Genomic DNA, 112,216 nt, shown 5'->3' on the forward strand with positions numbered 1-112,216 from the left:
TGGATTTACAGCTCCCACCATCTGTGGCTTAAGAAGCAAACTGAGAAGTTTAGTCTTGTTCTCTTACAGTGTGGGGGAAAGAGCTGGTACAGCGACTCTTGCCAGTCGCAAAAGATGCCAGGGCATAGAGTGGCAGAAGCTGTCGTGGAGATGGTTGATTCTCAGCCCTTTCAAGTCAGGATTTCCTCGAGGTAGAGGAGTGGAGGTGGAAAGGGGAGGTGGGCTTATGAATGAAAGCGAGAAGAAGGAAGCCTGTGTGGTTGTTAATCGTCATTGTTGATTTGACTGGATCTAAGATCACCATGGAAACATACAGCTAGGTATGATTTTAGAGAGGTTTTGAAGAGGGAGGACCCACCCTAAATATAGGTGACATTATTCCATTGGTTTGGGTCATAGACTGAATAAAAAAAAAAAGGAAAAAGAAAAGAAATCAAACTGAGTACAGCTGGTGAGCTTTTACTAGGCGGGTCACACTTCTGCCACCATGCCTTCCCCTCCGTGATGAGCTGTAGTCTCAGACTGAGACCCAAAATAAAACCTTTAGGTTTCTTTTATCAAGTATTTAGCAACATCAATGAGAAAATAATACAGCCTGTTAGAGGAGTTCTCTGGGAACCAACAGTCACTTCGGCTCATGATTGGCACTTCCTGTGGACAGAAGGTGTACGTCCTTCTGCTCATGATTGTCACTTCAACAGATACTTCCCATTGACAGAAGGCGTAAGTCCCATAAACTTGCTGAGCTCCTCAAGGGCATGGGTCAAGTCAGAGCTCAGCGGCAGCAGTTATGAGAACCACCTGCCTTGTTCACCAGGAAATTAGGAACACTGGCCTGGGGATATGGCTAACAACACACACTGCTGTGCCTTTTCTTTTGAGTGGGGCTACTGGCATGAGTCCCAGAACTTTAGTAGATGTTTTACCACAGTTTATAGAAAAGGTAGGAGTGACCCTACATTTGTATACTGTATTTATGTCCAGGAAGTTACTCAGTGACTGTGGGAAAGATGGCAGCTCGGCTCTCCTTACTGGTTTCTCCCAGAGTGTCTTGTCTGATGTATATTTTGTCATGGCTAACCAGGGATATGTTTGCTACATGATTCTCGATTCTTGAGCGATTTCATGTGATCATTCAGGTGAGAAGTGAAAGGTGATAGGGCTCTGTGAGGTCATTTGGGTGCAGTTCCATTATCACCAACTCAAGGAGGAGGTGTTTCAGAATCACTGTCTCAGGTTCTTACTTTGCTCAAGGAAGATTCGGCCTCTTTGAGTGGTTCTCAGCTTCCTCAGTTTCCTAGCATGAGCCTGGTGAAGAAAGCATTCGGTGAAGTCCTTCAAAGATGCTTAGCCACACTCAGAGTAGTAAAGCAAGGATAATTAGATGTAGGCATGAACGGAAAGATGAACTCAAGAGATTCCAGGTATTTTGGCAGTCAGTGACCTCCAAGTTCTATTATGGGGACTTGGGGTAGGGGATCATCATAGCAACAGCTGAGAAGTACCTGGGTACTTGATCTTGTAAAGATTTGTCACTTGTATTGGTTTAATAAAATGCTGACTGCCCAGTAGCCAGGCAGGAAGTATAGGCAGTGAGATAAGAGCAGGCGAATTCTGGAAGAGGAAAGAGTCAGACTGCAGTCATCACCCAGATACAGAGCAAGCAAGATGACAATGCCTCACTGATAAAAGGTACCAAGCCATTTGGCTAACACAGACAAGAATTATGGGTTAATGTAAAGTGTAAGAGTTAGTTAATAAGAAGCCCAAGCTAATAGGCCAACCAGTTTATAATTAATGTAGGCCTCTGTGTGTTTCTTTGGGACTGAATGGCTGCCGGACTGGGTGTGACAGAAACCTCTGTCAACACCTGGGCAGCAGCAAGACTTGAGATTTCAAGACTTGAGAAGGGAGCCAAGGGTCACTGGCTCTGATCTGTCCTGTTCAGGTTCACACTATAGATGGTTAGTTCATACTACTAGGAAAAACCTACTTCTATATTCAGGGTTAGTAGAATAGGGTAGGGATGTGGGCTTCTGGGCTCAATTTGTCTGTACTGTCCACCCCCCCAACACACACACACATACACACACACTAAAAGACTGCATGCTGTATATTTTTCCCCTGTGACTGTAAAAACAACTTTTATTTTTGAGATAGGATCTCATTTAGTACCCCAGCCAGCCTTGAATTCACAATGCTGTCTCAACTTCCTGAGTACTAAGACTAGAGGCATGCTCCCTCATGCCTAGCCTCCACTCCCAGTTCCTTTGGGAGAAATAAATATTTCTAATTTATTCTTTGACAATTTCACATATTCATGTATATGCTGTATTTTGATCATCTTTGCCCCCTTGACCCCCCCAGCCACTCTATCTAGATTCCTTCCTCCCAAGTCCCCTCCTGCTTTCTCTGTAGCTATTTTCATTTCATGCTGATTAGGGTGTGGAGTTACATGCTGAAGCACAGACCACTGAAGGAAGATGACTTCCCTCCCCCAGCAGACACCAACTTCTGACAGCATCTCAGTGAGGGGTGGGGTTTCACTCCTTCATCTCTGATCCACGCTGGAATGCTGACAGACTCAATCCTGTGCAGGCCTTGTGCAGGTGGCTGCAGCTGCTGGGAGTTCAGAGTGCAGCCGTCGTGGTGCGTTCAGAAGGCATTGTTTATAGCAACTCCTCCACACCCTCCAGTTTCTCCCTCTTCTGCCATGGTCCCTGAGCCTTCAAGGGGAGGAGTTAATAGAAAGGTCTCATTTCTATTATTCGTACTCAACAGTCCTAGCACTTTGACACAGTGGGAATGGCTCCATTGAGTGCTTCCCATTGCAAAAAGTTTTCTGACCAACGTTGAGTAGCACTAATCTATAGTTACAAACATAAATATTTAGATGGCATTTTGACAGCATGTCCTTTTAGCAACATAGCAGCAATAGTAGGACTTATGACCTCACCAGATACAGGCTGACAGCCATGCTTACAGTACCAGACACAAATTCCCTCCTTTATAGCAGACTTCTAGTCCAATCAGAAAGTGGTGATTACCTTCACTGCCCATGAAACAGTCATGCTACGATTGCATCAGTGGACAGATCTTGCCAGCAGGTCCATGTTGTTGTAGACATGACTCCCTGCTAAGTCATTGAAACTTATTCCCCAGGTGGCCTAAATAACATCTTCCAGGATGAAAGTTGGTCAACAGAAGGGACATCTCCAGGTCAGTTCATGCTTGATTTCCCTGTCCAGCAACCAAATGTGGGATGTCTTCATCAATAGGGCATCTAGTTGTTTGGCACCTAAGAGCAATGTCATTAGCCTGTATTATTTGGATGCCTCTTAGGGAGACATCCTATGTCTGGTGTAGTCAGAGGCTGCTCATTTGTTTCCCCGGACGCCCAGACCCAAAAAATTCACACAGAAACTATATATTAATTATAATACTGTTTGTCCAACAACTTAAGCATATTTCTTGATAGCTCTTACATCTTAAATTAACCCACTTCTTTTATTCTGTGTGTCACTACAAGGCTGTGGCTTACCAGGTAAAATTCTGGCATCTGTCTCCTTCAGGAGCTACATGGCATCTCACTGACTCTTCCTACTTTCTACCAGCATTCAGTTTAGTTTTTCTGCCTAGCTCTATTCTGCCCTGCCAAAGCAGCTTCTTTATTAACCAATGATAATAAAACATATTCACAGCATACAGAGGGGAACTCCACATCAGTCTGGCATTGGGATTTTAACTTAATAATTTATGGCTTCTGGGAAAAATATTATCTACTCTTGTAGGACACCTCCATTCAAACTCCTTTTTTATTCATAATTTTTAATTAGCTTACAAAGTCGTTTGTTTCCATATAACTTTCTCATACATCCTTAATTTTGGTTTACCCTCCCTCTTCCCCCATCACCATTTAAATCTTTCCACTCCCAATATCCTTCTACTTTCATTTTACCTGAGTTCTACTATCCCTTCTCCCCGCTTAAGGCCACCTCTCCCCTCTCATGGGCCCCTTCTCATTTGCTGACCTCCACGGACACTCGAAACTAAACAAACTGAGAGAGAATATGCGGCGTTTGTACTTGGGGGCGGAGTTACTTCATAGTTTTGTTTTCCTATACGGCTGAGTAAAATCCCATCGTGTCTATGCACCACATTTTCACTATCCATCCTTCAGCTGATGAACATCTAGGCTGAACCCATTTACCAGCTACTGTGATTAAAACAAAATGGACACGAATGTGTCCCGCCACCCCCGCAGCCTCTCTGAGACTGCCTCTGACCCAGGCTGACCTCAGAATCTATATAGCTAACCACCTCCCAAATGCTGAAATTACAGGCATGCACCACTATAACCAGTCTGTGTGGTGCTGGGATCCAAGCCAGAGCTTTGTGTATGATAGGTAAACAGTCTATCAGTAGAGATATAACCCCAGCCCTGCCTGCCTGCCACTTTCTGTGTCCTAAGTCAAAGTGCTTAATCTCTCAAAACCTGTACGGTGATTGTATAGCACATCATGAGCACTCGGTCGCTGGGATAGTTTGTTACTCTGGTCACGAGTTTCAGTCTTCCTCAGGATATAATCTATGCCCTTCAGTTGAATCTCGGACCACTCCCCCTGCTGGGCTTCTGGCATCAACTTCAGAAAGTACCTGGGAGCTGGTAGATCTTGTGCCCTCAGAATTCTCCTTGTAATTCCGTGTAATCCACTTACAAGGCCCCTGTGCGAGGTAGTGTAGGCCAGTAGTTTACTTGCTCTTTTCTCTAAAGTTGCTAATAAATGACGAAGGAAGCAAAACAATCAGAAGCATTTGATAATTTATATAACGAAAAGACATTACATTTGCAGTCTCTCATACTGCCCCACCTAAGTTTTGCTTAAATACTTACGCGCTTGAATCAAGATGGCTGTGAGACACTGTCTATTGTAAGTTCTCAGGAGAAGAAAGTCAACATTTACTTTCATTTAACAAATGTGAAGCAGAACTAAATGCCTTTGACTGAAATCAATTCATAGCATGATTCATTGTCATGCTGTCCTTTTAAACTAAAATAGCAATTCAATTTCACAAGTTATGGTTGAAGTGAATTGGTGTATGATCCCCAAGCAATCGGCCAATTATGTCGATTATAAGAAATGTATTGACTTTATTGGATTTCAATTTCTTGAGGATATTTGAGATACTGCTTTTCACTCCTGAGTCTTTTCATTAGAACTTATGCATTCTCTCTCTCTCTCTCTCTCTCTCTCTCTCTCTCTCTCTCTCTCTCTTACACACACACACACACACACACACACACACACACACACACATACACACACACACACACCACTCATATCTTTTAAGATGAGGATGATGTTGTAACTAAATTACACTGCTTTTCTTCAGTTTAAGAATCAGATGAAGGTGGAAGAATAACTTCATCTTGGATGTGACCATATAAGCTGATGTATCTGAATAGTCTAAACATTGCTGCTTTGACTTTTGGGTTTTGTTTTTGAGACAGGGTCTCATGTAGCCTCAAATGACCTCAGACTCATTGTGGAGTCAAGGATGATTTTGAATTCCTGATCCTCCTGTCTCTACCTTCCACATTCTGGGATTATAGGAATCTGCTGATATAATGGTATACTATATTGCTTGAAAGATAATTCACCCTTACCTTATACTTTCAGTGTTATGGGGGAAATGTATAGCTGTGAAGGTTCATGTTCTTTTTTTGCCTGCACTGAAGCCTTAGAAATAGGAAAAGTAAAACAGTTTTACCCTCAGAAAAATTTAAATTTGAGATATGCAAAAAAAATGTGTTTAGTTATTGTATGAATCAGTTAAGTTCAGAGCCAAGCCCACTTCTGGCTTCTTCTTCTTTCAAGTTCAAGGCTCTGTTTGGATAGGCCTAGTTTAGAGGTGAGAGGTAATCAATATGTAGGAAACACGGGAAATAAGGGGATGCCTCTAAGGTACATACCTTCACAATTAATAAGATAATAAGTATCAGGGGCCTTGAGTACCTGCCTCAGTACCCCCTTGGGGCTCAGAATAGGATGTCTATGACAAATGGGGCTCTGAGGGTAAAAGATAAACTCAAGCATGTTTACCTCTGCATGTTCTTTATTTTTCAGGTGAGGGGTGAAAAGTAAAGTGAAGGAATGCAGAGAAAAAGAAAAATAGGGAGAGTAAAGAGGTGATCTCCATGAAGTTTCTTGTTGACAGAGGTTTCTGTCCTGCCCTACCCCACAACTGTTCAGTCCCAAAGGCCTACATTAATTATAAACTGGTTGGCCTATTAGCTCAGGCTTCTTATTAACTCTTAAAGCTTACATTAACCCATAATTCTTGTCTGTGTTAGCCACATGCCTTGGTACCTTTATCAGTGAGGTATTCTCACCTTTCATCTTCTGTGTCTGGGTGATGACCGCAGACTGAGCCTTTTCTCTTCCCAGAATTTTCCTGTTCTTGTTGCCCTGTCTCTACTTCCTGGCTGGTTACTGGCCAATCATCATTTTATTAAAACAATACAAGTGACAGGGTACAAGACCATTGTCCCACAGCACTCCCCCCTCTTTTTTTCAAAACAAGAACTCTTAATCTAATCTCCTTTGTTTAGCTTTTTTTCCCTGTCTACTATCCATAACCACTTGTAGGCAACACTCTAAACAAAGACAAACATCCGTAATCCATTTTTTGGGAATGTAGGCATAGTTTTCTAGTCTTCTTTCTGCTGATTGGGGCACTGATAATCTTATGGGGACCTAAAGAAAATTTAGAATTATGGTCAAGTCGTGACTAGAATATTCTGTGAGGCTTGATCATCTCAGCAGTCTTGAGGCTGTTCTGGATGTAGAACAGATATCTGGGCCATCTGCTCCTATCAGAGATTTCTCAGGGGGTATTCCTTGATCAAACCTGATTTTTCTTAACCCAGAATGAATCCACAGCCTTTCATTTCCTATGGAAACAAAAACAAAACCTCTTCTCCAAAGTAACATATCTTTTTACTTAAATTTTGAAGTCAAAACATTTTCAAAATATATATGTTGTATTAATCCATCAGCATTTGTAATCAAATGTCTTTTAGCAGCTGTTGTTCCTTCCTCACCTGTCAAACAATTCAAAGCCATAATAGCATACAGTATCCAGATTCTCTGTGTATTTTCCATCTTTACATGGCTTTATTTTAAACTCCATTTCCTTAATTTTTATTTTTAATTTTTGGTTTTTTGAAATAGGGTTTCTCTGCGTACCTTTGGCTATTCTGGAGCTCACTCTGTGGACCAGGCTGTCCTTGAACTCACGGAGATCTGCCTGCTTCTGCCTCCCATGTGCTGGGATTAAAAGTGTGTGCCACCACACCCAACTTACTTCTTTCTTTCTTTCTTTCTTCCTTAGAATTTTATCCTTTTTCTTTTCTTTCCCAAGCCTACATATTTTTTTAACACATTATAAACCATTTAGAGGTTTTTTTCATCTGAATCTATCTTTATTCTTTTTCTGAACACATGAGTCTTTAATTTGCTAACTGATAAGGCGAGGATAAAAGCTGTGACTTTGATGGCTGGATCCACCCTTAGCTTTCTGAGAGTCTAACCTCATGGTGGAGGTACTGGCCAGAGCCATGTTTATTCTCACAACTTTATGGAGTTTCAAGATCCCTGCCACCACCAAAAAGCATGCAGACGGCTATTCATCAACACCATTTAAATGTTTCATGGCAGGGTTTCTTAAAAGAGCTGCAAGGTTTTTGCAGCTAAAGCTGAGTCAGGAAATCTCTCTTAAATGAAACACACTTGCCTCTAGCAAACAGAGCCCATCCAAGAAAATTCTGCTAGCCTTGCTTAACTCTGTACTTTTGTGTCTAGAATTACTTCCCAAACTCTCTCAGGTTTTAAGTGGATTTAACCGTCCACATTGGTACCATTTGTTGTCTGAGATTTCTGTAAACAGTTTCTATTTTTTACAGTCATGGTTGAAAATTTCCATAGGCAAGGACAATGATAATATGTATATCAAAGTCACCAAAAGGGCAGGTAGGACCTGACAAAGCAGCACTCCAAAACAGGTGACAGGACCCAAGAAAGAGTCAGCATCCAAGGGGAAGTATCTGACATTTCAAACCATTAGATAAAGTTACTAAACGTCCCTGAATCCTCGAATCACCCATTGTCCTCACCCAATCTTGAGATAACAAGCTTTGGGGTCGCCCAGATTTGTTTATTAGCAAAGGTGGGGCACACTGTCTTCTTGCTCAGAGCCTGTCTTCTATAGAATTTTTTATGTGGTCTGTTAGCAGGTAATTTTGTGGGACTGACTTTATATAAATTTGATTGTTAGAACAAAGAGTGAATGCTGTCGCTCTAAGGCCTCCTGGTGTGGAGAATAGAAAGGTCATTTCATTTTCCTCCAGGAGAAGTTACACTGCTGAGGTGTTTGGGGAATGAATCCCATTTTGAAAGGAGAATCATGGCCTCACAAGGTCTTTACAGATATGACAGCAACTTTTCCAAAAGACAAGTGTTCCCGCAGCTTTGCAAATGGGTTATTCCATGTGAATGTGTACATGCACACTTCCCGTGGCTTAGTCTACTGTTCTGTCGGCTGCACGTTTACTGGTGTGGTCTTGTGGTTACAATAAAAAAGACATACAAGGCACAGCATTTTGGTCATCCACATCAATGACTAATTAAGAAAACACATTCTGGGCCTGTCTACCAGCCAATCTTACTGGTGTGTTTTCTCAACTGAGAGTTCTTCTTTCCAAATCACTGTGTTTGAGTCAAGTTGACAGGAAACTAGCTAGCACACAGTCTGACACTGCACACATAGTAAGAGTAGAAGCAGACATGAAATCAGACCAGTCTAGTTCTGTTATCCACCCTGCCACTTAACAGTCAAAATAGCAATGAAAAACAAGAGCACCAACAAAACACTCTTGAAATTTTGCTAGGAATCAGGGAGGGCTTCAGGCTTTGTAGAGCCTAAAATGATAGAATTGGGGGAAGGGGAACAAACTTGTTTAAGAGAAAAGTTTAAAATATCCTATTTAAAGAAACACATAAAAACCATGGGAATGTGAACAGAGCATTAGGACAATGGTGAGCACTAGAGCCTTGCTTAGCATCCTCAAATATCTATGGTGGCAATAAATAGGGCAGGCGTCCCCACTTAAGCCACAGCCATTTGTCTTGCTCTATGTGACAGCAACCCCGAGGCTCAGCTGCAGCAGTAGTGGCAACTGCATGGATAGTCATTGGACAAGACTGATCTTGGCAGTCTTCAGGCAGCTTGGGTTTCAGAAGGGAGTGTACCAGGAACCGTGGTCAGCTGCATCCGTCGCACATTCCAGATTCCCAGTGTGGAGGCAGCTCTGTGGAATTCTATAGCCTTAAGAGGGCACATTGAGTTGGAGTTTGCCAAGAGCAAAAACATACTAGAGTAAGACAGACACTTGGAAGAGCATCAGAAACCAGGGACTTCTTTTGTTTGCTGGAGGAGGAAAACTCGGGAAAAGCCCTGACTCCCTCCAGGCATGTCTGACACACTGCACTGGATAGTAAAGGGAAGTGTGTCTGCTTAGGGTTACACAAGGACATCTTTCCCAGCTCACTCAATTCTTCTTTGACTCCGCTGGATCCTTTTCATTTCTTTAACTTGCATTCAATAATTTAATTTTGTTCATCTGTTTTCTTGCCCTTGGAGACCCAATCCTGCATTTTCAGTGACTTATTGGATGTTTTACACACATATGACCTCATGCTCAATTTGGCGGAAAGCTACCTCAACAAAGAATATGTACAAAACCAAGAAAGAAAAAATTCCAAAAGAAAAGGAGCAAAGACAAACAGCCAACAAGAGAAAACTACAAGTATCCAATAAACGTATGGAAAGATGTTCAACTTCATTAAGGATTTAAAAGTAATACTTAAAAAGATCATTTTTCTACTTATTCATATTGATAGCTTCCCCACGCCCTCTGTTCCACTGATGATACAGATTTTTAAAGCAAACAACAAAACCCATTTTAAAAGTTAACCATAGGCTGGAGAGATGGCTCAGTGGTTAAGAGCACTGGCTTCTTTTCTAGAGGACCAGAGTTCGATTCCCAGAACTCACACACATCTTACAAACCTCCATGATTCTAGTTCCAGGATATATGACACCCTCTTCTGGCCTTTGTAGGCACAGAGCACACAGTAGCACACAGACATACATGCAGGCAAAGCACACATACACATAAAATAAAATTAAAATTAAAACTTTTATGTAAAGTTAATTGCATCACAAATGATCCCAGCAATTGAGAAGTTAAGCAGGAGAATTTCAAGTTTGAGGGGAGCTGGGCTACATAATAACACCCTGTTATAAAATAAATACATAGATAAAACAAGCAAAAAAAAAAACAGAAAAGAAAACCAACAAATTTAATGTTAACTACAATGTCTTCAAGCTTGTTATGTTAGTTAAATTTTAAGATGTTTTTAAACAAGTACTAAGTAGGCCAAATAATGAAGTTTATGTCTCATATGTCATTAAGTCACCATGGCCTCATTTTTAACAACTTAGTTGAAGTATAAAGGGCATGCAATAAACTACAAACCCTTGAAATGTATGATTTGATTATTTTTGCCATGAATTGGCAAAACTATCATTATAGTCAAGATAATGAGCATTCGTCCCTCAAAATCCTTCCTTGTGCTCCTGGTTTAATCCTTCCTGTGAACTGTCCGTCATTGTCTACAGCCTGGGTCCCAAGAGTCTACTCATTTGTTTTCTGTCAAACGTTAAAGATGAGTTTGCATTGTCTAGAACCTGATTTAAACAGGAGGATGCCATGGGTGCTATTTTTGTCTGTATTCATATCATAATTTTCATCTTCATCCATTTTCGTGTCAGTAATTCGTTCTATTTTTATTGCTTCATGGTATAAGTTAAGTATCCTTTGTCTAAAATGCTTGGGACTTGAAGTATTTCAGATCTGGGAATATCTGTGTGTATATTCATGTGCATGAGTTGGGTATAGGATCCAAGATTGAGTCACAAAGTTAATTTACATTTTGTATACCTTGTATACATAGCTTGAAGGCAATTTTATACTATCTTTTGAATATTTTAATATTTAAGTATTTTAAAACTTTACACATAAAAATACAGGGTTTCAAGGTTTTGGGGAGGCAGGAAAAGGTTTATTTTATTTTAAGGTCCATTATCCCGGGAAGTTAGGGCAGGAATTTAGAGCAGGAACCTAGAGGCAGGAGTTGAGACAGAGGCTATGGAGGAGTGCTGCTTACAGGCTTACTTCCCATGGCTTGCACAGTCTGTTTTCTTTTTCCTTTTTCTTTATTTTCTTTTTTGAATTTTTTTAAAACAATCTTTTTTATTTTACATACCAATCCCAATTCCCTCCCTTCCCTCTTCCCACTCTCCCCACCTTCTCCTCATCCCATTCCTATCCACTCCTCAGAAAGGGTGAGTCTACAAAGTCTGTCACATCACTTGAGGCAGGACCAAGGCCTTCTCCCCTGAATCTAGGCTGAGCAAGGTATCCCTCCTTCGGGAATGAGCTACAATAAGCCAGTTCTTGCACTAGGGATAAATACTGGTTCCACTGTCAGTGGCCCCACAAACTGCCCAAGCCACACAACTGTCACCCACATTCAGAGGGCCTAGTACAGTCTTATGCAGGTTCCCCAGCTGTCAGTCCAGAGTCAGTGAGCTCCCACTAGCTTGGGTCAGCTGTTTCTGTGGGTTTCCCGATTATGGTCTTGACCCCTTTGCTCATATCTTTGCTCCTCCCTCTCTATGACTGGACTCCAGGAGCTTGGCCAGGTGCTTAGCTGTGGATCTCTGCATCTGCTTTCATGAAGGTTCTATGAAGACAACTAAGGGAATTATCAATCTGATTACAGGAGAAGGACAATGGAGACATCCTCTCCACTATTGCTTAAATTCTTAGCTGGTGTCATTGATTTCAAGGTATTTTTATGTGTAGCTCAAGACAATTCTCTTTCTCCAGTGTGGTACAGAGAAGCCAAAATGTTGGACACTCCTAATAACAGACATTATGTTGTCATGTTAGTGCTCAAAGAGTTTTGGATATTGCAGCATCTTGCATTTCAGATCGCCAGATTAAGATGCCCAATCTGCCTTCCATTGTATGAATGTATCATTTTTCTTAATCTCTTCACCTGGTGAACATTGAATTGTTTTCAATTTTAGGTGAGTTTCTTCTTTTTTTTTCTTTCTTTTTTATTTTTAATGTTCTTTGCCATGTGAAGCTTCAGGTCTCCTGAAACTGGAGTTACAGACAGTTGCAAACTGCCATATGGGTGCTGGGAGTTGAACCAGGGTCCTTTAGAAGAGCAGTCAGTGCTATTAAACACTGTGTCATCTCTCCAGGCCCTTTAGGCTATTTTAAATAAAAGTTTGATGATTTTCATACAAGCCTCCTTTAGGACGTATGTCTTCATTTCCTTAGGGTAAACATCTGGAAGGAGAATGGCCAGTTTTTATAGCAAGCTGACAGCCCAACGGTTTTCTAAGCAGGCATTTGTTTCACATCCCCACTGCAGTATACAAGCTGAGCACTTCCACAGCTTCACCAACACCTGATGTGGTCAGTCTCTCAAAGAGAAGAATATCTGAGGGGTATGAAGTGGTATCTTATGGTACGGTGTGGTTTTGTGTGTCAGCTTGGCACAAGCTAGAGTCATCAGAGGAAGGAGCCTCAGCTGAGGAAATGCCTCCATGAGATCCAGCTGTAAGGCATTTTCTCATTTAGTGATCAATGTGGGAGAGTCCAGCCCATGGCGGGTGGTGCCATTCCTGAGCGGGTGGTCCTGAGTTCTATAAGAAAGCACGAGGGGTGCACCCACCCACTGAGACAGTGGAGCTGATCTACTGGGAGCTCACCAAGGCCAGCTGGACTGTGACTGAAAAAGCATGGGATAAAACCGGACTCTCTGAACATGGCGAACAATGAGAGCTGATGAGACGCCAAGGACAATGGCAAGGGGTTTTGATCCTACGTAATGTGCTGGCTTTGTGGAAGCCTACCCAGTTTGGATGTTCACCTTCCTAGATATGGACGGAGGGGGGAGGACCTAGGACTTACCACAGGGCAGGGAACCCTGACTGCTCTTTGGACTGGAGAGGGAGGGGGAAAGGAGTGGGGGGAGGGGGAGAAGGGTGGGAGGAGGGGGAGGGAAATGGGAGGCTGGGAGGAGGGGGAAACTTGTTCTTTTTTTTCTCATTTTCTCAATAAAAAAACAAAGATTTAAAAAAAAAAAACCAAATACTTCTAGCACATAAAAAAAAAAAAAAGAAAGCAGATTGAGCAAGCCATGGCAACCAAGCCAGGAAGCAGCTCCCTTTCATGGCCTCTGCTCCTGTCTCCAGGATCCTTCCTTGTTTGAGTTCCTGCCCTGACTTCCTTCAGTGATGAACAACAATGCTGAAGTGTAAGCCAAATAAACTCTTTCCTCCCCAACTTGCCTTTTGGTCGTGGTATTTCATCTCAGCAATAGAAACCATAACTAAGATATTTATTTATATATACATATATTCCTAAATATAACCTATTGAGTCCCTATTATGTTACTTGTGTATATATTTTCTTTTCTTTCTTTTTTTTTGTTTTGTTTTGTTTTTCGAGACAGGGTTTCTCTGTGGTTTTGGAGCCTGTCTTGGAACTAGCTCTTGTAGACCAGGCTGGTCTTGAACTCACAGAGATCCGCCCGCCTCTGCCTTCCAAGTGCTGGGATTAAAGGCGTGCACCACCACCGCTCGGCTTGTGTATATATTTTCAGGGCTGACCACTTGACACTAGACAAAAGATTGGTGTGCTTTTCCTTGGGAGGAGCACTTCTCCCGCTCCCAGCTTTCTGGGCTGCCTGTAGTTCTTTGTGTGGGGTGAGGCCCACCTGGCACATTCTTTGGTGTCATCCTTGTTTAGCTCACATTTGGGCAGCCATGTTTTGGGGCTTTATGGGAAGAGCTTCTAATGTTACTAGGAGAAACACTCTTACAGAGAAGTCCTTGGTTCTCTAGTTCTTACCATTTTTAACCCCCTCTTCCACAATGTTCCCTGAGCCTTAGGTAGAGGAGCATTTTGTAGACGTATCCACTGGGACTGGGCTCCACAACCCTGCATATTGAATGGTTGTGGTTTTCTGTAGTGGTCTCCATTTTTTGCAAAGAGATGTTTCATTGATGAGGGTTAAGACTACACTTACCTGTGGATAAGGATTTATAGATTTTTAGGAGTTATTCTTGTTTAGTAAAGTAGTAGCTGTAGACTCTCCTCCAGTACCCATGGTTTCAGTAGCACTGAGTAGTAGTTAACCAGGTTTCCATCACCAGGCATGGCATCCCTCTTGTTGAGTAGGTCCTAAGTTAGACAGCAGTTGGTAACTACCAAGTTATGTGTGCCATTACTGCACCCATAGTACTATTGTGTCATGCTGGTCCTTGATGTGGTTCAGAGGCATCATAGCTGGGTAGGACTGTTGCTTTCCTTCCTCCTTTGAAGCTTGCATCATGCCTTCTGGTTCAATGAATGCTAGTCCTCAGGGACGAGGCATTCAGGGCAGTCCCAGCTCCAGGGCCTCTGGGTTGTGTTTCTGAAGTGCATGGTGTCTTCAGCAATAGAAACTTACCTTCCACCTCTGGAGGTGGGGTAACCAAGGACAACAGCAATAAGCTGTATGTTTTGAGACCTGACCAACCGTTCAAAAGAGAATGTCACTTATTTTTATGAAATGTCTTGTTGACAGGATTATTTGCACAAAACAAGCTTAAGTCAGGTCAACTAAAGACAAGCCGTGAAATGGAGATTTATTAGATAAGCTGATAGGCAGGTCCAATCCTGAATGCTCTTCAGGAGCTGGCTTGGTGGTGCTTGGGGAGCAGGGCTCTTAACCTATCTTGCCTCAGGCACTGGCTTCTAGACTAGTGATGGTATTACTACCATATTTGTTGGGTTATCAGTTTCTAAGGTTCCCACCAATCTGGCAAAGTTTAAATACCACATTTAATTGATCTTACAGAGATCAAATCATTTTTCTTGAATAAACACTCCCTGGTGGCTCTAAGCCATTAGTTAATTTCTAGCATTCTAGAAAATTAATTTTGACAATTGTCCAGTGTTCTTGCTGGCATCATGGAGGAAGGCCTTCCAGGGGCCCTGCTCTGCCATTCTGGAAGGTGAGGTCATCCTTATGACTCATGTGCTGTGTTTTAATACAAGCATGGAAACTTTATTTCCTCGACTCTTGACTAGAGTGCCAAATCTTTGCCTTGTAGTTCCTGCGTATTTATGATCTGAGCAATTTGCCACACAACAGCTTCTGGCTTAGCCAAACTTGTTTCAAGCTTCCTCCAGTGAGCACTGCAAGGCACTATGATAAGGTCTCCAGCCCCACATCTTTGGAATACATAATAAGGCTGGCAGTTGGCATATAGTCCCAATGAGACTCCTATATTAAGAGGGCTGAAAAAAGCTTACTATATGGACCTCAGTGTGACCTGCAAATACTCCACTAGACACCAATAAAATGTATTCTCCACTTTATTGGTCCTTAGTTTCCCAAAATACCCATGGCTACTTCAACACACCCTGAAAGTAAGAAGTGTGTTAGAGGGGAACTAGTGGAAAAAGACAATGTTCAACCCATTATAATTTAAATATTTGAATAATTTACAAAACCAATGATCATGTAAACACACTGCTAGGCCTCCAACCTTGAAAATGGATCTTCTTAAGCTATAGACAATGAATTTTAGCTAGTTAACCCCACAGAAATTTCACCCACTGCTCAGTGTCTCCTCTGACTTCTCCTAGGACTTCAGCTTTGCTTTGTTCTCCTGTCTGCAGTCTCTACAGATTGCCTTTCTGTGCTAATTTATATACGTGCCCCAGACTTGAGTGGCGGGGTCCCTTGTTCCCACTCCTAGGCGAACTGCAAAGCAGCAAATTACCAAGATCCCTCTATCCAGAGTCCACAGAAAATTTGGTGCCCTATAACCAAGTTAGCCAGTTGGCTTTATTTGTTGGTGCTCAACCTTGCTCTGACAGCCGAGGCTGGCAGAGATCAAGTCCAACAGATCAAGTACAGCCTTAGCAATCCACACTACAAATGGATATGGGGTGGATAGTTAAAGGAAAAGGGGAGACTATTTCAAGAGGCAGAAGACAACAAAACAAATAGGTGCCAGCCATAGGTACCACCAATCTCCAAACCAGAAATAGAAACACATGTGGGATTTTCTCCAAGAAAGTTATTTTTGAATACTTCCCAAAGTTGTTACAAAGGCTGTCATTTACATAAATCCAGTGAGACAGACTATTCATTCAAGAGGTCAGACAAAGCAGATTTATCACTCAGTCAGCCAAAACAGCACCCTAAGAGCCATGGCTCCTCCAAGCCTCAGGAAAGCAGTTGGCATCTCATCTGTCCCTGCCCCATATGCCACTATGGTGGGGAGACCATGGAAACACTCGGCTCTAGGGCTTATGCCCTACACACGGCTGGGGTCATGGGATCAAGCCCTGTAGGACACCTTGCTTTGGAAGCAATAAGGACATAACTAAGACTGTTGTAAATATTACTTTCCTGTGTCAGGATGTTGTGTTATTCCGTTACTATGAGAACGACAAGAAGGAGGGGCAAAGCCGGGCTGGCCCAGCCCATCTAGACACCGAGTCTGCAGGTGTGTTCACAGGGAGTCAACTCTAGAAAGGCTGGGAAGGGGGGGTTATGAGATTAGAATTCTGGGGGATGCATTTGAGGAAATTATTGCTTAAATAAGTCTAGTTAATAGTGGTTCCACAAAGCAGTACTGAGCACTTTGTGCTGATATCAATCTAAGCATTTTATAAATCCTCTTGACAGCTTGATATCAAAGTTTCACCTTAGCAGATTAGATGACCAATGTCACACCCGATTTTGCGTTACCCCCTTGGTACAGTTCGCGAGCCACTGTACCATATGCGAGTCGGGCAAGGGCCTGGAGATTGAAAGAACACACAAAGAGACCTGGGTCATTCGAAGGAGATCAGCCGATTTCCGTTTATTCAACCTTGGGGAAATCCTTATATACCTAGCTGCTGCACAAGGATTTCCGCCCAGGCAGGTGGGAAATTACCATGCCAAAGATGGAGTCAACAATGCCCTACAGCTAATCACCAGAGGGGGGGGGGGCAGAGGGAGCACAGGAACAAACAGAAGGCTTTAGTTAGCTGACCAGAAACTGTCCTCAAGATGCACCCCAGGAACAAGGGTAGACCCAGGCCCTACAGACCAAGACATGAGGAAAGTTAAATTTTCCAATGTTGTAGAATTAGAAATTTGTGGGTACTTGATTTTGTATCCAGGCAACACTTAATGCCTGTGCTATATAATCTTCATGTTCTATATGAACTCTGAATCCTATGGTACTTGCATGAACCTCAAGTGTTTGAAATCTGTAATATGTGAGTCAGGTGTGGTGAAGCATATAATGAACCCCATGGTTCTGTGCGTGCGCTTTTAATTGGTTACAGTTGGCATTTGTTTTTGTTTTGGGGTGTTTTTGTTTTCTTTGTTTTGGGGGTTTTGTTGTTACAGTATTGGATTTTTGGTTTGGATTTTTGTTTGGTTTTGAGAAAGAACTTAAAGTTGGATGAGTATACTTTAAAAAAATATAAATGATTTTAAAATCATTTTAAATAATAGAATTTTTTTAAAGAATGTTGAAATGGGGCCAGAAAGATGGCTTAATGCTCAAGAGAACTGGCTGCTCTTCCAGGAGACTTGAATTCAAGTCCAAGCACCCAAGCAGAGACTCAAAACCCTCTATAACTTCAGTCCTAGAGGATCAAATACTCTCTTCTGGCCTTCATAGGCACTGCACTCAAATGGCACACAAAGACTCAAACACCCAAACACATAAAATGGAGGCGGGGAGAAAGGGGGGACGTCTAAAACCTATACAAGTGTTTTTTCCAGTGTGCTGTAGTTCACCCACCTGATATTCCCACCAGTGCATTTGGTAAATATCTTGATTTTTTTTCTTTCCTTTGTTCATTTATGTAATCTCTTTTATAGTGGAACATGTTATCTAGGATAAATTTTAGGCCATAGCTGTTCCTCCATGGTTTAAAATTAATTTTCTCTTAAGTAGCTATTGTTTAATATACACACTTTATAGTTCATTTTACCTAAAACTTCTCTGTTTAGTGTAGGGTGAAAAGGGCTTGGGGGGGTGGGGGGCGGGAACCTGTACCCTGTTCAGTTAGCTGTTGCTTCTCACCTTAGAGGCAGCCCGCCCTCCTGGATTTTTTCCTTCCTAATAAATCTCTTGAGTGAGGTTTGTTGTGAGGTGTGACATTTTCAAAAAGGACTGGAGCCCAGGTGTTAACAAATTTCGCAGAAGCCAGAGAGGAAAAGAGCAAACCTGTGAAACTTTAACTGGGCGCCTAGCTGAGTAGAGTTGTTACACTCCGACCCTGAGCAGAGCTTGTAACTCTTCTCTGAAACAAAGGTTTTCACAACCCTGGGTAAACCTTCCGCAGCCAGAGCAGAGTTGTTACACTTAAACTGGGGAAACCTTTTCCTGGGGCAGAGCTGTTAAACTACTACATTTTGTGGTTTTTCTTGACTCCCGACTGCCAGGATACCTTTCCATCTGAGTTACAATGCTTATATCTAGTCCCTTATATATCTAGGCAGAAAATTGAGAGGTTATGTAGAAAGTTTTCATTATTAGAAATAGCGATTTCAGGCAGTCTTTATATTCCTAAACGGCAAAATGAAAAACTCTAGGATGAAACACGTTTGAGTTCTAGGACTGAACTCTGTGTTGCAGTAGAACTCCCTAGGAAGCCTAACTGAAGCCTTCTGGAACCGACACTTGATCTTTGGCTTGTGTTGTTTAGTTTTTCAAGAGAGAGGGTTTTTCACAGAGATTCACCTGCCTCGGCCTCCCAGGTGCTGGGATGAATTGCATGCACCCCCACCTGCCTGATCGGTTTTAATGTGAGTCAACAAGCAGGCAGTCATGCTAAGAGGCATCGATAGGACCGTGCTATTGCTTTCTGAACCGCAAATCTTGTGCTCAGGATAAACAAGCTTTTGCCTTGCAGTATGCAGATTTCTTTAATCATTTAATAGTTACTGGGAGCCTACAATCTGCCACACTCGGCGCTGCAGTGAAGAACTGACCCTGTTCTCTAGGAGGTTACACCATCGGCAGACGTTTTAGTATGTTCTATTATACAATCACCCAAAATAGATCATCACGACATCTAAACCTGGGGGCTCTGCCTTTGGCAGAAGAAAGGTACGTGCGACCATGGATGAGGCCGTTGCAACAGCCACTCAGTGACCCAAGTATAAAGTGGCCGAACCCACGGCTCTGCACGACACAGCCGGTTGCTAGGGCGACGCGCGCGGCCGTGACGCATTGCCCCGCCCCCTACTCCTTAGCGTCCCGCCCCCTCATTCCCGGCCTGGTGCGCAAACTCGCGATTCCCTTCAGCTGCAACCGTGGCGGAGCTGTCTTCACCCGGCCAGCGATTATTTGAGGAGCGCCGTCCTCCCTCGGCGTTCCCGCAGGCCCCAGCGCCCCGCAATCGACACCGTGCTCCAGACCGTCGCCTGTGGCGGGCAAACCCTCGCGGCTTCAAGAAGAGGATGGCTACCTCCGGCGTGGAGAAGAGTAGCAAGAAGAAGACCGAGAAGAAGCTTGCGGCTCGGGAAGAAGCCAAGCTGCTTGCGGGGTTCATGGGCGTCATGAACAACATGAGAAAGCAGGTGCGGACTGTGCGGGGCCGCGGGGCCGCGGGGCGGGGTCGGGCGGCGGGGCCTGTCGCCTTGGCTGCGGGCCTACTCCGCCACGGGGCTTCCAAGGCCCACTCTGCGGGGACAACGGAGGCGGGTGGTGGGCCTCAGAGGCCGTTGTGTAACCGGTCTACTCCGGTTCTCTGAAGCCGGGAGCCTGGGGTTTGTGGGTGGTTGTGGTGCAGTGAGATGGAGGCCCTGCCTCCGGTGTCACCCAGGTCGCACTCCTTGACAAATCCTCCCATACCTTCTAATTTAGAGAAAAAACAGGTACCGGTAAATAACCGGTTTCTGTGGGCTCTGGACACGGCTGTTACCGAGAGTGTCTCTTTGTTCTGTCTCTGATATGAGATGTATTCTTGTAACTGCAGCATGTCGTCGTCGAAAGGTGGCTTAGGAAAAGCACGTTATAAGGGCGAGACGGTAGACAGGTTTTTTATTTATTCACTAGATTTTAACCGTTAATAGACCGGTAAGCATGGGAGTGCATTCCGTGAGCTTTTCCTTGGTAGAGAACACACATGGAAGGAGGTTCTAGGGATGTTTCAGTTTGTTGACGCCGATTCTGTTTTTCAAGAGGACAAAGCACAGCCTAAGCCTGAGTGATTGAAAAAACCCAATTCGCCTTTCTGGCGCTTTTGCTGCCCGTCTAGACATCAGAATTTCTGATCTGCTGAGAAGGTGTCAGCTCCTGACGTCTTTAAGAGAACGCTGGTTGCAGCAATCTTGTCTTTGTTCACCAGCTGGCACAGTGCTCCGGCGCAGTAGATACTGTTCTCCAATGCGTAGCTCTTTCCTGGCTTTTATGCTGAAGTAGCCGTGAATGGTTGACTTCATTATTCAATATGTATCTCCTTTCATATTCGTCGTCTTGTAACCTTTTTGTGGTGTACAGTAATGATGATTTGGGATCGCAGGTGTCTTTGTGTGCTTGTGGTGGTAATGAGTAATTAAATCAAGCTCACTGTGCTTAAACTTGTTTAAACTCATCTCCTATACTCCCGCTCCCCCAAACCTTGTGGTCCGTGGACTGCAGCGTTGGGAAGGAAGCATTACCTCATTCCTTAAATAGATAGGCTGCAACATCAGATGTTAAGCTTGTCTGAGCCTAAACATACGTTTAGCGATTATAAAATTGGTTCATATATAGTTTTAGAATTAGCTTTAGACTACTATTACGTCAATTTGTTTTGTTAATATGGAAATGAAATTAGAGTTACTTAGAAATCACTGTTCTGCTCCTGAGTACAAAGAGGAATGTGGCTTCTTGGTGAGCATCCAGAGATCCGACCGACCCTTTCACTGTGGCTGGTCTGCCTGATTTTTTTTTTTAATCACTGACTTAGGTGTATTTCAGACTCCTCTAGCATTTTTATCAACTTGGTGGATTCCTCCATTTTTAAAAGATGCATAGTATCATTTTGTATTGATTTACATTGTCTGTTTAGTTTTATTAGGATATTACAAATTCATGCAGCATTTTAATCACCTTAATTGATTCCTGCTGTATCTTTGTCTTAGTTAGGATTTTATGCCAAGTTCTGGTACTTGCTGGGGCTGGAACATGAACCCCTTGTTCTAATACATTTTCACCAGGGTTCTGTTTGCTGTTTTTCTCTCACTGCCTAAGCTTGTCCGCTCTGCAACCCGCTCTGTAGACCAGGCTGGCGTTGAACTCGGAGATCTTCCTGCCTCTGCCTCCTGAGTGCTGTAGTTAAAGCTGTGTACCACCAAGCCTTGCCCTTAACTCTTTTCCTTTCTCTTTTGTCTAATTCCTTTTCACAAGTTGGAAGCTTAGTTGGGTGGAGTTTTGCCCTCAGGTCACTGTTTTCTCCCTTTAATTTAGGAGCAGGCTTTTAACTTTTTATTTCCTTGACCACAAGGATCATTACAATTCCTGGTGTTCCTTTTCTCCTTAAACTGTACATTTTGTAGTTTAACTTGCTCAGCTTCCCCTTTTCATTACAGCATAAAACTGGCCACTAGTAATCACACAACACAGTCGGTACTAGGCTCTTTTGAAATCCCTGCCAAAACTGTTAATTAATAATTTTTCAATTAAGCCTCAGGCAGACTTAATTTGTTTTTTTTCCTTTATTCTTTTATCAATAAAAAAAATAATCAAAAAAAAAAAAGAAGAGGTAAAATAACAAAGGGCAGCAACATTCTTCACCAAAATATGATAAGAATGGTCTCTAGGCCACGAGGCAAGCAGATCTATATGAATTTCAGGCCATCCTGGTCTACATAGCAAACCCTAGATCTGCAAAGGCTATGAAGTGAGACCCTGATACAAAAACATAAAAAAGAAAAGGATTTTTTTTCCTAAAACTTTTAGAGAAAGAATATGAAGTTGGGGAAGTAGGGAGGACCTTGAAGGAATTAGGAAGAAAAATATCATCAAAACCACATTGAGTAAAATTCTCAAAGAATAAGTAAAAACACTTTTTAAAACAATACTGCTTTCTGCATTTTTTATATATCTTAAGGTGTGTGTATGTTTGTGTTTGTATTGGGAAATCCCAAGGAGGGGAGTTACTAAGTTATTATAGAGAACCTAACACATTCATTTTAACACATAGCTCTCAAGTTTTTCAACACGATTTTACCATATTTATACTTCTGACAGGGTGGTATTGTTGACATTTGTTATTTTACCTCTTCTTTTTTTTTTTTTTTGATTATTTTTTTTATTGATAAAAGAATAAAGGAAAAAAAACAAATTTCCACCTCCTCCCAGCCTCCCCTTTCCCTCCCCCTCCTCCCACTCTTCTCCCCCTCCTCCCACCCCTCTTCCCTTCTCCCCACTCCTCTCCCCCTCCCTCTCCAGTCCAAAGAGCAGTCAGGGTTCCCTGCCCTGTGGTAAGTCCTAGGTCCTCCCCCCTCCGTCCATATCTAGGAAGGTGAACATCCAAACTGGCTAGGCTCCCACCAAGCCAGCAGATTGCGTAGGATCAAAACTGCGTGCCATTGTCCTTGGCGTCTCATCAGCCCTCATTGTTCGTCATGATCAGAGAGTTCAGTTTTATCCCATGCTTTTTTTGGTTATTTTACCTCTTCTAATTATAGTGGCAGCTTATTTGATTGTCACTTGATTTTTTTCATTTGGGGATGAGTACTATCCATACACAATGACTTAATCTCTTCACTTTGATCATTTTTAATCCTCTATGTTAACTTCTATACTAGTAATAGATTCTTTCTAACTACAGGTTCTTGGCCAAGTTTACTATATAGTTCATGAGTTCCCTCTTGTTGAAGCAGGCTCTAAATCGGACATAAATCTGATGAAAAACAACTTAAAAAAGAAAGGGTTTATTTATGCCTATGGTTTTAGTGGGATGGCATTCGTTATGGTAGGAAAGGCATGGCAACATCAGGGAAAAAAGCATGTGGCAGGAGCAGGAAATGATTAAATATATATTTTAAGTTTTTTATTTATTTATATTTATTTATTTTGGTTTTTTGAGACAGGGTTTCTCTATAGTCCTGACTGTCCTGCAGGTCACTTTGTAGACCAGGCTGGTCTTGAACTCAGAGATCCACCTGCCTCTGTCTCCCAAATGCTGGAAATAAAGGTGTGTGCTGCCACCACCACCACCCAACCAATTATATTTTCAACTACGCACAGGAAAGAGAGAAGTAAGGAGAATAGGAAGTGGGGCTATACTGTACCTCAAGTCCACCTTAGTGACATACTTCCTCCAGTTACCTCCCCTAACTGGGGACCAGGTGTTAAAATATATGAGCCTATTTCTCATTCAAACCACCACACACCCCGAGTCATTGGTGCCACTACACCAGTGGGCAATCTTGTTGGAAAAGACTATTGGTGCCTTTTCTCTCCCAGCAGCTTGCTTGTAGCAGTATGAAAATTGACCATCAAAAAGGAGGCTTCCAGTTTGATACCAGCTTGCTTTCTTCGAGTTCTGTGAACCAAGCATGCAGTATCTTCAGCATTAGCATCTTATCCCCAAGTTCTGGTGGGCAACCAAGTGCAGTGGCTATAGTCTTATTGTTCTGATGGGAGCCTCTTAGACTCCTTGACCAACAACTCTAAGGGAGGTAGGTATCCCACACCCGAGACTGGGCTTTTTATACAGTAGTCATGGTTTCTGGAAGGAGCATTATCTGTAGGATAATGCTAATTAAACTATTTTTTAGTTTAGTATATATATTTTCTTAAATTCTTTTGTTGGGCCCTAAAGCCCCACCAAGGAGGAGGTCGTCCCAAGAGACACTCACAACACGGTTGATGCAATAGCAAGAGGAATTTTTATTCTGCCGCGGCAGAGGTCCCCCAGCCTCGAGAGGAGAAGGATGACCGCTTTGTCTATTACAAGCTCTTTTAAAGGAAAAAACCACAAAATCAGGGAGGGGGGAGTACAAAATCAAAGGGAAAGCCCAAAAATCATTTGTCTCTACTATTTTGACTAGTTCATTTAACGGTCAGCTAACTCTACTTAATCAATGTTGTAACAGTTACAAGGAGGAGCCTTGATCAATGTCATGGTTACAAGGAGGAACCTTGATCAATGTTATGACGGTTACAGGGTCGTCTCACCCCAGTTCCAGGGTCTGGGTCTATACAATGGAGATGGAAAGTACTCAAAGCTCTCATGCACGTGTTGTTAGTTACCAGGGCCCGGGTTCCCAGGAGGGGGGGGTGCAGTAGTGCTAAGGTGCCTTCTAATGCTAAAGGCCTGATTCCCAGGAAGGGGGGGTGCAGTAGTGCTAAGGTGCCTCTAAGTCTTTATCTTTCACTCTAATACAGTCATCCTTGAAAGTGAGGAATGTTTATTGTCGATAAGAAGATGGATCTTATTTCTTCTTTTTCTTTTTTTTTTTTTTTTTTGATTTTCGAGACGGGGTTTCTCAGTAGCTTTTTGGTGCCTGTCCTGGAACTAGCTCTTGTAGACCAGGCTAGCCTCGAACTCACAGAGATCTGCCTGACTCTGCCTCCCAAGTGCTGGGATTAAAGGCGTGCGCCACCACCGCCCGGCTGGATCTTATTTCTTAATCCATTCAGATAGCTTGTCTTTTAGTTGGTGAATTGACACCATTAATGTTTGAAGTTATTATAGAGAAATGTATGTTGATTGATATCTTTTTATTATACTTTTTATTTTATTTCTCAATTTTTAAAATTTGGGGGGAGGGGTTGAGACAGGGTTTCTCTGTAGCTTTGAAGCCTGTCCTGGAACTAGCTCTTGTAGACCAAGCTAGCCTCAAATTCATAGAGATCCACCTGAGTGCTGGGATTAAAGGCATTTGCACCACCACCACCCTGTTTTACTTTATTTTTTTTAAACAATCTTTTTAATTTTACATACCAATTCTGGTTCACTCTCCCTCCACTCCCACTCCCCCTACTTTCCCCCCACCCCACTTCTCATCCATTCCTCAGAGAAGGTGACTCCCATGGGGAGTCAACAGAGTCTGTCACATCACTTGAGACAGGACCAACGCCCTCCTGTTTGTATCTAGACTGAGCAAGGTATCCTTTCTTAGGCAATGGGCTCCAAAAAGCTAGTTCGTGCACTAGCGATGAATACTGGTCTCACAGCAGTGGCCCCACAACTGCCCAAGCCACATTTGTGCTCTTAGTCCTACTTTGTATCTGAATTATCACTGTCAGTTGTTTTCCTCCAGAAGCCCGTGGTTATGCTTATTCTTTTCAGCGCCAAGTATTTCTTCCAGTATTTTCTGTAGTGCTGGTTCGGACATGCCTATTTATATCATGGAAAGTTTTTCTTTCTCCTTGAACTGTGACAGTTTTGCTGAGTAAATTAGTGTAGCTTGGCATTGATGCTCTTTTAGGATATTATTCCAAATTCCTCATGGCTTCTCAAGTCTCCATTGAGAAGTCATCTGTTGTTCTAATGGGCTTGCCCATGTACATGACTTGAGACTTCTCTTGCAGCTTGCAGCAGTCCTTTGTTCTTTATATTTAGTGTTCTAACTATAATATGATGTAGGAAGTTTTTCTGGTCCTCTCTGTGTTCTGCATGCTTCTTGTATCTAAATGCATCTCCTTTAGTTTTAGGGCGTTTAGTTTTTTTGTTGGTCCCCCCCCCCCATATTTCTATTGAAGATCTGTTTTGTACCTGCAATCTGGAATTATTTTAATTTGTCTGTGCTTATGATTCATAGATTTGATCTTTCATGATGTCCCAAAGCTCCTTCACAATTCATTCTTGGGGGGGTTTGTTGTTGTTTTAGTGTTTGGGTGGGTTTTTTTTGTGGGTTTTTTTTTTTGTTTTTTTTTTTTTGACTGGCACACACAAGAACTTGTATTCCAGTGATGCTAGTTCTTACCACTAATTATACCTACAGCTCACAGGGACTTTTAATGGACAAGCATGAACCATCAAAAGTCAGACCAAGGGCTGACAAGATGGCTCAGTAAGAAAGGCTTTTTGTCACCAAGACAAACTGTTTTGATCTTTCAGGAATGGGAGGAAAGAACCAACTCCCCTCTCCCACACTGTCCTTGACCTCCACATGAGCACGGTGGGGGAGAGGCGGGGAGGGAAGGAAGGAGGGAGCAATCTGCAGCACAGTGGCACCTGGTCCCAGTTTAGTTCAGCTGGCGGATGAGCTGATTGATGCGTTTCACCCCGATAGCCAGGAGAGCCCATCTCCTTGAGGAACCCCACTCTGTTCTTGGTAGCGTGACGGGCCACAGAGTTTTTTAACTTAATCATTTCCTTGTTCCCATCCTTAGCCTCTGCATTTCTGTTGGCATCCTGCCCTTTGAGCTTCTATGAGAGTTCTATTTGCCCACCTTGTTCTCACATCTAGATGGTTTGTCATCTAAGTGAGTAAGTGTTGGCAAGACTTTCCACTGAGTTTTCTGTCAGGGCTGTTGAGTTTTTTCCCTCCTTCATTTCAACTTGGATTTTCTTCAGTGTTTCAAATTCTTTGTTGAATTCACCTTTTATATCCCAAATTGTCTTCATTATTTCAATCAGTTGTTTGTGTTTCAGGCTAAAAGAGTTTATTTCTGACCTCTTCATTCGGGTTCATTCAGGTGTTTTGTTCTCCTCACTAAACTCTTGGACCGTGTTTATATTGATCATTGTTTTCAACCCTGTCTTGAGATTCTTTTGGGTTGTTCTCTTTGGGCGACTACTACTGTAGGATGGATGGACTTGGAGGTGGGGCACACATGCTCTTGGTTTTTGTATTGGGACCTGGGCATCTGCAGTAAGGTTGTTGATTGTATGTTTGATAGGCGTTTTTATCCAGTTGTATTGAGAAGGAGTTTGTTTCTGTTCCATTTTTATTGGTTTCAGATTAGGTAGAAGTACAAAGCTGCTCAGAGCACTAAGACACTTGGTGTTGATCTGTAACTGGGGAGGCTGTGGTGATTCTGACTCTGGCTGCTGAGATGACACTGGAGTCAAGGTGGTTGTGTGAATGCTTGGCAGGGAGGAACCAAACTGTCCTGTGAATAGTTGTTTGGGGAACGTACTGTTGCAGGTGGCATGGGTGGGGGTGGGCAGAATCAGGGGGACTTTAATGCCAGCACCGTGGGTAGGGCTGCTACTGAGACTGAGTCCAGGGAAAAGTTACACAGTGGATGAAGGGAGGATCTATGGGGATTTAATAAATAGTAGAAACCCTCAAGTGATGCTCAGGCAGGGACTAAGCAGCATGGGGAACAAGGAGAGAGGGCCTACTAGATTTATCAACTGAACCTGAATCATTGCATCTTTAGCCTCATAGGTTTTATCCTCATGGGTTCCACAGATGTATCACGTCCTGCCTGTAAAACGAGCATCGTAACAGCGCTAGGTTCTGCCACCAGCTGGAGTAGTAACCAGGCACCCATACACTATTGCTGCCATGATTTTGGAATACCTGGATGACTAAGCAGTGAAATGAATCTTGGGGAAAACAACTTTTAGGCAGCCTGTGGGAAGGTGTTTTGGAGATACTCTTTTCTTAAGAGAAAGTCTTTCAAATGAATTGAAGCCTTTGAATCTGAAATGTCTGGAGTCAAGGCATCTTTCCTTTTGTCCTGATGCAAAGTCCTTACTTGCTTCTTAATAGCTCTAACTTTGCAAAAACCATGCCTTCTTGACCCCAACTTTATACAGACTTTTCTGACCAAATTGCAAATTTCTGCTTTATTTTTACTGTAACCTGGATAAAGTAACCTGCCTCCCTGTTCCACATTCTGAATGCTGAGCTACCCTGAAACTTCCTCTGCTAGATTAAATTCAGGTTTCTAGAAGGATTCAGATCATAAACAAAATACAGACAACATCTTTGCCATGTGCTAACACAGAATCCTTGTTCCCATCCTTAGCCTCTGCATTTCTGTTGGCATCCTGCCCTTTGAACTTCTATGAGAGTTAAGCATTATTATATTCTAGGGCTTCTCCAGTCTCTTCCAGATTTTCTATGTAGTAGTTCCAAAGGTCCCTGGACCATACATTCAGGTTAGCTTCAACAGTTACCCACTCCTTGTTTTAGTTTCCTGTATTGCTGCTTTGTTGTTTTCATAGCTGGGATAAAATACCTGAACAAAGCAACTTAAGGAAGGAAAGATTTTACTTGGGATCTGGGCTTGAGAGTGTTGAGTCCATGATTGGCTGGTCCTGCATGTGACACAGGTGGCATAGACAGGACACAGACAGAAAGGGACCAAGGACAAGATTATTCCCCACCCCTACCCCAAAAAGAGGACTTGCCTCCAGTGGCCTACTTCTACCTTGGCCTTATTTCTAAAATTTTCAGCTAATCTCCTAAAATAGTGGCGCCATTTACAACCAGGCTTTCCATACATGGACCTTTTGGAGGTAAATTTCATGTCTAAGCCATAATGTCGTCTATTTTTGAGGCTTTGGCTTCTTTGAAAAGTTAAATTCTTAGTCCATCTTTGTTCAACATCTTTAACTTCTTTTATTCTGTTGGCTTCTTGCTGTCAGTATTTAAACATGTTTTAACTTCTTGATTTTTTAATCAACCAGCAAGCATTACCATTCTCAACTTTAACATTCCTCTTGAAATAACTCTTTTTACTATTGAACCCCAAAGTTGAGTAAGTTCTGCCCATATGAGTACACAATTCATATGTTGTCCTGGTGCGGTTTGACTTCCTAACTCATTTATCCAAATGGGTATTTACTGAGAGCCTATTATGTACCAGAAATACTGCTAGGATTACAATAGTAAACAAAGCCTGGCGGGCCCTTTTCCTGTACAGTTTACAGTCCAGCTAGGAAAGAGATATTCATTAGTTAAGAGCTACACAGATAAACATAAAATTGCAATAGTGGTGGGTATTAAGGAGAAGACAGTAGTTATTGACTCTCAGGAAAGTTTCTCTAAGCAACTGGTAATGAAGAACTAGCATGAGAGTGTTACCCAGGCAGAGGAGAAGGCCTCTCACCAGAGACAACATGCTTACACTGGAGACCTACTTTACTTGAAAATGGTGCATGCCAGGCATTGGTTAAAGTCCAGTTTGACTGGAGGAGTGAACATGGTGTGGGATGAAACTGATGGAGTAGCCAGGGGCTTGCTTATGTGCTGCTTCATCAAGTTAGAATTTGCCCTTATTTAAAACCTGTTTTTCTTTTGAAAAAGTTTTTTGTTGGTTTGATTGTTTATTACAGTTTTATTGGAAGTCTCTCTGTAGACCAGAACTCAGCGATCCACCTGCCTCTTTCTCCGAATGCTGGAATTAAAGGCGTGTGCCACGACACCCAGCCTGCAATCTTTTTCTTTATGTGAGTGAAAATAAATGATGTGAATTAAAATAGATCTCAGAGTGTTTGCTGTCAGACTGAATTGTGAGCCGACCTCAGTGTGATGACTCCCATGTGTGGTTATGATAACCAAAATAAGATAACTTAAAATAGGACCAGACATCTAAGTAAATGTTAGTTGTTTTGTTACCCTTTGTTATAGATTGGAATTTAGGGGGTTTAATACAAAGTCTGACTTTTAACATTCTGGAATGTGTAACTAGATAAAAATCAAAATATTGGAGCAAGGATTATAATTTGCATCTTCAGATATATTTCTTTTGGATTGTCAATCAGATGATCAGCTGATGGGTCTGGGTGGTTGTAGCTTAGAAATGTGAATTTATTTATTATGTATACAGGGTTCTCCCTGCATGTGTGACTGCATAACTTAAGAGAGCACCAGATCTCATTGTAGATACTTGTGAGCCATCCTGTGGGTGCTGGGAATTGAACTTGGGTCCTCTGGAAGAGCAGCCAGTGCCCTTAACCTCTGAGCCATCTCTCTTACCCCTAGAAGTGTGAATTTAATCAGTTCTGTGTCTACAGAAGATAACTTCTTCATTGATGCTATGGCAACTTAAGAATCTAGGATGAAGGTAGAGAATGAGCCATGAAGAATGCAAAAAAGGAGTGTCCAGAAGAGAGAAGAAATGTAAGAATTTTGAAAAATCAAGGATTAAATTGTTTCAAAAGGAGGACCTCATTTTAAAGCCAATGAAAAGTCAGAAGCAGATTAGATATAGCTACATAAGCTTATTGACTCAATATTTTGTTAGAGGGACAGATGGGAATCAGATTAGTGTAAGCTGTAGTATGTAAGATATGAGAAAATTAAAACAGCTGGTCTTGAGAAATTTGGCTCTGAAGAAAGTACAAGAGTCAAGTGACGGTTGCTTGGCTTTGTTTAAATGGGAGGAAAATCAAATGTGTTTAAAAGGAATTGCAAACTGGATAAGGTGACTCATGCCTGTAATCCCAAAATGCAGGATGCTCATAATTAACTGATGGCCTGAACTGCATCACTACAGGGAAACCCTCTGAGATGAAGCAGAAACCAAACCAAAGGCAACAAAACTACAAAAATAATAGAAATAAGAGGTGACTGTATGAGAGACAGATGGGGAGTTGGTAATTCCTGATAACAAAGTAAGCATGGTCAGTCTCAAAGCCTGGCAGCCCTTCTTCCTAGTAAGTGAGAAGGAGTAAAGGACTGGCACATAGGTCTGTTTGGAATCAGAAAAATTGGGGTGTTACCCAGTCTTGTTTTTCTCTGAAAAAGAGGCTAAAATGGAAGAAGAAGAAAGTGAAGCTGAAGGGTGAAGAAAGGTGTTTAGTAGTGTTTCTAAAGGTTCTCTGCACCCTTATAAACTACTAGTGAGTATTTACCTTTAACTGGCCTTCAAAGCCCTGTTCTTGTCTGATCTCAACCTCCTTTTCCAGTTGCCCATCCCTATCTTTTAGCTTTTGTACTTCAGGATGTACTTAACTTTTTGTCAACTTTTACACAGCAAAAGTCATCTGAAGGGGGAGACCTCAATTAAGAAAATGCCTCTATAAGATCAGGTTGTAGCTGGGCCTGGAGGGCATTTTCTTAGTGATCAATGGAGGTGGGTTCAGTCCATTGTGGATTGTTCCATCCTTGGGCCAGATGGGAAGAAAAACAGGCTGAGCAAGCCAGCAAGCAGCACCCCTCCATGGCCTCTGCATCAGCTCCTGCCTCCAAGTTCCTGCCCTGCTTAAGTTCTGCCCCAACTTCCTTCCATGATGAACAGTGATATGGATATATTAAGCCAAATAAACCCTTTCCTCCCCAACTTGCTTTTTGGTCATGGTGTTTCTTCACAGCAATAGAAACCCTAACTTGCTGTAGTACATGGGATACACTTTACCTTCTTTCTCTCTCTTGTTTCTGTTCTTCTCCTAAATGCCTCTTACTCTTTGAGGCCCTAGATTGTATCAAGGCCCTCTTATTATTTACTCTTACACAATTCTGTCTCTCAGCCAACACAATTCTGAGAAATGGTGGCATACATCAAGGAATTAGGAGCACCTTGCTTCCTGGTCAGTCAGAGGATATGTGAGGATCAAAGGTCCATAAAGGACTGTCTTCCCACAACAGCAGACACTCAGGGGTGTCACCACTTGAGTTGTAGTTGTCTCGGCTCACGGGATAGAACAACAGTTTCTTCCTTGATGGCCAGGGTCAGCACCAGCTAAAAGGAACTCTTCTGGGGTTTGATGGTTTTGTTGTCATTGGCTTTGTTTGCGTTTTGTCTTGTTTGGTGGTGGCAGTGGTGTTTCCCCCATCCCCCCCCCCCCCCGTTTCCTTCTTCCCTCCTCCTCCCCCCACCAGTATGAAGAATAAGTAAAATGAGGCCTCCAACTCAGAGATCTGCCTGCCTCTCCTGCTGGGGTTAAAAGTGCACCCCACCACATCTCAGAACAAATAATTTTCAAAGAAAAGATGAGAAAAGAAACTTTCAGCTTTGGTTTTTAACAGGCTGCACACACACACCCCTATACTCTCCCATCTCTGGTCTTCAGAGTGTCAGACTAAACCCATCTGGGAAGAATTATCCCTCAAGAGGCCAACAGGGAAACCATTTACCTCATAAAGAAAAGATTTTTGTCCATGTACACTGCTGCTTCTCTAGCATATAATTTTTTAAATATTCTTTCTAGTGTTTGTGATGGACCATATTTATCGCCACAATGTCAGTTATTTGTAGTGATATTTGTATTTTAGTAAAGCTTGCCTGAAGGTCAGAGAGTAAAACAGATACACTGACCAGCCTTACAGACCGGGCAGTGGTGACACACACCTTTAATCCCATTAGCCACACTAGTTTATCATAGAAAACAGGCAATAGTGGTGCACACCTTTAATCCCAGCTCTAGAGAAGAATATAAGACAGGAGGAGGCTCTTTCGCTGTTGGGCCCTCATTTGTGAGTGTTGTGAGCGGCAAAGATGCCAGCGAGGCCGTTGTTGTGCAGGCCGCCGGTCAGGCCGCCGGTCTTCAGGAGCATGGCGAGGGGTAGCACGTGGGCCACAGCCATGTGAAGCCGACCCCATGTTGAGCAGAGACACCTGAGGACCTCCACTGTCACGGATGGTAACACCGGAACTCATTGCTGTTTGGTGATGGAATACATGTTCAGGTATTGTTAAAGCAAAGTAGTAGTGGCACCTTACAGGGAATCTTCGCATTTAAATCTTGGTAATGGGCATTGTGGATGTTAATATAGCACTGTTTTCAGTGGCTGGCCTTTATTTCATATGAAGTTTTTAATAAGCCAAATAAAGTTTGGTTGATGAGTAATTAAAAAAAAAGACAGGAGGAGACAGCTCTCAGAAAGTCTCATTCTGAGATTTCTGGAGGTAGGATTGCCATTTCAGACTGAGGTAGAGGAAAGAGCCAGTAACTGGCTGTTTTGCTTTTCAGACCAACAGGTTGAACCCTAATTTCTGTCTCTGGGTTTTTATTAATCATGCTACAGTTATTTTTTTCCTTTTTGTTGAGCTATATATTTTTCTTCGTTCCCCTCCCTTCCTTCCTCCTCCCTTTCTACTGTCTCCCATGATCCCCACACTCCCAATTTACTCAGGAGATCTTGTCTTTTTCTACTTCCCATGTAGATTAGATCCATGTATGTCTCTCTTAGGGGGCCTCCTTTGGTGTCTAGAGTCTCTGGGATTGTTAATTGTATGCTGGTTTTTCTTTGCTGTATGTCTAAAAGCCACTTATGAGTACATAGATACATTCTTTTTTTCTTGTGCAGAATGTTAGAAATTTGCCAGATAGTTAGAATCAGCCCCCAGGTTCCCTGGCTTTCCTTTCTTTAACTGTTATTTATCCTGTATATTGGAGGCTTAGTGGACTTTTTGAACTTTGTATCCCTGATTGATGTCCAAGTTCTCTCTAGTGATGGAGCTTCCCTCCTCTTGAGAGCAGTTACCCTCGTTTGCAGCCAGCAGTCGTGCAGAGCAGGTTGTCGCCTTGCATCTCGTACAGCTCTGCTCCTCCTGGCTACTCTGCACCGTGGGTGTCTCTTATGAGCCTAACCTCTTATGAGATGGAATTCCTCCATCTGTAACTCTTGTCTTTTGAGGGAGTCTTCCCTCTTTTTACTTCATCTGTATTAGTTAGAGAATGTAACAGATGCCTTTAAGGCCTATGATTCCATCAAGGTAAGGGTCGCCTTTAGCAGTTATCCCTAAAGCTTTATCTTTCCTGAATGTTTGGATTTTCCAGGCTTTATAACAAAGGAGCAGCAGACACGTTCCTCTTACTCACTATCTGTAGTGTGCACATATGTATTTTGATAAGTGCGTGTGGAGGCCCAAGATTGATGTCAGAAGTCATCCTCCATCAACACCTTTTCTACCTACTCCTTGAGGAAGGGTTTCTCGTTAAAACCTGAGTTTGTGACTATTGCTAGATTCTCGAGCCAGTTTGTTGTGTTGGCTCTGTCTCTACCTTCCATGGCTGGAATTATAGGCAAACCAATGCCCATCCAGCATCCGCATGAGTTCTGAGGATCAGGATATAAGCTCTCAACCCCATGCCTGTCTGCTGTCATGTTCATAAAGAACTAAAAGACTAATCCTCTGAAGCTGTAAGCAAGCTCCCAATAAGTGCTTTCTTCTTTTAGTTGCCTTGGTCATGGTATCTCTTTACAGCAATAGAACAGTAACTAAGGCAGCAATTTATTTTGACAAGCACAACCCATATCATAGCTAAAGATAGCATAGATCAGATGACATGTTAGAATAACTATAAAAGAATAAGCCTTATAGAAATTGTGTTAGTGGGAATTTAAGCTAAGTCACTATTTTAGTCCGCTTTCTGCTGTGGTAAAACACTACTACAAATCTAGTAATTTATAAATAAGAGGAAGTTTATTTGCTTACAAGAGTTACAAGAGGTTGTGAGCTTCCTAAAGTTAATTACTAGGAACCGAACTTGGGTTCTATGGAAGTGCAGCAAGTATTCTTTATCACTGAACCATCTCCAGCCCCCAAGTCATACTTTTTTTTTACACCTTTTAGTTTACAATACAAGGTAGAAAGAAAAAATTAAAAAAAAACCTTAGTATTCTACAGTCTAATAAAACATTTGAAATTTCAAGAGACTTATAAGGGATTATATTTCTCAGATTAAGTAAACAAGTTTTAACTCCTTCATTTTTAGTCTTCCCTATATCTATGGCTATGAAGAGACATCATAACCAAGGCAGCATTTAATTGGGGACTTGCTTGCAGTTTCAGAGGGTTAATCCATGATCATCATGTCAGGGAACATGGTGACAGGCAGACATGGCACTGGAACAGTAGCTGAGAGCTTACAATCCTCTTCCACGGGCAAGGGACAGAGAAAAGGGAGCCTGAGCCTGGTGTGGTCTTTTGAAACCTCAAAGCTCACTCCCAGTGATACACCTTCTCCAACAAGGACAGACCTCGAAATCCTTCCTAAACACTCCACCAACTGGGAAACAAACCTTCAAGTATGTAAGCTAAGGTGAGCGCCCTCATCCAGCCACCACAGCTTATAACACTAACAGGATCTGTTATGTTGCTGTTGTTATTAGCTCTGAAGCACTGCTCAGTATCTAATTGCATCTTAAAAAACAAGGTTTGGTGGATTTTGGTATCCAGCTGCTTTCTTTCTTTCTCCCCATGATTCCATCCTGTTTAGTTTCCAGCTGAGCTTTTCTCCTCTCCCCATAGTCAGAAGTGCTTCCTGCCTTCCTCTGATAGCCTCTCTTTTTCCATCTTGGAAATTTAAAGGCTTAGCATTTTCCTCTTCTTTGAATTTGTTTGAATGTTAATAGCAAGCCCAGCCTCATCCTGTAGTGCTCCTGTAAACTAGCTAGTGAGCAGCACTGCCCTTTTGGGAAAGTTGATTTTATCTCCACTTTATAGCAGATACTGTATATATTGGTAGATCCTTATCCAGGGTCTCTTCAGACTTAATTTCCTGAGTTTGTCTTCATTAGGCTCCACAGCTTTCATTTGCACTGACACTGCTTCTATTTCAGTACCCTTGGAATGCTTACTTTAAAAAGATGGCTATAAACTGTACCCAAATGGTCCTCTTAACCATCTTAGTAACATTTTCAGTGTTTCCTAATAGTTTATGCCATGAATGAAATGAGTCTGAATTGTAATCCTGCAAATAATATCTTTCTTGGACAGCTGTTCACTGCACAACAGCTCCCCATTCCAGACCTGCTGTGGAACCACCACTGCCATTTTCCCTGTTGTCAAAGGTACCCTCTTCATACCAGTCAGAATAGCCATTAAAATGCAACATGAGATTTGAGGGGAGGATTCAAACCATAGCAGCCACTTGGAAATGTGCTGCTTATGAAAGACTAAAAATTTTAAGGCTAAGAATAATACATGCAGAAATATAACTAATGTGGGAGCAATGACCAGAAGAAATTAAAGGTGGTTTTTTTCCCCCTTTATTTAACCAGTCAGTATGTATTGTCAAATGTTAGTGTGTTGCAAGGAACTGCTTGTTCATCCCTGCCTCCCGGCTAGCTTAGCCCGGAAATAATCACACAGAAAACTGTATTAATTAAAACACTACTTGGCCCCATTAGCTCTAACTTCTTTTTTTTTTTTAGATTTATTTATTATGTATACAGTGTTCTGTCTGTATGCTTGTAGACCAGAAGAGGACACCAGACCTCATTACAGATCATTGCTGGGAATTGAACTCAGGACCTTTAAAAGAGCAGGCTGTGCTCTTAACCACTGAGCCATCTCTCCAACCCCATGCTCTAACTTCTTACTGGCTAACTCTTACATATTAATTTAACCCATCTCCATTAATCTGTGTATTGCCACATGGCAGTGGCTTTTCAGCAAAGTTTCAGCACATCTATCCCTGTGGTGGCGGCTCCATGGTGTCTCCCCCTCCGCCCTTCTTTCTCCCATCATTCAGTCCAGTCCTCCCTCCTACCTAAGTTTTGCCCTATCAGGCCAAGGCAGTTTCTTAATCATTAACCAATACAAGCAACACATAGATAGAAGGACCTCTCACACCATTAGTGGTTTTTGGTTTTTTTGTTTGTTGTTGTTTTTGGTTTTTTTTTTCTTTTTTGAGTGTTTTGGTTTGTTTTTATTTTAGATTTCTCTCTTAAGCTCACTTAGAACTGTCATTCTCCAGACTTGGGTCTCTCTCTCTGTCTTGTTTGTGGATATACTGCTTCATTAATTGATGGTATCAGATATGAGCTCATATTACCCATCTCCTTTAGAAACATTAGTTCATTGTGGTACAGTTAAATAAATGTGCCACTGGGAGACAAATGACTCCTCCCTCTTCACCCTATGGGTTATAGTGGTTGTACCGAGCTGCACACTCAGAAACTACCAGCAGACAACATTCGTTCAACTTAAAATTCCTTGTTCATGGAAATGTTTTTCTATATTTTCTGTTATCCCCATTTTTTGGAAATTCCTATTACTTGACAAAGATCCATCCTTTGTGAGAGAGAGCTCTGTTATCTGATATACGGATTTGCTTGATGTTCTGTCTTCCTCTTTAATTCCTGCCTTCCATCCTGCTCCCCACCTTGCTTCCAGTCAGTGTAACTAGCTCGTTTTTTTGGTGGTGTAACTGAATGTGACTCTGGTTTGGTTTTGCTACTTTGTGTGTTTTGGTATGGTATATGGCAAATCACCTAAGGACTGTGCCTGTTCTGTACCTTCTCCACATATGATCAGACATGAACCATCCATAGCTTTAGGGGCTATCAATCTGCATATGATTCTAAGCACTGGTCCACAAAACTTATTACCAAATCTTGAAATAGACTGTAAAATTGAAGTTTTTTACCTTTTAGTCTACTTTGGGGGGCTCATTTCTCTTTTCCTAAGCATTAGCATCTTACTTGGATTTTTATTCACAAAATAAAGTAGTACTAGGGGAATGGCGTAATGGGTAAGAACCCTTGCTGGGAAATTCCACACAGAAAATCAGGCATGGCCAAATGTGAATGTAACCCCAGGAGAGGGTGGAGAGAGTCAGGTCCTGAGAACTCGCTGGTTAGCCAGCCAAGCCTAACAAAACAGCAAGTTTTAGGTTCACTGAGAGACTGTCTCAAAAAACTTAGGTGGAAGGTAAGGAAGAACAACACCTGTTAGCCTTCTCTGGCCTCTGTATAAAGGCATTGACCCACATGCCTCATGTGTGTATGCACACACAAAATAGCTAACTAAATACACAAATAGGAAATTTCAAGCCGTCCAAAACAATATTATATTAGTAAAATATTTGTCATTTAGAAAATATTTAAAATTAACAAACACTGTATCTGCTAAGCTCCTGAACTATTAATAGATTTGTAATAAGATTTAAAAACCACTCAATATTGGGCTGGAAAGATGGCTCAGCAGATGACCCAGATTCACTTCCCAGTACCCACATGGCATCTTAAAACCATCCCAATACCAGGGAATTGACACTGTCATCTGAACCCCTAAGGTGTCATTTGGTGCACAGACATACTTGCAAGTAAACACTATAAACATTTTAAAACATAAGACAGAACAAAAAACTCAGAATGTGTTGCTTGCCTTACTCCCAGTGGTTAGGACACTGGTTGCCAATGGTAGACACCAAATTTTCTGTGAGCTCTGCATATAATACTTTTAGCTTCATTGTGAATTTATTATTTGATGGCCCCTTCCGAAATTTTTTTTCTTTAAAAGTCATCTATGACAACCCTTGATATTTTTTCAGTATTCCTTTTTTTCTTTCCAGCAATTTAAGTTGTTGTAGGCATACCTTCTTTTAGCAGCCTGGAGTTTAGAAATGGCTGCCCTCCATCTCCTGTCAGTAGGGTGCTTGTGAGAGGAGCTGTTTAAGGGAAGATTAGTGCAGGGGCAATCAGTTCATCCACTCTAATCTTTTCTGTTTTCATCAGAACTCTTGACAGCTACTTTTACTCTGGATTTTACCAGCATTGATGATTTAGGAAAATCAAGTGTAGACTACAATGTTTAAAAATTATTATTTGTATATGCCATCATATCATTTAATCCTTCTTCCCTGCAGGAAGCTCACAATAAAGGCCTCAGAATTTATACTAGGAAAAAAAGTTTTGACATCCCTGAATCATTGGTAGACAACTTTCTTTTGAGGTGAGAGAATTTCCTTGTGCTGCGCAGACTGGCCTCAAAGTTGTTATCTTCAGCCTCTTGACAGCTGTGGGCCATCACACATATCTCGGGAGACTTGTTTTTAATGATAGATATGCTAATTTATTTTCCTCTTGACTGTTGGGATTATAGTACCAAATTTTGATATTGTCTGACAGCAACTCTGTTAGTCTTTGCTAAATATGTGTGTGGAAAGAAGAATTTAAGTAGAAAGTAGATAGAGGCATTACAGCTTTTGGTCGGTTCCTACCTTGTCAATATTGCTGAGCAAGAACCAGGGAGCTGCTTTTTATATGCTTTTCTCCTTTTCACCAGAGAACGTTGTGTGACGTGATCCTCATGGTCCAGGAAAGGAAGATTCCTGCTCACCGCGTTGTCCTTGCTGCAGCCAGTCACTTTTTTAACTTAATGTTCACAAGTGAGTATTTTCAGGCAAAACCTGTTACTGGTTTGGTTTTTTTTCTATGAGAATTAGGTAGAGTTTCAATAAAAATATTTATTCCAATTTTTAAAGCTCTTTAGAACTTAAGGCTATGGAACAGTAAAGAGAATGAAAATGGTCAGATGTGATGACCATCAAAAGGTAAGTGTTCTTTCATTAGCCCCAAGGGCCTAATGTCTTTGATGGTATAAAGGTAGTTTCTGACTGAATGTCCAGGGTTTGTTTTCTTCACCTGAGGTAGAAAATCATGGTAACAGATACATCTCTTGGCATTGTATCTAGCAAGTTTATGCCTCAAAAGGTCTGGAGGGGAAGAAGGAAGAGGGGAAGAAAATGTAGCACACTGTAGTGGGAAGAAGCCTTTATTTTTAGCTGAGACCTGGAACCAAGTCCTGATTATACTACTTAGTATTCTTTTATGAGGCTTGTTGTATTGATTTTGAGACAGGAGCTTGCCATGTAGTGTGTGGGGGGGATCTGAAGCTTTGAGTAATCCTCTACCTCCCAAGTGCTGAGATCACAGGTGTACATCATGATACCTATCTCTTGTCCTGTGATCAAGTTAAACAATATATCTGCCTCAAGTTTTGTCTTTGCTGTCCTACCTACCTCTGAGGATTTGGAGGAAATAAGAGAAGAGGGACACTGAATTCTTTTAGGATTGAGAGAAAACAAAATCTAATTTTATGTCTTTCTCTTTGCACTTGAGAATTCTTAGATTAATTCAAGAGGTGCCACTAACACGGAGAGTTGATTTGCATGTATTTCCCTCCAGAGATACTGTCCTAATGTCTTCTGTATTTAATATAACCTGGAATATGTCAGTTCCTAGTTAGACCTGTGGGTGCTGCTGGTGGTCATTTATGTGTCTTCTCTTCCTTCAGCTAACATGCTTGAATCTAAGTCCTTTGAAGTAGAACTCAAAGATGCTGAACCTGATATTATTGAACAACTGGTGGAATTTGCTTATACTGCGAGGTGAGTTAGGAATCATCCTGTTTGGGGGAGTAAGACTGGAGTCTGCCACAGAAAAGCATTGTTGTGACAAAATTAATTTGCTCCTGTTTCCTTAGAACAAAAAGCTGTAATGGACGAGTTGGAGGGATCATATGTCATAGAGCTTATTCTACAGTGTGAAATTAATGTTCCGTTTAATTTACAGAATTTCTGTGAATAGCAACAATGTCCAGTCTTTGTTAGATGCAGCAAATCAGTACCAGATTGAACCTGTGAAGAAAATGTGTGTTGATTTTTTGAAGGAACAAGTTGATGCTTCAAATTGTCTTGGTAAGAAATACCAAATTCCTGGCTTTTTTTTTTTTTCAAAAAAAAAAAGTCCTCATTGTGTATTTAAATAAAGAAAAACCATATTGGTTAGAATCTTCATTTAGGCTTAAAGATACTGTTCATTGAAACATTTTTACTAATAAAATTAAAAGGAACTTAAGAAGAAGCACATACTAGCCTGGGTAGCAATTAGCTCAATAAATACTGTGCCACTATTTTCTAAAATGAAATAGGACTTTTTGTTTGTTGTTTTGTTTTTGTTTTGTTTTTCAAAGCAGGGTTTCATTCTGTGACAGCTCTGACTGTCCTGGAACTGCTCTGCAGGTCAGGCTGGCCTTGAACTTACATATATCCACCTGCCTCTGCCTCCTGGGCGTTGAGATTAAAGACATGCACCACCATGCCCAGCAGTAACATGACTTTTATAATGGCTTTCATTCATCAAAGACCAACAACAAGAATACCATCTATTTATTCATAGTAGTTTTATATGGAAAAAACATGAACATTTCTCTTATAGGGCTCATAATGTGCTGAGAAAATTTGAGGTCAGGTTTATAAACTTCCCTGAAGTGATGTGGTCACTCCCTGAGTAGACTAAAGTGGAGTTTGAGTATTCTGATGCTTGCTTAGTACACCATGCTGTCTCTCCATTGTCAAATATGTTTTGTACTAGGGGACAGAGAAATTATAAATTAAGGTACTAGTTGAGGAGCTTCTGTAGATCTTCATTTGAAGCTATTGCTCAGGTAAGCAATTTGTCCTTGAAAGAAACAGAGAAAGTAACTCAGATATTTCTCAGTATAGTATGCATTTTACTGTGAGATGATCCTTCCTGGTGGCAAACAAGCACTCAGCTCTTTGTAATTACATTTCTCTACGCATACTGTAATCCATAGGCTTTAGGGAAAGGGAAGGCCAAAGGTCCAGGACAACCTAGAGAAAGAGTAGAATCAAGGAAACAGAGGAGCCTGGAACCTGGTCAACACTAGTGGAGGGATGCTGATGCCAGGAAACTGAAGGCTGGGCAAAGGGCTTCTGAAAATGTTTTGGACTTCTTCTGGCCCAATTTTTCCTATTCTTTTTCCCTCAGGGCACTTTGTACTCCTTCTGGCACACATACTGTGAGCCTGGGGAGGAAAAAAACTTGGTAGGCTGTCTAAAAGGAAACAGGATAATTGCAGAAAGGAGTAAAAGTCAGGCAAAAGGGATAAAAATGAGACTGGTCTGGTATCCAGAAAAGAAACTGCAGTTGATGGGCTGGAGAGATGGCTCAGTGGTTAAGAGCATTGCCTGCTCTTCCAAAGGTCCTGAGTTCAATTCCCAGCAACCACATGGTGGCTCACAGCCATCTGTAATGAGGTCTGGTGCCCTCTTCTGGCCTTCAGGCATACATGCAGACAGAATATTGTATACATAATAAGTGAATGAATAAATATTAAAAAAAAGAAACTGCAGTTGATGGAGTAGGAGGACAAGCATAATGGAATTTCTTTGTTAGCCATATGTCAACATGGTAAGACCCTATATTAGGGAATAAACAGTGCCTGTTATTGTCCTATGTATCAGGCATTCTCTGGACTGAGAGTCCATTTCTGTATTGTAGTTTACAGCACTGAATAATTTATGGCTCTATTTATCTAGTTTTTAATTTCTTTTGGGGGGGAGGGGGAGAGTAACAAAGCTGAGAAAGAAAGGATACCCCAGTAACCTAGAAAGGAGCCTGTTTCTGAGCCTAAGCCTGGGAGAGAGACAGTAACTTCAACTAGGCATGATGGCTGAAGTAGGAGGGTTACCCCTGTTTCAAGGCCAGCTGGGCTACAGAATGAGGCTTTCTCTCAAAAAAGGGGGACAGTGGCTCTGAGCCATTTACAGTCCCTCGGTAACTTGTAAAGATAGGGTGAGAGGACCTGCTTCTGATGTTTTCTGTGTGAATCTGAGCATAGCTGCCGCTGACAACCAGTTAAAAAACGTCTGCCTAAGATTTCCTTTTGCTTCTCTGTTGTTCAAACTATCTTGCCAATCTAACTTTCACAAGTGCTAAGAGGGAATCTATCGCAACTGATTGATTAGGTAAAATTCAATCAGACATAATGATGTACACCTATAACCCTATACTGAAAGGTTCAAGACTAGCTTGGTTTATATAGCTCCTTCAGGCTAACCAGGGCTATATAGTGAGAACTGGTCTCAAAATAACAAAACAAAATCATACAAAGTTCAAGGAAACCTATTAGTTTGAGAGACAGAAAAATCACACTCCTGGGGACAAATTTAATGTAAGAAATAGAAAAAAATTAAAAATAGAAAAGATAGGCAGGTGGTGGCAGCTTGCACCTTTAATCCCAGCACTCAGGAGACAGAAGTAGGCAGATCTCTGAAGTTCAAGGCCACCCTGGTCTACAAAGGTAGTTTCAGGAGAGTAAAGGCTATACAGAGAAAAACTGTCTTGAAAAACCAAAATAATAATAATAAAACAGGATGTTTGAATGGGTGCTTTTCCAGCCTTGACATTTAATTAAATTGAACAGTAAAGTTAGATGTCCCTAAAAATTCAAACTAAAGATCAATTGGGAAACTTATCTCATGATACAATACTACAAATAAAAAGAAGCCATTACTGAAAGATGAAAGAGCCATGAGAGGAAGAACAGGGCACTAATATGAAGCAGGAGTTCCAGGAGCAGATAAAAGAAGCAAAACAGTCAACAAACTACAAAGGAAAAGTCATTTGTGCCTTCAAGACAATTTCAAACTGAGTATGAAGTCTCACCCATGAACTAAGATGTTCTTTAGATATATCCTGGTGATAAATCTTTAAACATCAAGGGCTTAGGTTTGAGGTGATAAAAGTGGTGGAGCTAGATGATAATCATGCCAGGATGACATGAGTATATTAAATGTGACTGGTGGTACATTTTGTTACATGTATTTACCACCAAAAAGTTAACATAAAATTCTTAGAGATGAGTATGATAGGTTACCAAAACAAGCAAACTACTATTTCTATCCTACTATGGTTGTGTATGAAGTGTCCCACAAAATGACTTCTGTGTCATTTAGTCTCCAACTATTGATATTATTGCATCATGAGACTTCTAACTTCATCAATAAGAATATCCTGGTTAGTTGTTTTAGTGGTGGCAAAATGAGCTGTTTGTCCTGTGAGACAGGGTCTGTACCTTGCCTGGCCTGGGAACTCGATTTGTACATCAGAACTGGTTCCAGACTTACAGAAATTCATCTGCTTCTGCCTCCTGAGTGCTGGGTTTATAGATGCGGGTGACCATGCCCAGAAAAATAAGATTACTGCTTGTTTTAAACAGAACGGGAATTTGAGAAGCCACAGTACATAACTTATAAAATTGCCTATACCTGAAAAGTTGGGCTTAGAAAAAGTAGGATTTGAGTAACAAACCTGTTTAGATAGATAACACAGAATGTTTTGTACTGTGATAAGAGGCTGAGTACAAGTTTATTCCCCTGGAGTGTTTGCAAATACTGATCACCAGCAACCGAAAGCATAGAACTTCTGGAAGGAAAGAAGCATAGGGCCTGCCCCCAGCAGTGCAGTGAGGCGAGAAATGAGCGTCAGAGGGCACCAGTCTCCTCCAGCACCTTTTTCAGCACCTGGAGACTTAACTGAATAATTGTAAAGAAGCATTAAAAACTAAATTTCGGGCTTTTAAAATGATAATAACACAACAATAGAATCTTTGAAATGTAACCAAAGCATATTTTTAGAAAGAAATTTATTTTTAGTTTTCTTGATTTAAGGACTCTGCTCAAAGAGGTAAGAAAACCTTTCAAAGTCTGATTAAGAAAGAAAGCTCAAAGAACAGCATCAGAATTGGATCTGTAACTAGGAAAGCAAAAGGCAAGACCAAACTGTCTTCAGAAGCAGAGAGCCCGAAACAGTAACCTCAGATGTCTGTAAAGGAATGATAGTAAATATTTTAGACTTTTTTAGCATTTGTCTTTCCCCACTTCTCCTCCTCTTCTTCCCTGCCTCCGTCCACCACAACTACTACGACTACTACTTCTTTTTGCCCTCATCTTCCTCTTTTTAGCATTTAGACATGAAACATAACAGTAACTTTAGCAAGGTGGCACACAGACAGCTTGAGGACTGACTACATTTGGCCTGTGGACAGTACTGTGCCTCCTTATATAGAACATGAGAAATTTCCTCCAAAACAAAATAGAATAATTGGGGGAAAGCTGAATGGAAAACATGCAAAACTTGTTTTTTAAATATTTATTTTATGTAAATGAGTGACCTGTCTTCATGCATACCAGAAAAGGGAATCAGATCCCATTACAGATGGTTATGAGTTGCCATGTGGTTGCTGGGATTGAACTCAGGACCCCTGGAAAATCAGCCAGTGCTTGTAACTACTGAGCTGTTTCTCCAGCCTCTGGAAAATATGAAAAATATATACTTTTTATATATACAGGGAGTAAAATATATATTTATATCAGTAACGTATAAGAAAAGGGTTTAATAAAAGCTGAATATTAATAAATAATTTACAGCAAAATAAATCGAAATGTCAAGTTGTTTTTTTTTTTTTTAATTGGATGTATTGTAGATCAGTGCACCCAGTATCAGGAGACAGCTATGGGAGTTGACTCCCTTCCTCCATGTGGGTCCCAGGGATATCAGGCTTGGTAGCAAGTCCTTTTATGTGATGAACTGTCTCCTAGCCCAGTGCCTAGTGCTTACATGGACCTCTTTCTCAATGTTGCAGCTGTTCCCCCAAAGCAATTCAAAAGTTGAGTGCAATCCTAACAAAAATCATCTCATCTTTAAGATGTGATACTTAGTTTTAAGTTTATTTATAAAAGAAAGTGATTTAAAAATGCCTGAGAGCAGTTTGTAAAAATTGATGCTGTCTTATTACTGTCAAGCATAAGACAACCTCATATTGTCACAAAAGTAGACAAGTTTTTGGAACAAGACCTAGATTAATGAGATCTACTTAAATTTTTTCCCAAGTCTTGCTTTATCTCCTCCCCAGCATCCCCCTAAAACACATAGTACATTTTTTTAAAATCAGGCTATTGCTCTAGTCCAGACTAGCCTTAATTTTGAGATTTTCCTGCATATTCTTCTCATGATATGGGGGAATATGTGGTTTTCTAAAGTCGGTGTCTTCTGTTCCCATTCTCTCTGTGCTTAGGTATAAGTGTGCTTGCAGAGTGTCTGGACTGTCCCGAGCTGAAAGCAACGGCAGATGACTTTATTCATCAGCATTTTACTGAGGTTTATAAAACTGATGAATTTCTACAACTTGATGTCAAACGAGTAACACAACTTCTCAGCCAGGACACTCTGACTGTGAGAGCAGAGGATCAGGTAACTAACTATATTGGCTTCTTAGATATTTCTTGATAGAAATTTCTTTATCAATTTCTTCTACATGATGCTTTAATATATGACAACAAAATTCTCATATTCAGGAAGAATGTTTTCTTTTGTATGATTGGGGTTTTTGTTTTTTGTTTTGTTTTGGGTCTTTTTATTTTGTTTTTTATTTTATTTTTATTTTTTTCAAGACAGAGCTTCTCTGTGTAACAGGTCTTGCTGTCCTGGAACTCGCTCTTGTAGATCAAGCTGGCCTTGAACTCACAGGCCTGCTTCTGCCTCCTGGGTGCTGGGATTAAAGGTATGCACCCAAGAATGTGTTCTTTAATAACTAACATTATCACAAAGCCTTTTCCATTGAAAAAGTCAAAACTATTTGAATTACAGAGTGCATGGTAGAGATAAAACCATTTAACTATTTTTTTTTAGGCACATCAGTGTCTTTCCCTAAAGATTTCCTGAACTTATATTACTTTACATGAGGCAGGGAACTTAGAGCATGTGACCAAGATGAGGATGAAAGGATGTATATATGTGTGATCATAATCATAAGATGAGGATGAGAGGATGTATATATGTGTGATCATAATCATAAGATGAGGATGAGAGGATGTAGATTGTGTGATCATAATCATAAGATGAGGATGAGAGGATGTAGATTGTGTGATCATAATCATAAGATGAGGATGAGAGGATGTAGATTGTGTGATCATAATCATAAGAGTCCTCAATTGTGGATGAGAGGATGTATATATGTGTGATCATAATCATAAGAGTCCTCAATTGTGGATGAGAGGACAGTGGACAAAAGCATTGACCAGGCATTGCTGCTTTGGAGGTGGAGGAGGTCCACAGTACAGATAGGTGATAAGAGACTGGAAATAGTCACAAAATAATTTATCCTATGGGGCCTCCAGGTAGCCCTTCTGGAACCTTGATTTTAACCCAGCATGACTTGATTTACATTCTATTAAGATTGCACTAAATCATGTTCTTTTGCTCTGTGTTGTTCATAATATAGAATTTTCAGGTTAAGAGATTTGACTAGATAAAAAGAAAAACAGTTCTTTATGTCAGGCACAGCAGTATGCCAAAGAAGAATTACTTGAGCCCAAGATACTGAAACCAGTTAGAATGTAAAGTGACCCTTCTAAAGAGAAACAAGAGGAAAGAAGATAAACACACACACACACACACACACACACACACACACATCAGTTCTTGGGACTGGAAAGATGCTCAGTGGTTAAGAGCACTGACTGCTCTTCCAGAGGACCTAGGTTCAATTCTCAGCACCCACATGGCAGCTCACAACTGTCTGTAACTCCTGTTCCAGGGATCCTTACACCTTTCCACAAACACAGGCAAAACAACAATGCACATAAAAAACAAATAAATCAAAATTAACTGGCTTATATGCAGGTGAAGAAAAAGTGACTTTATACTGGGAAAACCTGACAGATACTGCTTGCTGGTGGTCGTCATTGATGTCTTATTGAGTGCATGCTTATTTGATGTAATAAAACATCAAGTCATCATGGTTTGGTTGGGTTTTGTCAACTTGACACAAACCTAGAAACCTCTGGAAAGAGGGAATCTTGTTTGAGAAAATGTCTTTATAAGACTGGCCTGTAGGCAAGTCTGTGGGACATTAATCCTGGTTGATGATTGGTACAGGAGGGTCCAGCTCCCTGGGCGGTGCAGCCCTTAGGTGGGTGGTCCTGATATGTATAAGCATACTAAGCAAGCCAGGAGGAAGAAACCAATAAGCAGAGTCTCTGCTTCAGTCCCTTGCTTCCAGTTTCCTGCCCCAATTTTACGTAGTGATGGAATATGACCTGAGAGATGAAGCTAAATTAAATCCTTTTCTCCCCAACTTGCTTTTGGTTATGATGTTTTATTACAGCAATAGATGCCAATCACTGTGGTCACCCTCCCCAAAAGCATAACACTAAGCTAATGGATAAGACATCAAACAAACTGAAATTAAGGACAGTTTACCTCACCAGAATTCAGAACTGTTCAGGTTATCATAAGAAAGAAAAGTCTGAGAAGTTTCTACAATCTAAAACACAATAGGTGACTTACTGACTTAATATAATGTGGTCTCCTTTATGGGGTAATGGAAGGAAAATAATACTAGATAAACACTAAGGAAATATAAAAATAGTATGGTATTAATTGGTTATGACAGATGCTTTATAGTGACTGGGTGCAGAGAATCTAAATCTGTTCTGCACTTGATATTAGCCAAAACCCAAAAAACAATCTAAATATGTTGTAAAATAAAAGGCATCTCTTTAAAATTTCAGTTCCCATAATTTATTATCTAGCTCAAACATATGTGTAGTAGATGAGTATGTATATGAAATAAGTTGTCAGAGCTGTTTAGTGATTTGTAAATTAAATTATATTAATGAACTTGAACTTGTTCAATGTAGTTAAATAAATGCTACAGTATTATTTATGAAAGCAATTCAATTTTATTAAATATAGAATTCTGGATCTTAAATTTTCTAGAAGCAGGTAAGTCTGTTGGTTCACAGTATAGAAATACAAGGTTAAAATAGATAGCTCTTATCTCCTGGATTGGAAACCCTATTGGGTAACCTGTGTTTCTGGTCCTGAGCATGTGTTGGGGCTACTACTGAGAATAGATTTCTTTCGGTATCATGTGACTGCTTCTGAAAAGGAAGCTATGATTTATTGTTTTAGAAAACACACACAAATTTCGGGACTAGGGAGATGGCTCAGTGGTTAAAAGCACTTGCTGCTCTTCCCAAGGAATTCAGTTCAGCAGCCATATCAGATGAGTCACAACTGCAAAGAATATGATAACATCGTCTGGCTTCTGAAGGTACCCACCAACACATGGGGACACATACATACATAGACATAAATGGAAATAATTCTTTTTACAGAATTTTATTATTTTTAATTACATGTATATGTGTGTAGATATGTGCACTTATGTGCAAGTGCCCTTAGAAGCCAGGCATTGGATCCCCTGGAGCTGGAGTTAGAGACCGTTGTTACTTGCCTGATATGGGTGCTAGGAACCAAACTCAGGCCCTCTAGAAGAGCAGTATGTGTTCTTGACAGCTGGACCATCTCTTCAGTCCCATAAATCTCTTCTTAAAATCACAATGTTAACATCCTTCCCATCACAATGTATATTAGTAGTTAGTTATAGCAGACATACTGCTTATAAGGCTCACTAATGCAGTGTAAAGTATTTGAGGTATAGTCAGGTGTTGAGGAATGCAAACAAGTATTGGACAAAATACTGAGAATAAGTATTTGTCCCCTTCTCAGTGTGAGGGAAAACTGACGTTTGGAATGTTTCTGATATCTCAGAACTCGACTCTTCTGTTTCCCCCTAGGTTTATGATGCTGCAGTGAGGTGGCTGAAATATGATGAGCCTAATCGCCAGCCATTTATGGTTGATATCCTTGCTAAAGTCAGATTTCCTCTTATATCGAAGAATTTCCTAAGTAAAACAGTACAAGCTGAACCACTTATTCAAGACAATCCAGAATGCCTTAAAATGGTGATAAGTAAGTTGCCTTCATACCCATCTATATATGGATCACATGACCTTTTCCCATAAACTAAAAACCTGTTCAGTGGATCACACTCACTTGTCAGGGAAAACCATTGAAGACTTTGTCTTCTTAGTGTGGGTTCTCAGCCCTCTGAAAAGCATTATCCTCAGCCCTTGTTTTATAGTGAAAAAGTGAAGATCCCTCCCCCCCCCATCTTGGGCCTGTTCTAATTTGTACACAATACTATTCATGTACTTTGTTCATAGTGTTTCCTTTTTATTTAACCAAGTAGTTTTCTGTCTTGACATTTCTTTATTTTCCTGGAGCTAAAATATGCTGATTTCTTTCATTTGTTTTTTTTTTTATTTTCTCAATCTAGAAGTCCTAAATACTTTCATAAAATGCCACTTCATAAAATTAATCTATTGCTTTTATTATTTAAAACATTATTCTTTAAAATGTTCCTTTCAGTACTTTTCTTCTGCCTATTCCTACGCGGGCTGCTTGCCCTCTAGGTTGAGCCTGATACACATTTCTTGTCCTGGGACTTTCCTTTACCATTTTAGCGTATCTTTTCAATCTGTTCTCTTCTGAATGCAAGATTTTCTTTCCTCTTTTGTTGTTTTTGTTTGTTTTGAGACAAAATTTCTCTCACTGTGAAGCCCAGGTGGGCCAGAAACTCAAAATCTCCTGCCTTCCCTCTCCTGAGTGCTGAGATTACAGGTGTGGCCTGTCATTCTTGACTCCCCTTGTTTTTCTTCTGTTAGATGGAGCACATCTTATAAAGGGTTCCTGACAATTGATAAATACTTGGAGACCTGATGAATCTCATATTTCACTATAAAAATTGAAGCTAGTTAAACCACATATGCTGAAAACAGCCTTGCAGTTAGCCTATTGAATGTACTGCTCTGTCATCTGCAGCATGCTGGTACTGCTATTGAGAATTCTAGTGCCAAATTGATTGTTCTTTTTTTAAATTTCTCATGTAAGAACAGTGTACTGTTTTATTTAATCCTGGTGGTTTGAAAGTTGGCAGTAGTGTGTGTATATTTCTTAAAGATCATTTTCTTTTTCCAGCCTTTGATTTCTATGTTTTTTGTTATTAATACTGTGTTTCTTCAGCGTTAAATATTGATCTCATGGTTCTTTGTCTTTCTTAGTTCTATTCCCACACTGGCGTCATCATCTGAGAGTTTACCTTAATTTATCTTTATAAACTTTATATTTCCACTATTTTCAATTTTGATGAGTCCCTACTTAACTCTGATTTCTTATTTAATGAGAGTGATATCATTACTGTTCTCAGATGGTCATTTTGATGCTTTGGAACTTACCTATGTTGCCTGTCTTGTCTGTATTATCGTTGAGTGTTCTTACTTATTATTTTTGTCAGCTCTTCTTGAGTATGTAGTTTTGCCCAGGAGTTGGTTAAGAGCTAACAAATGAACTGTGTATAGAGAGGCTGAGCACCTTAGTTTGGGCCTTCATAACTCTGTGCTCAACTGTTTGATCTCGCAAATCTGAAAAAAAGAGTGTGGGAAATGCTCAAGCATGTTTTATATTTTGAAGAATTGTCTTTATTTTTATTTTTTGTGAACTGCATCTTGGTACTTAATCTACTTTTTGTGAAGTTGCTAAACTTAATCTTTCTAATAGGATAGCGTTGTAATTTTATTTTATATAATGAATATTTTTCTAGTTTTCCTTTCCAACATTTGTGAGATTTTTTTCAAATTTCAATTCTTGTTGAGAAGAAAATATGAACTAGGGAATATAGTTTTTTCCCTCTATTGTCTGACATTAATAGACAATTTATTTTTCCCACTCTAATGTAAAATGACATCTTAAAGTTATTGGTGTGTGACTCAACCAAATTAAGGAAGATCCATAATAGTTTTGAATCCTCATTGCATTTGATCTAAGATAGTCCTTCTCAAAGTTTTGTGTACATCTGAGTTAACTTGGGATTGTCAAGTACACAGATGGTGCTTTGGTAGCTTTTAGGTAGTGGGATTCAGCATTTCTAACAAAGTTCCAGGTTCTGAAGCTGCTACTATTTGAACCACATTTAAATGACAAGATGGAACCCTTTAACACACCAAATATCTGGTGCCTGCACTAGAGATTTTAATTGAACTGTGGTAGGAACCAGGTATAGAGATTTCTTATGTGATTCTAATATGCAGTGAAAACAGAGCTGATGGTGGTGGCACACATTTTTTATCTCAGCATTAAGGAATTGAGGCAAGAGGCTTACTATTTGAAGTACAGCTTCCTGTGTTACATAGTAAAATCTTATTTCATAAAAAAAGATAGAGATTACTAGGTTAAAAGATCTAGATTTCAGTACTTATTATTTTGACAACTACTCTTAAGTAACCAGATAATTCACTGGTACATAGTAAGTGACATAGTCTTAGTAATATTGATTGCTGAGGGTGGTAAATTAAGATGAGAATTCTTAGACATTTATCCTGCCTCTGTCTCCTTTCTTCCTAGAACACTAGAAGGAACAAAAAGTAATTTAAGTTACGGGGGAGGGGCTAAAATAAAAAAGAACTACTTTACTTTTTTTTTAAATGTATTATTTATGCATTGTTCTACTTGTTTGCCTGCATGCCAAAAGAGAATGTTCTTCTGCATGTTTCCTTGACCACCAGAAGAGGGTTTCAGATCTAATTATAGATGAATGTGAGCCACTGTGTGGTTGCTAGGAATTGAACTCAGGCCCTCTGGAAGAACAATCAATGCTCTTAACCTCTGAGCTATTTCTCCAGCCCCTACTTTACTTTTCAAATCACTGACTTAGTAGTACCTGAAGCTCTTGGAGAGTAACCATGTATTTTGTGCAGGTGGAATGAGGTACCATCTACTGTCTCCTGAGGATCGAGAAGAACTTGCAGGTGGCACCCGGCCTAGAAGAAAGAAACACGATTACCGCATAGCTCTATTCGGAGGTTCCCAACCACAGTCTTGTAGATATTTTAACCCAAAGGTAACTGATTTTTTTCTGATTTTTATTTTGAAGGGACTGAGTACATAAAGACACATATCTCATGTGGTAAGTAGTAGTTGATTGCCTAGTTATTGTTCTTTTATAAGGTAAGGAAATTGAGAATTAGATTTCAAAGGTCCCCTATAACTCTCTGGAGTGCTTTAAAAGGAAACCACTACAGAAGAACCAAAGTTCAGACTTTGTTAGCAAGTCTATGCACTCATTATCATGTCCTTGCTTTCATTAGGTGATAATCTTCAGTGAAAATTAGCTTCTTAAGCTAGATGTGTTTTTTTTCTTTAATAATTATAGTACATTGCCATTCTAAAAAATTTGGAAAAATGTAGTCACATAGATACCTTTATCCAACTATCTAGGAACAATTAATGCTTTTAGTCTGTTTTCCAGTACATTTAATAACAATTGGAAGAGCAGATTATGAGCCATAGGTCTAGGGACACAATTTTTTAAAATACATCAATGTTTGGTTACAGCCTCAATATGGTTCATTCATATCTCTCCTTGTGTCTTATACTGTGTTTTTAGAGGTGCGGAAATACAGCATTTTTCTGATACTGCATGCATTGCTGGAGCAGAGCAAGTACCAAAATCATAAATGATAACTCCCAGAGTTTGCTATAAGGTATCCATAACCCATGCTGAATCCAAGCATAACAGGATAACTTTCTCTTAAAAAGCCCCCTTTTCTATTAATGGTTAGTACTTGAGACCAGAGCATCCTATTGACATTAGGATACTTGTCTGGTACATTTTTCTATGTAAAGTTGGTCCTTCAAGACATCTATGTAATAAAAGCATGGGGATATCAAGACAGAAATGGACAGTACAAATCTGTATTGTTTCAGTTCCTAGGAAGGCAAGCATTGTCTTCTTACAGATGGATGTCTCCTAGTGTGGTAGCCTGTTATTGGGTAGCTAACTGGTTAAAAAGTGTTTATTTTACATATGAGGGTGCTCTTGTATTTGGGGCATAGATGTTCAGTATTGAGATTTCCTCTTGGTGGATTTTTCCTGTGATTAATATGAAATGACCTTCTTTGTCTCTTTTGATTTTAGCTTGAAGTCTATTTTGTTACATATTAGAATAGCTACACCCACTTGCTTCTTAGGTCCATTTGATAGGTTTTTTTTTTTTTTTTTGGTTTTTCGAGACAGGGTTTCTCTGTGGTTTTGGAGCCTGTCCTGGAACTATCTCTTGTAGACCAGGCTGGTCTCGAACTCACAGAGATCCGCCTGCCTCTGCCTCCCGAGTGCTGGGATTAAAGGCGTGCACCACCACCGCCCAGCTTGATTGGTATATTTTTTCCCAACCCTTACTCTGAACGATGTGTCTTTGAGGTTGAGATGCATTTCTTGTATGCAGAAGAAGGATGGATTCTATTTTCATATCCAATCTGTTATTCTGTGCCTTTTTATAGGTGAGTTGAGTCCATTTACATTAAGGGATATTAATAGCCAGTGATTGCTATCTCCTCTTAATTTAGTTTTCATTGTTGGTGATGTTAATTTGTGTGTTTTTCACTTCTTTGGGATTTGCTGCTATGAGACCATCAATTGTCTGTGTTTTTATTGGTGTAGCTAACTTCCTTGGGTTGGAGTTCTCCTTCTAGTATTTTGTGTAGGGCTGGGTTTGTGGCTCGGTATTGGTGAAATCTAGTTTTATCATGGAATGTCATGTTTTGTCCTTCTATGGTGATCAAAAGTTTGCCTGGGTATAGTAGTCTGGGCTGGCATCTGTGGTCTCTTAATGTCTGCCTAATGCTTGACCATGACCTTCTAGTTTTCATTGTCTCCAATGAGAAGTCATGTGTAATTCTGATAAGTCTACCTTTATATGTTACTTGGCCTTTTTCCCTCGCAGCTCTTAATATTCTTTCTGTACTCTGTATGTTTAGTGTTTTGATTATTATGTGGCGAGAGGACTTTTTATTTGGATCCAGTCTATTTAGTGATCTGTAAGCTTTTTATATCTTCATAGGCATATCTTTCTTTAGGTTGGGAAACTTTCTTTTATGATTTTGTTAAATATATTTTCTGTGCTTTTGAGTTGAAATTCTTCTCCTTCTTCTATATTTATTATTCTTAGATTTGGCCTTTTCACGGTGTCCCATATTTCCTGGATATTTTGGGTTAAGCTTTTGTTAGATTTAATGTTTTTTTTTTTAAACGGATGAGTCTATTTCCTCTATTGTATCTTCAGCACTTGAGATTCTATCTTCCATCTCTTGTATTCTGCTGTTCATGCTTGTGTTTGTGGTTCCTGATTGTTTTCTCATGATTTCTGTTTCTATAATTTCCTTGGCTTGTGTTTTCTTTATTGTCTCTATTTCAGTTTTCAAGTCTTGAATAGTTTCTTTAATATGTTTGATTTCTTTTTCTTGGTTTTCTTTGAGGGATTTCCTGATGTCTTCCAATTTTTTGTTTGTCGTTTCCTTCTTTTCTTTAAGGGAATTTCTCATTTTCTCTTTAAGAGTTTCAAACATTCTCCTCAAGTTATTTTTTTAGGTCATTTTCTTCTACTTCATCTATATTTGGTTGTTCAGGTCTTGCTTTAGTAGGGTCTTTAGGTTTTACTGGTGTTGTGTTGAAATTTAAGTGATAATTTGCTTTTTAAATTTTCAGCATCTTTTTTGAGTGAAGAAAGGAAAAATAATCCCTTCCTAAGCATATCCTGAAATCCTAGCAGCTTAAATTGTTCTCTTTACAAACTCAGCTTTCAGGTGGTGATCATAGTTTCACCCTAAAACCCAACTGTGCTGTTTGTTTAGGCAATAAAAAAATAATAATCAAGCCAGACGGTGGTGGTGCAGGCCTTTAATCCCAGCACTAGGAAGGCAGAAGCAGGAGAATCTCTGTGAGTTCAAGGCCAGCCTGGTTTACAGAGTTACTTCCAGGACAGACTCCAAAGCTACGGAGAAACTGAATAAATAAACAAACAAAGGACTATGCTGGTGTGTGTGATGGGCCAGAGAATCTTGAATTCATTTGGGAGGCAAGGAGCATCATTGCTAGAATAAAACAAATGAGATAACTCTGACACTTGAGCCTGTAAATCTAACACTTTCCTTGCTGTTGTTTTTATTGGACAGCTGGGAAAAGATGGAAATTCTGCACGGCCTTGGTACTGAGACTGTAGCTGCAGATCCTCACTTGATGCCTTGCTTTGTTCTTTAAAATGGCCCACTCTTAATTGCCGCCTTTTGTACTCAACCACAAATTTTCAGAAAATTCAAATAATGGAGGAATTGCCTACTTAATTTAAAAATGTCATTCCATCTGTTATTTTATTCCCTGAAATTCTAAGCACTATTAGAATCCATCTATAGTATTTACAATTTCTCTTAGAAGAGCTAGCTCCTGTCTTTTCTGCTGTAAAAACTCATCTAGGAAAACTTTAGCCAGTTATCTTTAAAACATTTTAGTGTTTAAATTAATTAGTCCTAATTATTTCTAATATTAATAAGGTGACTTAATTATAAACTGGTATTTATTTGGGATACCCCAAGTGAACATTATATCATTAGTCAAGTAATAGACTTCTTAATAAGAAGTAACAAAGAGGTGGTTTACTTTAAAATTCTTTAACTTAATATTTTTAGAAATGGTTCTCACTTATTAATAGGAATCATTTGTGTGGCTCTTGTACAAGGCAAAAGAGATGATCAGTTTCAGAGAACTGATCTCCTTCAAAGAAGACAACTTTTAAGCAGTGCCTGTTAATTGAGATATCTATCATCTTCCTGATAGCCTCTTTGATATTCCTTGGGTATTACTGGTGTCAGAAAGCAAATGCTTGTATCAACTGATGATAAAAAGGTAATAGCAAAAATTGTAAAAACACTTCTCCCTTTCCCCATCTTGTACCTAGTTTTCAACTTTCAAGTTGATTGCTGAAAAAACTGTGTGTTCAGTGTTCTGTTTGTGTGCTTAACTGTAGCATGGCAATGTATGATGGTACTGATGCCTAAATAAAAGTTGACTTAATTGACCAATTTTTATTTGGATTCCTAATAAAAGGATGGGTTAAGGGCCTAGAAATCGGTGAAGATCTTCACTTAACCACTTTGATGTACTGAAGGAAAAGGAGACTATGTCATAGAGAAGAAGGGATCTAGCATATTCTCTGGCAAGAAAACAAACAAGTGGTAAACCCAGCTCAAATATTATAAAAGTAGAAAATGTATATACCGGTTTGTCATATGGGATTCAAAGGTTTGTTCTGAGCCTTCCCTCTCTGCAAACTGTATAGACCAAACTGACCTTGAACTCAGTGATCCTGCTGCCTCAACTTCCCAAGTACTGGAATGACTATCTCTGGGTGCATTTTCTCACTCAAACTAAGTATGAGGTTAGTATGTGGTCTGTTATGAGGAAGGATATGAGTGTATGAGGAAGAATGAACAAATATAACATTTTATGACTTTTCCCGGGGAATTTTATTACTTGGTTTTATGTGGTAGCATCCCCCTCAAAAAAAATTTATCTTCAACCCAGAGCACATTTTCTCATTAGAAATACTGCTTTTATCTCACATATGATAGCCACCTTCTCTCTTAAGGCTGAGACAGTTCTACCCTATGGTGAGAGTGGAATTTGACAGTTATTTCTTGTGTATGATTTTGAAAGAACATGTATAAAAGCTAGAGAGTAGACCTTAAAATAAAGTGGCATTGCCTTTTTAAAACTGAGACTTTTGAGCTAGACGGGGTGGTGCATCTTTCATCCCAGAACTCTGGAGTCAGAGGCAAAGGCAGGTAGATCTGAGTTTCGGGCCAGTCAGGGATGGATACACAGTGTCTCAAAAGAAGAGACAGTGCTATGATCCCAGCAGCTGGCATTGCTGGAATGTGACAGGAATCATCATGAGCACCCGTGAGCTTCCTCAGCTAACAGTATGAAGCTGTTGTTCTCTTTAGCTCATTCACAGTGGAGGTTCTGCCTGAATCTTTTCAGTAGACAGACACATTACTTTCATCTTCATGTGGAGAACACACTGGAACAGATTCTCTGTTGAGCGCTCGGCCTTCCTTAAAGACCTTACAAAATTAAGTATGTTAGTCTCAGTCTCTTTATGTTTGTGAGGTGGGGTAGGATCATGAAAATGCCATGTGCACATGTGGAGATCAGAGAACAACTTACAAGATTCAGGTCTATCCATTATGTGTGTTCCAACATGAACTCACATAGACTCATCGTGTGAGTTTACCCAAGGATTAAATTCAGGTCATTAGACTCAGCAACAAGCACCTTAACCAGCTGAGCCATCTTGCCGGTCCTCCTGTTTTTTTTCTAGTTATTTTCCTAACACAGTGATTGTAGTGTCGTGGACTTTACCTTATATCCCCCACTCACCTTTGTCCAGCACCTAAAATTCTTACCTTCAGAAATATGTTGCTTTGTGTTGTGACAGCTGCACCTTTCAGAAACTTTTCAGTGGAAATATGACTGACCTGATGGTCTAGTTTCCTTTCTGTTGCTGTGGTAAGATAGAACAATTTAGGGAAGGAAAGTATTTATTTCTGCTTACAGATTAGTCTATCAGTGAGGAAAGGAAATGACACCCACAGAAGGCTGGGCCAGCCCTCTTAGATCAAGTCATGATCAGGAGAGTGCCTCATAGACAAGCCTAATCTGATCTGAGTAATTCCTCAAGGCTGTGTCCACTTGACAAAACTAGGATACAAATTCATTGTCTGTCACAGATAGCATGGTAAATTGGCAGATCATGCAAAGATTTGGAGAAAGTCAAAATCGTTTCAGGTGTGTGATAAAGGCTGTAAGTAAGAAGAATGGAATCCGTGTGCTGGAGCCTTTATGAGCTGTAGCCATCTTTTGGCTGGAGGGGAGTGGGAATGGGAGGACTCAGTTCTCCATCTGGACTCTACATGGGCAGGATTCATAGAAGGGACTCAGTGAAGCCTACCGAAGGAAAGGACTTTTGTTCTTGAAAAATTATAGTCTGGACCTGGAGAGATGGTGGTTAAGAGCACTGGCTGCTCTTCCAGAGGACCTGGGTTCAATTCACAGCACCCACATGGCAGCTCACAGTTGTCTGTAACTCCAGGGCCAGGGGATCTAACACCTTCATACCAATGCACATAAATTTAAATAAATTATTAAAAAGAATTATAGGCTGTGGCATGAAAAGCTGAGTAGGACCAAGAAAGAAAGGACATCCTATTTCAGTGTATATAATAATACGTGGTGGCATGGCAGTGTGTGAACACTTACATCCTGCCCTTCATACCTTTCTTTTTCAAAATATTTATTATGTGCATTGGTGATTTGCCATGGGTGTTGGGTTCCCTGAAACTGGAGTTACAGACAGGTGTGAGCTGCCATGTGGGTGTTGGAAACTAAACTGTGGACCTCTGGAAGAGCAGCCAGTGCTCTTAACCACTGAGCCATCTCTCCAGCCCTAGCTTCCTATTTTCTCAACACCTAAGCACATATTTGCAGTGGCATATTTAGTAAAACTTAACTGATTTAAGGTTTTGGTTTTTGTTGTTAGTTTGTTTTTCCAAGACAGGGTTTCTCTGTGTAGCCTTGACTTTACTGGAATTCACTCAATAGTCCAGGCTGGTCTTGAACTCAAAGATATTTGCTTGCCTCTGACTTCCAAGTGCTGGAACCAAAGGTGTGCACCACCACCACCAGGCTTCAAACAGACTTTTTAAATGACTGAATTGTAAGGCACTAAATAACAGCTAACATGAGTAATTTGTATTCTTAGTAGAAATGTTTACAAAGGACATTTTGGTTAACTTCCTAAAAGATGGGAACCATTACAATATTTTATGTAGCTAATGGTTACTAAACATAGTGTCTGACATACAATAACAATTGAGTTTAAGATTAACTATCATTAAATATGTTAAAGAGAACAAGAGTCAGGCATGGTGTTATGTGCCTTTAGTCTCACTTTAGACAAAGAGTTTGAGATGTGACTAGCATAGCAAGGTCTTGATTCAAAACTAAGAAAACTTGGAAGATGTTTAAGAAATAGCATAAATTATAGGTCTTCAGGATTGAACTCAGGTCTTCAACTTTGACAAGCATCTCTACTCTCTGAATTACCTTGCTATACCTAAAGTTATTTTCATTCTTAAATTTGGAATGTAGGAAGCCCCTGAGACACATGTTAGGATTTATTTTTAATTAAGAGTATGAGCCTGAGCCGGGTGATGGTGGCGCACGCCTTTAATCCCAGCACTCGGGAGGCAGAGGCAGGCGGATCTCTGTGAGTTCAAGACCAGCCTGGTCTACAGAGCTAGTTCCAGGACAGGCTCCAAAGCCACAGAGAAACCCTGTCTCGAAAAACCAAAAAAAAAAAAAAAAAAGAGTATGAGCCTGGGGGCTGGAGAGATGGCTCAGTGGTTAAGAGCATTGCCTGCTCTTCCAAAGGTCCAGAGTTCAATTCCCAGCAACCACATGGTGGCTCACAACCATCTGTAAAGAGGTCTGGCACCCTCTTCTGGCCTTCAGGCATACAGACAGACAGAATATTGTATACATAATAAATAAATAAATATTAAAAAAAAAAGAGTATGAGCCTGTGTGTGGCTGTGAGTAAGGCTCACAACATGAGTCTAGCCTTGAAGGTCAAAAGAGGGTGTCAGATACTGTATTAGGGTTACCCCACTCCTGATACCAAAATCTGTGTTAGTCAGGGTCTCTAGAGCAATGGTTCTCAACTTTCCTAATTCTGCAACCCTTTAATATTCAGTTCCTCATGTTGTGGTGACCCCCAGCCATAACATTATTTTTGTTGCTTCTTCATAACTGTAGTTTTGCTACTGTTACAGATTATATTATAAATATATTACATTATATAATTTTCCAGTGGTCTTAGGTGATCCCTATAGAAGGGTTGTTCAACTCCCAAAGGGGTCATAATCCACAGGTTGAGAATACTGCTCTGGAGACACAGAACTGAGAGTGGGGGGTGAAGATTTACTAGAACGGCTTACAAGCTGGAGTCCAGCTAATCCAACAACTACTGTTTACCAATGGAAGGTACAAGAATCCAGTAATTGTTAAGCCCATGATGCCATTGTTGCATGTTTTACTCTTTTGGCTTTGGGGGGACACCACTCAGCTCCCAAATAAATCACACATGGAGGCTTATTCTTAGTTATAAACGTCCGGCCTTAGCTGGGCTTGTTTCTAGTCTACTTTTCTTAATTTTAAATTATCCTGTCCACCTTAGGCTTTTTCTTTTCTTACTTCTGTGTATCTTACTTTCTCTCTTACTCCATGGCTGGCTGGATGGCTGGGCCCTGGTGTCCTCCTGTTCTTGTTCTTTCATTGCGCCTCCTATTTATATTGTCTGCAATCTCTGCCTATCCTTGCTCCTGCCTCACTATTGGCCGTTCAGCTTTTTATTAGCCCATCAGGTGTTTTAGACAAGCAAAGAATCACAGTTTCACAGAGTTAAATAAATGCAGCATAAACAAAAGCAACACACCTTAAAATAATATTTCCCAACACTGAATATCTCAGTTGGTCTTCAGTATACACCAGAATTCTGAAGTGGACTCTATTCCCAGTGAAGGAACAAACTAGCCATCAAAAGCAAGCAAAGAGGGCAAATTTCCTTGGTCCATGTCCGTTATATAGTCTGCCAGTGTTTCAAGGAGTGCGGGCCCCTTGTTTGTCCCAGCCACCCAACTAGCTTACACCCGAAATAACCAGAGAAACTGTATTAATTTAAAAACTGCCTGGCCCATTAGCTCTAAGTTCTTATTGGCTAACTCTTACATCTTGATTTAGCCCATCTCCATTAATCTGTGTATTGCCACGTGGCAGTGGCTTACCAGAGATTCTAACCGGCATCCATCTTAGGCAGAGGATCCATGGCTTCTCTTCCTCTGCCCTTCTTCCTCCCAGCATTCCCAGTTCTGTTTTCTCTGCCTACCTAAGTTCCACCCTATCAACTAAGCCAAGGCAGTTTATTTATTAACCAATGAAAGCAACACAGAAACAGAAGGAACTCCTACACAATGCCAGCAGAAGGTGTAGCCCAGATAAAAGGTAGGTCTTCCAACATCAAAAGATCCGGATTAAAAGTGAGACTTCCCACTTCAAATTATTTAAGAAAAATTCCGGGGCTGGAGAGATGGCTCAGGGGTTAAGAGCATTGCCTGCTCTTCCAAAGCTCCTGAATTCAATTCCCAGCAACCACATGGTGGCTCACAGCCATCTGTAATGGGGTCTGGTGCCCTCTTCTGGCCTTCAGGCATACACACAGACAGAATATTGTATACATAATAAATAAATGAATGAATGAATGAATAAATAAATATTAAAAAAAAAGAATGAAAAATTCCCCAGCTGGACTGTGGTGGCACATGCCTTTAATTCTAACACTTGGGAAGCAGAGGCAGGCAGATTTATTTCAGTGAGTTCAAGGCCAGCCTGGTCTACAACGTGAGTTTCAGGACAACCAGGACTGTTGCACAGAGAACCCTGTCTTTAAAAAGCTAAAAAGAAAAATTCCTCACAGGTATCTCTAGCTACTTGGGTTTTAGTTAATTCCAAATGTGGTCAAGTTGACAAACAAGAATAGTCACAGATTCCCTGGAGCTGAAGTTGAAAGCAGCTGTGAGCCACCCAACATTGGTGCTGGGAAACTCTCCTGGGTTCTTTGCAAGAGCAGTATATGCTCTTAACCACTAAGCCCATCTTCCCAGGCCCTGGGCAGTTATTTTAATTTCAAGAATAAAAGGTGTTGGGGATCATTTAAAAGAATAAATGACTAGTCTTTTCAGCCTAAATTTAAGTGAATACAGAGAATTTCCCATATAGTGTTCAGTGAATTGTGTGAATAGTCATGGTGAGACCTAAAATTGATTGAGTTTATGTAGTTAAGTTGTATTACTCTGATTAGTGGATTTGAACAATAGATGAGAATCATTTAGATTGCCTTTAAAGAACTGCTCCCTATAGAATATATGGTGATTACTTTTGTTCTGTAGTATACAGTTTTATCTAATAAATATGTAAAAGTATTTATCCCTAGGCTTTCTGTGTCCATTGGATAAGACTAAAGCTTCAAAATGTGTAGACAGAGACTGCTTGTTGGTTTCCCGGCTGCCCAGACTCAAAATAGTCACACAGGAATTATATTAATTAAAAACACTGCTTGGCCTATTAGCTTAGGCTTCTTATTAATTAACTCTTACGTTTTAAATTAACCCATTTCTATTATTCTGTGTATCACCACAACCGGGTAAAGTTGCAGCGTCTGTCACTTTCAGTAGCTACATGGTGTCTCTTTGACCCCACATACTTTCTATATCTCTGTTTGGATTTCCTGCCTGGCTTTATTCTGCCCTGCCATAGGCCCAAAGCAGCTTCTTTATTAACGAATGGTAATAAAACATATTCACAGCATACAGGGGAATCCCACATCAGAAATGATGTCACATTTAGCTTGTAGTTGTTTGCCTGCCAGCAGGTGTGCCACCCCGTAACCCAAGGAGACAAAGATCCTGACTTAAGGTTAAAAACCTGAGTAATTAACGCTCTGTTTTCCCTATTGAAAAACAATGTTTATCATTAAGAGTTAAAAAGTTCCTGCAAATGCACTTTCTTTCCTAAGAGATCAGCCCTTCTATTCTTAGGATATGTTCTAATCTAATGAACATTTGACACAACAGATGCTAGCAAGATATAAATATCAGCTTGATATTCTTATAGGGACCTCAGCAGTAACATTTATACACAGTGCTTTGCTCGGTGAGATTGGGAATTGTTTGGATTCTTGCCTGATCCTGATAATTTAAATTATTTTGGAAAGCAGCAGGAACAAATGTCAGTATATTATACCTTTGTCGACGTTACCTATGCACATACGTGGTAGGCGGGTAGAAGCATCCTTGGATAACACAAAACAGAAAGTGATAAGCCTGTTGTAGCACAAATTCTAGTTGGTCTTAATTAATCAAAACCCAGAATCAGATATAGGAATTAAAGCTGAAGATGAGAGAAGCAGAGCAGTAAGCCACTAGAGAGACCTTACACCTCCAGCGATGCTCAGAGCAAAGGGCGATTAAAGGTGTGCGCCGCCACTCCCGGCTCTAGTGGCTTCGCTCTGCACTCTGATCTTCAGGCAAGATTATTAAAACACACACAAAAGACCACATTTCCTCTTTTGTCTAAAATAAAAAAGACTATAACTAATATAAGAAAACCTAAGTACAGTAACTATAATATATACAGGCAATAAGTACATCAACAATGTCTAGTCATTTGCATTTGACAAATTCAGATAAAATACTCCATATCTATCCTATCTTGGTGAGTCCAAAGTCCTGTACCTAATTTACTTTCTGTCATGACTTGTATTACCGTCCAAAGCTGTCTCTGACACCTCTCAACCTTACATACTTACACCTCTCTAGTGAGCTGCTTTTCTGCGTCTGGTAAACAGCTATAACTATCTAGTCTTCAACTCATTCAGTTTAAACTGGTGATAGTCTAATCCCAAACATTTTAATGTGCAATCTAATAAGTAAACACACCCATGATTGTGTTATCTTTCTTTATCTGTGTTTTGTCATTTCTGGCTTCCATTTCTGAAAGCTCCTTGTTCTGTCTTGTTTCAGGATTACAGCTGGACAGACATTCGCTGCCCCTTTGAAAAACGAAGAGATGCAGCTTGTGTGTTTTGGGACAATGTAGTATACATTTTGGGTGGTTCTCAGCTTTTCCCCATAAAGCGAATGGATTGCTACAATGTTGTAAAGGATAGCTGGTATTCCAAACTGGGCCCTCCAACACCTCGAGACAGCCTTGCTGCCTGTGCTGCAGAAGGCAAAATTTATACATCTGGAGGTTCAGAAGTAGGTAAGACCCTGTTGATATCTTTAACAGAAGTATTTTAATCCAAGTATCTTGGCATTCATATTTTCCAAAAATTAGGAAGATTTGTCCAGATACTTTGGTAACTTAATGTCTGCTAACATTGTAGAGCTTATTCCCTTGTAAATTTACCTTAATCCTTCACATTCATCGGCAAGAGTGCCAGCATTCTGGGGCTAGAGAGATGGCTCAGTAATTAAAGGTACATACTGTTATTCCAGAGGACCTGAGTTCAATTCCTTGTAGCCACATCAGATAGGCTTACAACCACTTGTAACTCCAGCTCTGAAGGACATCCAATAATTTTGGTCTCTGTAGGCACCTGCATGCTATTCATAGACACACATATACATAATTAAAAATAACAAAAAATATAATGCCATCTTTCTAGATAAATAGCCGTTGTTTTATTGTGATGAAATGATAGTTGACAATATCTTAATTTTACTTATGGATTACCTGTTTTGGGGTAGGTAATGTTATTTCCTTTGAAGGTTTCAGAGTTTAACTTAGTCACTGATCCAGTAAGAACATGTTACTTGTAATCTGTATTATCTTTGTTTCCTTTGTATCTTAAGAATGTATGTTCTTTTTATCTTCTTTCTGTTTTTTGAGTTAGAGTCTCTTACTTCATAGCCCAAGGTGGTCTTGAACTCATCATCTGCCTGCCTCCATCTTCCGAGTGCTGGGATCACATATATAAACCACTATATCCCCAGCTCAAGAATAATTTTATTCATTTGCTTTAAAAAAGAAAAAGAAAAAGTGTGAGGAGTTGGTTGGTTTGGAGATTGGGTCTCCTGTACCCAGGCCACCTTCCCACTTACTATGTAGCTGATCTTAACTTCTCATCTTCCAACTCCATCTCCCAAGTGCTGGGATGACAAGCTTGTGCCACCGTGACCACTAGTATGCAGTGCAGAGTGTCAAACCTAGGATTTTGTGACTAGTAGGCCAGTAGTCTACCAACAAAGTTACATCCCCAGGACCTGCTTTAAATCTTTGTGTTAATGGATCACAGTAGGGTATAGGTATAAGTATAAATACTTGTCTAATTGATAATGTTTTAGGGTCAGTATTTTTCTAAATGAATATTCTAGGTACAGCCTAGGATTATAGATTTTATAGAATAGCATATAATTTTAGATTTCTTATGCTTTTCTCTTGTCAAGTAATTACTTACATAGTGAACTTGTGAAGAAAACTAGGAAGACCAAGTAAGCCTAAGGTGTAGATTTTAAAAGGCTCTCTATATCTTTGGTGACTTTGTATATATAGCTCAGAAAATGTTTTACTTTGGGTTAGCATATAATTTTTTTATTTTTGGTTTTTATTCTAAGTTTTACCTACTACTACTATACACCTTTAATCCCAGCACTGAGGCAAAGACAGGCTATTTCTGTGAACCTGAGACAGCCTGGCCTATATATCAAGGTCCAGGACATCCAAGGTTACATAGTAGGATCCTAAAAAGAAAAAATAAAATTCCACTTATTCTTTTTATTTATTTATTTATTTATTTATTTATTTATTTATTATGTATACAATATTCTGTCTGCATGTATGTCTGCAGGCCAGAAGAGGGCACCAGACCTCATTACAGATGGTTGTGAGCCACCATGTGGTTGCCGGGAATTGAACTCAGGACCTTTGGAAGAGCAGGCAATGCTCTTAACCACTGAGCCATCTCTCCAGCCCCAATTCCACTTATTCTTTAGCACTTATTCTTTAATGAGATTATTTACAAAATTCTTACTGTCTACAATATGTAAAAGTTGTAAAACATAGTGAATGTATGTTTTGCTCTTAAAATACCCATTTTAATATATTTAATATTTAAAATACCAGACAGAAATACACATTGATACCTTGATGTTGTACTTAAAAGTAGGGACCAGGATGACTTCAGGACTCATTTTCATATAGTTTTATTAATGTGCCAGGCAGTTATAGAATACTAGGTAAGTCTTAGAATATTGTCATATAGTCATTTTGTATTTTAAGGTTTAGATTTATGTAGACCAGGCTAGTCCCATACTCACAGAGATCCACCTGCCTCTGCCTCCCAAGTGCTGGGATCAAAAGTGTGTGCCACCACTGCCTGGCCATATTTATTAATTAAAAAAAAAAAAAGACCTTACATTTGAAACTTAGATAGTTCTTATCATGCACAACTGACTTTGAAGACTGTATAGTGGCTCTTGTATTCTTTTCCTAAAATTTAAGTACTAATAAATCTGTCCAACATATTCTTTTGTTTTAATGTTTTCCAAGGCCCATACAATATCTGAGCTTTTTCTTAAGTTATTGTGGCAAGTAGAAAAATGATCTCTACCCACCTAAATTCTTCCCTCTCTTCATTTAACTCTATAGTCATTTCACTACAAACCCACACTGAGCAAAGTATAACTTTTCCAGGGAGAGTGTTGAAACATGACCCCTCCATACCCCAGGCTTGCCTCACATTCACAATCCTCAGCCTCTTAATTTGAGTGTTTTTCTTTACAGGAAACTCAGCTCTGTATTTATTTGAGTGCTATGATACAAGAACTGAAAGTTGGCACACGAAGCCCAGCATGCTTACTCAGCGCTGCAGCCATGGAATGGTGGAGGCCAATGGCCTCATCTATGTATGTGGTGGAAGCTTAGGGAACAATGTTTCTGGGAGAGTGCTTAGTTCCTGTGAAGTATATGATCCTGCCACAGAAACGTACGTATCTATTTTAAATGAGCTGTCAGTGTTGTGTTATATTACATAAGCTCACTGAGTGAAGATGCCAAAAAGTAAAAGGAACCCAACAGAAATTTAATTCTCCTTTTAAGAATATACTTGAATAGCCTGAGACCTTAGGAAATAACTTGACCTTGTCACACATGGGAGCCCCTCTCTTTCTGAACCTGCTTGTTGAGTAAATATGAATAAGATACAACTGATTGGTCCATCAGACTCATAAATGTAGGGGAGAAGGAAAGAAAGCTTAGAATTAAATAGTTTTGTCCTTAAGGAGCAATATTACAAATTGGTTCTTGGCATTAATCATTGACCTAGGTGTGTCTTGGGGTTCATATCTCCCAAAGTGCATCTGAATTAGTATTTGTTAATAAAATTAATATTGAATCATGTGGGAAACAAGTAACTTACTTGAAAGGCAAAATGCTGAGCTGGGTGTGGTAATACATACCTATACTCCTAGGACTGAGAAGACTGAGGCAGGAGAATGTCCATGAGTTTGAGGCTTGCCTGGGGGAAAACAAGAGTCCCTGTCTGAAGAAAAAAAAAAAACAAGAGGAAAAGTTTTCATTATAAAATAATATTGATCTGTCTGTGCTTTCTATTTTTAAATAATCTAAAGGAACACAATAACCTTTTCCCAAATAAAAGTGCAGTTGCAGTTTTTTATTCTCATTTTTTTTTATTCAACTCACACCAAGAGTTAGCACCAAAAAGCCACTGGTCTTGTGTTGACAGCGGTTTCTGTCCCACCTGGTCCCACAGTTCCAAAGAAACACACAGAGGTCTACATTAAATATAAACGGGTTGGCCTATTAGCTCAAGCTTCTTATTAACTCTTACATTAGCCCATAATTCTTGTCTATATTAGCCACATGGCTTGGTACCTTTTATCAGCAAGGCAGTCACATCTTGCTTCCTTTGTGTCTGGGTGACAACTGCAGATTCAGCCTTTCCTCTTCCCAGAATTCTCCTGTTCTTATCACCCCGCCTCTACTTCCTGCTTGGTTACTGGCCAATCAGCGTTTTATTAAAGCAATACAACTGATAAAACTTTACAGATTACAAGATCATTGTCCCACAGCAGTCTTGAAATTTACTTTTTACTAAAGAAATCTCTTGGGCTCAAATGAATTGCAGTCCAGTGCTTTTCAAACCTGTACTTGTCCCAGACCATGCTGGGATCCCATGGTCTCGTTCTTTCGTCCACCCATTGAGCTGTTTATCCATTCCACTTTGTCCTAAACCACACTCAGGGGAGTGTCCTCCCCCTTTACAATCTTCTGTTTACCTCCTATAAATCCTATGCTCAAAATATGTCATAGTCCTCTAATTGGGAAACGGAACTGTGGTCTCTTTGTGCTGTTGCTTTCAATTAAAAAAAAAAAACGACATTTATAAAATGTGTCTTAGTTAGGGATTCTATTGCTGTGAAAAGATGCCATGAACATGGCAACTCTTAGAAATATTTCATCAGAGCCAGATTACAGTTCAGAGGTTCAGTTCATTGTCGTGGTGGGAAGCATGGTGGCGTGCAGGCAGACATGGTGCTGGAGAAGTGGCTGACAGTCCTGTATCTTGCAGGCAACAGGAATCTTGAGCATATATGAATGGTATCTTGAGTATCTATGATACCTCAAAGTTCACCTCCACAGTGACATGCTTCCTCCAACAAGACCACACACACCTACTCCACAAGGTCACATCTCCTAATAGTGCCACTCCCTTTGGGGAGCTATTTTCTTTCAAACTACCACACAGGTAGATTCCAAGAACTGATTGACTGACCAGGGAGGACCTTCTTTCAAGACAGATAAGGCAAAGAACTGTAAAGGAAGACAGCTCTGGCCTCTACATTTCCATGCATACAGGCCCTACCCAGACACAAGTTTTGAATAAATACAAAGAAATAGAAATCTGTAATCTCCGTTTTTTTAACTAGCTGAATATTCAGTTTTGAGAATATGTAAAAACTTTAAAGATTTAGCATCTCTTTTATTATATTGGACTTGTGTTTTAAATTTGTATTCTCTTAACATTCTGTTCGATACTCTTTTAATTTTCATAAATAAAATGTTATCTGAGTTTGGAAAGATGGCTTGGTGTCTAGGAACACAGAGTATTCTTCCAAAGGACCTGGGTTCAGTTCCCAGCTACCACCACCACAATGGCTCATGGCCATTCTCCAGGTTTAAGGGATCCAATGCCCTTTGCTGACCTTGGTCACTAGGCACAAATGTGGTGCACAGACATACATGCAGGCAAAACACATAGGTAAAATAAATAATAAATCTAAAAAGAAAAACTAAATGCTGAGCCTTCAGGTTGAAAACTGGAAAGTGAGCCCTTTACGTGTACATTACTAAACTGTCAAACTGCCCCCATAAAACATTGTTCAAAACCACTTGAGTGTTTTCTAGCCTTCAGGCTCCGTAGGTGTATACTTGTAATGAAACATGGTAGTCAATGAGCATTTGTTAGGATAACAGGCCTGTCCCATTAGAGCTGTTTTACTTCTTGTCAATAAGAACACTAAAAACTTTTTTCCCCTCAGATGGACTGAGCTGTGTTCAATGATTGAGCCCAGGAAGAATCATGGACTGGTGTTTGTAAAGGACAAGATATTTGCTGTGGGTGGCCAGAATGGTTTAGGTATATGATGTTAACTTAACTCTTCAACTCACCTGTGTTTGCTTAAATTCTTAAATTACTGGAGCATGTCTTAGAATTGAATCCTTTGCCATTCAGAACTATGTCTTAACACTAACATATGTTATGAAATGTCAAGCAGTGATTGTGACTACCTCAGACAGGCTTGTGCCTTTCCAAGATACCCATGGGGATGCTTTTACAGCTGCCTCAGCAGTGCTGAGCAGCCGAGGAGTGTGAATGTTTAAAAACAATCTTTACCACCTTTCCAACATGTTAAACACTGCATGAAAGTACCCTTACTCTTTCTTGTCTGACCTTTTCATTTTCTTTAAATAATTAAATAATGAGAAATGTGAACTGAATCTAGAGATAGCACTTCATTTTATCAGCTTAACTACGTGTTTAAGTAAAACAAAGAAATAACTTCTTTTCTCTTGCCCACTGGTACTCTCCATAAATTGCTAAAAGACAGAAAGAAGAACATTTGAAATAAGTTATAATTAAAGTAAATGAGAAAGTAAATCACTGGTACTTTTTTTTTTTCCAGAACAGAACATTTGTAGGAAATTTTTTTTTAACTTTTAACTTTGTAGAAAAGAAAATTATTCTGAAACATTATAAGTTTCTTTTATGTTTTAAGAATACATATTTAGTAAAATATCCACGATATGTAAAAAAAGAATACATATTTAGGGTAGTAGATATGTGGATAATTATTGTAAAGCTCTTATATGCTTTCTATATGTTTAACAATTTTATTTTTAAAATACAATGTAAAATTTTAAACACTATGAAGAGATCCAAGAATCACTGATACAGTTCTTTTGTTCTTTTGAAGGTGGTCTGGACAATGTGGAATACTACGATATTAAATTAAATGAGTGGAAGATGGTGTCGCCCATGCCATGGAGAGGTGTGACGGTGAAGTGCGCAGCAGTCGGCTCTATCATCTATGTGCTGGCAGGGTTTCAAGGCGTTGGTAGATTAGGACATATCCTTGAGTACAACACTGAAACAGACAAATGGATCGCCAACTCCAAAGTCCGTGCTTTCCCAGTCACAAGTTGTCTGATTTGTGTAGTTGACACTTGTGGAGCAAATGAAGAGACCCTGGAAACATGAATGATGAGTGGCCCGACTCATCTGAGACGCAGAAGTCTGGCCATCCGTGGTTTGTTCCAGTAGTTTGTTATGGAGTTCTGGTCTGGTATTTTGATAAATTAGATCCAATAAAATAATAGTTTATTTTATCTGGATCTCTTTACTTAATTCAAAGACCATATTTTAGCTGGCCATGTAATCAAGAACCTATCAGCCAGAAAACTTGGAAAGTTTAAGCATTTCTTGAAAATATGAATTTCAAATATCTAACTAATTCTGGCAGAAGGGGTATGCTCATCAGAGAATTCGCCCAGCTTAGCTTTAGATTCTATTTTCATATTGTGTAAGTACTGTGTAGTTAGGTCTGTTTGTTTCTGTTTGGTCAAGAACTTAGTAGTAGTGTGGATTGTAATTCAAGATGGTAAACTCTGATAGAGTAACTGTATCTAGTATTATGTATTTTGCTTGTCTTCGTTTATTTTATTTAGTGCCAAACTATTCCATTTTAAAGCAAGCAAGAGTAGCTCAAGGCATACACATTTTCTCACAAAACTTTACAGATTTGGGGATTTAATACCATACCCAATTTGTGAAATATATTCAGTCCAATTGAATGAAATATTCCATATTTTCATGTAAACTATTAAGCTTAGTACTCATCATTAATTTATAGTTTACTCAGCAATGTAAAAAGTGCTCTGTACTCTCAGTCCTTATTGTGAGAGCCAATCAGAATAAGTGGTTAGCCAACAGAAGAAAAGCTGTCTGAAGAATGTCTAGATCACTAGAAAAGCATTGAAAACTGTAGCCAAGTATCGTGTGGATTAAAAGATATTGTTTTCTCCCAGCAAAACATGTCAGAGATAACTGCGTTTTCTCTAAAAGTTTGTAATAATTGGCGTTAAATATGTCACACTCTTCATTGCTTTTATGTGAACAACAAATTGCCAAACCACTTATTAAATTTTCCCCAGTGTTTTACCCTTTGACTATGTATGAAATGTGCCATGTAAAACTGTCAATCATTAATGTTTTTATCTGATATTAAATATTTTTAACTTAAAATAGATTTACTCTTCATTCATTCTAAGTATTGTTCAATAATATTTTTTAAATTTGTGAAAGTGCTTTCATTTTTAATTTTTCTCTATATGGAGGTTATAATGGACTAAAATGTTAAAATTAAAAATGAATTTGAAAAATATGACAGATTTATCTGTTGAGTTTTGATGTGTGGACAGCTATTGAGATGTAATCCATGGGCATATAGTTCACCCATTTAAACTGTACCATTTTAGTGGCTGTATTCAGTATGTGCAATCCTCAAATTTTTACAATATTTTCATTATCCCTCCAAAAGAAACTCTGTACGTACTAGTAATCACTCTGTTTCCCATGTGTTAGCTTTCTAGACTTCTACAAACTACCACATATTTAATGTATTAAAACAAATGTATTCTCACCGTTTAGGAGGCCGCATATCCCAAATCTGGCTTTCGGGGGATTGGGCAAAACCACCATGCCCTCTCCTCTCTGCTGCTGGTTGCCAGCAGTCCTTGGTATTTATTTCTTAACCTATAACTGCATTGCACAGACTTCTACCTTGGTCTTCTCCTGGCTGTTTTTCTTCTCTTGTGTAACTATCTTCATATAGTTCTTTTATAAACACAGCAATCATTTGAGCTCTATTAGTTTTTTTATTGAGGTGTATGAATGTTTTGTCTGTATGTGTGTACCTGGTGTCCTCAGAGGTCAGAAAAAGGGTCAAATCCCCTGAAACTGGAGTTTTAGACAGTTGTGAGCTACCATGTGAATTCTGGGAATTGAACCCAGGTTCTCTAGAATAAGCAGATAGTGCCCTTAACCTTTGTGCCATCCCTAGCTGCCCTGAAATCAAGATACCCACCTGTCTCTGCTCACCAACTGCTGGGACTAAGGGTGTGCGCTGACACATCAAATGGTACTTTATCTTAAACTACTTGCATCTGCAAAGATTCTGTTTCCAAGTGAAAACACATTCTGTAATTCTAGGTAGACATAACTTTTGTGAGGAGCACTATTTAACCCAGTACACCCTTGGGAACTCCAACCTTGGGCAACCTCCACTTCCAGATTTGACTGTTGGAACATTTTTATGTATGATTTTTAATTTTGTACTTTCATTTTAAAAATGTGGGTAGTTGGAGCTGGAGAGATGGCACTTGATGCTCTTGCAGAAGGACCAAAGTATGGTCTTTTGCATCCACTCAGAGGCCCACAACCATGGACAACTCAACTTCCAGGGGATCTGACGCCCTCTTTCTAGCCTCCTCAAGTACCAAGCATACACAGTGAAGCACATGAGTACATACATACATGGTAAACATAAATTTTTAATGTGGCTAAATTTTCTGGTGACAAAATATTCATTTATCATGCTACATTGTGGTTATACTAATAGAGAAACCACCCATGTAGAATGTGCAGCACAGTTTAAAATATTTTAAATATACTAGCTGTTCTTTTTAGGCTGTGTGAACTAACTAGAAGACATTATATCAAGTTTGATATAGCTTTCAATAAAGCTGCTTTACCCCTAGTAGTCTGTATCATGATCCTAGTAAGAATGTGTCCCCCCAAGAACTGTTATACACAATTCTCAAAGCCAGGATAACGGTAAAGTAAACTGGATTCAAAATTACATTGTGTACAAATTACTTTGTATAGAAGTTATATTTCATTACTTATTTCAAAAAGTTTCTTTCCTGTAGTGTGCTCTACTTTCATCTCAGTAGATGCTGTGTTTGTTGGTGTTGTGTCCTTGGACGTGGCTTGGTAGGCTGAGGCAGGAAGATGACTGACTTCTGAGACCAGCATTGTTCACACCTACATGGAGAGCTGTGATAAAACGTGGTAAAAGCAACATCAGGAAGTGGGTTGATTCTGACTCACAATGTAAGGGTTCAGTCCATCAGGGCCTAGGAGGGAGTTCAGCATCAGGAAGTGGGTTGATTCTGACTCACTATGTAAGGGAGTTTGGCAGGAACATGAGGCAGCTGGTCACATTGCATTTGCAGTCTGAAAACAGCAATGGATGTTCAACTTGAATTTGCCTTTATATTCGATGTGTGACCCCACTCCATGAATGGTGCAGTCCAAACTTGGGGTGTCTTCTCTCCAGTTAAACCTTCCTGGAAGTGTCCTCACAGACATGCCCAGCGGTGTGTATCTATGGGAATTGTAAAATCTAACACCTCAAAGTCCAGAGATGTGTGTCTCTGGTGATTCTAAATGGAATCACCTTGACAAGAGTGACCATCCCATGTGTTCTGCTTACAGACTACAATTTTGTTTGACATCTTTTCATCCTCTCGCTTAATCAAGATGTAAAGTGAGCTAAAGATGTACTCAGAGTCTTGAGAGTCCCTGAACTGTCTTCAACTTGTCCACACTATCCAATTTTTACTTCCAAGAGCACTTCATTTTGCATTTATATTGTGTACTTACTTTATACTGATACACGGTCCTGTTTGAGAACTGCAAAGTTGATCTATGGAACATGCCAGGTGTGTGTGTCTCTGTGTGTGTGTGTGTGTGTGTTGATCTTAACACTTGGGAAACAAGTGGGCCTCTGGGTTCAAGGTCAGCCAGGGCTACACAGGGAGAAAAGAGATGGAGTGTTTTCAGAAAACCCTTACTGAAACTGCATCAGTTAAAGTGGGATGCTTGTGTGTTAGTTTTCTAGACAAATTAAATTCTTTTTTTTGTTGTTGTTGTTTTTTTTTTGTTTGTTTTGTTTTGTTTTTCGAGACAGGGTTTCTCGAGGTTTTGGAGCCTGTCCTGGAATTAGCTCTTGTAGACCAGGCTGGTCTCGAACTTACTGAGATCCGCCTGCCTCTGCCTCCCGAGTGCTGGGATTAAAGGTGGGATTAAAGGCGTGCGCCACCACCGCCCGGCGACAAATTTCATTCTTGATCAAATTTCAAAGGGCAATATTTACGTGAAATTTTACGAACAGTATTTCTCAGTGTGCAGGAAGACAGTACCAACTAAGGAAATATTGTGATACTTTTCACCTGCAGTGCGTCCTGGTTCCTGGCTTTCTGCATCGTTTTCTTTTTGAGCCCGGTTTTACTTTTTTTTTTTCGTCTAAATAAATGTAATGAACGACTGAGCCTCGCAAAACTACAGCCTACTAGAATCTTGGTGGTTGTCTGCTATAGCAAGTACCCTCTAGATTTAGATAGGGTTCCAGGTTCGGGTCGGGTTCCAGGTCCAACGCCCGAGGCCCTTTCCAAGAACCCGCTTTCTCAGGACAACATCTTCACACGTGCGCGGGCTGGGCTGCTCTTCTCAAATCCCATTGGCTAAAGCCCAGGCCACTCACCGCCTGCATGCAGAACCTCTCGACGCGGGGGGATGACGTCATACTAGCGACGGGACTTCGGTTGTTGGAAACTGTGCCTTCCATGCTGGCCTGAAGACCACGGGCTGGGACGGAGCTACGATGACCATTTGCCAGTTTTTCCTCCAAGGCCGGTGCCGCTTCGGAGACCGCTGCTGGAACGAGCATCCCGGCACCCGGGGTGCGGGCGGAGCCCGGCAGCCGCCACTACAGCAGCCGCCGCCGCCCTCAGGTGACGCTCCTAGCCTATAGGGTTGTCGGTTTGGCTGATCAGACTAGGACTGGGCTTTGACCTGGGTGCTGGTACAAACTCTGCGTTTTAAAACTAGAAGTATACTTTATTAAAGCCACTTCGTTGATGAATGCCACCGGTTGGGAGAATTGGCGTGGGTCCATCCTGACCTCTTGCCCTACTTTGCCCCGCCTTGTCCTTGATCGCACGCTTTTAAAGGTTGGGTTTTAGTTGGTAGAGCGGGACGCTGGGCTAAGAACCTTTCGGGTTTTGAGGAAAGAGTATTCAGGGGCCAAGCATTAAACCAGCCGGGCAGCACAAGGTTTTAAAAGTCAAATTAATTTATTTTCTTAGTTTTGTAACCTAGTTTTTAGCGTTATTATTGGCTGCTTCTTTTTCCTCGTCTTTAAGGTTCATCCAGTCCTTTGTGTAACATGGTGGAGGAGACAGATTGTGTCGTTCATCTACAACTGATCTAGTGAAACGCTCCAACAACTAGGCCTCGAGTTCTGATAAAATATTGCTGTGTTCCCAGGGACTGCTGGGAGTAATGCTTGTCATGTCTCTGGAAACCCACTTTAAATGTAGTAATTTGAAAATAAACGTTCAGTAGATAGAGAACTGGGTCAAAAAACAAAACTTTAGGATGAAAAGAAAAAAAAATGCTGTGGAGTTAAAAAACCAAAATTAGGGCCATCCAGTGCAGTATAAAGTAGTTGATTTCTATGCGGTGTGACCCCCCCCCCACACACACACACACAAAGGATTTGGAACTTCAAAACAAAATGCCCTTAATTCCTGCTTCAGACATGTGGTTCAGCTGTCTTTTCCATTTTCTATTTCTCTTTGGATTTATGGAGCAGTTTAGAATATGGCTACACCCATCGTTACGTTTTTAGTATATTTTAAACGACATATTTTCCAAATCAGTCATAAGATAAATTTACCTTCTTCCTAGCCTCAACTACGGAGTGATAATTTTTTTTTTTTTTTTTGAGACAGGGTTTCTCTGTGGTTTTTTTTGGAGCCTGTCCTGGAACTAGCTCTTGTAGACCAGGCTGGTCTCGAACTCACAGAGATCTGCCTGCCTCTGCCTCCCAAGTGCTGGGATTAAAGGCGTGCGCCACCACCGCCCGGCTCGGAGTGATAAAATTAAAAACAATCTCAAAACTGGAAAGACATTCTATTGACACATTTTTGTAACTTCTTTTTCTTTTAACGATTTATTTATTATGTATACAGTGTTCTGTCTGTATGTATGCCTGCGGGTCAGAAAAGGGCATCAGATCTCATTACGGATGGTTGTGAACCACCATCTGGTTGCTGGGAATTGAACTCAGGACCTCTGGAAGAAGAGTCATTGCTCTTAACCTCTGAGCCATCTCTCCAGCCCCCTTGACTTGTTTTTTATATTCATGAAGTTTAGAAATCTACCTGTACTTTATCCCCTGTTAGTGAGCTCTGTAATCTCCATATGGAAGGTAGGTATGTAGGTATTGTGTCCACAGAGGGAAGACTGAGGTCTTTAAATATCTATTTAAGGACAGACAGTCCTTTTTATTGTCTAGTTTATTCATTGTCCTCTTTCATTCATTCTCTCTATACGACCCAGTGAAGAAGAATTAATGGAAACATAACTTTTCCCGAACATACACATTCACCCAGCGCTAGGCCAAAGCACAGGCCTTTAACATGATAGGCAAAGGCTCGCCCACTGAAGATCTGTACTTTTAGAGTGTCTTCCATTCGTTCCACAATGGCCAAGCAGTTTAATAGGCTTATCAGAGCTGAACTCAGCAGTGTATCTTTGTTTTTTATCTATTTCTAATCCTCTTGATCTCTTTTTTTAAAATTTTTTTATGCATTGGTGTTTTGCCTACATGTATATATCTGTGTGGATGCCAGATCCCCTGGAACTTGTGTTATAGTTGTGAGCTGCCGTGTGGGTGCTGGGATACGAACCCAGGTCCTCTGGAAGAGCAGCCAGTGCTCTTAACTGCTGAGCCATCTCTCTGGCCCATTGGTCTCATTTTTTGTTATTTGTTTGGGTTTTTGTTTTGTTCATTTGAGATAGGGTCTCACTATGTAGCTCTGGCTGGTCTAGAACTCACAGAGGTCTGCCTGTCTCTGACTTCACAGTGCTGTGATTAAAGTCTTACACAACACACCTGACCTTGATCTCATTTTTAAAATGCAATTAGAACATTATGTGATTAGTTATAGCATATAACAAACTATAAATCATAAAGGGATTAACATTTTAAAGTGGTAGAAAATAGCACTGTAGCAGCCTTTACATGATTTCTAGACATCATAAGATAAAATGTAATGGGGATTTCCAAGATTTGAAAGAGTTGCCCATTTTATGATTCTTTAATTTTCCTGATTATTTTAGGGAGTAACAGGCGTGGTGGGTGGAATGCCAGCAGCCAGAGATACTCCAGTGTCATCCAGCCATCCAGCTTCTCCAAGTCTACACCATGGGGTGGCAGCAGAGATCAAGACAAACCATTATTCGGCTCTTTTGATTCTGGGGCTTCCACCAGCAGAGGCTTTGGATCATCTCAAAATCCTTTTGCTTCACTTATCTCTGAAGAGCAGAAAGATGAAAAGAAACTGCTGTAAGTTAAAGTTTTGTAGAAAATCACTACCCAGTTGCTTGTTTTTTCCAGAAGCACTTAGTCTTTTCTATGAAAAAGAGTAATTTTGAAAATCAGAGTAAGCAAAACTATATGATCACACTTTAAAGGTTAGTCCTGTTTACAAGGTCATTATTCTGTGCATTCTTTAGAGTACTGGGTGACTCAGAACAACTGTGATCCTGAATATTACTGATAATAACACTTTTTCTTTGTAAAACTTTTAGTTATCCTATAACTAGTTCCATAAACAGTGGATTTTTAAGTTTTGTTTGTTTGGTGGGGAGCAGGAGCTGTTTTGTTTTAAGATTTTAAGACAGGGTCTACCTGTGTAGCCTTGATTGGCTTGGAACTCACAGAGATCTCTGCCTCTAGAGTGCTGGGATTAAAGGTGTGTGCCCAGCTGTTTGTTTTTGAAGTGCTGAAAATTGAACATGAGTTTTCAGGTGTATTGGGCAAACATCAGTTTTGTGTGTGTATATATAAAGAAGGCAAAATTCTGTTTATTGTGATTCTAAGTGTAATAACATTCTTTTTGATACCTATCTTTTTATTAATGGCCACATTCTAGATGGAAAGAAACTTTAATTTAGAGCCAGTTGTATCCACAGGTTTGTTTCAGATTAAGTGCATGTTAACTGCATGGACCTGGGGACTGGAGAGGTGAGCGCCTCACAGGTTGAGATTATTGGCTCTTCTTCCAGAGGACCTGGGTTCAATTCCCAGCACCCACGTGGTAGCTCACAACTGTCCAGGGGATCCAACACCCTTACACAGACATGCATGGCAGGCAAAACACAAATGCACATAAAATTAAAAATAAACGAATTTTTTAAAAATATATTTTTAAAGTATGTGGACCTGTTTCCTGTATTACAAAGTAGAAAAATTAAGAAAACTATCTCTGAAATCCTATAATCCACTCCTAAATTTTAATGCTTCTCCATAACTAATAGTAATACTATTTGTTGTTCCCAGCAAACAATTGTGTTATTGTGTTTATTCTTTAAAAAATATTGTATTTCTGATATTGTGTATTTTAGCTCTTTAAAAAATATTCTATTTCACATAATTCTTAAATATTGATTAGTCCTTCTGTGAATTAGAAAGGCAGCACTATTAATTATTCTATATTATTTGTAACTACAAAATACAAGGTGTTTGTTGTTTGGGAAACAAGTTCTCGATGTGCAGCCCAGATTAGCCTTAAGTTCACTGTGTTTCCCTGACTGGCCTCAAAATCCTCAGCCCCCCAGGAGGTAGAATTACAGCTGTGCTCACCACACTCAGGTTGTGATTTGTATTTCTGTGAACTTCTGGCATAGAAAAGATGTAAGTTTGTATATTTATTTACTAGAATTTAAACTTTCGGTCATTCCACTTCATAAATAACAAATAATAGCAATTGGAAATACCCATTACTCTTCCATTTTTTTTTTTTTTTCAGGGAAGGAATTGTTAAAGATGTAGAGATTTGGGAATCATCGGGGCAGTGGATGTTCTCTGTTTACTCACCAGTGAAAAAGAAACCTAACATTTCAGGTAACTGGAAAACCCTTGATTAAGTTGGTGGTTGGTTGCCTTTTGTTGAGTGCTGAGGATCGAACCCTAGCCTTCATTCAAGCTAGGCAAAAGTCCTACCATTAGGCTATAGGACTTGTATGTGTTTTTAAAATAGATTCCAGAGTAACTACTTTCTAAAACTAAGACTGTGCTAAATAAATTTACTCCAAACTTAGGAATAGCTAGAATTTGGTCGTTGTTTAAAGTATTCCACCTGAGCTTCATAGTAGAGAGACTGAGAGGGAGAATGTAGTTCTTTTCAGTTGTGTTATTCTCAAGAAAGAATAAGGGCTGGGCGATGGTGGCGCATGCCTTTAATCCCAGCACTCGGGAGGCAGAGGCAGGCGGATCTCTGTGAGTTCGAGACCAGCCTGGTCTACAGAGCTAGTTCCAGGACAGGCTCCAAAGCCACAGAGAAACCCTGTCTCTGGATGGTGGTGGGGGTTCCTTGGACTTCCCATAGGACAGGGAACCCTGATTGCTTTTCGGGCTGGGGGAGGGGGACTTAACTGGGGGAGGGGGAGGGAAATGGGAGGCGGTGGCAGGGAAGAGACAGAAATCTTTAATAAATAAATAAATTAAAAAAAATAAAAAAAAAAAGAATAAGATCAGGATCCACCACAACTACAGTTCAGTCGAGGAAGAAGCTCTACTGAATTGGTTCCCTCTGTGAAACCTCCGAACCTCCTAGCTCCCTCAGCAACCAGGAGTGTCAGGAGCTACCCACCATCACAGCCTTCAAGAATTCTTTTTTTTCATAAAGCCTGTGAGACGTTCCTGGATAGTTTGAAGGTGATGAGCTACATGGGAATTTCTTTAGAATATTCCTTTCTTTCCATTTTCTTTTTTTCCATGATACCTACAGCCTCTCTGAAACTTGGGCTACTGAGGTTTTCCAAGCCTGCTCTGGGAGATCCGGGGTCTTTCTCCTGTTGAGGAAACAATAGACATGACATAGCCAGGAGCCCCTGAAGTTAGTTTCCCAGAATCCTAGGAATGCCACTGCACCTCACCCTCGCCTCATTCTCACCTTAATTCCTTTCTTATTCATTTAAAAATTGTTTGCTGGGTTTCATTTGTCCTACTTCCTGATGTGCATGCAAGGGCACATCATAAGGCGAGCAGACGGGGTTCCCTGAGTTCCCTGATCTGCGTGTGAGGGGCACATCGTAAGGTGAGCAGGCAGAGAGACACATCATAAGGTGAGCAGGCAGAGAGACACATCATAAGGTGAGCAGGCAGGGTTCCTCTCGGGAAGCTACTGTTCTGGAGGAAAGAAAATGAGAAACAGTGAAAATAAATCACTTAATGTAGTGATAGTTTCTGTAAATAAAAGAAGAAACTAGGAAGCCCTGGGATGGCTTAAATTTTAGTATTTAAGTGTTGCCAAGTGTTAAGTCTCAGTCAGTTCAGGGGTGGACTTAAAGCCTAATGTCCTGCAACTGTGACTGTAGAGAGCTCAGGGTGGGGTTACCATTGTAAGATATAGGACATTCCGTTAAATTTAAATTTCAGATAAGTAAAGAATATTTTTAATATATGTGTGTCCTGTGTAATATCTGGAACATACTTAATAAAATATTTGTTTTATGTCTTAAATTTCAACTTACCTAGATATCCTGGATTTCTGTTAGTTAAATCTGCCAGCCTAACTCTGACACGTCTGTAGGAACTATATATGTTCATAAAAGTTTTCATAATAATACTAAGACACTGGTGTTTACTTTCAGTGTTGAAATTTGTACTGTTAAAAATGAAAGGTACATATAGACCATGCTTTTCCCTTTATCCATGTATGATGTTCACTGTGAGGAAGAACGCTGGGTTATCATGTTACTTTGTCACAGACAGATTTTATTGGAGAGAATAACGGCTGTGGTTATTCAGACTTTGCTTAGGCAGATATTTTCTCAACAATGAATGAGATAAATCTGTGTCACCTCAAGGAGCAGGGTGGCGGTGGGAGGATGAAAGGGTTACCGCTCATGATAAAACTGGAATTTCCTAGGAAAAGTTAGGATCATGAGAAACCTTTCTGTCACAGAAACACGATAGCTTCTCAATACTCAAAATCTCTTCAAGAAAGACTAGTGACAGCATTAATATGTGAGGATTTCAAGGTTGGTTTGTTTTTCTTTTAGTGTTCTAGAATGCTCTGTGTCAACATATAGAAGTTCTGTAGGACATATTAACTAATAATCTTCAAGACTGGAGCATTGTGTTACAGAGTTGTGCTGGCTGAAATCTATTCTAAGTCCAAGATAAACTAATGAATTATAACAAAACACAAAAGTTCATTGGTTTTTGCGTCTACATTATAACTGGCCTTTAAAACCGTCCCTCTTGTCTGGGCATAGTGGCACACACCTTTAACCCCAACACTTGAGAGACAGAGACAAGCAGGTCTCTGTGAGTTTGAGACCAGCCTGGTCTAGAGAGTGAGTTCTAAGCCAACCGAGCTACATAGTGAGACTTTATCTTGAAAAGCAAAAAAACAAAACCATTCCACTCCACTTTCCCAGTACTGGTGCATTGTCAAAGAATATCCACATTTAACTGAGAAGGCCAATGACTTCTTTTTCCAGTGACATGTCTGTAGAATGTAGTTCTTACACAGCAACCACACTGCAGTGGAATGAATGCAAAAACACCTACAGAAGCACATACAGGAATCCAATAATCAGAGCTGGCGAGATGCCCATCAGCACTAAGAGTATGCACTGTCCTTGCAGAGTCTGTAGTTCAGTTCCTTCCTGTAACTAGCTCCAGCGCATCCAGTACTGCATTCTGACTTCTAATGTTTTTGTGTTTTAGAAAATAAATGTCTGTGGATGCATGCATGGTTTATCATAAAGAACTAACTTTTCCTCTGTAGCTAGAAGATTGCTCTTGTATCATGTCCTTGTTTGTTCTTTTGTTGCTGTGATAAACACCGTGACCCAAAAGCAGCTTGGAGAAGAAAGGGTTTGTTTGACGTAGAGGTTAATAGTCCATCATTGAGGGAAGCCAGGGCAGGAACTAAAGGCAAGAAGAGCCTGAAGCAGAAACCACAAGAAAACACTGGACACTGGCTTGCTTCCCCAGGCCTGCTCAGCTTTCTCACACAGCCCAAATCCAGCTGCCTAGGGATGCCATTACCCACAGTGAGCTGGGCCCTCAGCCTTCGTGCATCCATTAGTAATTAAGAAATTCCCCACAGACCTGCTCACAGGCCCGTCCTCAACAAGAGTGTCACCATCACATACCACCCTCCAAAGCCCGAGAAAATAGGTATTCACGTCATTGTCTGTGTCCTGTGAGTCACATAAACTCTGGTTGCTCACAGCTTGGAAAAATAGAGAGTAATTGAGGTGGACAGTGTTCTTGAAGGAGAGTTATGCATTCTTATAAAACAGAGCTAAGCCCTGGGTGAAGAGAAGGTACCTGTTAGATAAGACTTGGGAAAACCGTTCCTAGCAATTATGATAGCTAGTGCAAAGGCCTTGAGGTGAGAGCCATGAGCCCAAAATACTCAGGAAAGAAAATAACAGAAATAATATAGCGTAATTATAGGTATCTGGCTAAATCCTAGAAATGTAGGTCAGAGTCTGTAAACATTGCTTGTGGACAGTTTGCCCCAGAAAATCTCTAAGTATGTTCAGAACAGCATCCACTACCACACACTGAGTAACAATAATCTTCATCTGTTCTCTCTGCCAGTCCGTAAGTAGCATTTTTAAATTTTCTTTAATTTACTAGCCTTTTCAAATTCTAGTGAACTGCTTATACTTTCTGTCTTTGCTGTATTCTGTACTGACTTATGAACAGTATGTCTGTGTTAAAGATGGAAAATCTTCCAGAGGTCCTGAGTTCAATTCCCAGCAACCGTCTGTAATCAGTTCTGGTGCCCTCTTCTGGCCTGCAGGAATACTTACACACAGAACACTGAATACTTGATAAATAAGTGAATTTAAAAAATTAAAAAGATGTTAACTCTTTTGTATGCAGTCATGGTTTCCCTGATTTATCATTTGCTTTTTAAATCTGTTTATTGTAGACTTAACAGCATTTTTTACACTAGAGTTTGAATGTGTATGTAGTCAGATCTTTCATTTTCCTTTTGTCCTTTATCTTTACAGAATTCTTCTTCATTTGAAGATGAAATAGCTGTATTTCATTCTAATTTAATAATTTACGCATTAATATATAGACTTTGAGTGTTCTGTATGATCTATAATAACCAGCATTAGCACATTTTCTTGTTTAGCACGCCAGCCCTACTACCAGAATCAGCAATACTTACTGTTTAAATCCCACCTGATTCCTCACTTCAGGTTTCACAGATATTTCACCAGAAGAGTTGAGGCTTGAATACCATAACTTCTTAACCAGCAATAACTTACAGAGCTATGTAAGTTTGTTTCCTATTTCTCTACCTCGGTAGCACTTGGCTGTCGATTACTGTTTTCTGTGTTTGTAGTGGCTTGCTTGTGTTTGGGCACATTTGGTGAGAACTGTTAATTCTTTATAGGCCACTGCCTTTTTTAATTTTTTCTAGACTATTTTCTTTGAAATTGTCTAGTTGTCTAAATTGTTAATAATGTACTATAGTGATTAGAGATATTATTTTATTATAAATTACCTACCAATCAGTCCTAGAACTCAAACCATCTATCTTTAGAAAAATACTGTTGCTTCTGTTAGCTGCAGATCCCATGATGAATACTAGAAAAGCAAAGTGACATAAATGGCAATTCTGCTAAATAGATTAACACCTCTGAATACCAGACATTCAAAAGAAAACAGTCTGAATGGGTGGTCAGTAGAGTAAGTTGGGTGCCTGAAGGAAATGGTAATTTCTGTTGTCAACAGCCAGGACTCTATGCTAGTTTACATTACCCCCTCCTGTCCAGATAGCACCGTCTCTGCACTGCCAGGTGACCCACCATGAGACCCAGCGAGCTAGAGGACAGAACTGGAGTGTCTCTGGCAAGCAGGAGCAAGGGTTAAGCATTCAGTATTGAGTTACCTTTTGTCTTCTCTCTTCAGCTAAATTCTGTTCAACAGCTAGTCAGTCAATGGAAGAATAGGATAAATGAACTGAAAAATCTAAATATGTCAACCAAAGGAACTCTGGTAAGTACTGAAGAATTTGCTTCAAAGAAGTGACTCATCTTTGCATTTTGTGGTGTTGCTTTTTTTTTTTTCTAGGATTATAGACATTCTCCACCATGCCTAACTTTTTATTGCTTTTTTGTTTCTTTCTTGAGACAGGGTCTCAGCTGGCTGACCTGGATCTCAGTATGTAGACCAGATTAGCCTCGCACTCGTAGACATCCCCGGCCCTACCTTGAGTGCCAGGATTAAAGGTGTACACTGGTTCTATTGCTTTTTTAATTTTTTTAAATTTTTATTTATGTATAGAAATGTTTTGCTTGCATATATGTGCACCGCATATGTGCCTGGTCCAGTGGAGGTTAGAAGAGGGTGTCAGATCCCCTGGAATTGGAGTTACAAACAATTGAGAACTGTCATGTGGGTTCTGGGAATCAAATCCAGGTCCTCTTGAAGAACAGTCAGTGCCCCTAACCTATGAACCATCTTTCCAGTCCCCTCTGATTTTTGGCAGAGAATGCTTCAATTTGAAAGGTAAAATCTCTGTGGAGAATTAACTCTGCCCGTGGTCATTTAGAGTTAAAGCCCTAGAACGTATTTCCTTCTCAGAAAAGTAGGGACAATTATGCTTTCTAAAAACAACTCTTAGTTAGACATGGTAACACACTCCTTTGATTCCAGCACTAGAAAGACAGAAGTAGGCAGATCTCTGGGAGTTTGATGACAACCTGATCTATATACTGAAGTCCAAGACAGCCAGAACTGCTTAGAGAGACCTTGTCTCAAAATAAATAAAAGTAAAAACTATTTTTTAGGCTGGGCAGTGGTGGCACACACCTTTAATCCCAGCACTCGGGAGGCAGAGGCAGGCGGATCTTCGTGAGTTCGAAGCCAACCTGGTCTACCAGAGCTAGTTCTAGGACAGGCTCCAAAGCCACAGAGAAACCCTTTCTCAAAAAAACAAACAAACAAACCTATTTTTAGTGTAAGGTTTTTAACTGGGGTAGGACTAGTTTTAAAAACTGAGAAATATTACAAATTCAAGTACTTAAAGATGTGTTTATGCTGCCTTGCAGTTGTATAATGCCATTTGAACTTAGTGGGGGTTATTTAGGCATATTCTGACCCCAGCTGAGACGTGACCCTATCGCCACTGACGAGAGCTCATAGCACAATACTAACTGTTTCATCCCTGGGATGAATGTTTCCAGCTCTTGGCTAACATTGAAAGGGTCACTCTGCTGCTGCTGCTCTGAGAGAACCCATCCTGGGCTGACTTAGTACATATTATCATTGTTCATCTTTTATCGTGAATATGGAATACTCAAATTTGTTTAGCCATTTACCTATTTACCTGTTGGTGACTATTACTCTAAGAAAGAGAAGCAAGGAAAGAACAACAACAACAAAAACCTGTAAGAATCTATCTTATGAAACTATGGAAGGGGCATATATAGTGATGAGCAGATGAGCAATTGTGTGGGGCCAGAGGTCAAGAAAGGGTTGTTATCTACCCAGGAAGAGTGTAGGGAGCTCCTAAGGGTCATAGTAATGTTCTGAATTTTGATTGTGCTGATTATAAGTGTGTCAGGATTCATTGAAATATGTGAAAACAAAGCATCTGGCATTGGTTCTCAACTTGTTGGTCTCGCCCCCCTTTCACAGATGCTGTGTATCAGAGATCCTGCAAATCAGATATTTACATTACGATTCATAGCAGTAGTAAAAGTACAGTTATGAAATAACAACGGAAATAATTGTAGGATTGGGGTCCCTGCACCATGAGAAACTGTATATATTAAAGGGTGGCAGCTTGAGGAAGGTTGAGAGCCACTGCTCCAGGTTAATGTGATAAAGGAGTCTTAAGTTGCTTCCAAGGAAATGCAGCTCAGCCAGCTTGGTCTGCTTAAGAAGGTCTTGGAGCCAGGCATGGTGGTACACAGCTATCATCCTAGCACTTAGAGGCAGGTGGATATCAGTGACCTCAAGGCCTAGTCTACGCAGTGAGTTCCAGGTCAGCTACACAGTGAGACCCGGTCTCAAAAGAATTTGGAGAAAAGGAGTCAGTGAAAGGTTCCTTGAAGGGCATCTGTCTGCTGGGGTTTAGTAGTAAGCTTTTGATAACATGACCTCACTTGAGTTGAAGCGTTTGAGTAGACTGGGCATGCTCTGACAGCCTTTTCACCTGCATCTAGAGTGCTTCACAGATGTAGGTTTGACCTTATAAACACTGGAAGTGTACTTTTTTAAAAATGTAATTTTATTTATTCTTGAAATTTTTACATATGGATACGATGTATCTTGATTTTTTTAAAAAATGCTTTTCTGATTTTAATATGTGTTGCTTTTAGAAATTTAACAAGTACAAAATGAAAATCATTCATCAGCCAGAGATAATCATTGTTCACTTCTATCCGTTTTTCTATAGACATTCATTTTGGTTGATTATACATTTTATAGAGTATTACACCCTTTCCTTTGCATGATCACATTATGGGCATTTTGTATACTAGATATTTAGATGCATATTTAAGTTATAAATTTTTAAATGTAATGTATGTCAATGGTACCTGGAAATTATTCATCAAGTAATGTATTGTTCATTTATTTTTTGTTTTTTAAGCTCACTGATGTAAAGGGTGGAGCCAGTCAAGCAGCGCCTGCATTTGGGTTTGGAAGTAAACAAACAGGGACGTTTGGGTCATCAGGTAAGAGACAGAGTGAGACATGTTTTGCTGACTCAGAAAAGTGGGATGCTATAGGCCTCAACTTTTTTTGTTTGTTTTTGTTTTTCAAGACAGAGTTTCTCTGTAGCTTTGGAGCCTGACCTGGAATTTGTTGTGTGGACCAGGCTGACCTCGAACTCACAGAGATCGCCTGCCTTTGCCTCCCAAGTGCTGGAATTAAAGGCATGCACCACCAACACTCAGGTAATAGATTTCAACTTTACAAAGCCTGAGTGACCAATTTAAATAATTCTCACACATTTCTCCATTATGGAGCCTTGAAGAACTTACAAATGCTTGGGAAAGGCCGGTCAGAGGGAGGTGTACTGTGAAAGATGCTGTGGCTCAGCATGTAGAAGAAGTGCTTCTGTTTTTGAAACAAGGTCTCACCGTGTCACCCTGGCCTGGAACTCACTATGTAAACCAGATTGGCTTTGTGATCCTCCTGCCTCTGCCCCCTGAGAACTGGAATTACCGATGTAAACCACCATGCCCAGCTCTAGAAGAACCTTTTTAGGAATATTTTTTCAGCTTCATAGGAAACTGAACCTGATGATATACATGTAATTCTGGCATTCAGAGGCTGAAGTGAGGAATCAAAAGTTCAAGGCTGTGGTTGCTGGTGGTGGGGGCAACACCCTTTTTTTTTAATATTTATTTATTTATTATGTATACAATATTCTGTCTGTGTATATGCCTGCAGGCCAGAAGAGGGCACCAGACCTCATTACAGATGGTTGTGAGCCACCATGTGGTTGCTGGGAATTGAACTCAGGACCTTTGGAAGAGCAGGCAATGCTCTTAACCTCTGAGCCATCTCTCCAGCTCCCGGGGCAACACCTTTTATCCCAGCACTCAGGAGGCAGAGGCAGACGGATGTCTGAGTTTGAGGACAGCCTGGTTTACAGAGCTAACTCCAGGACAGTTAGGGTTTCACGGAGAAATCCTGTCTTGAAAAATCAAAAAACAGCAATAATAACAACAAAGAAGAACAAAACCCCCAAAGTTCAGGGCCAGCCTGATCTTCATTACAAGACCAGTCTGCCTCAGGGATCTGACAGGACTATACCGCTGTGGCAGCTGTGCCATTGGGAACCTTGGGGATCTGACAGGACTATACCGCTGTGGCAGCCGTGCCATTGGGAACCTTGGGGATCTGACAGGACTATACCGCTGTGGCAGCCGTGCCGTTGAGAACCTTGTCATTGCAGGGCTGTGAGTCGCAACCCTGGTGGAAAGTATATAAAGCCAAAAGTTCCCACCCTGCTCTCACACTGCTCATGGATGCTGGATGCCGGGGCAGTGGGGTTCAGACGATTTGCTCTAACCTTGTTTTTACATGTCCCTTAAACTTTTCAGTAGTTAAACGTGCCTGGAATAAGACAAAGGAGTGACATGCTACATTTTCTGACTGTAATCTGTTTTTGTAGGTTTTCCAGTGAATAGCAGCAGCAGTAATGTTCAGAACTTTAGTTTTAAAACAAACTCTGGATTTGCCACTGCCCCTTCTGGAAGCACGCCTGTATTTGGGAGTTCCTCGGCCTTTGGGGCCGGGCCCTCTGCTGGTTCTACCATCGCTTCCTCCGCTCCAGCCTTTGGGTTTGGGAAGCCTGAAGCCACATCTGCTGTTTCATTTTCCTTCAAGAGCCCTGATGCTTCCGGTTTTGGATCACCTGGATTTTCAGGGTTTCCAGCTTCCTTGGCAGGGAGTCCTTTCGGCCCTGCAGTGACCCCTGCCTTCGGAAGTGGCAGTTCTGTAGCTGGTTTTGGTAGTCCTGGCCCACAGTCTCAATCTGTATTTGCCAAGCCTTCTAATGATTTGTTTGGAGGTAGCAGCATATCAGCCTCCTTCCCTGTCTCGGCCACAGATAATGCACTGTTCACACCTAGGGATCAGCTGACTAAAGAGGAGCTGGGTCAGTTCCAGTCCCAGAAATTTACTCTGGGGAAAATCCCACTGAAGCCACCACCTGTGGAACTTCTGACTGTATAAAGGGCAGTTTCAGCCACAGAACGGCTTTAGCCAGGCATATGGTGCTTGCCTATAGTCTGGGAGACTGAGAGAAGGGATGCCACAAACTCAGGCCAGCCTGAACTGCGCAGAGTAAGTAAGTGACCAGCCATGTCTGTGTGAAACCCTCCAAGAAAAAGATCTGAATGGTGTTTAAAGAAATGGTTTTTTTTTTTTTTTTAGTGCTTGGGATCACTGGGCCCTCACACATGCAAGGCAAGTTCTACCTGAGCCACACTCCATCCCTAAATATGTTTTTTAAGATTGTCTTGAATTATGAGGAATGTAAGCTTTTAGTAATTTGAGGGACTTTAAAGTTTAACATTTTTTATAAACCTAGCTAAATAAAGCACAGCCCAAAACTCAATAAGCAAGGGAAATCTTTTGTATGATTATGAGTGGAACTAAAAATACAGTGTGCTAAATAAAGTAATTTTCTCATTCTATTCCAGTTTATGATCATCCCTTTAGCAGGGACGTGGAGAGTGGAGCTCAGACCCAGTGCAGTGTCTTGTGCCTGTCACTGAGCTATCCCCTGGCCTAACTTTCTTTTTAATGGCGTGTATGGTATGGGTCTTTTGCCTGCATGTGTGTCTGTGTACTACTTTCATGCCTGATGTCCATGGAGGTCAGAACAGGATGTCAGATTTTCTGGAACTGGAGTTACAGATTGTAAGCCACCATGTAGGTTCTAGGACCCCGGTCCCCTGGAATAGCACTCAGTGCTCCTAACCTCTGAGCCATCTCTGGTCTCAACTCCTGATTTTTTAACATGGGAGGGGGGATATATGGAAGGTACTGACGAGATTGCTGAATGGGTAAAGGAATTGCTGCATGCGTGTGAGAATCTGAGTTTGGATATCCAGCAATGAGGTATGGCAGTGCATAAATCTGTCACCCCAACACTGGAAGAGCAGAGACAGGTGGATGCCCAGAACTTGCTGACCAGCCATTCTAGCTGGATCAATGATTTCTAGAAACTCTGTAAGAAACTAAGGGTGGAGAATGACAGGAAGACACCCAACCCCAACCTTTGGCCACCACACACACCTGTGCACACACGTTTACACACATATATTAGACCAAAAAAAGTGAATGCCTTACTAATGAAAGATGAGCGCTCCAAGTATTCATTCATGCTTTCAAAGAATTCAGTTCCCAGAGGATCCAAATTCTGATCCACTTTAAACAGTGTGACCCCCATCTAACCCGTTCAGGGCCTCAGCATGTGAAACCAAATCCATACTCAGGATTTGTTTTTATGTTTGATGTTTAGAACTATCCTTGGTAATTGGTAAGTAGAATATTTGGTCTGTGTGTTCCTAGAAAATAGACTCTAAGAATTCTGCCCCATGAACCTTCGAGTCATGAGACCTACCTGTAGATGAATGCTTAGTCATTCCTGTTGCTTAGGATATTTACAAATACAAATTTATTTCTCACGAGTTCTGTATACTGGAAATCCAAAGTATAATTTCAGTGTCTGCTGAATACCTGGTGTGTTCTTCAGAGGTGGCTTGCTGCATCCTCAATGTGGCAGATGAAGACTGTGTCCTTACACAAGAGTGAGCCTGTTCTCTTAAGGCCTTCTGTAAGAGTTCCCTACCCATCCATAATGGTCTTCCATAATGACTTAGTCACTTAAGGGCCCACCTTATTACAGTCACATCCGTGATGTAAGTTTCAGCATAGGGATGGGAGGGTGCATTCTAAGCCTAACAGTTGGTTAATGACTCCCTTAGGTTCCAGTTAACTCAGTATTCTTTAACGCTCTAAGGATACACACGGAGGACCCATTAGTCTCAAGCACGTCAGATCATAACCATATACCTGCTGGGCATAGTAGTACTCACTTGTAATCCTGGGGCTAGGGAGGCACTCACCTACTTAGTGAGCTCCAGGCCAATAAGCTACCTATTTAGGAAACAAGGTAAATGACACCTGAGAACCAAAGCCAGAGATGGTCCTCTAGCCTCCCCACGCATGTGTATACCCTTGCATACACACCTGCACATGAAAACAACATGTACGTACATAAACATGCAAAACACTGGGTTTCTTTAGATCTGTTATACCAAGATAATATATCCAGACTATGGGGCCTTTCCATTGGCCTAGGCTTGGGAATATAGAGTATTCCAAGTGATCCCCTAGGCTAGTTTGGGAAACAAACCTCTCCAACTGCATTTTGGCTTGTTTGACTTGTGAGTTTGTTTTAATTGCTGGTCTATTTCTGTGCTCCTGCACATCCCCCCCCCAAAAAAAAAGTACATTTAATAGGACTCCAAATAATGAAATAGTACAGAGTTGTCAAAAAATGCTATGAGTTATTTTAAAAAACTAAAATTAAAAGCAGCAAAGCCCACAGTGTAGAACCAAATTGTATACGTGTGTGCTGGCATTGGTGAGGAATGAGAAGACTTCAGACTCGAGTAACAGATAGGCTAGAGGCAGCTGACCTGATGACCCCTAAAGAGATGCAGCAAGGGCTTGTGTCACTCTGGTGGTTATCTGCCAGCAAGAAGCAATTAATTCTAGGGGAGCTGAGCAACTGAAAAGTCCCCCCAACAACCTGCTCTCTTCACAGCTTCTTCAAATTTACTCAGCCAGGCAAGAGCAAGTGTAGAATTGCAGGTGAAGTGTGCCCTGAGAACTTGCTAGGAGAGCGTGAGCTGGGCCTCCAGTGAACTGTGTAAGGGCTGCTGTACCTCAGTAGTTCTTAGCACACAAGACATCTGGCCACCAAAAAAGCACAGATTTAAAAGGCATATAAACCAGATGTGATCCACAATCCCAGCGCTCAGGAGGCACTGAGTTTGCAGTCATAGTTCCAGGACAGCATGGCCTCAGAATAAAGTCCTGGCTTTAAAAGACACATTACTAGCTACACACAAGAGTGATGGTTCTGTTTAAAACATTGGAATATAGCCTTTTCAAGTGACCTGTAGAATAAAATAATTGGGAAAGATTCTAATCAGCCTAAAAAGGTTTTCTACTAACTAACATGTATAGTGTGATCCAATTTAGAGGAGATCCTATGTATATCTGAGGGAGGGGCTAAAAGTCAGTGCTGACTCAAGTTTTAGCATGCTCTAGCTATGTGGTGGGCAGTGTCCTGTTACATATGTGGGCTAATTTCATCTTGCCTATGATCTAGGTGCTGGAACCATGATCTTCATTTTCTAAATGAAAATACCAACATCTGGAGATGTTAAATGCCCATCTGAGACCAATCAACTAATAAGAGGCTGAATTGGATTCTGACGCCTGGCCTAGAAGCCTTGCCTTGTCACCACCATGGTGGTTGCTTCTGGGTCATGAGGACTTCCTCTTTTTTGTCAGTATTTTCTGCACGCCTTGCCTTAGGGATGTGTTTTACGGGTTTCCTCTTATGAGCATTCACTTCAGTAGAACTGTGTAATTAGTGAAGCTCAGTGTCCTGAGATACAAGGTGAAGGAAGTGCTCCCAGGAGATACGGAACTCTTCAGTCTGCTCCCAAAGCTCCATCCTTTTCACTTGCTCTCAGATGAGGACCAAGTCCTCCTGCCCGTCCATGCAGAGGAAAGAGAACATGAGAATGCCAAAGATTGAGTGGAGTCATGGGCGCAGGGAGCTCACACAGCAGGGTGAGTGTGTCTTTGGTGTGATGCTGGCTGGAGGCCAGCGCTGGGCCATGTACCTACTCCACGTCTCAGAGCCAGCTTCTAAACAAAGGGACACTTGTACCTGTGAAGACTGGGTTTGAGGTGAGTCATCTTTATTTTGTCTTTAGACCAGCTGGGTGACATGGTGCGAGCTCATTTCTACATCTTTTTTTTTTCTTAAGATTATAAACTGATTGGCCCATTAGCTCAGTCTTTGTATTAGTTCTTGTAGCTTATATTAACCCATTATTCTTATCTATGTTAGCCACATGGCTCAGTACCTTTTTCAGTGGGGCAGGTCACATCCTGCTTCTTCAGTGGTCTGGGCAGGACTGGGAGCAATGAGCTTCCTCCTTCCCAGAATTTCCCTGTTGTCATTGCCCTGCCTCTACTTCCTGTCTGGCTGACCCACCTATACTTACTGCCTGGCCAATCAGCATTTATTTAAAAGATGATTGACAGAATATAGACAATTCTAATTCTCCCACACCACTTTCCCCTCTTTTATTTTTTAACAAAAGAAAATATCCATAGTCCATTTTTGGGAAATGTGGGCGTAGTATTCCAGGCTACTTCCTGCTGGTTGGGGGCACTGATAATCTTACGGGAACCTAAAGAAAATTTAGAATTATGATCAAGTCCTGACTGGAATATCCTGTGAGGCTTGATCATCTCGGGCAGTCTTGAACCTGTTCTGGGTGTAGAACTCTGACATCTGGCCCATCTGTTTCTACCGGAGATTTCTCAGTGGTCTTCCTTGATCAAACTTAATTTTTCTTAATTCAGAATAAATCCACAGCCTCTCATTTCCTGTGGAAACAAAAGCAAAATCTCTTCTCCAAAGTAACATACCTTTTGACTTCAGTTCTGAAGTCAAGGTATTTTCAAAATACCTATCTGGGATTAATTCAGCAGTATTTATAAGCAAATATCTTTTGGCAGCTGTTCCTTCCTCGGCATTCAAACAAATCTGTGTATGTGTGTGTTTCTCTCTGTGTGTATGTGTGTGTTTCTCTGTATGTGCACCTTGCATGTGCAATGCCTAAAGTGGCCAGGAGAGGGCATCAGGTCCTCCTGTAACTGGAGTAATTGGAGACTGGGAACTGAACTCAGTCCATCTGCAAGAGCATACGAGCCTTTGCCATACTTCTCCAGGCCATGCAGTAATAGTTTTAAGCACTACGGACAAGTACATAATTACAAGGGAATGCTCTTGTCATCGTCGTTCAACAGCTTTATGAACATACCACAAGCCGTTCCGCTGGACACTGTCCACCTCCAAATGACCTGGAGCACAAGAGACAGGAAAAAAAAAAACGGTGTCCTTTTCCAGAGAAGCCTGAGAAATCTCTTCACCTGCTGGCCTTCAGCAAAAGCGCAGAGACCAAAAGCTCATCCCTGCTTTTTAAGAATCTGCCTTTTCAGTGAGAGTCTAGAAGGATATCACAGGCATATCATTAAAGACATGCAGTCATTAAAGCAATGGCAGCCATCTCTGGAATGCTTCAAAACTGACAGATCACTTGGAGCCTGGGGTGCAACACGACTACCTTGGGGCAGGTGGAAGACTTGAACCAGCCACTGAGCAAGAAGGAACTCAGAGAAACCAAAGGGGTTCTCTTTCCACATAGACACTGCCGAGAGCGAAGGACATTCATTCCCACTGAAAGAAATTGTCATAATTCAGCCTCTCCTCTTTTGATAGACAGGCTTTGTAGCAATTTACAAACAGAGTTTCAGAGTGAGGAGGCAGCCTGCCCACACAAGGAGCAGCGTGGTGAGCTGCTGTGGCCCAGCAGACTGGCAGGTGAGGAAGCCTGACCCAGCATGGGGTGTAGGGTTCTGTGGGTAGACAGGTAATGGGGAACCATGGCAGGGTCTTGGGTGTGGACAGCGTCTCAAATTGGATATGTTGCAGGGGATAGGCAAGAGCAGGGTGAGGTACTGTCATGAGAACCCAGCCCCCGGGCAGCTACAGGCCCAAGCAGACACCGTCTAACTGGACTTGACCTGCACACCCACTCTGCAAAGGACTGCTCTCAGCAGGGAAGGCAACCTGCTGAGCCAGGAGAAATGGCTCCACCGTTAAGAGCCCACCCTCCCGCAGAGAACCCAGCACAACATCAAGGGGCTCACAACCACCTGTAACTCCTGCTCCAATCCAATGCCTCTGGCTGCCGAGGGCTCCTACACTCATGTGCACATACTCCCCCAACACACACACACACACACACACACCCACCCCACACGCTTTTAAAATAAATCTTTTTTAAAATCTTTAATACAGATTTCTAAGTAAGTTATTAATGTTTGAAGCAGAAGGAAAACCAGCCTGGCCCACTATCATTGCTTGGTCAGGAAGAGGGAGTTGGCACACATGTGTCTGCTGATTTGACTTATGTGTTTTGTCATTTAACACTTATGGCATTCAGTCATGTTTTGGTCTATAGACTTTTCAAAAACCAGCTTCTCCAGCTCCCAGAATCCTGCTCTAGCCAACAGCCCTCTGTGAAGTGCTGAAGATCCAGGGCCCTGCTCCTTCCCAGGGGTCTGGAGTGAGCATGTCTATCACAGGCAATGCATGAGGAAACCTCGGAAATCTGGGGATCCATTTTTATACTAGTAGACATGATATTTTATGATAGATTAGAAAAATCGTAACTAGCATATCAAATTTGTGATTTCATGGATAATGTTGCTTAGGATGCAATTAAAGTATAGGGGCCTGAAGAGATGGCTCAGCATTTAAAGGCACTGGCTGCTCTGGAAGGACCTGAGTTCAATTATCAGCACCCACTTGGCAGACTACAGCCATATATGAGTCCAGTTCTGAGGGATCTGATTCTTGCACGATGAGCACATACCTGGGGCACAAACATACATGTGGCAAAGCAGCCACAGATTAAAATAGTAATAAAAACTTAAATATATATAGCCAATGGGTTGCTGGGATGGTTCAGTAAGTGAAGACTTTTGATGCCAAGTCCCACTATCTGAGCTTGATCCTCAAGACCCACAGGGTGGAAAGAATGAACTGACTGCTGAAAGTTGTCCTCTGACCTCCACATTCTGTGGCACACACACACTCACACACACACACTAATGGATGGTTTTCTAAGTATGGCTAGTAGGTACAGAGATAAATGTTGAGTAAAAATATAATAAATGGTACAGATGTGGTGGAACTATGTGGTGGTCTAAAATATCCGAACAGGAAGGGCCCTGCTCTCCGGTGCTGCCTCAACACCGTGCGCTGGGTAGCTGGCTTGTGTCACAGGGCTGTCTGGCCTGGAGGCGTTGCAACACCAGGCTCATGTGCAGGCAGAGCATCCCGTGACTCCACGGAGCTTCCCTGTCACTGTGTGTCAGCAATACTGATTAAGGGAGTGGATTCTGAACCAGCTTTCTATTTTATTAGAAGAGCATGCTTAATCTTGCAGGGATTGATTTAGTCATTATAATTTATTAACATAATTAGTTTCTAAAAAGGGTGTAAAGTGACTCATAAAACTGCAGGATGGCTGGGTGTTGCAGCACACACCGTTAATCTCAGCTCTTTGGAGGCAGAGGCAGACAGATCTCTGAGTTCAAGGCCAGCCTGGTCTATAGAGTGAGTTCTGGGACAGCCAGGGCTGTGGATTTCGAGCAAAGGCTGTGAAAACAGGAAGCATTTCAGGAGCTGAAGCTGGGAACTGTACCCCAAGATGTGCTCTGTGTGGCTTTACGCTTGTTGGTGATGGTAGCAGAGCTGGCCCTCAGGTTTCTGTGTGTTTCCATTTTTAATTAAGTGTATAAGTGGGGGAAGGGTGTGTGAATTTACAAGTGCAGATAAACTCATGAAGCTGGAGATATAAGGCTGGGAGCTGCCCAATGGGAATGCTGGACCCGAACTCGGGTTCTCTGGGAGAAAGCAGTTTGTGTTCTTAACCACCAAACCTTCTCTCCAAGCCCCTTGTTTATTTTATTTTACTTAAAACAAGGTCTTGAGACAAAGGTGTAACTCAGGCTGGCCTTGAACACACAACCCTCCAGCCTCCCAAGTGCTGTGATTACAGGCACGTGCCACCAAGTCCAGCTGAAAGGTTTCTCTTGGACATGTAACCGACACTTTCAAGGAAGCCCTCAGTGATTTCCCTGTGGTATAACAGTGCCCTACAGTGCCCTCTACCAGAGGCAGAGATGCCAGGGCCCAGCACACATCAGCGACCACATCTGTAGGAAACTAAGATTCTGCCCATCGGGGACACATGCCGGCTGTTTAACTTTACTCCAGGTGGATTCTGCTGGATCTCACTGTTAGCCACACCCCATAGATGTAACCAGTCAGCAGCTCTGCCATCCTCAGCAGCAGAGGTCAGGGGAATTGGTGCTCCCTCCCCACAGTCCTTTGCTTTAAGGCTCTGGGCTGCAGTCGTGAACAGGACTGGCTGCTTCACCTGTCATAAAATGCAGCTCTCTTGTTCAAGACCCGAGGATTCTCAGATGGGCACACCAAAACATCAAGCCTGGTGTGAGAGGTCCTTCTGTCTATGTGTTGCTTTCATTCTTAATGAATAAAGAAACTGCCTTGGCCTGTTGATAGGAAAAAACTTAGGTAGGCTGGGAAAACTAAATGGCATGCTGGGAGAAAGAAGGCAGAGTCAGGGAAAGATGCCATAGAGCCGCCAGAGACAGACATGCTGAATCTTTGCCGGTAAGCCACTGCCACATGGTGATATATAGATTAATAGAAATGTGTTAAATTAATATAAGAGTTAGCCAATAAGAAACTAGAGCTAATGGGCCAAGCAGTGTTTTAATTAATACAGTTTCTGTGTGGTTATTTCAGGGCTAAGCTAGCCAGGCGGCTAGAATGAACAAGTGGCCCCCTCCCCTGCAACATAAGCCAACATAAGCTAAGAGTGGGATCCCAAGTCGCTCATTCCAGAGGATGCTCTCACCCTTGTTAGAATTGATACTGTCATGAAAGCAAAAAAAAAAAACCCCAAACCCAAAACTACGAGCCTAGGAGGATGCCAGCTAAAAAAGCTGCTTTTACCCGTTCATGCTGACCCCGAGGTTGGAAACAGAGAGAATGCCTGCACTCTACAGAAGACGTGAGAGGTGGACACGAACTGGCTCTTGCTCCTCACACGTTACTGTTTTCTTCCAGGCCTCATGTCATGAGAACCCCGGGTGAATAAACAAGCCAGGTCTCCGAATGCCCTCCGAGTGTGGTCCTTCCCGAGGACTGGAGAGAGACAGTTTGATTATTTGACTTTTCTCTGGATGAACTCCCACAGAAATTTCCTGCAGGTCACCTGTCCCCACGACCTACAATGTTCACGGGATCTGGAGGAGGGCACTTGCCTCTGAGTGACAGAAGAGTGTGGTGGATTCTCTTAAAGCTTTATTAGTATAGAATGACGGGAAGTACAATCACTGGCTTGTTCAGTTTGTTTGTTTTTTTTTAATTGCATTCACGGTTATGCAGCCACTTCTACGGTCAACTTTAGAAAGCCGTTGTTAACATCAAGAGAAATCCTGCACCCGTTAGCCAGGATCCTACTTCTGTCTGTGTGGCTCTGTGTATTCTGGACACTTCGCATGCATTGAATCATGGGTCCATCCATGCTGTGGCACCCCCATTCCAGATAATGTTAGCGGTGCATGGAATAGCACTCCGCAAGAGTTGTGTGGCTCGTCAAAGTCAGGGGAGAACTGGAAGGACAGCGTCATTTTGGGCATTTGTGTTTGAGATGATTGTTATATATCTACCCGGGTCTTTCATCCATATGTAAAGAGTAGCTAGTCATTTCCTTATACCTTATGTAGAAGTTGCCTCTAAATGAACCGTAGACCTTTACAGACCCAAATAGAAAGCTAAAATTGCTGTTAAAATTCCTAGGAGAAAACAGGTGAAAATCTTTCTGACTTGATAGTGGTGACGATGTCCAAGGTAAATCAACAACAGCAAAAAAAAAAAAAAAAAGCATTAGGTTTTTATAGTAAAATGACCATCTTTACTTTGTCAATGTTTAAAACATTTATTCTTTGAAATATATTTTTAAAAAACAAAAAGTCAAGTCATAGAATGAAGTAAAATAGTCACATTACATAAAATATTCTTACAAGTCAATAATAGGCCAAATAACTTAATTTTTAAAAGATTAAATATAAGTGTGTATGTGTATGCTCATGTGTGCATCTGTGTGTGTACACGTTTGTGTATGTGTGTGCACGCATGTGCGAACCCTCTTGTGTGCCCATGCCATACACATGAAGGTGGAGACCGCTTTACAGAGCTGCTTCTCTCCTCCCACCTCTATGTGAGCTCCAGAGATCAAGTTCAGGTCTCCAGGCTTCCAAGGCGACCACCTTTACCCTCTGTGCCATCTCAGGAGCCCCCAAATAACCCAATTCTTAAACTAGGCCAAGGCTGGGGATATGCTCAATCTCAGAGGGCCCGCTCAGCTGCACAAAGTTCTGAGTTCAGTCCTCAGCACCAAACAGAAACAGAGTTAGTGGATACAGCTGTGATCCCAGTGCTCCAGGCAGGAAGATCAGAGCTCAAGGGCATCCTCTGCTACACAAGAGTTCAAGATCAGTCTGGGATACATAAGACCCTGTCTCAAGAAGAAAGAAAAAGAAAGCCAGTGGTGTTGTCATCACTATAAAGGATGCTGATATCTTAGTTGAGAACTTCCAGTATAGCTCTTTCTTAACTCCTCACAATAAACTGTGTAAGACCAAGTGTTCTAAACAGACACAAAAGGATATGTAAGAATGCCCAGGAAGTATACATATCCATGAAGATATTCCAATATCACTCTCCTATCATATACATGAAGATATTCCAATATCACTCTCCTATCATATACATGAAGATATTCCAATATCACTCTCCTATCATATACATGAAGATATTCCAATATCACTCTCCTATCATATACATGAAGATATTCCAATATCACTCTCCTATCATATACATGAAGATATTCCAATATCACTCTCCTATCAGAATATGAAACTTAAAGCCACAGTGCTATATCATTTCCACACCCATGAGAATCATTAAAATTTTAAGCTTGACAACACTGAGTATCCGCAGAGATGTGGAATAACTGGCAGCCTCTGCGCTGCTTTCTGAAGTGCAAACGCTTTGTTAAACAACTTACTGCTGAATTTCTTTTCTCTCTCTCTCTCTCTCTCTCTCCCTCCCTCCCTCCCTCCCTCCCTCCCTCTCTCTCTGTCTCTCTCTGTCTCTCTCTCTCTCTCTCTCTCTCTCTCTCTCTCTCTCTCTCTTTCAACCTGCTTTTCAAACCTGTTTTCAAGACAGGGTTTCTCCATGTAACATCCCTAGCTGTCCTGGAACTAGCTATGTAGACCAGTCTGGCCTCAAACTCCCAGAGATTCACCTGCTTCTGCCTCCCGAGTGCTGGGATTCCATGCGCCGCCGCCACCACCACCGAGCTTAATTTGCTGCTTTCTTAAAAAGTGACATGTGCACTTAATATGAGACCCAACCATTCCAGTCCTGCGTGTTAAGAAAAACAAAAGGCTTGGCTAATGTTTGCTAGGGGTTTAATTGTAATAGCCAAAGTTGGAAAACATTCTATTGGTGCCTTTAACATGGAAGAACAAACTAGTAATACTCGTAACCAGAAGGATGGCTCTCAAGTCATCATACTGGATGAAAGAAGCCAGACACAAACATGTACAGCCAGTATGAGTTCTTTGTACAGATGCAGCCATGTTCACATGCCATGAGATCATTTCTTTGGTTTGGTTTGGTTTGGGGATCTATTTTGTTTTTTTGAGACAGGGTTTCTCTATAGCTTTGGGGCTTATCCTGGAACTCACTATGTAGTCCAGGCTGGACTTGACTCACAGAGATCAGCCTATCTCTGCCTCCCAAGTGCTGGGATTAAAGGCATAAACCCCCACTGCCCAGCATCGTGAGATCATTTGTATAGATACAAACTAATATAGACACCAAAAGATCAGTGGTACTGGGACTCGGTGTCCGAGAAGGAGACCCGAAAAGGGACATGGGAATTTCTCAGAGGATGGAAATACTCTTCGTTGTGAATGTAGTTTGGTGAGTGTATGCAATTATCAGACTGCAATCACTGGCGTACTCCCGATGGATTTAACGCATGTCATATTTATTGCATGTAAAATAGTCTTCAGTGAAGTTGGTGAGAGAAACAAGGATCAGTCCCTGAGCTACCCAGACAAGCTTTCTGAGGAAGGGAAAGTCTGTCTGTATAGTTCAGGGACCCTTCTTTTCCTGTGGACAAATGACCCACAGGTAACAGTATCGTTTGGGGGTCCAAAGGGTTGTTTTTAAGCTGGGCAAATGCTTCTCAAGTGCCTGATTTTGTGTAACACATTCTGTTACACAACCTGAGGAGCCACATCCTGTTTAGCAACAGCCTGAGGCAAAAACTTACACATGCTAGTCTTCTCAAGAGGGACAGTCCCAGGAAAGGAGGAGTAGCAGGGGTGGTGAGTCAGGGAAGGAGAGGCGTGAGTCCTAGAAACACTCTCTTAAAGCAGGCCACAACTCACAAGTAGGTCCAGGGTTTGCTCCTGCTGCAGAACATCTCAGGGCCCTTAGGAAATGCTGGCCTTTGAAATAATCTGTTGGGGGGGGGGGGGAATGCCCCCTTCCCATCTCTGTCAAAAAATCCCCAAGGAACATGAGCTCCCCAGCCCCTCACACCAGAAAGGGGTGCCTTGGCAGCCCAGCTAAGCAGACTAGGGCTCCTTGTCACTGGTTGCACACACAGGCTGTTGGGTCTGTGGTGGAAGCTGATTCTTTGCCAGGACTTTTGACCAGTGAGAGCTCTGGTACTCTTCCCTGTGACAGCTTGGGCTGATGGAATTGAGAAGCGAAGGAGACTTGGATGGTAGGACCAGGTGTAGTAAATTGATCTTTGAAAAATCAATCTTGCCCTGCCCCCCCCCCCCCGTGAGAGCAGTCTGCTGTGTTCTTCTACCACAATGTTTTTGCCATGACACACACCTTAAAGCAAGGAGCCATATGACCAGCAACTAAAACTTTTAAAACTATGAGCTGAAATAAAACCTGTTTTCAAATGGATTTTATAGTAACAAAAAACATGATTAACACATGAGCTCTATTGGGTTTAATGGTGATCCAAGAAACGTGTACTTACCAGTGTGGAGGCCCAAAAAGGTGAGCCTGTTTCCACCTTGTCTGATGATCAGAGAGTTTGAAGTTGCTCAATTGTTAACAAGTGTAGCTACACATCCTGACTCAGGATGTGATTACTTGGTTCTTTTGATATTAAGATGGCTCATACAAGTAGATCCATTCCATCCTGAACTCTCCAGCCTAGGGCTAGGCTGCCCTTCCCCCAGAGGCTCTTCCCTAAATAATCCAGACATTTTGGTTACCTACCTGTTGGCAGAGTTTCTCTGTGTCTCAGCAGCTGCTCCCAAATAACCACAAGAGACTTAAAATTAATTATAAATGCTTGGCCAATAGCTTGGGTTGGTTACTAGCCTAACTCTTACACTTTAAATTAACCCATATTTCTTATCTACCCTCTGCCATTTGGCTGTACCTTCTTTCAACATGACATGCTCATTTTGCTTCTCTGTGTTTTTTGAGATTCCTCAGACTCGCTCTTCTTCCCAACATTCTCTCTGCCCAGAAAATCCTGCCTAGCTATTGGCCAGAAGGATTATTCCACAGCAACTACCCCTTTTATACCTTTGGCCTCCTCGCTGTTCCACCTGGTTTCCCTGTTCTCCACTCTCCCTTCCCCGCCCCCTCTCCTCCTATGACCCAGCTCTGTCTGTTCATGTCCACTTTGGGCTCTCCCAGATGTCTCTGCCTCTGGCTGTGCTCTCCCTTTTATCTACAATAAGCTTACCTAGGAGCAACCATGTCCTGTCCTTTCCTGTGCTCTTTATTTCTTTTGTTCATTCAGCTCTAAGTGCCTGACTTGATGAACTTATCTCTCTGTTGCTTGGCTATTTCTTCTTGTACTTTTGCTTGCTATATGCATAACAGCTCACTCATTTGAAACCAAAAGTACAGCCATCATTGATCATTCTCTGTACAGACAATGTACAGGGGCCATGCATTTTAAAAATATGGAAATTTGGTCACAGACACACAGAAAGGGTGGCCCTGTGAGGACAAAGGCAGGGATTAGAGGGCTCCAAGTCATGGAACACTGAAGAGTGCCAGTAGCCACTGGGAGCTGGAAGAGACAGGGAAGAGTTCTTCCCATAGCCCTTGGAAATGGAAGCTCTGCCAGAGCCCTGACCTCAGACCTCTGGCCTCCAAGACCGTGGTAGGATGACAGGCAACACATTTCTACTGCTTTAACCTGTCACGTGAAACAGTGCAAAAGCTGAGAAATGGAGATGGAGGTCATGGTGACCATGACAAGAGGTATCACGGGGAATGGTGAGACAGAAAACCTCATGAGAATGTTTTCCCAGGCAAATGGGGAAGAGGATATAGCAAGCGTGCATACTCTAAGCCTGAGATTGCAAAGTGACTGGCCAACAAGAAATGGGGAACCTGTCACATGACTGCAAGAAACCAAGTTCTGCTAACAGCCACGCAAGCTTGGAAGACAAGCCTGGGATCTAGAAAGAAATGCTGCCCGGCTGACATTCTACGCCAGCCTGTGTTAACCCAACCTGTGCTGACCCCACACTCACTACTACGGTTTGAACATGACTCATGTGGTGAATGCTTGGTTTCCAACTGATGCTGTTATCTCAGGAGATGATGGTGCTATCTCAGGAGATGATGGTGTTATCTCAGAAGATGATGCTGTTATCTCAGGAGATGATGGTGTTATCTCAGGAGATGATGGTGTTATCTCAGGAGATGATGGTGTTATCTCAGGAGATGATGGTGTTGTCTCGGGAGATGATGGTGTTATCTCGGGAGATGATGGTGCTATCTCGGGAGATGATGGTGCTGTTATCTCAGGAGATGATGATGCTGTTATCTCAGGAGATGATGGTGCTGTTATCTCAGAAGATGATGGTGCTGTTATCTCAGAAGATGATGGTGCTGTTATCTCAGGAGATGATGCTGTTATCTCAGGAGATGATGATGCTGTTATCTCAGGAGATGATGATGCTGTTATCTCAGGAGATGATGATGCTGTTATCTCAGGAGATGATGGTGCTGTTATCTCAGAAGATGATGGTGCTGTTATCTCAGGAGATGATGCTGTTATCTCAGGAGATGATGGTGTTGTCTCAGGAGATGATGCTGTTATCTCAGGAGATGATGCTGTTATCTCAGGAGATGATGGTGTTGTCTCAGGAGATGATGGTGTTGTCTCGGGAGATGATGGTGTTATCTCGGGAGATGATGATGCTGTTATCTCGGGAGATGATGGTGCTGTTATCTCAGGAGATGATGATGCTGTTATCTCAGGAGATGATGGTGCTGTTATCTCAGAAGATGATGGTGCTGTTATCTCAGGAGATGATGCTGTTATCTCAGGAGATGATGATGCTGTTATCTCAGGAGATGATGATGCTGTTATCTCAGGAGATGATGATGCTGTTATCTCAGGAGATGATGGTGCTGTTATCTCAGAAGATGATGGTGCTGTTATCTCAGGAGATGATGCTGTTATCTCAGGAGATGATGGTGTTGTCTCAGGAGATGATGGTGTTGTCTCAGGAGATGATGGTGTTGTCTCAGGAGATGATGGTGTTATCTTAGGAGATGATGCTGTTATCTCAGGAGATGATGGTGCTATCTCAGGAGATGATGCTGTTATCTCAGGAGATGATGGTGCTATCTCAGGAGATGATGCTGTTATCTCAGGAGATGATGCTGTTATCTCAGGAGATGATGCTGTTATCTCAGGAGATGATGCTGTTATCTCAGGAGATGATGCTGTTATCTCAGGAGATGATGGTGTTATCTCAGGAGATGATGCTGTTATCTCAGGAGATGCAGGAAGCCTCAGATGAGGCCTTGCTGGAGGAAGGGGATCATGGGAGTTGCTATTTTGACGTCTATGTGTGGTCCCTACCTACTCCTTTGCTTCCCATCTGCCGTGAGGTAAACAGCCTCCTCCACATGCTCCCCCATCCGTGATGCACCCAGAATCAATGAAGCCAAGGCCTGTGGGATGACATCTCCAGAGCTGTGAGCAAAATAAGCCATTCCTCCCCTAGGTTGCTTCAAGTATTCAGGGGACAGCTATACAAGATTAATGAATAAATTCTTGGAGATCATGATACCCAGCTGCGGGCTGAGCATGAACCGACGCTCAGCCCCTGAGTCCTCTGTGCGGCTTCCTTCTTGTTGCTTCATCTTATCTACAAGTGTCTCTTCGGGCAGCCATCTTTCTGAAGGACGTGCCTGCTAAAGCTCATTTCTATAATCTCTTCAGAGCCGGAGCAGGCCTTTGGCCGGCAGGTCTGTGTTGGATAATGAGCACGCGAAAAGCAAAGCAGCAGCGGTCTCCTCTCAGGAGCTCTGGCTGAGCCCCCGGGGCTGCGGGCGTGACCTGCTGTGGCACAATGGCCCTCATTCGAGCAGGAATGCCTTCCAGGTGCCTGTTGCACCCTCCTGGTGCCAGGCCCAGCTGGCTCGCCACCATTTCAGCCCTCCTTTGCCGCATTGGCCCGCCCTTAATTCCTTCCCAGAAACTCTGCTCTTTTGCCACACACCACGTGTTCAGTCAGGCAGGCCCCATCTGACAGCTGGGGGCCCAGCCCAACCCCCACGGACACCCAGAGCTCCTTTCAGCAGCTCCGGTGTGCTCTGCCAGCCAAGTCCACTTCCTTTACGATTGTGTCCCGTGCCAATGACTTACACACTTGATGAAGGGACTCGGGCTGAGAACTTGGATCAATGGAGTCTTTATTTGTGAACGTCAGTAAACAGCACGAATCAGTTGAATGGGTGCAGCCCTGTTCATGATTCCGATGCGTGCTATGGTTTCCAGCCAGCATTAGCCCTACTAAGAATGAGCTTGTTACCGCTAGCTAATAAAGAATGTGGCTCTTTTTCCTTAGCTTGAACAGACTCCAAAATGCTGGCCTGAAAGATCAGCTTAACCCTGGAGAGACTGAATGGAAAAACTTTTAACTTCCCTTTGAAACAGTCCATTGACGCTGTTCTAATTGTTTTCTCTCCTCTTTCTTTTCGTCCGCTCTCTGGCATCATTGGGTCCGCTTGGTACAAATCTTTTTAAGACGCAGAAAGACGTGCCAGGATCGTTTCCACGGACTGAACTACAAATCGTGTAATTAGAGCTGAAAAGTCCCGGGAACCCTAACTTGTGCCTGCGCCTTTGTCAAAATGGACCCCTGTCACTGTGTTTTGGGGTTTGTTCTTGTTACTCTTGCTGTTTGTTTGTGGAGCCACTCAGAGCTCATTCAGTGCCACCAGCAAGGGACATGGCCTCTCCATTTGACTAATTAGTCACTGGTGTGGTTAGTCCGCAGGGACAATATCCCTTAAAAAGACTCAAGGTCTAGAGTTGGAGCTATCCCTGCCTAGTGTGCATGAGACCACACTGAAATAACAGAATTTAAGGCCAAAACCTCTATTTTGTCCCCAGTAGAATTTAATATTTAACAAGAAGGGACTGAACTTCTGTTCCGATTTGAAATACAATGGCGTAAAGTGAAGGAGGTGGCATAGCTTCAGCAGGTGCAGCTGATTCCTCCCCAAACCCTCTGCATGATAGGACGGTTCAGAACTAAGTTCTGGAGGCAGACAGCAGGGGTTCAAACGCCAGTCCCAGCCTGAGTGTGAGACCCACCAAACTACTTTCTGTGACTTGGTCTTCTCTTCTGTCAGATCAGCCCCCACCCCAGGTTTCTGTCAAGCTCGGAAGAAGCAGCCCTAACGATGGGCATCACTGTTGTCCTTCTGGTGAGTGACAGCCTCTGCCCAGCCCTCGTGGCCCTGCAAGATGGCCTCCCCAACACTGTCCTGGTGCCTTCCCACACGGCCGCCCACTGCTGCCAACACCCGAGGAAGCTCTAACTTGATCAAGGGCTAAGAGCTGGTCACCCCACAAATCAGGTTGCACGACCTCAGGGCGACATGCAAAGCTGCCAGGAGCAGGGAGCCCCAGGCCACCGTGGGAATAGAGCTGGCTTTCAAGGTGTCCTCTGCCCTTGTTATTGTCCTCGGTTCATGGCATTCCTCAACTTTAGGTACAAGTTTCCTTTAGGCTTCCTTGTGTCACATGTTTCTCACTCTTTTGTCTTCCTTCTATATCCTCCCACCTCTACCATTTTGGTTCCCGGTGTCTGTGAAAGAGCTGCTGCTGAAGGCGGTGTCTTTAGGTCACATAGTATGTGTAGAACAGTCCCTGGACAGTCTCGTGTTCCATGCATGCTTCTTCAGGGGCAGCTATCTTTTTTATACTTATTTAGTTTTGATAATTGTGTGCGCGTGTGCACGTGTGAATGCCGCGTTGAGATCGTGTTTACCTTTGCCCCTCTATCCCTCCCCCACTCTTTGGTTTCCTTCTTCTCCACACCCCCTCCTGCCCGCACTCTTTGTGTTGCTGTGGCTCAGGTAGCCATAGCTGCTGGGAGCTTACTTTTGCCATGGCCACACCAGTGTCTCACGGCACCCCTCTCCACCCTCTGGCCCTTACACTCATTCTGCCCCTTTTCCTGTAGTGTTCCCTGGGCCCTGGAGGGGGTGGCATTGGTGTCCTGCTTAGGGCTAAGGACTGAACGGTCCCATGGTCGCAGCACTTGCGCCAGCATTAACTGCTGTGTGACGCGGCGTTATCTGCTGCCCTCACGAAAGCGTCTCAGGCCCACGCTGAGAGCGGCACGAGTCTGCAGAGAGAAACATAAAGGTTTAGAGAGGGCTTTGCTATTTGTTCATTTAGCAGAACCTCAGTAGGACCTTCTCCCCTAGGCCCCGTGACCTCCCCAGCCATAGGTTTTTGGGTTAGGTTCACAGCATCAGGATATATTCCCTCCTGAGAGGTGGACCTCAAATTCAACTGGAATACACTTAGTTAACCCACAAACTCTCTGGCCACTATTGCACCAGTGGTCCATCTTACCTGATCTGCACAGCTGGGAAACCGTTGATGACCTTTCTCCCCCGGGAGTCTGCACAGCACCTTTGGGCTAGCCGACGTGGAAGACTCTTCCAGCTCAGTTCCAGCCTAGCTTTTCCGAGGACTTCTACCTATTGTGGAATATTCCTTTACACTGTGTGAAGATATTTCACTATAATTGGTTTCATAAAAAGCTAAATGGCCAATAGCTAGGCAGGATTTTCGGGGCAGAGAGAACGCTGGGAAGAAGGGTGGAGACGCAGAGACTCACAGCCAGAGACCAAGGAATCAGGAAAGCAGCTTGAGAAGAGAGTAAAGGGAATAAAGCCACAGGCAAAAGTAAATTCATACAAAATGGGTTAATTTAAGTTATGAGAGCCAAGCCGGGCGGTGGTGGTGCACGCCTTTAATCCCAGCACTCGGGAGGCAGAGGCAGGCAGATCTCTGTGAGTTCGAGGCCAGCCTGGTCTACAAGAGCTAGTTCCAGGACAGGCACCAAAGCTACAGAGAAATCCTGTCTCAAAAAACCAACCCCCCCCCAAAAAAAAGTTCTTAGGGGGAACCTGAGGAGCATAAGATTTCCAGCCCTCGTGTTTCTTCCACTCAAGCTGGTTTTCCAGGCCTCTCCTCTCAGTCAGCCCTTCTCGACTGCCTCAAGCATCTTTCCATAACGACATAAATGAGAGAAAAACGTTAAAATTCATCTGTTCTCTATTTAATCCTCCCTTCCTGTGTGTGCAAGGGGGCGTTTTGTTTAGCTTTGTCCTGTTGTCTAGGCTCCTCCTTCACCCAGGACAAGTCAGCAGACTACGGCCGTGAGCTAAGTCCAGCCTGCTGAACATCTTAGCACAGCCTGCTAAGAGAGGCTTTTGCTTAATTAACTGATTGAGCAACACGCGAACAATTAAAACTACTTTGTGACACGGGAACATTTTATAAAGTACAGCTTCGGCGTCTTCACGTAGAGTTCTCCCGGACCCAGGCACACTCGCTCATCTCCACGCTGTTGGTGTTGCTTCCCACTACAGCTGTGCTGAGCTGGGAGTGGTCATGGTGGAGGCGAGAATATTTACTATCCGACTTGTGCAGAAGAAAGTCCCCTACAACCCCCGAACTGGATTCCACGTCTGTGTGGCATAGTCGCCTGTCTTTCGTGTAATCAGTGCCGCCCATGTGACTTACTTCTGCTTTTGGGTCTCAAGCAATAGGATGCCTGTGGGAAGAACTTGGAGCGCTCACAGGAAAGTCTGGGCACTGATTTTAGTCAGTGATGTCAGACAAGCCCCCTCCCCCAGTCATTACCTTTCTTTCCCTTTCCTTTTTCAGTCCAGGTGATTGAAGCCAGGGCCACATGCGTTCTAGGCAAGTGTTCTGCCACTAACGGCAACCTCAGCACTGCCTGTGTCTCCATGGCTTGAAGATGGCAGCCACCGCTCCTCAAATCCCTTGTGTGAGTACCTTCAAAGACAGAACGCTGCCCGCAGCATGGGGAAAGAACTTGTCATGGTATGCAGGCACGTGCTGCATGGTGACATTTGGGTCGATGACAGACACATAGAAGGGTTCTGCTGGAGCTGAGCTGAGGATGTAGCCAAGTAGAGCTAGCCTGTGCAAGGCATAATTTGAAAACATATTATAACGGAATTAAAAATGATTCGGTAACTCGTGCTATCACAGTGCCGCATGCTCCTGATTCTGGCATGGACCTGCCGGCAGCACTGCCAGTTGTAGAGTACATAATAATCATCCCAGATGCCGCTTACACAGCTATACAGCGTCTTGCTTGCCACGTCCTCTAGGGCTCGGCCCTGGAAACCCGACGGGAGCAATGCAGGAGTGAGGAAAAGTGACAGACACTGAAGGAACAACAGACGCATGCAGAGGAGCTGGGGTTGGGTAGGCTGTGCTGACTATGATGAAGGACACCAGGAAATTCAGCAAGTTATGTTCAGAGCAAGAAGGGGTTGGCTAGTCTTAGGGAGGGCTCTGTAGGGTAAAGGAGAGGAAGCTGGGTTTGACAGTTTCTGCGTACACTGGTTTTAGCTAAAGGTCCATCATCGTCAGCATTTGTACTTAGACCAGAGGAAGGCTTTCCCATCTCCCTGGGCCTCACCCAGGGAAGGCTTTGCCACTCTCATGGCTGAGGCAATGGGGTTCTTGGCATGGCTGTGCCCACGTCAACAATACACGTTCACTCAGAACCTCATTGGCATGGCTGTGCCCACGTCAACAATACACGTTCACTCAGAACCTCATTGGCATGGCTGTGCCCATGTCAACAATACACGTTCACTCAGAACCTCATGGGCTCCCCACATTTTTGTTGTTGTTGATTTAAGGCAGTCTTGCTACTTGCCCTGGCTGGCCTGGACTCACCATGTGGACCAAGTTTTGATCTTAGAAAGAATCTTTGAGGCCTCATGCCTGTAATCCTAATACTCAGGAAGCTAAGACCTATGAATCACTGTGAGTTCAAGGCCAGAACAGCTATGGGGTGAGACTCTCTCTCTATCTCTATCTCTCTCTCCCTCTCTCTCCCTCTCTTAAAAATATTTACTTATTGCCAGGCAGTGGTGGTGTACACCTTTTATCCCAGCAGGTGGGTCTCTGTAAGTTTGAGGCCAGCCTGGTCTACAAGAGCTAGTTCCAGGATAGGCTCCAAAGCTGCAGAGAAACCCTGTCTCAAAAAAAATTTACTTATTTATTTATTGTGTATACAGTGTTCTGTCTGCATTTATGTCTGCAAGACAAAAGAGGACCCCAGTTCTCATTACAGATGGTTGTGAGCTACCATGTGGTTGCTGGGAATTGAACTCAGGTTCTCTGAAAGAGCAGCCATTGGTCTTAACCTCTGAGCCTTCTCTTCAGCTCCCAAGACCCTCTATCAGAGAGAGAGAGAGAGAGAGAGAGAGAGAGAGAGAGAGAGAGAATGAAAGAGAGAAGAAGAAGAAGAGGAGGAGGAGGAGGAGGAGGAGGGAGGAGGAGGAGAAAAGAAAAAGCACCTTCAGGGGGCTGGAGAGATGGCTCAGAGGTTAAGAGCATTGCCTGCTCTTACAAAGGTCCTGAGTTCAATTCCCAGCAACCACGTGGTGGCTCACAACCATCTGTAATGAGGTCTGGTGCCCTCCTCTGGCCTGCACCACAGACAGAATATTGTATACATAATAAATAAATAAATAAATATTTAAAAAAAGAAAAAGAAAAAGCACCTTCAAACTGGGCCTGGTAGTTTAACTCCATTACCAAGAGGTTGAGGCAGGTGGATTGCCATGAGTTCAAGTCCAGCCTGGACCTCATATGAGTTCCAGGCAACAGCAAGATCTTGACTTTAAAAACACAAAACATATAATTTTGAAGAAGAAAGGAAATCCAGCAGTTTGCACTGCCTTTGTAGATAAAAGCAATCAACAGATTAATTCTAACTTTTCCTAAGATAAATAATTTGGTTTAAAAGAAAACAAAGCAACTTTTCCAAATAATTTCAGGTGATTTTCAAACCCTGAAGCACACAAGCTGGCTGGGGGAGTGGAGGGGACTTCTGTTACCCTTGCTTGGCCTTTGCTGATGACAGTTAGTGTTCCATGATCAGACTCCAGCTGGACAGATTCAGGTGATGCAAAGTCATATTAGACAGCATAGCATGGACCTTGCATGGTCAAAGCTCCTACAAACATGGGCTTGTCAGGACCATCAGAATTACACAAGCAATCAAACTGAAGTATCATAATGATTTATAGCCGAAGAACACAGAGAACATAAAAGGGCTGGGGTGTGAACGCACAGGTTCTAGCGAGTCCCAGAGCCAGAGCTGGGCATGTGACCCTGGCCTCCATGAGTCAGAGCCCTTGAGATGCGCAGCACACAGCCCCTTTGATAGTCCTCCTTCACATGCCCCGTGGCCTGTTTATGAACCCGCGTAGGCCAGCCTCAGTAGATGAGCCAGGAAGGCGTGCTCAGATACAGACTAGCAAGGCAAGCAGTGTGGCTGCTAACGCTAGAAATTTTGGAACCCCCACTTCATAGAGACAGGGTTTTGATTTGATGTGCTTTCTACACCCCTCAAAACGTGTATTGCTGGGGCTCTAGCTAGGTACACTTCTATCATGA

General features: G+C 41.6%; 2 protein-coding genes across 5 annotated transcripts; both read left to right on the forward strand.

Annotated features, from left to right (window-relative positions):
• Nucleotides 1-19,311: 19,311 nt before the first annotated feature.
• Klhl7 (kelch like family member 7) lies at nucleotides 19,312-71,980 on the forward strand. The gene is made up of 11 exons (XM_075954944.1): nucleotides 19,312-19,793; nucleotides 39,076-39,178; nucleotides 40,087-40,180; nucleotides 40,365-40,489; nucleotides 45,673-45,848; nucleotides 49,241-49,415; nucleotides 52,259-52,401; nucleotides 64,032-64,272; nucleotides 66,796-66,997; nucleotides 69,573-69,670; nucleotides 70,509-71,980. Exons 1-11 carry the CDS (start codon nucleotides 19,674-19,676, stop codon nucleotides 70,790-70,792), a joined length of 1,761 nt encoding a protein of 586 aa, XP_075811059.1. The 5' UTR covers nucleotides 19,312-19,673; the 3' UTR covers nucleotides 70,793-71,980.
• A 3,184-nt stretch (nucleotides 71,981-75,164) lies between these two features.
• On the forward strand, nucleotides 75,165-99,032 carry Nup42 (nucleoporin 42). Of its 4 annotated transcripts, XR_012908717.1 has the most exons (9): nucleotides 75,165-75,387; nucleotides 77,783-78,008; nucleotides 79,474-79,568; nucleotides 83,903-83,979; nucleotides 84,618-84,704; nucleotides 87,307-87,391; nucleotides 88,840-89,513; nucleotides 92,578-93,167; nucleotides 98,218-99,032. XR_012908717.1 is itself a non-coding variant. In XM_075955269.1 (7 exons), the coding sequence occupies exons 1-7, from the start codon at nucleotides 75,258-75,260 to the stop codon at nucleotides 89,400-89,402; spliced, it is 1,263 nt and encodes a 420-aa protein (XP_075811384.1). In that variant the 5' UTR covers nucleotides 75,165-75,257; the 3' UTR covers nucleotides 89,403-89,866. The 4 variants fall into 4 exon arrangements, 3 of the variants coding, with proteins under 3 accessions (XP_075811384.1, XP_075811385.1, XP_075811386.1); XM_075955269.1 differs by lacking the exons at nucleotides 92,578-93,167; nucleotides 98,218-99,032 and having other exon boundaries at nucleotides 88,840-89,866; XM_075955270.1 differs by lacking the exons at nucleotides 92,578-93,167; nucleotides 98,218-99,032 and having other exon boundaries at nucleotides 75,180-75,387; nucleotides 87,307-87,361; nucleotides 88,840-89,866.
• Nucleotides 99,033-112,216: the final 13,184 nt, after the last annotated feature.

Source organism: Microtus pennsylvanicus, chromosome 21 (genome assembly GCF_037038515.1).
Source record: "Microtus pennsylvanicus isolate mMicPen1 chromosome 21, mMicPen1.hap1, whole genome shotgun sequence".
Taxonomy (NCBI): Eukaryota; Metazoa; Chordata; class Mammalia; order Rodentia; family Cricetidae; genus Microtus; species Microtus pennsylvanicus.

Coding starts and splice junctions, on each gene's coding strand:
- Nup42 (XM_075955269.1), top strand. CDS start 75,258: ATGACCATTTGCCAGTTTTTCCTCCAAGGCCGGTGCCGCTTCGGAGAC. Junction 75,388..77,782: donor GCAGCCGCCGCCGCCCTCAG/GTGACGCTCCTA, acceptor TGATTATTTTAG/GGAGTAACAGGCGTGGTGGG. Junction 78,009..79,473: donor AAAGATGAAAAGAAACTGCT/GTAAGTTAAAGT, acceptor TTTTTTTTTCAG/GGAAGGAATTGTTAAAGATG.
- Klhl7 (XM_075954944.1), top strand. CDS start 19,674: ATGGCTACCTCCGGCGTGGAGAAGAGTAGCAAGAAGAAGACCGAGAAG. Junction 19,794..39,075: donor TGAACAACATGAGAAAGCAG/GTGCGGACTGTG, acceptor CCTTTTCACCAG/AGAACGTTGTGTGACGTGAT. Junction 52,402..64,031: donor GTAGATATTTTAACCCAAAG/GTAACTGATTTT, acceptor GTCTTGTTTCAG/GATTACAGCTGGACAGACAT.